The sequence below is a fragment of the Manis javanica genome, chromosome X (genome assembly GCF_040802235.1).
Source record: "Manis javanica isolate MJ-LG chromosome X, MJ_LKY, whole genome shotgun sequence".
In the NCBI taxonomy this organism is placed as follows: Eukaryota; Metazoa; Chordata; class Mammalia; order Pholidota; family Manidae; genus Manis; species Manis javanica.
In genome coordinates, this window is record NC_133174.1 from 1,582,488 (window position 1) to 1,726,666 (window position 144,179).

A 144,179-nucleotide genomic window follows, 5' to 3' on the forward strand; every position below is an offset into this window, starting at 1 on the left:
GGCCATGAGTGTAGACCATTTACATTGTTTTAACCTATTTCATTTCAGGACGATCTGTTACACAGCCAAAGATGACCGACACACCTGAGAATGTGTTCATGGAGGTTCTTTTCTCCCTGCTTCCATCAGGGCCCTAGGTTCATCCTACTCATTTTCAGTGCGTCCCATGGGATGAATACGACATTCAACCGCCTTAGCTGATTTCAACAACCTTTCCAGGAGACAGATTCCCACCTTAAATGAGCAAACTGGTGCTCGGTGAGCTCAAACAACTGGCCCCCCGCCCCCAGTGCAGGAAGCCGCCTCGTTTCTTACGGCTGCCGTGGGAAATTATCACGAAGTGAGTGACTGTAAAACAGTGGTTCTCTTGCAATTCTGGATCCTGAGACCCATCTCACTGTGCTAACATCCAGGTGTGGGCAGGGCTGTGCTCCTAATGGAGATTCTTGGGGGCTGGGGAGTGGCATCCATCCCATTGCCTTTTCCAACTCCTAGAGGCTCCCTTGCATTCATTGGCTTATGGACTTTCCCTCTGTCTTCAAAGCCAGCAATAGTGGGTTGAATCCTTTGCACACAGGGTCATTCTGATCTCCTCTTCTACCTCCGTCTTCCACCTTTAAGATTCCTTGGGATTACAGTGCACCCACCTGGATAAGCCAAGATCACTCCCCTATGCTAAGGGTCAGCTGATTAGCAACCTTAATCCCATCTGCCACTTCATTCCCTTCAGCCCTTTAACCAACTATAGTCACAGGATCTGAGGGTTAGGACTTGGACATGTTTTCGGGGTAGACCATCACACCACCCACCTACTCCAAAGCAAAGAAATTGAGCTAATGACCAGTGCTGTGTGACTCCAAAGGTGGACCATGAGCTGTGTGGTTTACTGCCAGGCACTGGTAGGGGCAGAGATATAGGTCAGGACAGAGCTGGGAGAGCCAATTGTGAGCATCTTGTTCTGGCACCTCACACTGGGTATCTGGGAATTGGCCAGGGTGAGGGGAGGGCTTACATGAGGGAAATCATACTAGATCAATCGCAGCTCCCAAGTCCCCTCAGGCATTGATTTATCAGCACTCTAATGGATATAATGCCGCAACAGGAGCGCAATGCAGCATTATGGGGGAAGGTTTTACCAGAAAAAGGCAATCCCTAAAGATACTCGAGAGAGGCTTGCAGCCCTGCAGGTGGAGGCTTTGAGGGAGAAGTCACACTTCTCACACATTTGTAGAAGCATCTGCTGGAAGACGTAGCTGGAGAGTAGGTGGGACCCAGGGAGAGAAGAGCTATCTTAGCCTTCTTGAGAAATTTGGGGTTCATGAGATCAAAGCATGAGTTGTCATTACTGTGACCTCGGTGCACTTATTCAATAAAAACTCGTTTAAGCTCCATTGCAGACCAAGTGTTCTGTGAAAACGAGGGAAAGAAGATCCATGGTAGTTGACCGAATCTTGTGTTTTTTTTCCATTAAAATCTGGACATCACTCATCACAGCAACTCTGTTCAAGTCACAACTGTTGATGAATACGAAGGCGGTAGGGCTTCCCGTGAAAAATCAGATTTTGCTCACGACTTAAAGAGACACACCCACACTTACACTTTCTAGTCTAGATTTTGGTCTCCACTTGAATAAATCTTTTTCTTGACCCTGAGATTCATTATGCTACCAGAAGGGAGAATATGCCATAAAGAAGTCAAATGCAAAACCCACAGGGCTCTTCTAAGAGAAGAGAGGAGGACTACGTTGTATTTCTGTTCACGTAAAGGGGATTTCTTTGCAGGAGTCTAAGGCTCTATGTGGCAGAGGGGAACTCTTCAGGGAGGAATGTAGTGGTTGCCCCACACGATAGACATTCCCGGTCTGCTTTCATGCGTTCAGAGGACACGTGTATATGTAATGGGTTAGGTCATTCCCTCAACACAGCTGAACCCATGTTTGTTGGTTATAAATAGCCCCCCACCCCTCCCTGTATGCTTCGACCATCTGAACATTCATTTCAGCCGTGGAAGCAAATTTTTAAAATAGAAATAAAAGGGGCTGCTCCATCTGGACACCACGTGTCTGGAAAATATTCTTTGATATGGCTGGTTTCATACATGGCTTCAGCTGGTATTCTCGGGGCTGTTGTGTTACATGTGCACATGTGGGCTTCACAGTCTAGCTGGGAAATAAGGGAGAATGGGGATCAGGAGCTGGCAGGTGAGACCTGGCACACACGCTGTGAGAACTGAAGAGAATTTCCTGGAAGGAAAACTCAAGAAACCTCTAGGGAGGAACACCCATGTACAGCTGGTGCCAAAAAATGGGTTTTACTTGTATACAAAGACACGGAGAGTCAAATGTATGAGTCAGTTCATGCTGGGAACCAAGCAAGGCAGATGCACAGAAAAGGAAAACATTTCATTCCAGGGTCCTGGAGGGCAGGTTATTAGAATAATACGTTACCTTTTTATTGAATAATAATAAAGGTGATAAATGCAATACATGTAGAAATGCATCCATTTTGTCACTAAAACTGAGAGGGATGTACTTGATTCTGTTGAAAACTGGAAGCCACTGAGGTACGTTGATCAAATCCTTCACACGACCATGTCAACCCCCAGACCTTGATCTCTAGTGCTTCTCGCACCTAATGCATTTAAAAATATTAGTTCTGCAATTGATGTTAAGACTTTGTGGTTGGGTTTTTTCTGTGTTTGTTCTGTGTTCTGACTTCTATTGGGACCGTCCTTAATTCTTGGCACATCCGTAGAAGGAGGGATGCATTGACAGCACAACATAGTCCACACAGGAAAGTTTTAGGTAGATATCATCATTAGGACACTGTGGTGCTCCAAGCATTTTAGGATGATTGGATATAATTCTGGATAGAATCAAGGAAGAGTTTGTCCAGAGATTCTTTGAAGTCCTGTGGTTCTATTAAGCTATGCAAATATATTTGAGTCTGTCATTGTAGGGCAAATACAGACTTCTAAATGAGGTGTCAGAGCTCAAGGTCATGAACTTTATGGGGAGTCGCTTCTCAGTCGTGCAAGGGACTTGGCCATCTGTTTGCAGCACTGCCTTCCCTTCTGTGGGGGCTATGAGTCAACACACCTATGGCTAAAATTTTGGGCTATTCCTCTGGGTCAGAAGGTGCATGTTTTAAATTGTGAAGAAATAGCCGGTATGTTCCCTGTGAGCTGTCATGACTCTCATATGTCAATGTCTCAAGCATTGGAGCTGAAGGGTTTCACACATCATATATCTGAACTGGGTGATAAAAATGGCAGGAGCTGCTAAAGGAAAACAATGGTGAGCCAAGCCAATCTTGTTAGACCTACAAAAACCTGTTCTAATCAATTGCCCCCTTTGAAATCCCACACCATACCTATTTGTGTAGGTTGACCACATTGCTCTCACCCCAAGGGTACTCTATAGATGAGATAAGCAAAAGCCCAATTCATATGGGCTTCTTAAATACATTGTTGATACCTGAAATATTCAATATTATGAAGTCTTCCCCAAATGCTACCTTCGTGAAAGAAGTGAGAAATAATACACTTGGACTGTAAACTCATTACTGTCTTTCATCTCTGAAACCAGCCTTGCTGATAACAGGTATGCCAAACCCCAGGACATCCTGCCTCTGGGAACAGTTTGGTGAATTTTACTTTTCACACGGACAGGATCTAGCAATGCATGTTTCTCTCCGCACACGAGAATCCACGTTTCCAGAGCCATGGATATGTCCGAGTTTTCTGTGTGATCGGAGGTCTCTTGCAGCTTCGGATGAAAAAGCCTTGACTTTACACCCTGCAACACGCAGCTGGTGGAGAGACAGATGGTGTGACTCAAGCGATCCTTAGGAAACTAAAATCACTGCCAGCAAGGCAGAGCAAAGTCAGGGAAATATGTGAAGTCAGTGTCAGATCCTGAGTCTTTCGATTACCAAACGGCTTTGGTCCTTTCCCAAGGCTGGTTTATAATCAAGTCCACATGATGCTTTTTTCTGGAGAAACCACACCTAAGATCTGCAAATTGATGACCATCGCCCAGCGGTTTGCAAGGGATAGCTGCTTGCACTTAAAGGCATGTGTGTAGTCATCTTGTTGGAGGTGCATTCCTGCAGATTTGCTCAAGGTTAGGGGCCAGTCTTTATTTTAATGTCCCATCCCACAGAGGCCATCAAATGGGACATGTAAAAATCACATTTCTATTGGGTCCATCTGGAGAAAAGAAGACCCTTTCAAAAGAGTTATTTTTGGCTTTATTCTTTTTTTTTTTGGCAGACTTTGTTGAAGTGATTCCCTCTGGTTTTTGTTAGCAACACCAACTCATTACCCAGAAAGATCTCATAAAAAAATGTCACATTTTCTCTTGAGGACAAGTACAGAGTGGGATATTTTCTAGCTTGTCTGTTACTTATATTTCAAGAAAATTGCTTTTTCCAAGTTGCAATGAAGAGACAAGTAATTATTGAGTCTTACCATATTTTTGGGGGGTCACAGTGCAGAATAAACATAAGGACAGAAATTCACATAGTTGATAAGACCTATTTGGAGACATTCATAAAGAAATACCAACCAACATCTAGCTAAAATGGAAACATGAGATTGGGTATATTAAGTCTACCGATTCTCAAAGGATTGCACTGGGCAGAATGCAACGAGCTTATCAAAATACCAAAGAGGTTGTCCCATCCAGAATTTGGCAGATAAAACTAAAATGAAAGGGTAATGGGGAAGTTACAAGATCAGGGTAACCATGGAGTAGGTATTCATAGAACCGAAGGCTAGACATGAGGTATATACTTTTTGAGGAAAGTCAATACCGGGTAAGCTTTCTTTGCCACCAATTCTGTAAACAGAGGATGCAATCCTGCCTCAAAGGAAGGACTCCTAAAGGCGGACAAAGAAATGGCTATTCCCCAAGCAGATCTCTTGCAAAAAGCATGAGAAACATTCTGAAATCGAGATGGAATGCATAGGCATGAAAACCTAGATGGATGAAGGAGAGTGTTCTCAGGACACGGCCAACCTCAGATCATGCCCAGAAGTCCTAGAAGCAGAAGACAAACACAGACGGTGCAATATATCAAGGAAAAGTTTAACACAAGGAAAATGGTTAAGAGGTTTTTGTATGCATTTTGTTTTCATAGAAAGAAGAAATGCAGCAACCCCCAAGACGAGGATTCATCCAAGAAGGCAAGCCTAATCAAGAAAAAGAAATCACAGAAGACATAGTCCAAGAAAGCTTTTCTGAGTCAGAGGAAGAGCTAACAGATGACAGAAGCTCCCTGAATTTAAAGAGATAACAAATAATCTATTCATTCTGAACCTGAATTCATATGGCAGAAATAACCACAATGGGAAGACACCAAACACAACATATTTGAAATGATAAAATAGTAAAGCCAAGCCTAATAGACAAGATTGTTATCAATAAAATGTGGATGGCAAATAGCAATAGTTGAGCATCTATATAGTCAAATGCCCACTGGGTCCAGCAGGGAAGCTGGTGTCTAAAACGGGTGTGAATGTTAAGACCTGGAGTCACACCAAACAGGTTCTAACACAAGAGTTCATGTGCTGGAATGCTGGCTGGATGAACCACACATTTTTTTTTTTTTTGGACAGTGTAGTTTATAATATCATAATAATATAGTATAAAGTAATATCCTAATGCATAATTTTCACTTCTATAATTCAAAATGCTTTCTTACATAAAAAAATTAAACACCGTGGAGACCACATATATAGTCTGCAAAGTCCTTTGGTACCCTGCACTCCTGGTTGTCACCTCTCCAACCAACCAGCCCCTTTCCCCAATCCCACCTCTGGCCTTGCTTTCTTCCTGTAATTTCTGTATGTAGTATCTTTTCTCTCCCTCCTTGGCTTCTTCCATTTGGATGCCTAACATGTGGATTTTGTACGCCCAGGGCCCAGGTGTGAGGGTTTTTTATAAGAGTCTCATGTCCGGTGTATGTCTGTCCGCCTGTGTCACTAACAGACACATGATGTCTTCAGCACACACAGCTTTGACAGGGAAGGGACGATGAGGTACAAAATGAATGGTGAAGCTTGGGCTCCATCCTCAGGTCACAGGAGAAGGCAGGAACGACAGAGTGCTGGAAGCAAAGCAGAAATTTCTAGAAGGCAAATTTTAGAGCATGCACACACAGCACAACCACCAACGTCCAGCTCTGGGTAACCTCAGGCATATGGGGAAGAGCATACAAAGCATCCCTGTGACAATGGATCGCTTATGTTCCTTCATGTCTTCCCCAAGGAAAGGTGACCTTGCATATTTGAAGACCTCAAAGCATTCAAGTCATTTCTGCCCCATACCTATAGGATGAAGTCCCCGCTTGGGCTGTCGTGCCTCAACTACAATCCTGAGTATTTTGCAAGACACGCAACCTCTTCGGATACCTCCATGTTATACACGATTTTGCTTTCCCTTGCATCCGCCATCCTCAAGGGGAGCCATTGGGCCCACCTTCCAGTGGGTGGCAACGTGAAGAGCCAGTTTTGGTTGTCACAACTGGGGTCTGTCACAACTGGCAGCTGATAGGATGGGAACCACAGATGCTGTTCAACACCCTGCCATGCACAGGACAGCCACTCCACAATAAGCAATGATCCCGTTCTGCACTTGTACCAACAGGGAGAAGCCCTGAACTAAATCCAGTATGTTACCTAACTTCCAGCCTCTGCCCAGGTGTTCCTCTCTCCCTTCTTCATGTTTGGTTACCTGACTAAATTCCAGTCCCTCATGTAGTTTTGTGGTTCACGTTCTCACATGGACCACTGCACCACGAGGTGAGGTAACTGCCTTTCTTATAATCGCCATCTCTCACAGCAACACCCTGCCTTGCTAATGGGTGTCCTCCCCCCTTCATCCGGATCCCGACAGCCCACGTCCCCCGCTGCGATCTGTTGCACACATGTCCTTAACGATGCCTGCGGCTTGTAAACTATGTCCTGTGGCCTTGAGAAGATGTGTTTTCTGATTATATAAATAGTGTGCTATAAATCTCATGCTGTTTCTGAACATCTTTCAGTCAACAAAATGTTTGTAAGACCTAATCATGTTGCTGAATATCCCAACTATGCGACAGTATATCTATACTTCATGTATTTCAAAAAAGGGGAGAGATGCGATATTCGTATTAACTTTCTCCTGCCAAGAGAGGTTTGGCGGTAGCAGACAGTCTGGACAGGTTTTTGGCCACAGTGACCATTGTGGAAGAGCAGAAAAAGATGAAAGAGAAGAGGTGGAGTCCACCCAATCAGGTCGGGGTCCACCCTCCTGCATGCACAGCCCTCATTTCCTCCGTGTGACTCAGTTTCCGCCTGCCATCTGTCATGCACACACCCGTTGCCAGCGCGTGGCTCGCCCTGTCAGGAGCACCCTGAACCATCTGGACCTCATCTTCTAAGGCCTGTCTCATGCTCTTCCTTCCTTCCTCCCTCCTCGAGGTGTCCTACGGCTCACAGTGCCACCTGCAAATAAAGTTATCATAACACGAATACTCTGAAGCCCAGGGTCCTCTGCTCCACAAGCAGCATCAATGTAAGATAACCGAGAGGCAGATTTATACCATGAGGACCGGTTCACATGTCCTTGGAGTTCATTCAAACCACGGGTGAGCATCAGAGTGATGAAATCCATATATGTCCGTGGACAACCAAGAAAAGGAGCCATGCCCTCAACCAGAGTTCCCTCCAGTGAGTGCATTTCTGCAAGAAGCTGACTCAAGTTATCAGCAGCTGGAAGGAGTTTGACATGAGTACCCCTGGTGGCAAGGGGTTGATGTACTGAATCCACAAAAGGGCGTCTCAGCACTTCCATAGTCTTCCCCACTAGCCCATTTACACGATGCTTCCTTCTGGACATCCTGTGAGTTCTAGACATTCCCGGTTCCCTCAGCTACTCCACAGGTGTTCCTCGTAGGTCATTGTCTTACCAAAAAAAAAAAAAAAAAAAAAAATGCTGCAGAGAATTTAAAGCCATCGAATTTATTAATTTAAAATGTTTTCCTTTGCCCAGAGAAATAAAGTCCACCTGTGTAAATATGAGACAGCCAGGAAAGTACTGTTTACTTATCATTACAAAACCCTAAAGACAGTAGTAAGTGAATCCTCTTGTTTGTTTTTCTACACAAAATAGGATTTCCATCCATGGCATGGGCAGGGCGAGCGTGAGAATCTAATGGGTGAGAATATAAAAAAACTTTTGCTAAAGGCACACAGACGGATTTCTGGTGGTTCCTCGACATTACGGTGAAGTCATTCAGGATTTCCCACGGGGAGTGCCGTATACTCGCAGAGAATGAGCTCAGTGAATGGCCAGACACAAATACAAGTGCAACATGCTTTTTCTCTCCAATACGGAGAGCTTTACTGGCTCTGGGATCAATGCCAACCCTGACAAGGGTATTATATTCTTAGCAGAGAACTTTAGGGCATCCCGAGAGGGTTTTCCTCATGGTATCCTTCATTGGGTTATTTTAAAATACAATTTCTTTCTCCGCCAACCCGTTCTCTTTACTGAATGGGAGGTGTGTTCTCTTATTTGTTGGGATTTGTTTTCTTTACGTCGCTCCTATTTAGACTTCATCTTGACTAAAAGCACATGAAGACGGCTGGATGATTATTCATCCGTCACAAACAACGTATAACAGTGTCCAGTATGGACGGCCGCCGGCTTGGCAAGCTGAAAATACAGCATACCCCCGAGTACAATTATGGCCCAACTATGACGCAGGATATACTTAAAATGTAAATATTATTCATTATTTACCCCAAATGCAAGTGTAACTGGGCCTCCTGTATTTTTGACCTGTGCTGTCTGCCTCACCGACAGTCCATGCTGGTCACTTGTAAGTACACATATGGTCATCTCACTGTGGAATGAGACCTTCAGCCATCCAGGTCTCTGGGATGGAGCCACATACCTCTTTTCTCCCTCCTTTAATTCTTTGCTGAGAGGCACCTCTTGGCCATGTTGGCAGCCCTCTGGCTGGACGAATTGGTTTGCAATTTCTCTCCGTGGTGTCTCTAATTCCAGAGAGGCAGAGGCGTGCATGCTCTTGGTTGTTGCGTCGGTGGGATGATTCTAGTTTGCAAATTGTGATGAGTCCTCTGTGGATTCAGGATCTTGCTTGGGCAGGAACATCTTCCTTGGGCAGAACTAAAAATTTAAATGTTGACCCACAAACGGCTGTCCCATTTGTCCTGAGGTCCCATCCCACACTCCCGATCCCTCCCCTTCTCAAGACATCCACAGCTTTCTATCTACCTGTTACTTCTTTGCAAGCTCACCTAAGGGATTCCGGACAAGAGCAGGTTCGGAGCACCGCTGTCTTCTCTCATGGAAACGTAAGCTGATGTGAGACTCAAAAAAGACCAGAATTGCAAACCTGAGTCTGTGAGATCCTCGCCGTTTGACACGGGCCAAGGTGCTTTTCAGTTTCTACAACTGGGTAAATGGAATCCCCTGCTTTCCGTTCCACCACAAGGCTCAAGATGTTTACAGTGACGTGGTTCTCTGAGATCCAGGCACCAACCCTGTCCAGAAGTAACCCCGTTAATAGGGAGGGTGTCAACAGGCAAACAGTCTCGTTGGGGGTCTGCTCATTGGAGGTTCTGGACTTGGGAAATTCTAGATGCTAGTGAGCTGCAAAGACCTGAGCTAGATGCCAGCACTTATGTGGAAAATATGCCCAGTACCAGTCCCGACCTGAGTGGTTTCTGGGGGATGATGTGAGAATGAAGAATTGAGAAAGTTCTGCCTGCGCCCTGTGAGTAGTCACCCACCACCCACTCCTGGCAGAGGGAGTATTTGAGGAATAAAAGTGGCCTGAGGCCAGCGTGACACAACGCAGGAGAAAATGGAGTTAACATCCATTCGTCTGAGGGTTCTTCTTGGGTCCAAACAGAAATTAAGTCCCTGGCATTGATCTGTGGAAGATCAATGAAATGCAATGGATCCTCCCCATAGGTTCTCACCAATCATGGTGGGAATTGTATTTGGCATAAGCAGCACAGACTTTCTCGAACTGTAAGCTGTGAGGAACAGCAGATTCTTGAATCACATGGGAGAAACGAAGTTTCTGTGGTTACAGAATATGGGGTGGGTGCATGTGTGTGTCCCACGTGACTTACTGAGTATACGACCACCAGCGGGACATATAAGAGTCCTGCCTTTATGGATCTTAAAAGCATTGGGAAAATCAACATTAAACAGACATTATAAACAATTCTAGGATTATAAACAACTGGCGATGTTGGAATTATTTATATACATCACGTTGTCCCAACAGCTGGAAAAACCCAGAAGAGCATAACTTGGAAGAGTGTACATTGAGTCCTGGTCTTAAACAATGAGCAACAGACAGGCGATTCAACAAAAGAAATGCAAATGTACATAATGCATGAAATACACTAAACCTCACAAATAAAGCAATACAGATTGACAATACTGGGATGTCACTTCCTTGCCAAAATAGCAGCTCCTGATTCTGAAGTAATTATAAATCTTTCAGATGTAGCAATTCCTTTTCTAGAAACTGATCTTACACACACACATCAGATACATGCACAAATTCGCAACACATGCATATACATGCATGGTATTTTATATAAAGCATTGTATGAAATGCAAAAACCTTAATTTGCTTATTTTAGGCAATTGGATAAATAGTTACACAGCAACTTACCCGTGAATTAGGATCAATGCCATCAGCGTAGCTGAAGACACAGTAAGTCTCTGCATAGTGACAGGGGGTCATTAATAACATTTTATGAAGAACACAGCTTTCATGTACTAAGGATCACTTTAGGAATAGAATACTAACAAGATCAGACCAAATCTGCTGCCTGTATGGACTTGCCAGGGGAGAAAGAGAAATAAAAATAAATACTGGAAGTGTGTAACCCATTAGAGATTGCTTTATGCCATGCAGAAAATTAAGTTAGGGGAAGGGGTGGAGTATAAGCAGGGATTAATTCCAAACAAGAAATTTTGAATACAATGCAGGAGGGAGCCCTCACTGAGAAGATACTTAAGCAAAGACTAATAATCCAGGGTCTTTCAACCATCCCCCTTCTGCTTACGATCCCCCACACCGCTCACTTAAATATTTTCCGCTGTGCAGAAGATCAAACATTGGTGGTAGAAGAAATTCCAAGATGGAATCAGAGAAAGGACACAGCATCCATCAAAAAATATCCTTTGCATGCCCACTGCAACATGAAGATTGCATTTGGAGACCTTAAATCTCTCTTTTCTCCCTCCTTTTAATTCTTTGCTGAGAGGCACCTCTTGGCCATGTTGGCAGCCCCCTGGCTGGACGAATTGGTTTGCAATTTCTCTCCGTGGTGTCTCTAATTCCAGAGAGGCAGAGGCATGCATGCTCTTGGTTGTTGCGTCGGTGGGATGTTTCTAGTTTGCAAATTGTGATGAGTCGTCTGTTGATTCAGGATCTTGCTTGGGCAGGAACATCAACCTTATAAATGTTATATGAAGCTGTTTGCTGAGGTCCTGAGTCTCTCATTTTGCTTTTTGTTGTTAACTGTAAAATGATCTTCAACATGTTCTTTAAGATGATGGTTTTCAACCAGGCGTGACTGAGCCCCCAAGGGGCATTTGACTCTCTGGGGACATTTTTGTTTGTCAGTATTGCGGGAAGAGATAGGCTACAGGCAGCTGGTGGGTGGAGACTGAGGGGGCTGCTTAACACCCCACGGTTCAGAGGATGCCACCAGCCCAAACGCCAGCAGTGGCAAGAATGAGAAACCCTTAGCGTGAAACATTCTATGCATGTACATCTCTCTTTCTCTGCCCACCCATAGACACATCCACCCAACCACCCATCCATCCACCCACCCATCCACCCAACCACCCATCCATCCACCCACCCATCCATCCATCCATCCGTCCATCCATCCATCCATCCACCCATCCATCATCCATCCATCCATCCATCCATCCATCCACCCATCCATCCACCCATCCATCCACCCACCCACCCACCCATCCACCCGCCCATCCATGCCTCCATCCATCCGTCCGTCCACCCATCCATCCATACATCCGTCCGTCCATCCATCCATCCATCCACCCATCCATCCACCGACCCATCTCTCCATCCATCCATCCATCCATCCATCCATCCATCCATCCATCCACCCATCCACCCATCCATCATCCATCCATCCATCCCCACCCATCCCTCCCTCCCTCCACCCACCCACCCACCCACCATATATCTCTATTTATCATCTATCTGTCTGTCTCTCTATCTACCTACCTATCTACTTATGACAGTACTTTGCTACTGAGTATAATTTACCCCCCAGGGATATTTATCAATTTTTGGATGCCATGACTTGGGGTGAGGGGTGCTCCTGGAACCTGGGGGGGTGGTGAGACCAGGGAAGCTGCTCAAGATGGCACAGGATACCCACTCCAGAGAATTATCTGGCCCCAAAAGTCAATAGTGCAAAGGTTGAGAAAATCTGCTTTAAGGGTGGAATTTGAATATTAAGGTTACTATGGCATTATATGCATAGGAGTCAATACATTGTTTCCTTTGAAGCATTTCCTTTTTATTACCTACCTCGGTTGTGCCATGTATGTCTTTTTTCCTGTCAGTGTAACAAAGACCCACAGAGAATCCCGGAAACCAGCCACGGAGCTAGGGGCTGACCTTGAAAAGGTAAGCTAATGGCAGGGCTCAAGGGAAAGGGTAAAATGAGGAACCCCTGGGGCTTCTTTATCAGAATACCATAGCATTTGTCATTAGCCCATAATAGTCGATAAAGTGGGAGTGGCCAAGTGCAATCAACAGAAAAACCGCATCCATAGTTTTATATAGCCTGGAACCACCACACAGCCTACATAACGATACTGACAGCAGCAAGAATTTATACATGATTAAGCAGGTTTTGTTTCTGGGCTATGTTTGAAATTTACACATAGTCTTTTGCAAATTAAATATTCTACTGTTAAATATTACAGTACTTAGAGCTGTTTTAAATAATTTAAACATTCAATGTTACAAATTTGGTTAACCACAGCTTTCAAAAAGAAGTGTGTGTGTGTGTTTTTTTTAAAAGTGGGTTATCAGCATGTCCTTTGCCTGGGTAGAAAGAGTCCAATCTGCTATCCTTTGGGGAGTCTAGAAGAGGATTATTCATCGTCGTGACTTTAGGAACATTTTAAAAAGTGCAGAATCAGATTTCAATGAATAAAGAAAATGTCAAGAAACAGACAAATGAGATCAAGGAAAGAAAATAACAGTATGGGATTGAGGCATAGGTAGATGGCCCAGGTTGCAGGGTCTCGCATACCTGACGAGGAAAAGCTGAAATCTTAAGGTCATGAAAGCTAATTCCCTGGTTGGAAATAGCTGAAGAGTTAGGCACATGGAATTCCACCAGCGCCTCTTGGTCCTTTGAGAAGAGAACACAGAGATGCATCAACCACTTCAAATGTCTCTCCGGATTTTCAACGAGATTTGGACACATCTCGTGTCAGGGCAGGCTGCCCAGGCACCAGCTGCCTAGAGTTGACTACGATATTCTACCATTAAGGAAAGGAAATCCATCCACCTGGCAACTCCACCCAGGCCGTAAAAATAAAGGTAACAGGCCATGTCAGTGGACATTCTGACCCAATGGCTGTAAAAAAATGAAAACAGAAAAACAGTAAAAGCTGGACTAACTTTTTCTCAACATACAAATCTACAGAGAAGATGAACAATGGTGGGGAAAATATAACCCACATAATGACAGACCTTTAATAACCGTAAAAATGCACGTAAAACCAGAAAGCTGGAGTGTGCCATATTGAACAACGGAAAGGAAAAATAAACGGATTCAAGTTTTTAATTCACAGATTTTTATGGGAAAGAGAGAAACCAGTTTCTTCTAGACCCTCACTGGTGTTTAGCCCCTCCTTAAATCACCAGTACTGAGCGACCATTTAATACGGAAAAGTAGATTCACAGCAAGCAAGTTCTAAGGAAGTGTTTTTCAAATACTAGGCAAGATCCGAGATGGGGTCATGCATTCAATATTGTGGGTCCCTACTAGTATTAAAAAAAAAAGTCATCTGAAATGAAGCAGTACTCTATTTAAACTTTAATCAAGTCATATTTGAGCAGTGTTTCCATACAACTATTAATATCATAAAGTTAGGACTGTCTTGTTCACATTTAATTTCAGATGTGTGTTTGATGTATGAGTTCTGGCTGGCTTTGCCAAATATTATTTCTCACTGCGGCCACAGTCAAGGGTTTCAGAAAAATGCCTTAGCGTATGTGTTGATGAGCCCCAATTATGTTTAATATTATATTCTGAAAAAGGCATGGATTTCCCATATGAGACCAGCAGGGGTTACTCCCCTTTGGAAAAGGGGTGACGCAGGGATGGCTTGGAAGAGAAGGGACCCTAGAGAAAGAAAAGCATCTAAACATCTGTCCAGGATGCAATGGGTAGGTCCAGGGCATCTGAATGTACCTTTTGCAATGCCAGTCTCGCCCGTAGCCTGCCAGGTATTTGTGTCCTGATTCATCAGTTCAACAGAAATAAGCAGAGTGGAGATGGGGTGCGAGACCTCTGACCTCTAGGGGCCACTTACTGTTCACGACCCATTTACTACAGTGACATTGCTTTTCCAACTTTGCCTTGTGTGAATGCCCCACCCCCCCACCCCCACCCTCTTTCCAAAGGTATTGGCTTTCAACAGCCTGCACACAAATCCTGGTCCTTCACAAAGAATTGTTTTTCAGCCAGTGGTTTTCCATGGTCCTCGGGGGCTGAATTTGCAGCAGGCTTGAAGCCAGGTGTTTATAACTTAGGTATGAACACCTGAGTCCATTCTCTGTGATGTCCTTGGGAGGGAAGATCCCTGGCTTCTGTGTTTTGGGACAGGGGACAGAGGGAAATGGAAAATCTCTTGTCCAGTGTGTACCAAGTTTCAGTTTTATAAGATGAACACATTCTAAACCCGGGCTGACACCATTGTGCCTGTATTTCACAAGGCCCTTCTGTGCGCTGGAAAAGTTAAGTACGGATTTCATATTCCGTGTTTCTTACCACAAGGAAATAAAAAAGTTGATCTCTCCTGTAGCTTCCCAGGTTTACAAAATGGTCTCCTGCAGGGACTCGCCTTTTACAACAGGCTTTTGAAAAGGGTGGACTGACCAGCATTTAAGTAGATCACAGTTTTCTAAAACAATGCAAAACCTTCAACCGCAAATTCTATCCATACACTCATTGGAGGTCTTCGCCATCGGACAGTTTTGGTGGGCATCCAATGCTTTCATCGGAAGGAACTTAGAGAATTTCATTCTCGTTTCTTCGGTGAACATCTTTTTATTATTATTCATGATCATGTGGGGCCCTGGGATGAGCAGAAACCACGTGAAGTTCAAATCTCAGCTCTGTGAGTTATTATGAATCCTTGTGTACAAAACTTAGGTCTTCCTGGCTTCAATTTTGCTGCCTTCAAAGTGGGCAGATACCCTACAGTATTGGCCACCAACTTCTCTTAGATATCCACACAATTTTTACGTATGCATTCATAATGAGTACCACAAGCAGGATCACTGGATCCTAGGGCAGTTTTTTTTTTTTTCCAGTTTTTGATGAGGCTCCATACTGCTGTCCACAGTGGCTGCATCCATTTACATTCCCACCAACAGGGTACAAGGGCTCCCTTTTCTCCACATCTTCACCAGCACTTGCTATTTCTTGTCTTTTGGATGGTGGCCAATCTGATGGGGGCTGAGGTGAGAACTCACTGTGGTTTTGATTTATATTTCAAAGAGTTATCTGTTCTCCATGGTCAGCATTATTCCCAACAGTCAAGATATGGAAACCACCTAAGTGTCCATCAACGGATGGATGAAGAGGATGTGGTCTGTAAATACAAGGGAATATTACTCAGCCATGACAAAGGACATCCTACCATTTGTGCCAATATAGATGGATCTTGAGGGCCTCACAAGAAGTCAGACAGAGAAGGACAAATACTGTATGATCTCACTGATGCACGGAATGTAAAATAACCTGAACTCATAAAAACAGAGTGAACTAGCTGCTTGCAGGGGCTGGGGATGTTTAAAGGCACAAGCTTGCAGCCGTGAGATAAATAAAATGGACATCTTACTACACAGCACAATCAATACAAACAACATTGTATTATGGCCCTCAAACCTGCTAAGACACTAGATCTTAATGATTCCAACCCAAAAAAGAAATGACAATTATGGGACACAATAGAGGCGCTTGTTCATGCTATGTTGGCAATTACACTACAATATATAAAATGCCCATAATCGACATGTTGTACACCTTACACTTGCAGTGTTGTGTGTTGATTACATCACAATAAAATACGGTACTATGGTAACCTGTGAAAGCCTGTATCTCGTTGTCCCCCATGTCAGGGATGCTCCAAAGACTGACTCCTTTCACCTGACACAGCCTCAGGAGAGAGCCACGGGCACACCTGTATTTTTTCTTAAATTTCTTTGGGCAAGGATATTAGATCCTTTGAATTAGAGCACAAAAATGACCTCAGCTTCCAGGGAAGGAAGAGTCCTCCACTAACAGAATGTAGCTTTAGAAAGAAAGAAATCAATGCGGGTATCCAAAAGGTTTGAGGAGAGGGAGGCAGGATTTAGCTCCTTTGTACCACCCCCCACTCCCCCGAATAACCTCTATCAATCTCTCAACAACTGTCTCCTCATTTTCTTCCCAAACACGGGCATGCATGTGCATGTATACACACACACACACACACACACACACACACACACACACACACACACACACACACACACACACACACATACTCTCTCTCTCTCAACAACTGTGTCCTCATTTTCCTCCCAAACACGGGCATGCATGTGCATGCATACACACACACACACACACACACTCTCTCTCTCTCTCTCTCTCTGTCTCTCTCTCAGACACACCCTCTTCCAAACCAGAATGTGACTTTACCCTAAGCACCTGTTCTATAGAAATTCTGGCGCAGTCCCTGGTGGGAAGGTTTGCAATCAGACCCTAAGTGTGTCTGTGCAGAGGGTCCCTTCCCCAAAGGATTTCCATGATGAAAGCAGGTGGACAACCTGGATGACCGGCAAGACCTCCCGTGTGGGCTGATATTCTGGTACCTGGATGTAGCAAATGCTAAACGAGCACCACAAACTACCCATGGCCTGACTTCAGTGATGAAGATAAGGTGATTTCAGCAAGCTGCCAAAGGTGACTTGGTATCGGTTGGCTATCAGGCTATGTGAGTAGTACAGACAAAGAGCAGTCAAATACTTTATTTGTTTATGATGATAATAGCCCATTTCTAACAAGTTGCCAAGTCACCCTCAAACACTACAAATTGGCAAAGCACGGTGTGAAGGCCAAATCCGGCCCCCGGACACGTTTTTGTAAATAAAACTTTATTGGAACATAGTTGCGCCTGCTCACTGACACACTGTCTAGGTTGTTTTTACGTTCTGTGTCCTGCAACTCTGAAAATATTTACCACCTGGCCCTTTGCAGAAAAAGATACAGTAACACTAATGTATATTTGAAAATTACTGATTTAAAAATTCTCGGTACAAGAAAAACAACAAACTACGTATGGCAACAATGTTAACTAGATTTGTCCTAGTGAACATTTCCCAACATACGCAAATATCAAACTGTCATCGTGTCCGCAAGTATGTTGTGCGTCAGTTATACCTCTATAAAAAGTAAACAATTTAATTGAAAAAAAGGGAAAAGATTGTTGATCTCTGGACTACAGGAAAGCAGAAAAACGAGAGCTTGTCCCATGACAGAAGACAGATCAGAACCAGACTTCTTAAAAGATACAAAGTTTTATTAAACAAACCTGGAATCAATAGTATTATTACATAAATTAGACAGCAGTAAAATTTTCCTAAGGTATATACATGGATCACAGTGATTTTCATTGTGCAAGGGACTGAGAGGATTAGAAACAGGCTTTTTATCCCCCCACATGAGAAGCTGGGATGCCGGCTGGGATCCCAGTGCCGGCTGGCCAGGGCGCCCCACGCCCGCAAGGACACTGGGTCTGCACGACCCCCAAGCGGTCAGAGGGCCACCAGCCGGGCTGCCTGGGACCCAGCGTGAGAAAGAACAAAGCGATGCCCTTTCTGCAGAGCCAAAATGCCTATGTGTCGACAGGCTTGCAATCCCACCTGCTAAAACACACCTGTAATGACTTTTGCTTAAATAACAGAGATCTCCACTGTGGAAGAGTGAGGAAAAAGCATGACACAACATCTCACGACACAGTAATGCACAGGAAACCACCACAGAGCATTTCCCTTTCATCATGGACGGTTCCTTCGGAGGCAAGCCCACAGGGATGTAAAGCAGGCGCGACGGGAAAACATTAGGCTTGGTGAGAACACCCCCAAAGTTACCCTCCATCAACCTACACACACACACAGACACACACACATCAAACTATCCGAATCTATGAACACACCTACTCATGTGCTTTTCTGTTCAATTTTGGTAAGTAAACATCGACCACTCAAGGTGAACACATCGGAAGTCCTCATCACCATCAGAAACAGCGACAGGGGGCACAGGACGCAGGACAGACCCAAGGTGTGTACAACTCAAACATCACAATGCAAACCCTACGTCGGGAGGCATAGTGGGCTTCTGTGATGGTGGGATGTTTGTCACCCAAAATCCAATGATTGGAAAAAAAAATCCAGATGCAAATGTACATAGACACTTACGAGCAGGGGACGGGGTGTGGATGAACAGTGGTGTGTTAAAGTATCAGGATGGCAGGAAGCAGGCACCCATATTTTTGCTAAGGATATGGTTTTACATATTCTGTCAGCTGACTGCAGAAAGCATGATTGGCCCTATTGTCTTTATGCGGAGCAGGATTCCAAAGTTCTAAAAGAAGTGGAAGTCATCCGTGCAAATGGGTGGCACAGAGTATCCCCAGGTGTGACTTTACCCCCTTCTTACCTTTACAGGTACATGTCAAAGCAGGACAGTTACACCGTGCTTTGGAAAAGACACGCCCCAAGTCCTTTCCTGCCATCTATGAGTACCCCAAAGAGTTTTCAAAAATAGTATCCTTGTGTAAGAAAATACTGCCAACACATAAAATTGTGTAAACCAAGATAAATCTGTAATTTGGGGGGGGGTCCACATTCTGTGTTTTCAATGACTTTTCCTCAAAACTTTGCACACTGATTATATCATATCAGATACATGAAAATTTCCCAACGCCTCTGCTGAGTAAAGTATTTTTCAGTGGTATGGTGAGTGTCCCCTGGGTGCAGGACTCCCGTGGATGAAACTGGTCTTTGCATTATGATGTCATACCGTTTAATTCACAAGCCAAACACAGGCGCTGGCAAGCACCCCGTTCCACTTTGGGTATGACGATGGGCGTGACTGTGTTTAACGCCACCTGCTACTCTGGGAACTGCTTTTAATGTGTCATCTGTTTTGCACGGCAGATGGCCGATGACGATGTTTCAAAGAACGGTGTCATCCATGCCTTCAAATCTTTGTTTGTCCTGCAGCTTTGTTTGAAATTAAGGCAACGCATTTCAGACTTTTTTTCTGCTGCTATTTTCATCTTCCCTTTGAAATCCTGGGCGGTAAGGGCTTAGCCTGAAAATATGCACCCGGGTCACTATGTGTGTGTATGATGTTTCACCGTGTTTGAGCGCGGTTCTTCGTGGATTTTTACGTTTTTAAGCAGAGGTTTCCAGAATCATAATCAATCATCGTTACTTGTTTCTACAGAGGGCATGGATGCGGGAGCTTTTCCTTGGGGGTCTATTCCAGTGCCCACAGTCACTCTGCCGACCGAACCTTGTACCATTCAGTGAGCAAACGGTTCATACATGCATGCTCTCTTCATTTCACCTGCCAAAACACAAACCTTTCTTTGCCTTCTGATTTGTACGTGCCCTGTGGCCAAATGGGATAGGTGACTGTACTGCCTCTGACATTTCTTACTTGAAAAAGAATGTATGACTTTCCCAACAGCCAGTTCACATCCCTAGATGTGCCTACAGGAGAAGAAGCAGGTGCCCAGGGATGCCAGGCCTTCCCAGACACCACAGGAGAGCAGCATTGACAGAGAACTCATGCCACCTGGGAGAGTGCCCAGCCCTGCCTCTGCGTCCATCCACCTCCACCAGCGTGCTCCCCAGCGTACACTCTGCCCTCCATCCCAGCTGCCCGGGGAGGCTGCGCGGAAGGAAAAGGGAATGTGAAGAGGGGGTCCTTCCCGTGTGTAGGTCCATGCCCGTGTCCCTGGGCGGTCACAGAAGGCCGTGGTCTATGCTTCTTAAAAGCACAGACCTCCATGGGGAAGGTCATCGCTGGGCCCCCCAAGACCAGATGCACAAGAGATTTGAGCAACTCTGTTGTTCCAGCTGACTCACCCCAACCAGGAATGGGCAGAGACCCCCTTTAGGTTTTTATGGCAGAGTTTACAATCACAGGAGACAGGGACATGAGTGATGACCAGCACAGCACCCCAAGGACACCATGCCCTGTTTCTGGGGAGACGCCTACACGGGAACACGCTCCTCGTGGTCCATGCAACATCTGGCTTTCATTAAGTCAACCCTAAGGACGCAGGATCGTCAGGATGCTTTTCACAGTATCACAATCAGGTCCAAAGAGGAAGAAAGGCTCTCATGCACCGGGAATTCTGCTCAAGCCCGCCGCATCCGTGAGATGAGAGTGCGTTGGGGGGGGTGACTCAAATACGACATTTACGAGGAGGACAGATACTAAGCAGAAATGCACGAGGTCAGTTTTTACGGGGTTGGATGCTTGCATCCTACAAGGCATCTGTTTCTTACTTTTCCCAGCAGAGTTATAGGAAAACCTTTGCATAGAGATCATCTGTGTAACGGAACCAAGAGGCAGGATTCATCAGCCGTGGAAGGTGCGTTGTGTTCAAGAGACGCAAATGGGCATTTTCATGAAGGTCGCCGTCACCCTCGGGAGGGGAGGGCGACACTTCTGAACGTGACACAGAAAATTTCCTGGCTGTGTTACACTCCTTGGACACCTTGAATGGTCACTGGCCATTAGACTTAAGATTCAACGACCTTCTTCTGTTTCCTTCCAGTTTCAAGATGTAAAGCTAGCAGATACGACGCTCTAAAAAAGATAGCGGGTGTAGACCCCCCCCACAGTAGTTTCTTCACCGCTAAGTATAAAATGCACATATGATAAAAAATGCACACATTACCTTTTTCAGGTTTTGTCCTAAGAGAACAGATTCTTAGGGGGAAAAAACGTGAAAAGTAAAAATCATAGGCTCTGCAAACTATGGACATTTACATCATTGCACAATTTCTGTGCAACAGTCATATTTTCTTTTATACACACACCCACCCACCCACACACACACACACACATAAATTTGTGGTTGTAACTGAAAGCATCCAGTTCAAACTTATGAAGTTATGTCTATGAGAAAAACCAAGTTATCACAGTGGGAACACAATGTTAAAAGATAAAATGCTAAAAGATAAACCTCTAGAACCAAACAAGTTTTCAGAACTTCCTACTGTGCTGCAGATTTCCAGTTGCTTAAAATAACGCCAGGTCCACGGATTTCCACGGTTTCTCATGTGGTTTATGTCCATCCAGACGTATATGAATGTGGAAACGTCCCTGTTACATCAAGATGTTTCTTTGGGTTTGTGTGTTGTCAGCTCTTTGTCCAGGGCAAGTGTGAGTCATTCCGGTTCTGAAATAAGACAGAAGTGATGTTAGTTTCTAAAGAACTGGGTAAATTTTGTAATAATCATGATAATGGTAATCAGAACTTTATAATCACACAAAAGCAGCGTTTTTAAGGTGGGCTTCCAGTGTTTCAGGATTTCCTCATTCATTGAATTGTCCCATCCCCACGCCCCATTGAGAAAGGTTATTTCTATCTGTGTGACCTTACCTGACAGCTTAGGGCAGTGCAGAAAGCTGCTTCCCGAGGGTCAGACAAAGCCCTCTGGATAGCAGCCTTCTGTTTCTTGAAGTACGTTTAACAGAATCTATGTTACTAGAAAAAGGCTCTGTTCTTTCGGTATCACCAGTGAGATGCTCTTCCCTCTAAAGGACTTTCATCATTGAAATCTGACTGCATAACAATAACCCATAAAACGTTACGGGCAAAGTAAACAAAATCAAAGCAATTCAGCGACCCAGAAAGAAAAAAAGTAAAGAGCTGCAGGAACAATTTCAGGATTTTAAAAAATCCTTAAAAGCAGAATTCCCTGGCTTTGAAGAGGCTGGCAAAGCTGAAGACACTTCGTTTTGAGAGAACAAGTCCCCATCATTAAAAGAGAGTCACATTATGATGTGAAGAAAGAAGAAAATAGAAGCAGACAGGTTACTTTTCCATGGACTTGGCCCCCAATGTCCCTGTTATCGTTTCCTCCCTCATTTTAAGAGTCCAGTTTTGTCTCCGCATTTTCATAGACACGCCAGCAGAGAGCGGAGGTTTCTGCCTGCCGTGCCTCCCCTGTCCCCGCTCTCAGCAGTGGCATGGTGGGCAAATGGTGCTGAGCACATTGCTTTCCCCCTGCTCGGAATGGCCATTGTGAAAACAAGAAGGAGAGAAACGAGAGATGCGAACGTGTAGACACATCACTGGCACTACATTGCTTCTCCTCCTTCAAGGCGAGATTTGTCTTCCTTGGATGTTACAGGAAGGAACAACCCCTGCGGTATAACCAAGCTACATGGAATTGGGAGAACTTAAAAGGTGCTTAGTACCAGTACTTACAAAACTAGACATTCAAAGTCATCGTCACAGACTTTCAAGGGTTCAAAGAACTAACTCAAAATTTATTTTCTTTTTCTTTTTTTTTACTTTTTCTTTACTTTGGGTTATTAAAACTGAACAATAGAGGAATGTCTACAGTCTGAAGAAAGTCTTGTGCTCAACAGCAGGTTTAGGCAACAGGGAATAATAGATCTACTACCCAACCATCATTTTGGGAAGGTTCTAGGGATGGTTATAAGACACTTCAACAAATTTTTTTTCTATTGATACTTTATTTTTATTGAACCGCATGCAATAAAATGCACACATCTTAGCGTACAGTTCGATGCATTTAATGTGTGTACGCACCCACGGAACCCTCCCCCAGGTCAAGAGTGCAAACATTCTAATATTTTTCCCCTTAAAATCAGTTTTAGAATCGCGAATTGAAACTTAGCAAATTCCATGAGACATTAACAAAAATTGACCCAAAGATGCTTTTGAAAATATTTAAGTATTGGGAGGAAGCGGGACTGAATCTCAGGGTTTCTCATCAGAATAACCGGTGCCTCTCAAATGTTGAGGTGCACGCAAACCTCCCAGAGGGTCTTACTCGGATGGAAGTATTTCTGCCCCGGTAGATCTGTGTGGGGAGTTAAATGACGGATGTGATCTTGACATTTCTGGGCAAATACTGGGGTGTTTGTTGGACTCACACCTGAAAGGACCCCGTCTTGTTCTGCGACATGATGAAGAAGCCCCCCTTGGAGAATGCAGTTTCTCCCTGACCCAGGGTCATTTCAAACATCACTAATTTTTCATGGCTAAAAATAAAGATATACCTTCTGGATAAGGATTCCCATCCTCAGAAATTCTTGAAGACTTCCAAATCTTTCGGTGACACCGGAGGGGCTGTGTTCCAGTCATTCTCGGGATAAGTTTCGAAGTTGGACGTGTCTCCCTCGCTGCATACTTTGGGCACGATGGGGGGCTGTGGGGTCCCGCCAACATACAAAGGGCACAATTAGCAAGGAAAATGTGAGCACCGGAATGTTCTGAACATTCTCCTAGGTTTACGACTTTATATAAAAATGGAAATGACTTGGAAAAAAAAGAAGAAAGACACTAGAAAACCAAAGTCATCATTCCTTTGTTTATGAATAAAGAAAGCTTTGCCTTGAGATATTGCAAATAAGGTATCAACCACTGGGCTGACGAGGGCTTGTGCCATTTGAGGAATTAAGGGAAGAAGGATGGATAGAACTGAGAACCTCCTGGATTGCTTGTTCAATGCAAATTCCCGGGCATGCAAAGGTCTTGGGGATTCTGATGAAGCTGGTCCACTGGCCAGACTCTGAAAATTCCAGAAAGATGGGAAGAGCAGCCGTCTCACATTTAGGTATCACCAATGCCAAGCCTCCCTCCTGCATCAACATAATGAGGCCTCTGGGACTGACACAAGGCCAGACAAGTGTTTTCCATAAAGAGCCAGTGAGTAAATATTTTCAGATTCGCAGGCCACACCATTTGTTGCAGCTATTCAACACTGTCATTGTAACTAGCAAGCAGACACACACAATGTCTAAATGAATGGGCGTGGCCATGTGCCAATAAAACTGTATTTATAAAGACAAGTGAGGGGCCAGGTTTGGCCCACAGGTTGTCCTTTGCTGATTCCTGGATAGATGGTGGCTCTAGCCACGTCCAACTCAAAGACTCTGTAATGCACACAGATACCAATTGTTTTCCTCTAATCCTATGAAACTACAAGACTTCATGGAGAACCCTGGATGCACGGGGTGACCAACACCCTACAAGATTGCTTATAACCCTGATGATTCCACAAGAAATCTGAGGTTAGTGATGCCAAGAATCCTCAAGGCCAGAAGGACCTAGATTAGTCCCTGTCCCAAAGCCCTGTGCGTCTAACAGATCGCAGCAAAGCAGATACATTTACAGAATCCTGACAGAGAACAGGAAGACAAGTGGATGCCAAGGGGAGTATTTCCCATACTTGAAACGCGTCTGCCCTTTGACCCGATGATCTCATTTCTAAAAGTTTATCTTCACATAGATTAAATGTGTGAGATTATTCTTTGCAGCAGAAAACCAAAAACAATACCAGTGTCCATCAGCTGGGGTCTGCGTAAGTAAACCATCGGAGAGACACGTGAAGGGCTCCACGAGAAAGCTATCCAGGTATGTGGAACAACTACATGCTATACTAAGCCAAAAGCAAGGCTATTGCATGTATAGCTATGGTTTTGTGTCACAATGGGAAGAAAATAAGAATATGCAAATCCTTACGGGTTTTTCCTAGCCTACAAGGATACACAGAAAAATCCAAAGAAAGTAGCTGGGACGGAACAGGGCAAGTGCGTGAGATGTGGAAACATAGACCATTTAAAATTGATTCGGTTTTTGAAAAAGCAATTACCTATTCTATTTACAAAACATCAAATTAATACAATAAAATATTTAAAACTTAAAAGCAGCTCATTGATATCCGTGGAATGGGCTGAGCCCTAGAGTCTGGGCTGGAACCCAGGTACCAGCATCTTTAAAGTCTTGCTGTTGACAGTAAAGTGGAAAGTGGAGAAGGATGCCATTGAGGCCTCTCATCAAAAACATACTCAGGTCAAAGAAGTATGAGCCACAGAATACTGTCCATCTAATCTGTCTCCATCACTGTACAATATCCTTAAGTGCTAGACACACGCCTTATCTGTGTTATTCCACTGACTGCTCCCCATTAGGAAATGGAGGAATGAGCCTCATTCAGGTCACAGAGCTAGTGAGGGATGGAAGCAGGTCTCAAAAAGTCTGGTCACAAAAGCTGGGGTCTTAACCCCTACCCAGGTGCCTCTTTAGTGCTCAGATAACCACTGGGTAGGGAACTTGGCTTACCAATCATTTGAAGGGATTGGTTGTACTGTACAAACTAATTACGTCTCTACCATAAATACGTGAGTCACAGAGTCGGACTCCTTAACAATCTTGTTAGGGGGAGCTGAACGATGTCAAGAGTTGCCCGTTGACATATGTTGTACCTTCAGTTTCCGTTGTGGAACCGCTTCCCAGTCCACACTTCGGAACCACCGATGTCGTTTCACGTCATCTGCTCCGTTCTTCAAAAGAAACGTGCATTGTTATCAGCGTGCACAGTTTCAGCAGGCCGGGAAAGAAAACATCGCAACGCATCTCGACATGATTTAGTGGAGAGACAAACGGAGGTTGGTTATGTTTTGAGCACGTATCTCTGTAGTCTGAGCTAAATAACTTTGTGTTTCATTTGCTTTTCTTCAGAGTAGACACACATCCAGTCGTTATGCTCATGTGTGCATTGCTCTGGATGAAAGACTAATGTAGAATGTAAAGACAGTCAAGCATCTCAATGTAAACTATTGGACTCGTGGTAATTTCTGAATATGTCACCTGTTCTCATCTTGACAAGTGGAACAGAGACAGGTATACATATGAGAGACAAATGATATACAGACGATAGATAAATATAGATGATGCAGATGATACGCAGATGCATACGTACACACACAGATAGGTAGGTAGGTAAACAGACAGACACGTAGATAGATGGACAGATAGATAAGCAGGCAGGCAGATATACAGATGATTGATTAAACACAGATAACAGACAGACAGGTAGATAGATTCAACTAATATGAAAGAAGTACAAGAAGAAGAAAGCAGTAGAAATTTTCCACATATGAAGGGCAGCAATGTCCAAGGGGATGAATGAGTTAAACACAATGGGTATCCTTTAGAAGAAAAGGGGAAATACTCCAAATAACAGGACACCAAGAAGAAAAAAACATCAAGGTCTGATGGTGAAGGAGGCTGGGGAGCGCAGCATGGCCGGCGTGAGGGCTTGTCATGAAGACCAGTGACTCATAAGAGGGCAAATATGTGGTGGAGACGTATCAGGAGGCTGCAGAATGCTAAGCTAAGGCCGTCGGGCTCCATGCTATAAACAAGACCCCTTTTCCTACACAAAGGAGTAAATTGATGGCGGTGGGGGCGCTTGCAAACAGGGAGCTGCAGCAACCTGGCCAGCAGAAACACAGTACAGAGGAGATAGATGGTCAGCCTTGGTGAGAGAACCAATGATGTCCATCTCTGCTACCTGCACTAGACGGCTTACTACTCAGGAACATGTTTGCATTTTCATTGGGCAGTTTCTTTAGCCTGTGCCAGCCAATCTCCAGGTCAGGCAACGCTACCCACTCTTCAAGTCCTTGTTCAGATGTCTGTGTTTTCCCCAGGATGCCTCCCACAGTCACTGAGCCTCCCCTGTAGCAGATGCTACATGTGGGTCACCTGTGTTGTTCCTGAAGCCATGGAGCAATCAATGACTCCTTGCTGCATGCTGGTGACATTTAAACCGTGTACCTAACCATTTTCATGCTATTTGCTGTGAAACATTATTATTGGATGAATACTCTGTTTTGCTGATTTGTTTCCTTCACCAGTAATGTCCAAGTTAGCTTTTAAGACGCTCCTTAGAGACCTGCACATATCATGGGCTGATGTCCTCACATGCTGGGAAGGACAAATTTGACGACTGTTATGGATGGGAGGTACACTGTGAGAAGGTATGTTGAAGTCCTAACCCGCAGTACCTGCGAATGTTAGGTTGGAAATGTAAACAAGGTGAGGTCCTCCTGGATTGGGATGGTCCTACACCCAAGGACAGGTGTCCTCATGAGACACAGAAGAGGAGAGACACATGCACAGGGGAGAAGCCACGTGGAGATGGAGGCAGAGACGGGAGGGATGCGGCCACGTGCCCAGGGCTGCCTGGAGCCCCCAGAAGCTGGCAGAGGCAGGAAGGAGGCTCCCCTGAGGAGGCCCTGCCCTGCCTGGACCTCAGAGGTCTGCTCTCCAGAGCTGGGGAAGGATGGTTCCTGTGATTTAAGCCCCAGTTCGTGGCCTTTGTTACAGAAGCCACAGGAAATGGATACGCCACAGAACAGAGGCCCCGAGAGAAGATCTGTGAGGATCAAGCCGCACACACAGTCTATGCAGTGTCTCAGTATTGCAACTGAGAGGGTCAATGCCCCGACCCATGGTTTTATTGCTTCATCACTGTGCGGAACTAGGGCTCCTGACAAAGATGCCCATGGAGGCTCTCAGGTTCAGTGGTGCCAAAACCGAACCAAAACACGCACATAAGATACCACGGCATTTATACAACAGCCAATTCCTTAAATGTGTTTACCTCCACGTGAAAGTAATACAGTGCACAACTTCCAAAATAATGATTAATGCACACACAGATGTATACACCCTCATGGTTATGGCACACTACTCCTAACAGCCAAAAGGTGGCAACTACCCAAACGGCCATCAGCGGATGAATAGGGGAACAAGATGTGGAATTTCACTAAGCCACGAAAACGAGGGCGGCCCTGACACACGCTTTCATATGGATGAACGCTGAAAACATCACAAAGAAATCAGACACAAATGGTCCCATATGGTACAATTCATGTGTATGAAATCCCAGAATAGAGAAATGTATAAAGACAGAACACAGCTTAGTGGCTGATTCACAGAAGAATGGTGGTGGTGGAAGGTGACCGCTTTACGGTATGGGGCTTCTTTTTGATATGAAGAAAATGTTCTTTAAAATTGACATGTCTGCAAATACATTAAAACCCATCGGATTGTACACAGTTTACATGGGTGACTTGTGTGGTATGTGAATTTTAGCTCAAACATTCATGCCCAGAAACCCAGACTTGAAATCTGGGCAGTGATCAAACAGGCATACCCTGCCTTTGTTTAGATCTATAAATATGAAAATACAATGTCCAATGGCTGGAACTTATCATGGATACCATTTCATCATCATGGACACAAGCACCGACCTTCATGTTTCCAAGGCGACGGGTTCTGTCAACAACAAGCAGTTTCTTGATGAGGTCTCTGTTTGGGGAAGGAGACAGAAAGTGCATATATCTTGACACGGACCCTAGCAACACACCATGTAGGCACGTGGAAAGCAGGTGAGCTTTCCTTCTGGCTAAACATTTTCTAGCACTTATTTCTTACCGTCACCGTTTCTTCAATAATTTACACAATGCCAGGCTGCATGCACATAGGGACTGAGCTGTAGAAGGAAGGCTCTAGAAGCTCACACCGAGGGAGAAAAGTTGATTAAATCATTGCACAGAAGATGAGCCTTTGAACATCAGCCTGAGAAAATGCATGCCTGCTCTGGGGACTGTGACACTTCCATTACAAGATACCTCTCAAACTGCCCCTGGCAGAGGGAATATTTATCTGTTTTTACCCAAATAAATGGTCACACTCTGCCCTGCGGGTCTACTTGATTTATGGGATCCTTGGTTTACAATGTTTTCCCTCAAGTGCCCTAATTACTCCATGTCCTTTAAAGTGTGCTGGTTCCCTCAGATGTTCCTTGTAAAGAACAGGTCGTCAGAACACAGTAAGCCGGTCCACTTGGCATGGAAGTGTCAGACGGGCTTCAAGACTTCCAGAAGACAGACAGTTCTAAGAGTCACAGTTAAGGAGATAAAAAGCATTGTGTGTGTGTGTGCGTAATATGTAGTTTATTACGTATAATAAGATCCAGGCATTTTAAACATATACTGAAATCCCCCAGAACAACAAAAAAACCTCATTGACTGAACTTCAAAATACCCATGACTTTGTGGCTACATTTTGCTGATATAAACTATGTCCTCGGGTGAGGAGTGCACATCTAGATTTAGGCCATGCCCAGGGCCCTGTGACCCCCTGGGAAAGTTCACAGGAGTCAGCTGAGATTCTAGTGCTCACAGAGATAAATGCAGGGGTTCAGGGTCCCAGGGCCCCTCATGTCTACACTGTGCACGTCCCAACCTCCTACTGGTACCAAACGCTGGCAAGCAATCAATATAAACCAGTGGGTTTCCCAACGTTACGAGTTCTGAAGCACAATGGGGGGGCCTCTCGGGTTTGCTGGCATCTCTGAGTGAAAATCAGAGAAATGGGCCCATTCCCTAAAGCGAGGATTTTTGTATCCATGTAATAAAGAGGAAATCCCCTTGGGCAAGAGAAGCGTGGGCACTGAAAAATTAGACACCTTTCAGGACATACTGAGTTTGCCTTTCATTATGTCAACACAACAAAAACCAAGCAAACAAGAACGTCACCCGAAACCACACTCCTAAGCCAACCCCAAATATATGTTTTTCCTTCCTTTTCCCTATTATTTACAGCTTTGCAGGGGCTACACTGAAACCTGTAGTAGGACTACACAGAAATGAACATTTATTTATAAAACGAAATCAACCCCCTTGCCAAACAGCTCAAACCTTTGCAAAAAAAAAAAAAAAAAAAAAAAGCAGAGGGTGCAGACGAAAAGGGGCCACTTGATACGGCAACACCACAGGAACTCCGGATGCCGCCTCTGGAGGTGGAGGTGTGTTTCCCTGGCAATGCCTGGATTCACCGAGGCTGAAATTCTTAATCTCACTTACTATCCTGGTGCCAGCTGGCTTCTCTCTCATCAGAAGCTTTCAAACATGAGAAAACACTCACAGATATTAGTTCTACCACGCTGGCAACAAGCGCCAAAGCTTTCCTTTCCTTTCCAATTAGATGTATTCCTAGAACGATTCTCAGTCTCCAATCCTGAGAGACACGGGCCTAGGCAACGACTGTCCAGGGAGTGTCCTGAGGGCATGCAGACCAACTATATCCTTACAGAACTGGAAGTCAGGATTGTACAGTGGTGGCCAACCAAGGGCCGTAATGTGGATGAGAAATGACTCGGTCGTGGCGTGCTGCTGCGCCAACTCGTTCAGGTCTAGCCCGTAATGTACTGTTTACTCTACTGCCACCTGCAGTCATCAACTGCATCCAGGGTCCCAGTCACTGCTCTTGCCAAGCCCCCACACTGGGGCAAAATAAGATCCTAAATGAGGCCTTTAGATCAAGGGTTATGAGGCACCTACCGCTCGTTCTCGCTTCAAAATAAAGATCAACTCAGAGAAAAAAGGGGGAGAGGTGACTGGACCTCGATGATGCCTCTGTTTCTTTTCTTTCTAGAATATCTTCTTTTCCATAAAATGTTGGGACCCACTCCATGCATTGCTGTAAATGACCTGAGCCCTTCACGTTAATGACTAAATAAGTGACCTAAGATTCTGTGGATGGTCCCTTCTCTGGGGAACCGTCTCTTAGAAGAATTTAAAGTTGTTTCTTGCAAGAGGAATGATAAAGCCTAGTGAGTTTCTGAACAGTGAAAATTTTTAGGAGGCTATGAAAGGAGGCTGGATTTTGGGAATGCAAGAGACAGTCCATGTTACTTTACGTGACAGACGTGTACCAACGGTGACATCGAGGTCTCACTGTACCACAGAATGGGTACCATGTGCATCAGTGCCCAGGGAGATGGACACACCCCACAGGTTCACCCAGACAATGCCAAGGGGTATAAGAAGGCCCCCCACTGGCAGACTGACCCATGGCTCGGAGTCAGACACTTTAGCACATCATTGCTAAATTGTGGGTAAGTAGATACCTCAATTTTAAAAGGCTTTTCCTATCCATTTAAGATAATGTCACTGAGCTGAAAAGGCTTTACACCCTGGGAGAGAAATCCTATTGACACTCAACTGCTCCAATTCCCTCATTCCTCGTGGTCTTATCCTTCACTGCACAGAGCATCCTTTCTAGGTGATTATTTTTAAATGGGAGCGTCCTTTTTTTACTCAGATCTTTTCATACCTGCACGGTGTGTCCACACAACTCAAGTTCCAGCCCACAGAAGAGCAATAGTGCCTTCTGTTTGGAGTGAGGATTTCCTAGTAAGAGGGATGGACACTCACCACTAACAGACACAGCTGGATGCAGCCAGTGGTCCCTGTCACTGATCCATTATCATAAAATAATTGTCCCCGAACTTAATTTCTACAGGTGATTCGAAACACTTAGCCAAAGGAAAAAAAAAGAAAAAAGGAGAAAACGTGAGTTCTCAACTGGCTATGATTTATTTACTCCATTCTGTGCTCAGCAGGGGCGGGGTACCCAAAATCACATCTGGGAAATACAGGGGCTAGAAATGAGGGCTCATTTGGGTGCAAGAGGGCTAAAAGGTGGCCAGAATGGTCAACGTGCACACAAAAGCAAACACATTCTTACATTTTTTAAAACAGCATTTTGCCTTCCGTTGCCACAAATGTAAGGAAATGCTTACTCAAAGGTCATTGAAGAAATGCATGCTGACCACTCAAAATCTTAGCATGGAGAAGCCCTTTAAGCATGAGAATAATTTAAGCAGGACAGAAAAGATCAACTGTTGAGCCCACCAACCCGTCAGCCACCCCCAAACTAGCTGGGAGAAGGCAGGTCCTCTTGTCACATGCCCAACGACCCTTGTAGAAAATACAATACCAAACACCTTTATTTGGCTGACTTGTGAGTATTTATTCCTGAGGGATTCAAAGAGCAATTAAAAGGTTAAGTATTGTTGAAGGAGAGAAATGAAAACCTTTTTGCCTTTTTTTGATATGGTGAAGGTCCGAGAGAACTGAATCACAGCACAACTAATGGTGCAAATACACTATCGCCCTCAACACAAGTGTGCCCTGTGCTTTCTTAGACACTTTGTAAACAAACACCCCCGCTGACGAGGGAAACGGTTTACTCACTTGACGTTGAAGTCCAAATGTCTGGGGAAATCTATTTTGCCTGCAAGAATTTTCTGATAAATGCCAAAGGGGTTGTCATCAAAAAACGGAGGAAACCTGGGAGAGAGAGAAATATCTCTTTTCAGTGGAGAGCGTGAGGGGAAAGAGCCCTGCTTTGGAATGATGACTTTCTGCTGGGCACAGAAGGAAATTTAATGCGCGGGCGCGTCTGCCACCACATGCTGGAGTGTCAGACCCTAGAGACGAAGCAGGAAGGGATGGTGCTAAGAGGTCAAGGGTGAAGCGCTGCCCACCAGCAGGGAAAGGGTTAGCAGAGAGGAGGCGAGGACAGGCAGACCACCGGGGGTTGAATTCCTGGTCTTTCTTACATGTCCGGCCATAGGAGGCGCACCACGGCTATTCAGTAAGTGTGTACATGCCCGGCGGAACAGGATGGGTTACACTCTCTTCTGGGTTCTTTTTTCTTGTCCTGGGTCGTCTATATTTTATAGAAGCTGAGAACTGAATCTCCAGTACAAATCCACTGAATTCACCCAGGTGATGCTTTGGGAGATGCATGCGGGCCATGTTCGCTGCTCATGGTAACCCTGAAATAACTAAGTGCTCGCTAGCCCAGGGATCGGCAAATTATGCCCCGTACCTTGTTTTTATAAATAAAGTTTTACTGGCACATTGCCACACCCATTCACTTACGTACTGCCTACGGCATAGTTACCACGAATAAAGACTGCAGTCCAGGTATGCAAATGAACAGATGTATCTTTTCTAACACAAGGAAATAGGGGAAAATATCTGAAATAAATGCAGTAAGAAATATACTTAAAACTGCAAAGACCAAGAAAAAACCAAGACCTTCTAGAAGTTTACCAATATGTACCACAAATGCACCCAGGTGCTCCTAGGCTGAAGCTGTACTTTTGTTATTTCCTCCTATTGCCCGATGCAAATACTCTCAGCTCAAAAGAATAATCTCTAAATAGCTTTGCTATGACTGGACCTTCTCCTTTAGCGAAGCAAGCAATAGAGAATCTCATAAAACGCAGTTTCCAAATGACATCTTTATGGATGATGGCATATTTCAAAGCGCAAAAATAATTCTCCTGTGGATTCTAAATCAATTCCTTCCATCTTTAAAGGAAAACAGGAGTACAGAGGGGTGGAATGGTGGCCTCCAAAAAGATGTGTCCATGGTATTATTACCCCAACACTCTTAGTTGGAAAGTCATTGCAGATGTGATTATGGGAAGGACCTGAAATGAGGCTGTTGTGGATGAAGGTAGCCCTGCACCCAGGGACAGGTGTCCTCATAAGAGACAGAAGAGGAGATACACAAACACAGGAGAAACCACATGGACATGGAGGCAGTGATGGGAGGGACAAGCCCAGGGCCACCTGCAGCCCCCAGACGCTGGCAGAGGCAGGGAAGAGCCTCCCCTGGAGCCTGGGGAGGGAGCAGGCCCTGCCCCGCCTGGACCTCAGACGTCTGGTCTCCAGAACATGGACAGATAAATTCCTGTGGTTGTCATTCCCCCTATCTGTGGCCATTTCTTTGGGCAGTTATAGGAAACTAATACACAGAGTGTGCACATTAATTTCCAAGTCAATTACAGAGAGGAGCAGAAACATTTAAAAAGTAAAGAACAGGAGGATGAAATTGAAATAAAAAATAGTGAAGTTGAGGGAGGAGAGACAGTAATGAGGAAAACAAGTTGTTCAGAAAATGTAAAAGTGCAGCTGTGTGCAATGTGGCAGAAAATAGCCCTTTTTTTCTTAAATGACATTTCCGTTTCACACCGTGGCATAAAGAGAGGCACTGTGTCAAGAGGGCAATACAGCTACTTCGGCCACTGTTGCTGCGGTTCGGTAGCGATGCACAGACCTCCCAGGCCAGGCTGCAGGGAAGGTGCACGTGCGGGCGGGCGGCCAGTTCTCGCGCACCGTGAACGCCTTACAGTAACGCCTCCAAGGCTTCCCTGCCCTGTGTGCCAGACACTCTAACAATGGACGGGGGACTCGTATTCCCTTCTTGGGTGGGGCCCTTTCTGAGGACACTTGGCTGCATGGCTTCATCGGGGAAACGTACACGTTCAGCAATGGAACACTGAACACCGGGAGAAAATGCGTCATACGCACCTCAAAACACTTACGAGAAATATTACAGTCTCCCGGGAAGCGGGCAGCCTAGGACAGGATCCCAGGTACAACGGCAGTAGTTTGATGAGCAGAAAAAATAGCAATAAATGAACAGCCGCAGACTTCATCTTCAGAGCACATGAGAACTGACAGTCCCCTTAGGGCACGTCTGTGGGAAAGCACCCAGTCTGTGCTGCTAATCTAACAGAATCCTTCCTATTCTTGACAAAACAGGCAGTGAGTGCCTGTCCCACAGGAAGGGGGTGTCATAAGCGACGTCAAGTTATCCACAGGGAGGCTCGTCATCAAAGGGACAATCTGCCTGCCTGCGAGAAGGTGCGCTCAAGAATTTCACCTTCAAATGTCATGCCTCACTTACCCTTTTCTCCATGCGCATTTTTCTATGAGCATCCAAGGTTTCTACACCTCCCTGTACAATGGACCCCCCAGGGGAAACGTGGGATAACTTAGGTCTCTAGGTAGTTCTGCTCATTTCAGGTTCCTTATCAGACTCAGACACCCCGTTACCAAAACTGGGTCCTAGACAATTAGACACTGTGTGATCAGCCCAAGTCATGAACGGGGGCAGCCCTCGGAAGGCAGGTCCTTTGGAAACAGGTTCAAGAACACCAGAGAGTTTTTGGAAAGAAAATAGAAGGGGAAGTGCTATTGCCATCACTGAGTTTTTGACTTGTTTCTCAAAGATCCTTAAGTGGATAAAACATAACATCTGCGTCCCTCAGGAGAAGCGGCAAGAATAAAGGGCCGGGCTGGGTGTGCCCTGGGGCAGAGGGGAGGGTAAGGGGCACCCTTCTGGGGCACGGCAGCCGTGGTTCTCACGTGCGGTCCCAGCAGCCCTGTCCGGGAGCTTTGGGAGGCCCTGCCTCTCAGTATACATCTACAGGGGGATGGATTTTCTTCTGTATCTTAACAAAAACAGCACATTACACCAGGCAGGGTCCGGGAGAAGACGGGAACATCAAGCGGTCAGAGATGAAACTAGGCTTTAAAAAGATGATTAGGAAAAATGGAAAACGAGGTCAATATTCCCAGTCAATATTTTTAATTCTAGGAAGTATGGTTATTTCTTCATTAATAAGTCTACTGGTGTTCATCGTTAGTTGATTGCTCTGTATGTTTGTATATATATATTTTATGTATATGTGAAGTATACGTATTTTAATGAGGTGGGGTTCCAGTTGTGCTGGCCACGGAGAGACAAGAGGCAAGGGACCTGCAGGAGGCTGGGTGGCACAGGTGGGACGGGAGCCCCACATGGCATGTGTGAGGTGCAGCTGGACCACCCGGGACCCCAGGCGGTGGGAGCCCGCTGCCCAGACTGGCTCAGAGCCTCCCACCATAAGGAACACTGGTTCTGTCCCCAGAGGACCGCCAGGCAGGAATGTCAAGGCATGTAGACAGACCCCGTCCACTTCTGCCCGGGGAAAGGGAATCGGGCAGGAGCGGGGGCAGTTGGAGGGGACGACGATGAGCCTCAGGAGCGGGCCAGGCAAGGGCTGAGGCTGAGGGCACTGCAGGCAGAGCCAAGAAATGACCAAGAGGGGTCAGCCAGGCCTGTGCAGGATACGCACCCAGAAAATCCTGACTCGCTCTGAGTGTCAACATGAAACGCATCTGTGTGCTGACTGTGAGCATGTAGCCCCCACCTCACACAAGATGCAACGGTCAGTTTGCCAGATTTTGGTCAGGGGAGGAGTTTAATCACTCACCATCACTGTAATAATATAGCTTCATTCCGTATTAGATCCTGCTTATGTCATATGCGAGTCCACTCCCAATATTCTATTAGAATCACTGGAAATATTCTATTGCCAGTATCCTGTTAGATAATACAAATATTCTATTTTGCCCTGTTCTGATATATTTGAGTATCCCAATAGATGATGCCCTAATAATTCTACTATTTTACATAACTCTAATATATTCTATCCTATCCTATTCTAATTTTACTCCAATAATTTTGTTATATTCTTTCAGTATTATGTTCTAATAGGAACTTATACTCCAATATTGGATTTCCTAGTAATATTCCGTATTGTTATATGCATTAATACTATTTTCTATCTTAACAGCAGACAGAACACACAGGACAGTGAACTTCCCCTACTGCGGATTGTCGGACGCCAGGGCTTTTTATCGTCGGGCAATGCTGCCCTCTCGTGGCCAATGACATTACAGAAGGAAAATGCGCCCCAGCTGTAGAGTGGACGCCCATCACCGTGGCCGCCTGAGGATGTACAATCCTTGTACCTTTCTGATGGACTGACCCTGGGCGTGATTTATTTTAACCTTTCGAGTTGCTTGGAACTTCCGGGGTTTGGGGTGTATATTAAGAAATACTAAGATGATAGATATTGATGACAGATACATAGATAGGTGATAGATGATACAGGGATGATAGATGAGATAGATAGATGGATACATACATATACACAGATAGATACACGCACACATAGATACGTACACGGACATATATATAAACAGATATATACACACAGACACATGGGTAGATAAAGATACATATACACACAGACACATGGGTAGATAAAGATACATATACACACAGATAAATACATATACACAGATATAAATATACACATATACACGGATAGATAGATACAGAAATACATAGATAGTAGATACCCAGATACACAGATAGATAAGACAGGCAGATGACAACCAGCTGTCTAGACGGACAATAAACTGGTACCTGTCTGTGGCTACAGACATCACAAAAGAATGTCCTCCCTCGTGTCTGGATGAGGGGGAGATGGGGTCTCACAAATCTCACCAAGGCGTACTTTTCCTTCCTCACACACTGCGTGTTCTTCAAGTCCTACATCATATTTGGCTTATTTATCTTTATGCAACACCCACATTACTCAGCTCTGCTCATGACTCCAAAGAGACAGGAGATTAATACTGTATTCATGCAAGACCAGGCAGTAGACACTGGACAGAGACCTCAACAGACATGCCCTACAGACTTCTCCAAGGCTGTGTCATTGTCACCCTTATGAAGCAGGCCCCACGGTCGGTCTGCGTCACCAATGTCTGCATCACCAGTGTCCGCAGTGGGACCACACCCCAAGCATCATGGATACCCCCCAATACTTGCCCGGTGCCAGGAGCTAATGAAGCAGGGGCCGTGCACAGTACATGCCTTCAGGGAATGCATGCTGATTCTCCATGGAAGCCTTACTCACCCTGACAGCATCTCAAATATGAGAATGCCGAGTGCCCACCAGTCCACGGCTCTCCCGTGGCCCTTGCTCTGGATGACTTCGGGAGCCAGGTACTCGGGCGTTCCGCACAGGGTCCACGTCCTGCGGACAGAGAACACGTCCCCAAAACTCAGGTGTGCTTGGCAAACACATTCCTCTTGCAAGAATCACAACTTATGGGAATTCAGTTGACCAAAAGGATGCTCTGTGCCCCAGCCCGTGGACACACTGTCCTGGCCACAGATGGGAGGTGTATCAAATGCTCTTTAACCCACAGAGAAACCGTTACCATTGCTATCTTTTGTTACAGCGTCCCATTTTCCCTCTGAAGCAGAAGAGCCACAGAATCCCCCAACACTGCACCCATTAACCGCCCTGATGAACCCACACACGTCCATCTGTAGCTAGTTCTGTCTGTCCTCTGAGTTTTGAAGTGTTTCAGATGCTTGTATGGGTTCACAGTAATTGCGATTTCATTGGCGGTTTTCAGGAATCCTTAAGTGCAGGGACCCTGGGATTCATGTGGGTTTTCACCGGGCTGGGGAACTTTGGAAAGAATTTTCTCCGCAAAAGCTGTTGAGACTGGGGAGAAATCTAGCTTCTAGCCCCACCTAGAGGGCAGCTGGCGGGAGGCAGAAGGTTCTGAGCCACAGCGCGCAGGGATGTTTCCACACGTCTCGTGTAGTTGATTTTTAGCCCCACCATCCTACCCCGGGCGACCTGATTCTCTTTTTCCCAACACGTTGGGGACATGGCTGCTTCCTTCTTTCGCTCAAAAGAGAATGTGCTTTAAACAGAACCACCACGTTCATTAAAAACGTATAGGTTTGCAACATTCTGGATGACATTCTTAACATTTACACTCTATGGAAAACACGAGACCCATTTTCTTCCTTTTCTCCTAGTTTGTATCTCTCAGCATGGAGGATGTTGCTGAGAAAATGCACCTGTTAGAAGGTAAAGAATGTACAAATGTGCAGTTATGAGATAAGACAGTCCTGGGGATGTAACGTACAGTGTGGGGAGTCCCTAATACTGTATGGCATCCCTGGTGTTGGCAAAAGGTGCAGATTTTAAGTGTTCTCACCATCAAAACAAAATAAAAGGTCAAGGGTGTGAGGTGATAGGTGTGTCCACTGACTGGAATGTGGGGATTCCCTCACAATGTAAATTTCATTTGCATGTATGTATATGTGCAGTATAAAAGTGTACAGAAATATAATGCCCATGACATACCTACACGGGCAGGGCAGAGAAATGTTCCAAAATGCAATTCTGGAGGTCAAGAACATCGTCCCGACCCCCAGGCTTGTCTCTTTCAATGCTCTGCCCACCCCTGTAAACTGGTGTAGCCACTGTGGAAAACCAGAGAGAGCTTCCTCAAAAAAACTAAAAAGAGAAATGCCATACGACCCAGGAATTCAGTGTCTGGGGGGGATACGTCCAAAAGAATTGAAGGCAGGGTTTCAAAGAGATGTTTGCACACCCATGGTCACAGCGGCATGATTCACACTAACCAAAAGGCAGAATAAACATAAGTGTCCACAGATGGATGGATGGATGGATAAAGGAAATGCGCTCCATCCTGACTGGAAAATTAGTCAGCCTTAAAAAGGAAGGAAATCTGGAACAACAAATACTGGCGAGGATGTGGAAAAAGGGGCACCCTCCTACACTGCTGGTGGGAATGTAAGCTAGTGCAACCATTGTGGAAAGCAGTATGGAGGTTCCTCAAAATGCTCAAAATAGAAATACCATTTGACCCAGGAATTTCACTTCTAGGAATTTACCCTAAGAATGCAGGAGTCCAGTTTGAAAAAGACAGATGCACCCCTATGTTTATTGCAGCACTATTTACAATAGCCAAGAAATGGAAGCAACCTAAGTGTCCATCAGGAGATGAATGGATAAAGAAGAGAGGTACATATACACAATGGAATATTACTCAGCCATAAGAAAACAAATGCTACCATTTGCAACAATATGGATGGAGCTGGAGGGTATTATGCTCAGTGAAATAAGCCAGGCGGAGAAAGACAAGTACCAAATGATTTCACTCACCTGTGGAGTATAAGAACAAAGCAAAATCTGAAGGAACAAAACAGCAGCAGACACAGAACCCAAGAATGGACTAACAGTTACCAAAGGGAAAGGGACTGGGGAGGATGGGTGGGGAGGGAGGGATAAGGGGGGAAAAGGGGCATTAGGATTAGCAGACATAATGTAGTGGGAAGGGGACATGGGAAAGGCAATATATACAGAGAAGACAAGTAGTGACTCTATAGCATCTTACTATGCTGATGGTCAATGACTGTAATGGGGTATGTGTGGGGGACTTGATAATGGGGGGAATCTAGTAACCACAATGTTGCTCAAGAAATTGTATATTAATGATGATACCAAAATTTAAAAAAATTTTAAAAAAAGGAAGGAAATCCTTACACCTGCTACAAATGGATGCATCTGCAGGACATAACGGGGAGTGTGATATAAGCCCGTGACAGAAGGACAAACACTGTCGGATTCTTCCCACAGGAGGTCCCTAGAGTCATCACCTGCATAGAGAGAGAAAAACACACGGTGGGGTCGGGGGCTGGGCGGGGATAGGGAGTGAGTGTCTCATAAGGGCAGAGCTTCAGTTTTGCAAGATGGAAAGTTCTGGAGACAGATGGTGGGGACGGCTGCAGGACAACATTGAATGGACTCAACAGCACTGAATTTTCCACTTAAAAATGGTGAAGGTTGAAGGTTGGTACATTTTATGTCATGTCTGTTTTGCCACAATGATTATTTTTTGTAAATGTGCAGAGACCAAAGAGGCTAGGACGTCCTATGGAGGAGGAAGTGCCCGATGAACAAAGTCAAGGTCAGGTAACCAGGACCCTGGCGGGGGCTGCAGAAAAGGAGGGTCTGCAAAGGACCTGGGAATCGTGCACCTAGAGAGGGCGGCCTCTGAGGTGCGTCCAGCTGGCGTTCCACCTCCAGGCAGGATGCCACTGACTCTCCAATGAGCAATTCAGACCCTGAACGCACCGCTGCAGACCACGTCTGCCCGGCCTGCCAATTGCTGCGCTTCTGTTTGGAGCCCGTCTGGAGACAGGCAGAAAGAAGGGACACCTTAGGAGGGGAAAACCATGTAGATAAGACACTTTGCAAAGGACTCTTCCAGTGCAACCATCCAGGCATCAAAAGAAACTATTGTGCAGGTTCAATGAAAATACAAGCCAGCTCCGGAGGGCTGCACGTGGATGTGCGGGTCGGGCTCCCTCACAAGCCCTTGGGTGCTGACCCGGTTTTCTAAGCCGCCTGTCTTGTCCCGGCCTCCCCAGATCCAGCAGTGAGACAGGGACCCTGCCAGCACCTTAGCTCCATGCAGGAACCCAGAAGAGAGACTCTGCAGTGGCTGGAAGACGCAGTCAGGTAACCGGACAAAAAATAAGGGGCACAGATTGAGGGCAGAATGCATTTGCAGGTTCTAAGGAGCCCCAGGGACGTGACCTCCTCAAACAGGAAGAGCTCAGTGCTAAAACCCCAATGCTTCTTAGATGTACCTAAAGGCATGCATTGCCCCAAAGAGCCTCTGATTGTTGCAAATATGCACAAGACAAACGAGCCTGGGGGAGGTTTGGAGAATGCAGACCTGGGCTGTGAATTATCCGTGCCCCAGGTCTTATCACTGCACCCTCCCCTCGTCTTCTGAGGGATCTGTACTGGGTGAACTGTGTCCCCGCTAAAAGTCCTAAACCCCAGGGCCTGTGAATGTGATCTTATTTGGAAATAGGGTCTTAGGGATGTAATTGAGTGAAGATGAGGTCAGGCAGGATTATGATGGGACTAATTTAATAACTGGCGTCCTTAGAACAAGAGGAAAACAGAGAGAGACAAAGAGAGATCTCAGCCATGTGAGACACGGTGAGAAGCAGCCATGGAAAAGCCAGGAAGGGCGTCATCCCCACAGACAGACTAACGTGGCACCCGGATCCCGGACTTCCTGCCTCCACAACTAAGGGAAAGAAATGTTTATAGGATCATCGGTTCTATCAGAGGAGGATGCCACTCTCACGATGTCATTTACCCTTAACTACATCCTAAAAGCACTCTCTCCGAATACAGTCCCGTGGGAGGTTAGAGCTTCAATGCAGGAATTTTGGACAGACACAATTCCATCCACAGAAGTGATGATGGAGGTGACGGTGGGGATGACCTTGAATGTAAGCCAGCTGCTCACAGATGCAACCATCAGCTCCCAAGCAGCACAGGGAACAAAGGAATAAGCACCACGACATCATGAAAACACCATGAAAACCCAATCTAGACTGTGGGGCTTCCCAAGGCGCAAATGACCCAGTTTATCCGACAAATAAAGGGTCTAAGGGGGAAAAAGTTGGAAGGGGAACGTGTGGACTAAATGAAGCTAAGACACAAATCAGGCCAATGCAATGTGGAAACCTTGCTTTGGTCCCTATTTATGGGGAACAAAAAGACATTTTTGAGACCTCTGGGGGAAGTATCTGAATGTTGACGGGTTGTTAGATGATAGTAAGGACTTTTTCCTTTAATTTTGCGAGCAGTGATGACGGCATGGACGTCACCTCTGAAGAGCTTGTTAGCTGATCGCACGGTGGGTACTTGTTTTAAAGTAATTCAAGAAATAAAGATGTGAGAGGAGCAGAAGATTAACTAAGATGTCAAAGCTCTGGTATCCTAGTGAATCTGGGTGATCGGTACAGAGGATTTAATAGACACTATTCTCTCGACTTTCGTGTTTGTCTGAAAATGTCAAGTAACAATTGTAAAAGATTGGATTCCACTGTATCCGTAACCAGGTGGCAGAAGTGAAAATGCAAAGGGCAGCATGCCATTTAACATCTAAGTTTAAGAAACGAAAAGAGAATAACTAAATAAAATGTATCACTATTTTATCATTTTAGAAAAAAAATGATAATAATGCTAGTTCCTTTCTAACTGTGAGGTGGGCTATGTGCATAATATAAGGTTTGTATGTAAAGTGGTTTCATACAATAGGAAATATCACTGTGAGAAAACAAGAGTTTGGTAAAATCATATTATAAGAGAAAAACATCCATCCATCACAGACAGCCTACAGAAAGTATGAGATCATGACGCCATTAGTATCTGAGGATCATATTTATGTATTTATATAGTGGGGAGTGTACGTAATTAAAACAGGTTTAAACACACCATACCCATGCTATAGAAAAATATGAGAAACACCCTTCCCTATAATTAGAGGTTCCAAACGATTAGTCAACATGAATCTGTTTTGTGGTATCTATTCTGTGGTGACCCCCAGGGACTCTGGTGAATGTTTTTCTCTTTTTATTCAAAAATCCTGCGTGTGGTCTGAATCCTGAACCAGTATACAGGTCATACACCTCACCAGAGCCGGTCAAGAAGAACAAATACAATCCAGAAAAACAAATAAAAAGGAGGAAAAAAAAGACCAAAAAAAATTTTTTTTAAGGGTTTGCAGTTTGCACCATGCGCTAGCCACAGACTAAAGAAAGATGAAGTTTTTGGTAAAAATAATACAGCAATGGTAATGAGCCTTGTTTTCCGAGATCCACGCTATGAAGTAAATGTAATGCTGGGTGTTAGGAAGTCAACCATTGAATCTTAAATGGGCATCATGGGTTCAGTGGAGAAGAACGCGGTTCGGCCAAATCTATAAACAAGTGAATATGTGAGAACTTCTACTTCTGGTTGCTTGCAGTCGGACTTCCAAAGAACTGAACATGGTATAAAGGACAATAAAGGGCATGCCACATACCAGCACGCTCGCTGCCTTAGGGGGCAGCTCTAACATTTAGAAACCACTTTTTTAAATAAGGTCTCCACTCTGTAAAAGCATCTCGTTTCTATGTGTTTTAGTCTTTGCAATGGACTAGATGGAATTCTATTGGGGGAAATCTGAATCTAAGTGCATCATACAGTATTCCCAGGATGGCCCCTTTCTAAAAACCACCAGAGTCTTTAGGTTTTTCTAAAAATCACCAGAAGAGCCACTTAGTGCACGACCGCCCGGGTACCTTGTTTCCCAGAAACGCAGGTGTTCCTGCAGGTGAGGAAGATGCTGAACACCTTCACCCCACGCCACTAAGGAACGGGACAACACGGGTGTGTTTTCCAGGTCTGTCCGTCTGCTACGGGAGCCACTTCCCCACATGCATCAACTGAACGCTTGCAATGTACTGAGAAACTGAAATTTTAATGGCCTGTAAATTTAAATCTAAAAACCAATACTCGCAACTACTGAAAAACTTGATTCAATGTTGAAATGATCATATTTGGGTTGTACAGCGGACCCTTGACCAACACAGGTTTCAACTGTGATTCATAAAAATCCTTTTTGCTTAGATTTGCTTCAATGAAAATATTATTACATGAAAATACTGTATTACATGAAAAGGCTGTCAGGCATCCCCTCTTCCTTAAGATTTTCTTACTAACATTTTCTTTTTCTCTATCGGTTCCTTTATGATAAAAATACAGTATACAATACATATAACATACAAAATATGTGTTCATACACTTTGTTATCAGTCAGGTTTCTGGTCAAAAGTAGGCTCTGAGCAGCTGAGTTTTGGGGGAATCAAAAGTGATATATATTGATTTTCAACTGTGTGGGGGGTCAATGGGGGTCACTGCCCCTATGTTCATTGTTCAAGTGTCAACTATCCTGAATTAAATAGGCTATATCATCAAATGATATGCACCTGTTCTGCTTTTTAAAACACGGCTACCTGAACATTTTAAGTAACACATGAGGTTGGTATTGCATTTGAATTGGACACCCCTGTTCTAGATCAAGATTAATTTCAGACACGTAAATTACTAAAAAGGTCCAGAGGAAGAAAATGTTCATCTCTGTCCCTCTTAATGGAATATTTGATGACTGCATGTTATTATCAACAGCTGGGATGTATCCGAAGTAATACAGTCTAGTCTCCATCTCTGAGTGGCTAGGTCTCTGTCTCTCTTTTTTAAATCCCTTCAGGTTTCTATTTTTGAAGTTTTGTGAGCTTCATTCTGACCAGCTTGCAAACAAAATCATTTGCCCTGTAACCAAATATGCAGCCGAGATGTGGAAACCCCCGTGATGTCCATTGACGGATGACTGGATAAAGATGTGGTCTGTATATGCAAGGGAATATTACTTGGCTGTGAAAAGGGGAATCGTGCTGTCTGTGAAAACATGGATGGACCTTGGTGGGGGCGTCATGCTGAGTGACATCAGCCGGATGGGGAGGGGGGACTGTGGATGCAGGACTGGGAAGAAGACAGTCACTTACTTGTCTACCAGTTTCTTGGCAAACCCAAAGTCGGTGAGCTTGATGTGACCGTCCCTGTCCAGCAATATGTTTTCAGGCTTCAGGTCCCGGTACACAATCTCCCTGGAGTGCAGGTACTCAATGGCGCACACGATCTCCGCCGAGTAGAAGAGTCCGGTGCTGCCGGAGAAGCGGCCCCGGTTACGCAGGTAACTGAACAACTCGCCGCCGGGCACGAACTCCAGCAGCATGTACAGGAAGTGTTCGTCATGCCACGTCCAGAACCTGGAGAGGCCACCGTGCAAACACAGGCGTCAGGGCACGGGTGGAGACGGGTGTCAGGGCACAGGCTCGGGCCGATTCAGGACTCGATCCAAACAGGGGCCCAGGCTCAGAGTCCGTCAGTGCTAAGGCTTGGTGCACACAGATGTCACGTCACGTGCATAGATATGCAGTAAGGTATGCATACATACATGGGTAGGTGGTGAGACTCTGGTACGAGGAAGGGATACTTTCAGGGTGCAGACGCGTGCGGATAACGGTGTACCCGAGAAATGCACAACGGTCTCAGAATGGGCCAGAATCATCACAATGTGGGGACCATAAACTGGCTAACAGCTCTTTATGGGCTGTGCTGTGCCCGCCTAACATTCACACACCATCACACAAAACCCTCAGGACTTCAAGACACGATTCTATTAGGAGATTAGGTCTTTCTAGAGGAGACTAAGGGAAAATGAGGTTATAGGGTGAGCCCTGAGCCCACAGGGTGGGTGTCCTTATAGGAAGAGGAGAAGAGGAGACAGACACGCACAGAGGGACGACCCCGTGAGGACACAGGGAGAGGACGGCGTGCACACGGAGGGCCAGCCCTGCCTGCACCTGGACCTCGGGGCCCAGCCTCCAGACGGGGAAGATACAAGGTCTGTGTTCTAAGCTGCCCTATCTGGTTTTGTAGCGCCAAGCAGTCAGACCCCGTGGGCATTCAGCGATCCCACGACATTCCATGAAGACTGGAAATTCGCAGTACATTAACGGACTGGCAGGACAAGGGGGTCATCAGTAAAGTCCAGAGAAAGGCACATCTAAGCAACTGCACGTAGGAGACTGCCCGCATCCAGGAGACGCTCTCCACAAAGGAGCTGATTAACCCCACCAAGGAGTCAGCAGGCAGACATGGAGGAGGGAAGGGGAGCAGGCGTGGGGTCTTGTCTGAATTCCAGAAGTCTCAGCAAAGAGAGAACAGAAGAGTCTCAGCTCTCGGGAGATAAGCTGATGGAGGGGAAAATGCTTCTACGTGAAGGAGACGTGGGGATAAGAGAAACAAGCGGTGGAGATAAGGACTCGTTTGCGAGTGGAGGTGAGAACACGAGCCTACCCATGATGCAGGAAGCATGGCGGGGGCCCCCAGGAGGAGCCGTCCCCCAGGACGCTGCCAGCCGAGGTCAGGCTGTGCCTGCCGGTGCTGTGACCAGTCCCTTGCGTCCTCTTGATCAGGACCGTGTGAGCCGTGGCTTACAGCCAACCTGACCCTAAGCAGCTGACTCCATCTCAACCTCACCAAAAACAAAATCATGCCTAAGAACCGGCCACCCTTGGAGGGCGGAGCTCAGGGCCCCCTCTAGCAGAGGGTCCTGGGTGCTGGGCCCGGCCACTCCCGTAATACAAACTAAAATAAAACTGAAAGCAAGTGGGGAGATGCTCATGGAATGTGCATGCCCTTGGCAATGGGGAGGCAGTTCAGGGACGACACCAACCCTCAAACAGGGGCAGCCTAAATGCCCTCCGGTCCCCATGCCATTGTTTTGGCCGCTCAGCAGCCAGGCGACCCCGAGGAGCTCAGGGGCAGTGGCTGGCAGGCATTTCCTTTGTTCTGTTAGAGGAAGCTGGTATCCGTCTCCTGCTTCCCCTTCTCAATTCTTCCAGCCCAAAGGCTCAGGATTTGTGGTATGGAGGCGAAAGGGATGCAGGAAATGGAAAGAGCGTTTGGGGTTTTTGATGCCTTTGCTTTCTGGAGGAGAAATTGACAATAGTTATGGCGACTGACCAGATACCCCCCCATTCCTGAGATCATTTAAAGCAAAGTTGAGTCCTTCTATTTGTGCCCGGTACCCTACATTCACGTTCTGCCTAACGACGCATCTGGTTAAGTGTCCCCCCCTAGATGCTTCAACAGAAAGGCACACGGTTTCCAAGCGGGACAGTCACAATCGGCTTTCGTCAATGAGCCTGGAACCCAAGAAAGATTTCACTCTTTTGGAGAAGAAACGCAGTCTAGGGTTCAAATAACACCTGACGGGTGAATTTGTACAATTGTGCAATGAACCTCTATGCAAGCTGGTGACTGTCTGAATTTCTTTGGGGAAGGGTGGGTGGCAAATTTAGCTACAACTCATCAGGAAAAGGCCTGGAGTTGTGGAATTTGTGGGGGGCATTGAGGCCTTGAAAAGACCTTCATTGGTGACCGTGTGACCTTCTCCAGCTCACATGCTAAAGCACACACATGCACCTCATCCCTTAGCAGGCACCCCCTCTCTGGACAGATCCTAGAGCCACTTCTGTTGATCGAAGACCAGGATCCTAATCTGCCCGGTTTGTTTAGCAACTCTTGAGCACAATGCACGCTAAGTTTCCCAGGCAACCTGGTTTCCCCCTTGGGGCAGCAGACATAATGAACAATGGGAGCAGATGTGAGGCCCAAGGAGGTTGGCGGGAAGGCAGGCGGGAGCGTTCAGGATTAGGCAACCAGGTGGAGCGCATCAGCCTAGCAATGCTGTGAGTGGAGACCTGGAGACCAGGAGACTAAGGTCAGCGACCTGAGTGGGTCAGCTGGGTAACAGCAGAGTAGCGATCCCAGTTTCATCCATGGGTACGTGGCCCACGTGCAGGGAAGAAGTTAGGGCTCCACGTCTATTATTCTGGGTTCCCCCACACCACCGGTGTGCACTCCAACGGGGTGTCCTACCGTCCAGCCAGCTCTGACACTGTCCACCTGGGGATGGCGTCAGACCCCACAAGGGAAGGGCTCGGCCCCACAAGACTGCCCCCCACATCAGGTGCCGATCATGGCTCCAGGCTGTCACCTGTGTTTCTTACCCACGAGCGACAAATCACGGTTCCCACGACCCCGTCCCTGGGTTCGATTCGTTTGCTACAGTGGCTCGCTCAGAGACCTCAGAGAAACAGTTTACTGACGAGAACACCAGCTTATGACAAAAAGATGCCAGTCAGGGGCAGCCAGATGGAAGACATGCCCATGGCCCGGTTTGGGGAGGGGGTGCGGAGCTTCCGTGCCCTCTCCAAGTAGCCACGTTTCCGGTCTCCATGCCTTCAGCAACCCAGAAGCTCTTGAAAGCCCGTCCCGGGTGGCGGCGGGGGGGTTTGTGGAGGTGTCATTCTGCAGGCATTGACAGATTAAATCCTTGGCCACTGGGGATGGGCTGGACCTGCAGCCCCTCTCCCCAGCTAGAGGTAGGGGTGGCGTACAAGTTCCACCTTCTATTACAGGACGGTTCCCCCGGCAACCAGCCCCCACCCTCCGCGGCTTCCCAGAGGCCACCTCCTTCCCGTAACAAAACACACCTTTCTGGCTCCCCTCCCAGGAAATTTCAAGGGTTTTAGGAGCTCTGAGCCAGGAACCGGATCAAAGCCACATATACACTTCCTTCTTATAAATCACAGTATCACCTTGACAAACCAGACCCTGGTTAAGGTTGGGCGGCGTTAAGATTTAGGGCACCAAGACCTCCATAATACCGAAGAAGGCATCCACAAACCGTAATGCCTAAGGAGGTTCTACATTCAGCGGTCCAGTCACTTCTACAGACTCACACACCGGTCACACTGGATGAATCGTGAGCACCTGGAGAAGTGACTTTCCAAATAAAGGTACTCCATATGGGAGTCGCAAATAATGCGTATGGAGAAGCAAAATTCCTGGGCACCCTGATTCCCTCTCCTTCTCCAAATCACAGATGTCAAATAAACATCGTTTGGTAAAAGAAAAATTCCTCTGACGTATACCTTTCAAATCTCCATCCGTTAAGACTTTTCGTATTTGGAGAGAATCTGTAAAGAGCTCAGTGTTATTAAGAACCAAAACATTCAGGGTTACTGCCTTCCTATTGCAAACACGTTCACAAACACGAAATCACCACTTGCGGCTTCTGCCCCGGAGTCTACGTGGCCATCAATCAATTAAAAACTGAGTTTATAAGATGCAAACCAGCGTGAATGGCGCCCTGCCAATCTGTTGGTTAAGTCCTTCTCGTTAATTGCTGTTTTCCTTACTGATAAATTTTGACCAGGGGGTGTATTCTGCCACACAGCACCCTGGCAGCCGGGATACAGGATACAGAGAAACAGAAAGGAAGCCCCGTTTTGACCGCTGTGAGCCGTGCGGGCAGGCTGCAGAGACAACGCAAAGCCCAAGGACGGAGGCTGGATGCTTCATCGGTCTCGGGCAGCTGGGGAGAAACATGCATGTAAGAAGTTTGGAGACGAAGCAGTGTTCCACGCTTGGAGCCCTGGAGGAAGGTCAGGAGTCCACTCTTGACATGAGACCCTGAACCGAGAGCCGTCTAATCGGGACGGAGCAGGAGCTAAGTGGACACAAGTCTGGCTTGCAGGGTGGCAGGTGTGAGTGAGAAGCATGGCTCTGCGGGGTGCTGAGTCCAGAACCCATGGGGCACGTGCACACAGGCCTGCCCTTATACCAACCCCCACTCGCCACCCTCCGTAACTATGCTTTGCCTGGCCAAGCTCCTCCCCGAGGAAAAGGCAGGTCCCTTGGTCTCACCTTCAGGGTAACAGATGGATAAGCAAACGTGGTCCATCCATAGAAGGGAATACTATGCAGCCAGGAAAAAAGAAGGGCCGTCTGACACCTGCCACAATGTGGGTGGACCTGGACCTCAGGACGAGATGTTTAGTGACATAAGCCGGGTACAGACAAATACATCCTGTGTGAATCCAGCGGCGTCACATCCGTACAGACAGAAAGTGGATGGTGGGGCTGGGGGCTGGGCTTTGGGGGGTTTGTTAATGGGGACAGAACTTCCATTTGGGAAATGGCAAGCCGGAACATCCTGGAGATGGATGGATGGTGGGGACGGCTGCAGGACCTTGTGAATGTGCTCAATGCCCCCAAACTGTGTGCTTAAAAATGGTGAGAATGGTAAATTTCAGGTTAGGTACCTTATCATCACCATGAAAAATTTAAAATTTAAAAATGTATTCAAGTGTACGTGTGCATCCATGAGACTATGAAGAGCCAAAGAAACACTGTTGTTCACAATGAGCAGGTGGGCAGGTGCAGGAGGCTGGCTCCTGCCTGTCCAGGGGGCCCCAGCTCCGAGCTGCCGGAGCCCAAGGCATTTTCTATCCTAAACCTGATCATGCCTTCTGTTTGCAAAGTGTCTGGGAAGGGCTCTTACCAAAAACAGTTTAACAGACTCTAAAGCCAGCCTTATTAACTTGATGACGCCTACCTTCCTCTGTCACAATTTCTCCCTATGCAGCCATCAAGCTGGGTGTGTGCCAGTGAAAGCAAATGAAACCCATCTGGGGCCACCCGATCCTGTAAGCCCATCTCCCTGTGAGATCTGAGACGGCTTCTCCTCTGTAATGACCTGGCTGAAGGGACCAGTCCTTCCCCACGGTGACCTTGGGGGGCTTGTTCCATCTCCCACCCATGGTCTGTTCCTGCCTGTCCCTGTCCGCAAGGGTCCCTTGGGGTCTCCGCCTGATGGTTCCCGGGAATGACTGCTCACCCTATCTCTGCCTCCTGGTCCTTTGCACTCAAACTATCCCACCTGCAATGTACTCTTTCTGTGGGTGCAACCTGCTATGCTGCGTCACCCAGAGAGGGTGTGACCTCCTCATCCCTGTCACCACCCAAATGCAGAGAGAACCCAGAACGCAATGTATGTGGGTTCGCCGTGTTCCTGTGCCCAGCCACTCGCCATTGAGCTGACCCAGAGCTGTCCTGCTGCACCCTTCCTAATCTGGAAGGATTTCCCCAAACTATCACCCCACAAATCCCAGCTCTTCCTACAAAAGTCTGCTGACGCGTCCACCTCGTCTGGGTCCCCGACGTCTCTGCCCATTTGGTGGCTGATGCGTCATCATCCATGAGGCCCACATCAAGAACAACCTCATATGGGGACCTTACGTCTCCACTCTATGGAGACAATTGAAAGGTCCCCCTGGTCCCCTCAAATCCCAAACATGCATTGCATCAATTTCAGAGAGAACTGGGAATGGGGACTAGGGCAGGGCCGCCTTCCTGCGTGACATCTGCTTCTTGCAGCCACGATGAACAGGAAAGAGCTATTTTGGGGTTTTTGCTTTGAAAATGCAAAGGAAGAGAAACTAAAGCAATTAGAACAAGGTGTTTTTCGCCCTGAACTACGAGGACATGGGCACAGTTTTGTCCACACACTGGCTGTGTAACCGTGGAGAGCAGACCCAACCGTGGACAGTGTCCACTTTAGAGTGAGGCATGAATTCCTTGAGGCGGAGATACAAGAAGGCTATGCCCTGCAGGGGACACCTCCCAGATCTTTCTTACAAGATGTGCAGAACAAAGCTGATCAAACACGGCTGGCCCCAAAATCCCACGAGCCGGCTTCTGCTGCGGGCAGGTGACACCGTGACACAGGGATCGGTCTGGTTTTGCAGATGCAATGGAACCTGGGGTCGGGGCTGGGTCAGGACTCACTGCCCACTTCATCTGTGTCTGCTGCACATGTTCTCAACCAGAGCAGGTCCGTCCCCCCAGGAGACAACTGGCAATGCCTAGAGGCATTCGGGTGGTCCCAACTGGGAGAGGAGGTGTGCGTGGTGTCCACGGGTGGTCCCTGTCTAATCAGTTGGAGGTCTCAAGAGCCAAACGGAAAAGGTCCCGGGGGAGAAGGGATTCTGCTCTGGATTGTCTGCTGGGCACAAATGGTATCTGAGATTCCAGGTTGCTGAGTGCCCTGCAGATTTCAGAGGCATGACTGCAACATCAAGTCATACCCGAATGTCCAGTCACCTGGCCTGGCACAGACAGTTTAGACCTCTGGCCCCTACAGTCATGAGTCAGCTCTGTAAAACCTCTCTCATTATAACTAGGCAGTGTGCTATCTGCTCCTGCATTTCTTACGTGAGCATTGATTTTTATCAAGTTAATATATACAAAAAAATAAAAACACAGCAATTCCCTGGCTTATCTCGATTTCCTTGAATTAATGATGTCACATTAATGCAATTCTATTCCAACTACAGGTATGTGAGAATTTTGAGGCACGCGGTACACAGTAGGGATACAAGAGGCATGTGGTGGAGGGGGTGCTCGTCCTAGGCCAGGTGTGGCCCGACGCTTCTTTGTAGAGCAAACGGCTGTGTCGGAAGGAAGGTCTGGGATCTGGGCTGGAGAAGACTAGAAGGAAGCCCTGAGATGGACCAGAGAACAGGACAGGAGGAGCGGGGTGGCGGGCTCAGGAATGTGGACATGGGGAGCACGGGGAAATATGGTGGCCAGATGTGCACAAGCTGGAAGGTGGCCGGAGACGACTACCCTGCAGTCCCCAGATCAGCTTCTACTGGTCATCCAGGGTTACAGAAGGGTTTTCGGCCAAGAGACACATCATCTACCTATCATCTGTCTATCTATCTACCTACGCACCTACCTACCTCTTTATCCATCCATCCATCAATCCATTATGTCTACCTATTCGTCCATCCTTCTACCTACCTATACATATCTATCTACATACATACCTACCTACCTCTTATCTATCATCTATCTATCTACATATCTATTATCTATCACCTACTTTATCTATTCATTCATCAGATCTTTACCTATCTACCAATCCTCCACCCATCCATCTATCCATCCATCTATCCATCCACCCACCCAACCATCCACGCATCCATCCATCCCAACCCATCCATCCACCCCCCCACCCATCCTCCCATCCCCCCACCCAAGCATTCATCCATCCACCCATCTTCCCATCCATCCATCCATCCATCCACCCACCCATCAACCCATCCATCCATTCCCCCACCCATCGACCCATCCATCCATCCACCCATCCATTCACCCATCCACCCACCCACCCATCCATCCACCCATCCATCCATCCATCCATCTACCCATCCATCTATCCCCATCTACCCATCCATCCATTCACCCATTTGTCCCGTCCATCCATCCATCCATCCATCCATCCACCCACCCATCAATCCTCCCATCCATCCGTCCATCTATCCACCGACCCACCCACCCACCCATCCACCCATCCACCCATCCATCCATCCATCCATCCATCCATCCATCCATCCATCCACCCATCCATCCACCCGTCCGTCCGTCCGTCCATCCATCCATCCATCCATCCATCCATCCATCCATCCATCCATCCATCCATCCATCCATCTATCCATCCACCCATCCATCCACCCACCCATCAATCCTCCCATCCATCCGTCAATCTATCCACCGACCCACCCACCCATCCATCCATCCATCCATCCATCCATCCATTCATCCATCGACCCACCCATCCATCCACCCATCATCCACCCACCCACTCCATCTATCTCTGGTAGTGGTCTACAACTGAGAACTATTTTACCCCCTCGTAGACTTTTTGCCAATGTCTAGAGACATGTTTCGCTGTCACCTCTGTGGAGGGGAGTTGTGGTAGCAGCATCAGGTGAGGTGACCGGGGATGCTATAACCACCCTACACTACACAGAACAGCCCCCAACACAGAGGATTACATGGCCCCAGACGTCAGCAGTGCCAAGGCTGAGAACCCAGGTTCTGGATCCAAATGACCCTTTTCTGTGAGCGTAACAAGCAAGAAGTAGACAAGGGACGGATCCTGGTCTTACAGCAGACCACACACCTTTCTCCCTGGGAAACCTTGACTTTGTCCCAATTCCCGTTAGCTGGACAGTGAGTTACTCAGCTCCTCTAAAATGATCTCTCCAGTGGCTGAGCTGGCCTTCAGAATGGCTCTATCCCCAAACAGAATGTGTTCTCTGATGTGCATTTAAATGAACACTCTGGCAGATTTTCAAGAAATACAACCAGGAGCGGTTCAAATCCTGAACTTGGAAAATGCCCCTGGTGGTCCTGCCAGAACACTGCAGGGGGAACTTCTGTTTCCTGTTGTCCATCAGCTTGATGCCTGGCATCACAAACATGCCATGTGGTTTCCAAAAATGCAAGCAAAACTGCTTGGTGTTTCTGCAGAGCATGGAAAGCAGCATGTTGGATGAAGCAACGTACAAGAGAAACTGCATGGCTGGGATTAAAGACATTCTTCATTCATGGCCTTTTCCTGCTGAGACATGTCCCTACCCATGTGGCTGAGGACACCCTCTGGCTCTCGCCAGATGCAGCACGCCCTCCCATGCTACGTGCAGGCAGATTCAAGAGCCTGCTTATCCTAGCTCGACTTCAACCTGGTTTTCAAACACACCTGGTCCCCCCAAGGGCTGATGCACAGAAAAACAAAACTCTGCATAATAAGATCCCCCCTGCGTTTCTTGGAAAATATACCCATAGAGCACCTTCTGGAGTACACCCTGTATTTCTGGCTCAAGACTTCCTGTATTTGGTAAACGCCCAAGACAGCTGGCCTGAATCACAGGAGAACCATTTGGCTGTATTGCACAGGAATAGAACTCTCCTTTAGAAAATATTTATGTAAAAGCCTTGCAAGCTAAGATTCTTTCCCAGAGTCACACAGAAGAGACATGAGTAGATGCTCTTATAGAAAACACATGACGAGAGCTTAATTCCAGAGGATGATGTACACACAGTTTTTCTAACCATTGTTCCCCTGCCAGACCTGATGACTGAGAGGTGCCCCCACCCCAATACATGACTATTGTTGTTTCTATGACTCAAGAGCATGACATTCTACTGATGTTCCATAATGGCACGAGACCACCTTTTAGCTCCAGAAAAGACATTTTTTTTTAGGAGAAAACGTCGGCCACTTCCCCTCTTGTCCTTGTTAACTGTGCAACCTGGCCCTACTCTGGGTAAGACGCTGATACGGGCTTGAAGGATACTGCTGTGGTGGCTCGAATAGAGAGGTGCATTTTCCTGAGCTGGGGTGCAGGCAACATGCTTGAAAACCTGTCTCCATGTGCAGGCAGGTGTATCGGAGAAGAAAGCAAGTGTCGGTCGGGTGGGAGGGGTGCAGGATCCCAAGTCACAGAGGAAGGACGCACCACACAGGAGGGGTGGGCTGGGACAATGCAAATGCACCCTGCGCCTTCGACTTCAGGTGGCTTCCCATGACTGAATGACGGACAGGAGGGCGTAGGAAAAGAGACAGAATGGATGGAAAGACAGAGGTCTTGGCAAGCCATGTACAGGACGCTAAGTCACTGGGGCTTTATTCTGGGCAGCTCGGAATCCACTATGGATCTGTAGGTGAGTATGCAAATCTCTGGAGAGACATATGGAGACGGGCCCCATGGCTTTAATGAGCAGGATGCCATGGAAGGAAGCAAGGGTGGGAAGGAAGACAGCTGGGATGGCAGTGCAGAGAATCTGGGCAGACACGGAGCCCCAGGTGAGGCAGGGGCTGCAGGAATGAGCTTGAGGAGTGTGAGGAAGATGGTGTGGGGAAGACACGGGGATGGGGTGCAAGGTGCTCACGGTGGGGAAAGACAGCCATCTCTCGGCTCTCCACCTCCAGCACCTGGTGGGTGGATGACAGTCCTACCCTCCGGTGGAAGGTAGGAGATCTCCATGCAGGTAGGACGCAGCATAAGGAAGAGCCCAGCGGTGCCCAGCACCTGCAGTGGGAAGGGCCTGCCGTGCATCTGCGTGGACATCTCCAACAGTCCACAGGAAACCCCCGGGGGGGGACCAAGGGGAGGGAGCGTGGAGGCGCCCCGGAGGAGGACTCACAGCTTGACCAGGAACGGGTGGCTGACTTCCTTCAGCACCGACTTCTCATTGTGCACGTGCTGCTCCTGCTTCAGGCGGATGACGTCCGGGATGCTCATCACCTTGAGGGCGAAGAAATGCTTGGCCATCTTCTCCTTGACCAGCTGTACCCGCCCGAACGTCCCTGTGCCTGCAGGGGCAAAAAACAGGAAGGACTGCATCAGGAAATGCAGCACGGGAATATATGGGGGGTGCATTCCCTCAGTCTGTCTTTTTTCTTGACAGCTTTCTAGGTAAAGACAGGGTAGAAGGCCCACAACCTTCCTCCCAAAGACACGTGCATAATGTGCAGAAAGCAGTCCCTCTTGGTTTTAAAATGTGGCACGGGTGTGGACAGTGTTACAGGTGTACACACCTACACAGGTAGCATATAGAGGGATCTGTTACGATGAAGGAGAACGGACATTTAAAAACTGCAACTGTGACACACAGGAAAGGAAACCAACCCTGTTTGGTACCCAGGTGGGACATTTCCAACCAAAATGCCCTCCCCTCCACCTCTCTGCAGCCCCTTCCTATTTCTAGGAGCCTCCATGAGGGGCAGGGGGAAACGGTATAGTGCACACTTTCCTGCCCTTCACGCAGGCTGGCACTCAATGCCAACAGGAGGTCAAAGATCCAAACGAGGTTAATTTGTGGCCAGAGAAGAGGTAAAGTAGAGGGCAGAAAAATGGAAATCCGTGTATCTTGAGTCCTGGAGTGCCTTGCACTGACGTGTCTTATGTATGGTGGCACCCCAGTCACCATCCGAACAAACATGCAGAGGGTGCGGTCTCCCTAGGAATTGAAAATGGCTAACTAATAGTGCTTTCTGGAAAAATAATAATAAAGGCTCTCTGGCCATCAACCTGATGTGCTAGAAGGAAAAAACAGAATTCAAGGATGGCTTGATAGAAAAACACACCTCCGGCACCACCACATAGCAACTGATTTTCTTTCCCCTTTAGAGTTTGGAATTGCACACACTAACGTGAAAAAGAATAAAGTTACACTCGAGCAAAACACTTATCATTGCGATTTTCTATTCATCAAAATCCCCAAGCTATAAAATTCCCCTCGCCTTGTGGGGGAAGGGCTGTGGGAGGGCACGATAAGGAATTCTGACTTTTAAATGAAGTCTCCCATCGAATGTTTTCCTGGAGCACATGTAGAAAGGGATCTACAAAAACTAAGAAAAGAAATTGTGGGGAAAAAAGCAAATGGTGCGTGACACTATGTTTTTAAAAGATATCCTCCAGAACAGAGTATGTAATTATGAAACAAGTAAACATCTCACAGTTTAAAATGCATAGGAGGCTGTCGGCCTTGACATTCTAGTGCCTTTCTTCTGTATTATCTGTCTCTACTGCCCAGAGGGAACCCGCTCATTACCTAAGTGTATTTACTAGGTAAAACTTTGTCTTTTTAGCATTTGTCTTTGACCCTCCACTGAGAGTCCTCAATGACTATGAGAAAAACAACACAGCTGGGACTCAACAGATTTTCTTACATGTCTGTCCGTGGTGTCATTTCAGCTTTCTCTGAGCCGCATGAGCTGCAAACACATAGAAATGAAAACAGGTTTCTTGTGTGCTCTAGCGAACGCCTGCATTAGCCTGGGAGACACAGGGAGTCCCTCAATGCCACAGTGTGAGCACAGCTGCACAGGTAAACAACCTCGTTCGAGGTGGGAAAATCTGGCGTGCTACCATTTTTAAGTCGATCGGCTTACATGGAACTGAAGGCAGACCTGACATTAATGGTGTTGGAAGTCGATCATTATTGGTGGAAAAAAAGGGCAGAGCTTTACCTGCTTGGTGTCAGGACACTTTCCAAAGTGCACCTCCAGCTCTCAGTTGTCTCCCTTCAGAAAGTAGGAAAGTCTGTTTTTTAGCCTTGCTGCAGCTAAGGATGGTCATATGACCTGCCTCTGCCTGGTTAGATGCACACGGAATATTATGCAGCCATGAAAAGGGAGTCTTGCCATTTGCAGTGATACAGATAGACCCTGAGGATGGTCTGCTAAGTGAGATAAGCCAGACACAGACAAATACCGTGTGATCTCACTGACGCGTGAAATCTACAAAGACAAGACTCAGAGAAACAGAGAACAGATCTTTGTGTAGAGATCATTTTGCAATACATGTATCGAATCATCTTTGTATACCTGACACTGGTATAATGTTATGTCAAGAAATTTTTGTTTTAAAGAAGTCTTTTCTTTTTTTTTCAAAGCCAGACGTCTCCTCCGTGATGAAAGGAGTCTTCAAGGAAAAAAATTCCCTCTGCCCAACCTTGGAGACCCCCATCTTTTCTACCCCAAGCTGGGAGATTATGTGAGACAGAGAAAAAGGACTCACTTGGGAGGCAGCTCTTACACGAAGGTATTCCCAGTCAAAGATTTAAGCTGAAAATCAAGTATATGGGCTCCTCAGTTCCTTCCCCACAATCCCAAAGTCTACACGTGTCTTCCCAAGCTCACCTGGCCACAAAACATTGCGCCTGACTTAATAGGGAACGATTCGGTCTTGATCGCCCTCTGTGTGAATATTTACTCATTTCACTCCAGAAAGAGTCATGTGCCAATCAACATGCACACCCGATGACGGTCCCAAATTGTGAGTAATTTTAAATTCCAACGCACAGCGGGCCGTGGATTTCCCACAGGCAGAATGACATTTAGCAATCTCTTGAGAAGGCGGGGATGCACCCTTTCCATAGCTGGTCTAACACGGGTTTTCCCTTTAACAAGATGTCTCTGCTTCTCCAGCTCACTTTCCAGATGAGGGAGATGGTTCCAAGTTATGGCCGTCCTGTGTGTGATTCAGTGTTTATAAACATGGGAGGGAGGCAGACCTGGGCTTCCCTCTCTTCCCCGGGGGGGAGGGGGGAGTCCTGACCTTTCAAAGCCTTTGCCATTCTCTTTCCTGCTGTGTGCACCCCCACCCATCCCCCGCACTCATACCAGACTCCACACAGACTCATGCAGGCTTTATGTCTAGGGGGTGGAGAGGAAAGAAAAGATTTCCACGCTTATAAAATCCCAAGCCGCTAGAAAAACGCCGTCAGCGTGTGCCAAGGTGCTTCTCCATGCACACATGCCTCCTTGTGTACCCACACTCCACAGTCAGCAACATGGAGCACCTCTGTCCGTGTGTTTAGACAACCCTGCAGAATGAAAATATTAACAGAATCGCCACGAACACAGCATAGCGTGCACTGGAAAGCCCCCTTTCTACTCAGAAGTCACGGCTGGGTTAAAAACAAAACGAAACAGAGTAAGGTGTGAGAAAGAACAGAAAATGCATTGTTCCTCCTCAAAAGAGATGGACCATCCTCTCCACTCAAAAACAACTCACCGCCTGTTTTCAGGGAAGGGAGTTTCCATGGGTTCAGGAAAGGAGCACCCACCCCCCACACCCTTATTTAGTCTTTGAAAGTTCACCATGCAAAACAGTCCATGAATTGGGAAGAAACTCAAATTTAAGTTTGTGTGAGGTTTTTTTTCTTTTTCCCAAGTTTGCTGGAACTTAAAAGACCTCAGAAAAATCGATAGAGAATGCAACAAGGAACGTAGCATAGAATGCCGAGCGGTTGCACAAGGGGCAAAATGAACAACTCCAGATTTTATTCTGGGATGCAAGTGGGTCATCAGAAACGGGACAGGCCACGTCCTCTTATTCCGTCCAGCAAGCACGGCTCTGAACCCCGCTGGGGCCTCTCCCTCCTGCGTTGAGTTGTGCTTAAGAGGCAATGCCAAGGACCCAGCTCGGTCCCCCCAGGCTGGCTCACCCTGTGGGCTGGAAGGGAGTCACCCCACAGCCGGCCTGGCTCTCTCTGCGTTACCTAAAGGGGGTCACTCTAATTCTCCCCCTATGGCTCAGGGTTGAATTGTGTTTCCTCCCGAAGGTATGTTCAATTGCTAATGCCCGGTGCCTGTGAATACGCCCGTATTTGGAAATGAGGTCTTTAAAGATGTTAGATACCCAGGAAGATGAGGTCCTACAAGATCAGGGCTGCCCTTCATCCAGCAGGACCAGAGAGAGCGGGAAACGACACGTGATAATGGGAACATTTTCTGCACAATCGGGCCACCACTGCTCTTCTGCTCAGGTGGGGCAAGTCCACATGGCCTGTCCTCACCGAGAACAGACCTGGCGTAAGCTTCCTTGAGACGCCCAAGGAGGTTTCACCAAAAAAGGCAGTCACATGACACACATGCCTTTTTGTTAATTGTGTCTGCGTGTCATTGTTGAATGACTGCAAGTGAATGTATTTCTCAGCGGTTCGTCGACATGTACAAACGTAATGCCCTCAACTAAAAATGTAGATAATGCACTTTGATGTTATGATATGACTGCCTTGGTTTCCAATGACCTTTGCTTTATCTCTGAGACTCAGCAATCGAATGAAATACGTAGTATCTCTGTACCTTTCCCAAGACAGTTTGGCCCCCGCTCAGTGTTGTAGGAACACACCCCTCTTGTTAATTTACGCTGGAGACTGTCAGGACCTTATTCTACACACTTTCTTCTTGGGCATTAAGGAAGTAACTACTTCGTAACAAAGGGCATAGCCACTCTTTCGACGACAGAGAGCATAGACACAAAGGATTTGAGGGAATGTTTCAGAAGACACGCTGTTTTACAAATACTGGGGGAAAAAACTGAAGTAGGATAATTACACAACCACTGGACCACATCAGCATCAGGACTAAAATTAGTGAAGATATGTTAAAGGTGTGACAGCATTCGTACGCCTATACCCAAATGACAGTGTTTCAAGATTGGGAAATTTAGCCATGACAGAAGAGAAATCACATTGTCTTCCTTCTTTAGAAATTTAGAAATAGCTAGGATTCCCTAAAAAAATGACTTGACTGGACGCTTTTAGGGGTTTGCTATAAATAAAATCATCTCGTCCACAGAGCCCAGGGAGGAACAGTTCACTGATGACAGAAATAATTCTTAAATGCTGACCCTGTGCAGCTTGGGTCCTGGGCCCACCCTGGGAGGGAAGCAGTTCTGAACAGGATGGTTCGAGGCTGTGGGGATATTGTAGGGAGTCTTCAGATGCAAAGAGGCATTTTTCATGGATGGGGGTCTGACCCACCAATGAAAACATGAGCTTCATCGTTCTAGTCCATTCTTTGTGCCGTTCAAATACACAGCCACCCGAGGCACAAGCATGGTGTCCAGGGCCCCCGCGAACACCTGTCTGCCGTCGTCCCTGGCAGGAGCAGTGCTCCGAGCGATGGGCAATGCCTGTCGAGTATTTTCCCTGCAACGCTGCCCCCGAGCCTGCTGAAGGCTTCTAACACCCGGCCAATAAACCCAAGCACCTCCACCTCCTCTCTCGAGTTTGCATGGATCACAGACCACACGGCCCTGGCGATCAGATTTCTTTTTGAGGAACTTACGTTACTTTCTTTGTCTGCTTCCCTAACAACAGGCGCCACGTTCTAAGAGCTAAGAATTCCGTTCATCGTCACAGGAAGGGAAGTGAGAGTGGATCTCAGTGGTTAAAAGGGCCAACACACCATGCTGCAGGTGGTGGAGCCGCGTGTCGCTGGCCAAGAGCCGTCCTCCGATCTGCAGCACGTCTTGATCGCAGGATGCTCGGTGTGCCCTGCACACGGGAATCCCTGATGCCCCCGCACAAGTGGGCACGTTCAAGGCGGAGACCTGGTCTTCTCTGAAATGCAGGGGAAAACACCCAGCAGCCTGAGGGGGATGGGACGCTTCCCAGGAGCAGGGCTTCTCTGGGGAAGGACGGGCCGCCCCCAGGCCTCTGTGCCCTCTGAGACGCAGCAACGTGAAAGGGCAGCGCCAACACGGTACCCACAGAAGTGAGCAGAGACCCCCGGCCTGGTAGTGCCTTGGCTGGCCACTGGGCTCTGTCTGCAGTGGGCTTTGAGGGAACACGCCTGTTTGTCATGCTTCCACACGGGATTCAGGGACTCCCCACCAAGGAGCTGCAGACGGGTCTGGGCTATGCTTGCAACGCAAGGCTGCCTGGACACCACATCCATCTGTCCTCGTCCCCAAGGCAGAAATTCTGCACCACCACGACTCCAGAGAGGACGACACACCCTTTGCTCCAGGCGGCGTGCAGTGAGTCGACAGGCACAAAACAAGAGGCGGTACCTGGCAGCGGGCTCTTAGAGTCAGCTGGGCGCCCTGGGGACAATCTGGGGGTCCCCTCCAACACACTTCAGTAGCAGACACACCACACGGGCCAGGTGTCAGCAAACACTCCCCTTTACCTGGAACCCCTGGCTACCAGCCCCTGGCAATCACTTCTCTCTTCCATGCAATGAAGGCAATGGATTCACCTCCTACACCATTTGCACTGGTGACATTGTCTGCAAATGTCTAAAACAACGACATAAAAAAGAGGCCATTCCTAAGCAGAATGAAAGACAGGACCTGCCTGCCATTAAAATGTCAGTGCCCTCTCCGTCACAACATCTGCTTCTATATCATGAACGGGCACTTGCAGGACAGAAGGTGCTACTACAGGTACCAGCGTCACGCAAGAGGGCAGGTGGGGGACAGAAACACGGCTGCATCTCGCTGTGTCACTGTCTTATTACTATTATGTTTTTTTTTACTTATGCACTATCAGAATGTTTTATCTGTACCATCATTAGATTTATGCAAATTCATCTGTGAAAATTATTGCTATGTAGTGATTGCACAATAACGACCTGATCCTCATGTATGACGTTTTCATTATAGAAGTCTGTTCTTTTCCTTCACCTATCGGCACTCAAGGGACCTAGAGACAAGATTAGAAACTGCAGTCTGTGAAATCATATTGGTGTACTGCGCTCAGTTTTCCTTCCAAGCCAATTTTCAGCATTACGGCTGCGCACGACCACATACGGTCAGACGTCTGTTTTATGGAAAAAAGCATTTCAGAAGTCCTTTGAAAAAGAATGAGCATTCACTCTCATTAAACTTAAAGCGGTGAATGAATCATTTGGGGCGTGAATTATGTTCCAATATGCAGAATTTTTTTTTAAAGAATACGTGCTTTAGATAAGCTTACCAAGTTTTGCTTTGGTTTAAGACTTGGACTGTTTACTTCAACGTGGAGCTGATAAACTGGCTCCAATTCGGCTCAGTGCAGGGCAGGGGGGCTTTGCTGGGCCAGCTCAGTCGTCTAGACAGCTTTTGTTTTTCTTAAAACATGGAACGCCTCCAAATTTTCCTGAGTCAAGTCACATACCCTGTCAAGTTGTCGCATGAAAAATCGAACACAGGTTTTTAGAACTACAGTCATCTTATTTTGCAGTTATTTACTAAATGATGCTCTCTCCTGATATATCAACGATACAGAATGCATAAGCACAAAGGAAAACAAGGCACACAGAAAGTTCCCACCCACCCCAGCCCCCGGACCTAACACACGGTGCATAAAGGAGATGCTTGGAATTCCTGCCTCAGCTCTGCTGTTCAGAGAAGCGCGGTGTCTGCTGCTCTGAACAGCATTTGGGTGAGTCTTCAGCAAGTACAGAGGTGGTGTCTTGAAACGCTCACAGTACCAGCTGGTCGGGGTAAAAACGCAGCTCTGAACTGTAGCTGGGATGGGATAGGGTGACGTCAAGCTACACCCCAAAATGACCAAGAACGTGCCACCCTTCCCATAGGGGTTTCTCAAGCTTGGCACTCGTGACATTCCGGGTTAGACAAATTCTCTGGGATGGTGTGTCCTGTGTGCTGTGGGGTGTTGAGAAGCATCCCTTCCGCACCCACCAGATCCCAGTAGCGCCCCCCACCCAGTGGTGAGGACCAAAAATGTCTCTAGACATTGCCAAGAGTCCCTGAGGCTGGGGAGGCAGAATTGCTCTTGGATGTAAACCACTGCCAGAGACAGAGACGATGGATGGACAGATGGATGGATAGACAGATGACAGAGTGATTGACTGACAGGCATGACAGGGCAAGCTCTGTGCCGTAGGACTTTCTGTGGTGACCATCAATATTGTAGGGACAGGGTCCCAGGTGGCCACTGCAACTGACCCAATACACTTCCACTGCATGACTGTGGCTCATGGCTACCACACTGGACGGCTTTAGAGGGCCTGCCCCCTAGATCACATGCAATTCTTGTATTGTATCAATGGCCAATTGAAAAACACTTACAAATCTCCATCTCTGACAACTTTGTTCTGAATACAATCCAGCTGTCTGAGACAACACTTAGTCAATTCTTTCCTTCGCGATTGATACTGTGTGTGTAAGCGGTTCTGCGTGACTCCGAAGAGCAATGACCCCACAAGGCTGCCCTGGCGTGCACTTGCATTGTCATGGGGGTGGGTGGGTGAGGGGGGGAGTGGAATTATCACAGCCATCGTCATACTGATGAGCTCAGCATGATGAATGACTCAGTTTTGGCTGCATGACTTCAGAAGACAGGCGTGTAGACGAACCTAAGCTTGAAACTTACCTTGGTGGAAGGGTCAAGAAAGATGTTTTCTTTGGAGAAAATAGGTTTTAAATGGAAATTGGAGGGTACGTTAGATTGAAGGCTAGGGGTATCTGAGGGGCCTACAGGGTGTCCACGGAGAGCTGGACGCCCCCAGGAGGCACAGCCTTGAAGCCATGCCCTCCAGGGCTCCAGAGAAGGTCTAGAGTTGAGGGGTGCATCTGGACACTACCAGCTCCAACACCCGTAACTTAAGTCCACAAGCACAAAGAACACTGCCCCTTTGATTACTGAAAGTTTTCTTTTTAAGCATTTAAAACATTCAGCCGTTGAATGTAAAGCTCTGTTTTACCTCCACTGCAACATCCTATCTCTTTTTGTGGATGGAGACAGAATCTGCTCAAAGTTCTCTGAAAACAGGACTCAACGTGACGCTTCTTCTTCTCATTTCAGTGATGTTCCCCTTTCTCTTTTAAGGTTCAATCTCTAAGCTTCCCTGAACGATCTGCTTTTTTCTAGAAGCACACGTGTTTCATTACGTTGATGCCTCGCACACGACGGCGAGCCGATCCACCCCAGGTTTGCGGTCTTTTCCTCTGTAAGGAGACAGGGGAGGGGGCGACTTGGAAAGAGTCCGTGTGCGGGTGAGGACGGGGGTCCCTGGAAGCAGGAGAACGGGGAGAGCTCTGCTGTGGGGCGTCTGCCTCCCATTTCCTTCCATTTCTGTACTGAGGAAACTGCTCTAACAGAACTGCCAGTTTTCTGAGCACTGGGCACCTTTCAGGGGCGCATGGAGTTCTCAGAAAAGACACCCCTGCTCTGGCTTCACTCCTCACCTCACCCAGGTTTGGAGCACGTCCGGGGTCTGCGCTGCCCGGCTGTCTCCTGCGATCACTTCCCCCTCTTTAGTTCCACGGTCTGCCGCCTGCTTTTCATCCTACAGGACTGGGATGTGGTTTCCTGCCTGAGGATGACCCCTCGCTGCCTTCTTGGGGGGTTATCTGTGTCTATTTTATCCCTGTGTTCCTGGAAATCAACTGTATTGGCAGTTTGAGAAAAACTTGGCAGAGATAGGCCAGGTGTGTGTGTGTGTGTGTGTGTGTGTGTGTGTGTGTGTGTGTGTGTGTGTGTGTGTGTGTGTATCTGTGTGTGTGTGTATCTGTGTGTGTGTGTATCTGTGTGTGTGTGTGTATCTGTGTGTGTGTGTGTGTGTATCTGTGTGTTGTGTGTGTGTGTGTAGGCCAGGGGTGTGTGTGTGTGTGTGTGTGTGTATCTGTGTGTGTGTGTGTATCTGTGTGTTGTGTGTGTGTGTAGGCCAGGGGTGTGTGTGTGTGTGTGTGTGTGTGCGCGCGCGTGCCAGGTGCGCATCCGTGTGTACCCATCAGAAGTTTGCCAATATTTCCAAGGCTGAGAGATGGGAGATAAATATATGTAATGATACATTGCTACATAATTATAGAATATAAAATATTATTATAGAATTATTATGACTACATCATTATATTCACTACATCTTCTCAAGAAGAGACTGTTTTACTCACTTGAAAGCATTTTCCAATGAAACCTCAAGTAAACTTTGGGATTTATTCCATAAAAAAATAAAAGATACTGTAAAACGGGTCAGTGTGGAATGTAGCACGATTGATGTTTAGAAAACAGCAGCCAATATTAATCACTTTTGGAAATTTTAAGTATATCCCTGAACATTTAACTGTATTACGAAAAAGAGGCCCTCCTTCAGATGTGGAATTCATCTCAGGTCCCAGAAAGACTCCGGAGACAGCAGCGAATGTCACTGAAAAGCTGTTTACAGTGTGATCCCTGACGGCATCTGAGAAGTCCCTGGGAAGCTGCCCGGGTGGGACAGACTCCTGGAACAAAGGGTTTCTGATTTCTGGTATTTACTCGTACGGTAAAGATTCTTCAACGTCTAAGGCTGTGCTGGCCCCTGCAGAGCTCACCAACCACATGTGGCTATTTAAAGTGAAGCGAGGTGAAGTCAGATCCAATAATAATAAGTCAGCTGGGGTGTCCCATCCACCACAGAACACGGCCAAGTTGCTGCGGGCAGCGCTGCATCCAGGAATCGCAGAACAGAGGACTTTGGCTACAAAGAGAGTCCCCAAGAGAGACGGGTGAGCCCGGAACTAGCCACCCCAACACGCCGAATTAGGCACGCCAGCATAAGGGGTCCAAAGCATAAGCCGTCTTATCTGCCTAACACTTGGGGCTCACGCAGCCCATGTTGTTCCAAAGCGACTGAGATTTATTCCTATTTCATGTGACACAGGGGAAGGATGCAACTCTCAACTTATTCCTGCTACAGGGGAACAGTATTAAAATTGCATAATAATATTAATTTTATCATGGGGACGCCCTTCACATGAGATCTAAGGAAAGCTACCCCAAACTTGGAAACCTCGTCCAATGACCGACTGCTGAGTTCTCCAATCAAGAGAATCGCCCCCATTTTAGAGCCTCCGGCCTCCCATCTTTGTCTGTCTCTGTCTTGTCTTGACAGTCCTAAGAGGCAAAGGTCCCTCGTCAATTCAAGCTGAGCTAACAGTTACTGCTCTCACCAGGGCCACATATCCTCAACAACTCACCCATTCTTGCAGTTTCTGGCTGAACACATATGGTGGGGTACCGACTCTGCCCCCGAGACACCCAGGTCCTCCCCATATCAGAGACACCCACGATTTGTACCTAACGTATCACTACATCCCTCTCTCCCACTCACACAGCTCAGCCAAAGCTGGTACTTAACTTCCCCCCCAGAATCCTATATCTGCTCTTAAATCCCTACTTCCTCTGGGCACCTTGACTACAATCCTTACCACAGTCCACTTTTTCTTGCAATTATTTCTGTTAGCAAGTTCTCAAAACCATCAACTGTGTCCTATCTTTTCACGTCTCCCCTGCCAATAACTGCAGGTGCCTGGCACACAGTATGGGTTAATAATCCATTTTCTCAAACAGCTCAAGAAATGCCTTTGCAAAGTGACTTCACATCTAGGTAGTGACAGGAACGTTCACACTTGTGAAGAAAATAAGTGCAATTTTTAGTCGGACGTGACCACTTCACTTGGAGGTAAGACAATGAAAAATTCGAGACTTGTTCTTCTGACATGAGGTGGCGTTTCATTTTGCAGAAGAACTCACTGGACCCGGGACCTGCCGTTCCTCAGTCAAAGTGAAGGCAGACGCTAATCAAGATCATCTTAGACCCGGCCGTAGTTCAATAGTCCTCACAGATCATTCAGCCCTCTAGAAACATATCTAGGAGCACAGGAACGGTGAGACGGTGGGGGCTGTATCTGGAGACAGTACCCACATTACCAAGGAAAACAGAAATAGACAAAGCTCAGAGGAAGCACAGACAGATGCCACGGGTTGTTCGAGATGATCTGGTCACCCGTGCGGAAGTCCCTGGAAATTCCCCCAAACAGCCACGTGAGAAGGACAGAGAAAAAGCCACGTGATGTTTTTGTATTTTTATAGAAGTGGTGGTGACCTCACGGACTCCCCACGGGTTTCAGGAGGCCACTTGGAGAAGCAATTTCATCTGAACTATGGGCTGATGAGAGCACCCCAACACTCCAGCAACGAGCTCTTCCAAGAGGAATTTCTTCCACCTCTTAAGTACTGTGCAAAGGGCACCCTTCTCCAAACACGACTTACTTTCAGCATATTTCTGGTCTTATGTTCTGCAAAGCACACATGTCTTATGTGTTAGGATCTACCACGTGCTCTTGGAATTCTCATTCAGTACTTAGGCTGACTTAGGTTGGTATCATTTGGGAGTGTGATACGCACCCAAGACAGGCATTCTGAAAGTCTTCAACGAATGACACGTTCTGACATTGCAGCCAGATGTCCAGCCTTCCATCAATACCTGCTCAGAACCAGGACTTTTCTCCAGGGTCAAAGACGCCACTGGACAAACTGACTAAAATGTGCTTTCTCCCAGAAATCTTCCTGATATCCCAAAACCACCCCTCATGTTCTCAGGGAGATGCAATTGCCATTGCACACTCACTTCTCTAAAGAGCTGGGATCTGGGAGGGAGGGGATCTGAGGGTCCCACGGAGTGACCTTAAAGTTGTCCCCTGTGCCCCTGGATTGGGGAAAACACAACACTAATCTCTGCACAATGCAGGCAGCCCTTGACCTGGGTAAGTGCACAGAATCCCAATTATTACCTCAGAACAACAAATGGGTCCATCTCCCAACTCTGTCCTTGACGCCTGTCCACCCACAGCAAGACAATGTGTTCTTTGCCCAAGACATGTTCATATACCCGCCCGATCACGGCGCAGCCCTGCAGTCAGGGTGAACGCGAAAGACAGGCGCCAAACGCCAGCCACGCGCCACCCACTGGGAAGCCAATAAAAACCCCCAAGGTCCTCAAGTCTTGATAAAAGCCACTTGCTCTGCCTTGATTGCCCTCTTGTTAAATCTGCCTTCAGTCAAAGCAAGAAAATCCAAAACCACTCTTTGCCCAACTGGATGACTAATTGTGTCAGCACCCTGCCTTCTACTTTCCAATCATCACAGGATGTTTTCCACAACTGATTAGGCTCCCGTAATGCCACAAATTAAGCATCCTGGAAACCCCGAGAGACATAGCATAGTGCACATCTGGAGCAAAGACACCCCAAAGGAACAATTTATGAACCGCCACTTGGGGTAGAGTGTGGGTGCACCTGTTCTCACGGCACAGCAGGGACGCCGGGCAGGCACCTTCGGAAGGGAGACTGTTTTTCCCATGCCACGTGTCAGCCCATCTCAGGAGGACCTTCCAAAACCCAAAGATTCCTAGGTTTTCAGCTACCAAGAGGTCTGTCACCACATGAAGCCAAAACCCGCATGGGGAGTGTGCAGACCGGTAATTCTTCTGTGCGCATGTACTACATGCTACTGAACATAAGAAGAAAAGCACAGCACAGCATACATGACCTTTACCCCAAGACACGTATTTATACCCACCCCATCAAGGAGGTTTATGCTTTCACCCCAGGTGTAAGTGCCATCTCACAGTCCAGGAGGTAAAGAGCCCAGAACACAGCCCCACCCACCAAACCCTGCCCTGATGGCTTTGCCAGTCGCACCCCAAGTTCTGATGGGGAACATCGTGAAGCTAACGTTTACCCTGTGCTCAGTATGAGATGATCTGATCCTGCTGTTATTTCACTTTTTCTTTAAGAGAGCCCAGAACTGACAGCAGCTGACATGAAATGCATCGCATTTAGGAACATGCCTCTAGGGCAGGTGGACGCTGGCTTGTCTTCTGCACACTTTATGTCTGTGGCTTGTTTGCGGGGGGCGGGGAAGCAGTTGTGGGAGTTGGGTCCCTCGGAGAAGGAAGCTGGGGTTAAGCCAACTCCAGCTGGGAGAGAGAGACTCAAACCCAGGAAAAAAAACCCAGCTAAGTAAAAGGACCAACAAGCTAGAAGCTAGCAAACACTTAGCTCCTAAGATGGGGCGGCTGCATGGAAGATGGTCTGAGGACACGAAGAGATGGCGTGTGCTTAGCGGTTTCCTTACATGACGATTCGATTTCTTCCACGGCTCTGTGGGTCACTCCAAACAGTAGCCCAGAATCTCGATTAAAATACAACTCTTTGGGAAAGCACAGTAAACCACGCGGTAAAATATAGAAAGAGGAACATAGGTCTTACGCAAGCAGAGGAAGAGAGATGCAACGAAAATGAGAGCAGAACTCAATGACGTTGAAAACAGGGAACCAACAGAAAAAACAGAAATGAACCAAAAAGGATCCCAGAAGCTGGTTCCTTGGAAAGATCCATACAAAGGGAACACCCGAATGTGTTTTCAAGCTAAGGACGTGTTCAAGGACAAACTCAAGAAAAGCCTTCAGACATAAAATCACCACCAACTATTTCCATTCGTGTCCAGGCAGTAGGTACTATGAGCCATCAGTGATTGTTTTTTACGTTATTTTTTTTTTCAAAGGGTAATGACAGATAGAAAATACTGCTCGTGAAGATGGAATGCTAGACCGTTTGCCCTGTCACCCCTCTTCTGAGGTGGGGAGAGAGCTCCAAACCAGAGTTTGGCATCTCTGTGCAAAGACTGCTTCTGGAGTCGCCTCCAGACATAAGCTGGCTCGGTGTCCCCTCCCCGGCTGGCTGTAAGCCCCCAACTGAGTCGTAGCGCCCACACACATGCATGCTTTGCACAGGAACCCCTGATGTCTGCCCAGCCCGGGCAGATGCGAGGCACCCTCCAGCACCCCACACAGTACAAAGGACTTCTTTCTGTGGAGCCCAGGGCTCGCCCACCACGTCCAGCCCTGCATGTGCACAGCCCTTTGCTGTAGGACGTGGCTCCCGACACAAGGAGTGAAGCTGGCCCTGGGGAGCCCGCTGGAGCAGCTGCCACACAGTAAGAGACTGGAAGGGCCATCTGGAGGTGCCCTACACCGCCTACCTGGGGGCAGGGTTGACTCATAGAACTAGTAGCCACCTCCCACCTGGACAACCTCCACGGGGTCTCCTCTGACCACGGGGAGCAGGACCCTGAAGGGCTGGGGGAGGAAGGGACCTGCATCCTGGGAGGCAGGCTTCTCCCACCCATCCTCACCCTGCATACAGGGTGTCCCCCAAAGAGGGGAGCCTCCACAACACCTGCTCTCATGCATGAGTCCCTGGACGACAGGAAAGCACGGACTGGCTATGTATCACATTTCCCCTACTCGCAACCCACATGCCAACTGGACTTCCACTTAAGGGCCTCCGTGAAGCGTCCTGTCCACTCAACCCAGCACAGAATCAGAGCCCCCACTCGTGAAAGGCAGTGGAATGTGCTGCTTACAAGCATTCATCACGTTGCATATCTCTGTCCCATGAGGTAAGCTCGGGAATGAAAGTCTGCCAAGCTGACCAAAAAAAAAAAAAAAAAAATACCTGTTACCATATTAATGAGCATGCTCGAGACACCTTTGGAACAACCCCCTCTCTGCTGCCTTCGCCTGGCTCCTCTGGACAGACACAAGCTTTGTTTCCGGGATCCACGCGGCTCTACCCCCGGCAGAGCCGGTCCTGCATGGCTCACCGGCACCGGCGGCATGTCTGTGCATCCACCCCGGGGCCAGACGCAAGCTCCTAGAGGGTAAGGCTACGTGACCTCACCTTGGGGTGCCCTTGTGACATCAGAACTGGTTCTGCTTGCCCAGCAACTGCAGAGTGGCCCCACAGAGGTGACGAGGCGTCCCTCAAACAGAGCTCCAGCCAGGCAGAAAGTGCAGCAGACACAAGCTCTTCAGTTAGCTCAGGGAGACCCTCCCCTCCCCAGACCAAGTGCATGCACACACACACGCATGCACACGCATGCATGCATGCAGGTTTGTACCGCATCTGTAGCTCATCAGAGCAAGCACATCTCCTGGATACTAGTGGGACAGGTGTTTAGTAATACGGGGGGCGTCTCTCGCATATGGAAGTCAAAGTAACTGGAGGAGGATGGGGGCCAGCCGGAGTGCACCTACCTGCCCACCACGCTCTCAATGTGGTGCCATCTTTAAGGCAACACGTAAGAAGAAAGCACGGTACCATGGACAGAACACTGCCCTCCCCTCAAAGCCGTCCTTGCCCCAGCCCCAGGACCAGAGATCTTACTTTGGCAAAGGACAACTGAGTTTCAGGATGCAAATTGCCAGTGATCACCAGCTGACCTTAAACAGGGAGAAGACCCTTCCTTATCTGGGTGAGTCCCATGGGATCACGAGGTCCCTAGAAGCATAAGAGACACGGGCAGGAGACAGAACCTGCAGGCAGGCAGCTTGATTAGATTGTGACCCAACGGGGCCGTCTGCATGGACGGAATGAGGGCAGCTGCTAGAAGCTAGAAAAGGCAAGAAAAAAAAAAAAAAGGAGACTCCTCCAGGGCCTCAGGAAGGAAGCAGCCCTACCCGCACCTGGACTGTAACCCAGGGAAACCCACTGCCAGACACACAGGTGCCACCCCATACAGAGAAACGCGCCCCTGGGAGTCACAGGTCAGCAAGCTCTGGGGCTTCAGTGGCCCTGGTGAGGGACTGCCTCCAGCACCTGCAGGGGCTCAGCCCTTCCCTGAGACCTCCTCGGGGACGATGTGGGGAAACCGGAAGGATCTGGAGTCAGGACTACACACGCCATGAAGCTGCACCCCGCTCAGTGGGCGAGGACACGGCCGCAGGGATGGCCGGGAGGCCAGGCTTCTACCCCATGGCTCGCTCCACCCGGGAATCTGAGCGCTGGCCCAGAGCTCCGTGTGGGTCCCGACATGCGCCAATGCGTTTGGGGAAGCCCGTCATGGATGTGACACCCGGTGCCCTACAGCTGCCTGGAAGCCAGCTCCGTAGCGGGTGCATTAGCTTCCTAGGGCTGCCACAGGGTGGGATTAAAGCAGAGGGAATCACCCTCCCCCGGCGCCGGACAGCGGACATCTGAGGTCCAGGGGCAGCTCTGAGGTCCAGGTGGGCAGGGCCTGCTCCCTCCACAGGCTCGAGGGGAGGCTCCTTTCGGCCTCTGCCAGTGTCTGGGGGCTGCAGGTGGCCCTGGGCTCATCCCTCCCATCACTGCCTCTGTCTGGGTCTCTCCTCTCCTGTCTCTTACGAGGACACCTGTCCCTGGGTGCAGGGCCACCCTCATCCAGGACATTCATCTCACACCCTGCCCTTCATCCCATCTGCAAAGAGACTGTTTCCAAACAAGGCTCCATCTGAGGTCCCGAGAAGGCATGAATTTGGGGTGACACTACTGAGCCCAGGGCAGCGGGTTTTGTGCATCTGATGTTTGCTCCTCTGTCACTCGGTACATTTACGTCCTGCCCTGTCCCCATCTGACCTTTGCCATCCCACATTCTTCTCCCCTCTCTTGAGCTGGGAAACAATAGGCTGCAAATGGCCTCTCACTGTCTTTCTTCCCACTGGCCCCTCATCCCCTTGGAGATGAAAAGTTGTGAAAGGAGCACCATTTGTACAATTAACAGGAAAACAGGACCCACATATCCATGCAGACAGAGAGCAGATGTGTGGCATGGGGGCGGGTGGAAGGGGGAAAGATGGGGACCGACGGCTCATGGGGTCGAGGTCTCCTAGGCAAGAGGTGATGGTTGCATGACTTTGTGACAATACAAAATGTTGCTGGATGGCTCCTTTGAAAACAGCTCCTTTTATACGATGAGAATGTCATCTCGATTTTTTTTTAAAAAATGAAGAACCTGCAGTATTTCTGTACCTGGAAATATTCTTTTCTACAATTTGAACTAATTCTTGGAGTTCCTGGGATGGTTTTCAAGGGAAACAGTCATACGCAATAAAGTCACCTTAAAGCACCCATGGGGGACGAACGGGATTAAAAGGGTGGGCATAGCTTTCTGTGCCGTTAAGCAATGAACGACACTCTTCCCATTGCTATGTCCACAGCACCCCTGAGACTCCTTCTGGGGCTGTGCTGCTGGGATGGGGTGGTGGTAAGTAGCAGCCCAGGACGGACGGAGTGAAAATAGGACCGACTCAGGGGAACCAAGCGCACAGGAGAAAATCCCATCACCGTGGAGGAAACGGATGACAAGGGCTTGAGAGAGAGAATCGTCTATCATGAATGATTCAATATGGAAAGTCTCCTAGATGTTCAGAAAACACAATTTTCCAATCGTGTGATGTGGAAAGAAAAAACCGTAGCTACATTCGATGTCACCGCGGGGGAAGCTGCCTGAAAGGGACCCAGGACTCTAGGTACAGCTTCGGAGCCCCGTGAGTCTTATCACATTAACAGCAGCATTAGGGGTCTTCGAGGGAAGAAATCAGACTGGGTTACATGGACCAGAAGCACTTCCTCTCTCATGGCTGGTGTGGCCACTGGGACCCCAGGTTTCTCAATGTATGTATGATCTTGTTCTGCTCCAAAAAAAAAAAAAATGCCAGCATGTGACTTCCCAGCAACGTGAGCTGAGATTTCTCCCCGACTACCTGGGTTTGTGAGGCACAGATGGACGCAGAGCTCTGCAGGTTCCCATGCCAGTTTTCCAGAAAGTACAGAATGAGGGGGACTGACATGACCTCTTCTGTCACCAGTGTATCCTGGCTGTCCCGACACCTCGGCTGCTGTTTCCCACAGGGGTCCTGGGCTCACGGGACCTCCCTGACGGCCCACCCTCTCCGCAGCCATGGTGGGCTCTGCTAAATGAGGCAGGAGGGCACAGTATCCACCTGCTGCCTTCTGCCGGGGCTGAAATGTCATCATCACAACCGTGCGGTTGTCTCAGCCATTCTGTCCCATGGCACCTCCCCCTGGGCCAGAGTCAGGGATGACAACCCCAAGAGCGGGCTGGGGAGGAAAAGCATGACACACAGACACAGACACACACACACAGACACACACACACAGGGGAGGTCAGATAAAATGAATACATAAAAGTGTGAAGCAAGCATTTAAAATGCCCTTTGGGGCAGAGGACAACCCCAGAGGTGTCTTTCTACGCTGACTCATTCTAGAAGGTTCCAAGCAGCGGGGATGGTGAGGTTTGGCGTTTTTGTGTTGTGTCTGTTTGGCATGTGGATTGATTGCCCGTCGTGGAGAAGAGCATGCTTAGCCAGGAAACTGCCAGCAGACGCCCAAAGACAGTCCAGGAGCCTCTGGGTGCCTGTGTTTGGTGGGCGGCAGTTAGCAAGGGGCAGCTCAAAGGAGCTGATCTTCCTGAGATGCAAGCTGGGGATGGACAGGGTGCACACCCACCCGGATGGGTTCCCCCAGAAGGTGGGGAGCTATGCCGACCCTTCACCTTACCCTCCACACCTCGTCAAAGGACCCTAAATTGCCAGAGACGGCAGGGCAGAAAGAAACAGGATAGTGACGGCCCTGGAAGCTCTGAGATTGGTTTTTTAAAGCTTATTACTAGTCTCTTAGCTTAATCATACCCAGGTGAACCTTTAATCGATATGTAGGCAAGAGGTTCAGGAAAAAGAAGGCAGAAAACGTTACCAAGGCTGGGCACATGCATACACACACACACATCTGCATCACACATGCACACACCTGGATCTCACACACACACCTGGGTCACATACACATGTCTGGGTCCCGGCCCAGTGCTAGTCCAACATCTCAAACGCAGGTGACCCGGCTCCTCCCGCACAGCCCAGGTGCTCACAGGAGGTCACTTCTCGAGAACAAGCATCCTCTTCATTAAGAGACGCAAAGACGCCTGGAAGAAAGAGCTCACTTCTATCCTCCCGCCCGCCCTGTCCCCAGAGGCGGTGACATTCTATTTTTAAGGGCAGGCTGACTCTTGGGACATCTACGCCCAGTTGGCAGCACCCACAGGGCCCCCACCTGGTGGAAGATGCCAGACTGCGTCATGTCTGTGCCCACTCACACGCTGCCCTGACCTCCAGCCCGGGCACCTTTGCACATCAGAGCCGTGCACAGTGCCTTGAAAAAAAAAAAACCCCTTTGCTTTTGCTGTGAGCCAAGGGGCAGCGGGCCCTCCAATTTTCCAGGGTTCCTTGGTATTTCCACCCACCGTGTACGGGTGCCGGTCTGGGTATCTGTCCCACCCTGCCGTCCTGCCAAACACAGGCAGCTTTTAAGTCAACCCAGTAGAGCCTTCCCGAGGGAGAGCCTTCCCGAGGCTTCCTGGCGACCTACTCCTCGCAGCCAGCCACACAAGGAGGGCAGAGAGGCCACTACAGACCATGAGACGTGTCTCTCCGCTGGCCGCCTCCCTGCCACTCTGCTGGGCCTGCTGGTGTTACGAAGCACAGGCCACGACCTTGAGCCCACTGCCCCCGGCTCCCCTCCTTTCCAAACGATGCGCGGGGGAACCCAATAAAGTCCCTGAACAGCTCTGCCCCACGGTCACCCTTGGCCTGTCCTCCACCCCGATTATCTTCCAGACAAGCCGCACTCCTTCAGCAACAGAGTTGCCAACGGGCCACGGGCTCTGGGTGCCCACAGCTTGACTCCAGTCCCGACAGGGGTGGGCTGTTCTGACCCAGTCCGGGCAGCCCCAGAAACCAGCGTTTTCGGGGAATCCAGGCGCCCAGGGAACTGGAAACTTACATTTCCAGCTGCCCCGTGGGGTCCAAGTTCAAAGGTAGAGAACAAAGGGAAAGAGCCGTCTGACACAAGATCGCCTAGTTTGGGATACACAACATGAACAGCACGGGGCGCCGTGCGCGGCGATGTCTAATCGGTCTGCAAGCCCGTCCCCGCCCGCCCCCCATAACGACCACCACCGACACCTGTCCTGCTGCGGCCCCAGGGGGTCTGATCCACGCCGAACAGCAGGGCAGAGGGGGAGGCTGGCCGCGGTGAGGTCCGCAGGTGCACACGGGGTGCCAGTCTGTGTCCCTGCGGAGCTGGGCCTGGGGGCACGCGAGGTCCCCCCCATTGTGAAGCGACGTCGGGCGGCCCGGGCACCAGGGCGCTTTGGGAAGCGACGCCTGGACGGAGGGAGGGGTGAGTACGGAGCCTTCCGGGGCGCGGGGCAGGGCGCCCGCAGGTGCTGAGGCAGGGCCGGGGTCGCCCTCCGGGCCTCGGGGCGGCCGGGGGGCCGAGGGCGCAGGCGTGCCGGGCAGGGCGCAGCCCTTTGTGTGCCGCCGGCCCCAGCGCGCCGCACTCACCCACGGTGGCCAGCGTGTCGAAGTCCTGCAGGCGGTAGGCGGGCGGCTGGGGCGCGCCGTCGGGGGCCTCTGCGCGGCTCTCCGGGGGCTCGGGGCCCGCCGCGGCCGGCCCGGGCGCCTCCATGGGGACGCGCTCACGTCCGGGGCGCGCGGGGCGCCGGGCTTCCCGGGACGCAGCCTGGGCGGGCGGCGCGGCGGCGGCATCAGCGGCGCCCGGCCATGTGCGCCCCCCGCGGCCCGGCGGCGCGCTGGGGACAATGGCGGGTAGCGGCGCTCACTGCAGGAGCAGCTGGTGGGAGTAGCCGGCGGCCTCGGGGGGCGCGCGCGGGGGCCCGGGCGGCGGGGGCGGGGGCGCGGCCTGCGCGGGGGGCGCGGCCCGGGCGGGGGGCGCAGAGGCGGGGTCCCGGCCGCGGGCGCCCGGCTCGCTGCTCATTCCTGGCGCCCGGGGTTTGCCGCCGCTGCCGCGGGCGCTGTGTGCGCGCCGGGGCGGGGGAGCCGGGCGGAAGCGGCCTGGGCGGGGCCGCGCTCTGCCCGCCCGCCCGCCTGCCAGGCCCGGACGCGGCCCGCCGGCCAGTGGGGGGGGGTAGTGCAGCCCTCGCCGCGCCCCCGCCTGCAAGCGCGCGGCCGGGGCGCCGGGACGGCTCCGCGCACAGAGGGGGCGCCCCGGCCCCCGGGGTCCCAGCCGCGCGGTGCCCGGGGACGCGCGGGCGCGCCGGGCCGAGGAGGGCGTGGCTCCAGCCAAAGTAAAGTTAAAAAATACTCGTGCACCGGGAGCTGAGCGCGGATAGGGCGCTTCGGAGCCGGCGCGGTGCGCACGAACCCCCGAGTCTGGCGAATAAGACGCCACGGCGCCGCCCCGCTTCCTGGTTGCGCGCTGGCACGGCGGTGATGCCGAGTTGCAGCCGGGGGCGCTGCGCCCCACCTTCAGGGCGTTCCTCTGCGGCTCAGTCCATAGTAATTAAAAACAATGCACCATTACAAAATAAATAAAATAAGGGGAGCCGGATTTCACACGTAGAAAGCCAAATGCAGCTTGTTGCGTCAGCGTTTCAAACGCTCCGGGGACACCTGGGTGTGTTTTTTCTATCCCTAGTGTGTGTCCCACACTGTAAAATGCCTACTGTGTATCTGAATGAGGCCACTGGACATCCTGTATTTTATGTGGCCCCCTCCTGCCCCGCCGTGTTTGGTTAAAATGCATATCGGCCTTGCACTCGTGCGCAAGGCCGGGGAGCTGCGGTCCTGGCCAGCCCCCCAGGGCTGTGCATGCAGGCTTTCGGTCCGCGGACCACACTTTGAGCAGGGAGAGGGCAAAGTGCTTCCCCCTGGTTGGGAGGGATGTCAGGGATTCGTCCCTTGCAGGGAGTGCCCTGCCCCTTAGGCCTGGGGTCTGGGAGAGAGGCCAGGCCGCGTCTAAGTCAGAAGAACTGACGCCTTTTACGGAGACCAGGCAACGCCCCGTCTCGCCGGGCCGGCTGGGAGGGGTCGACAGCAAAGCAGAACCCTCTGTGGGTGTGGTGTTCTGGCCCCTCGCAGCCAGCCTCGCCCTAACCCGCATCTGTACTTTGTGCGTCGCCTTTTTCCCCGGGCGTGAGGCCTGCTCTCCACTCGCCTGTTGCCAAATCTTGAGCTGGAATAAGAAAAATGCGCGCAGAGAGCGGGCTGTGCGCGCCGGGTTGGAACAGGGACGCTGCCCCTCGGGTGTTGCGCGGCCCAGGGGCTCGGGGCCTCTCCGAGTGGATTCGACCTTGGAAGCGCCCTGTAGCTGGTTGGTGGGGGAAGCCTGGGGTTTCACACCCAGTTAAGGACATACCTTTCCCTCTTAATTGTAAAACCCAGGGAGGAAAAAGGAACAGACAGACTTTCAGGATTAAACTCCGGGTCACCGACTGAATCTGACCCTTTTCTCTCCCATGCGGGAGCCTGACCACGTATCTACCTCTTCCTGTAAACATCTTGGGCAGGTTTCACAATACTTTGCTGTTACCAAAGAGCTTTCATCTGGAGGGATCATAAAAATTCCTCAGAAACCACAGCATATTACTTGAAAGAAAGAAAAATCCCTCTAAGCTAGGCATTATAGGGTCATTACGGCCCTTATGATGCGGCGTTATGATGTGGTGGGTGAACACCTCTAACGCAAAGGAATGAGGTCGTGCCTCTGCCGAGAAGGAGCTATAACCTCAGAAAAAACGCCGATGCAACTCCTGGAATACGAAGGACTTAGGCACTGGTCTGCGGAGGTGCTGAATGCTTCTTTTAGGATATATGTGCATGTGTTTGTACATATGTATGTATGTGTGTATATGTATCCATAGATGTGTGTATATATACACTATATATATATGTGTGTGTGTGTTACATATTGGGCTAAAATAAATAGAAAACGTACAGTTATCTTCACAGAGTTTATAATATATGTATAACGATTCTATTCTAATGTGTCATATTCTAATAAATTTTATAGTACATTCTAATATATCATGATATATGCATGTGAATAATGTGTATATATTAGTGTGCATTAGTATGTATATATTCTAAAAGAAACATTCAGTTGCCTGCACAGACTACGATTTATATGTATTACTCTGTATTACATATTATATTCTAATGCAGTCCATTATGTATAATAATATATTTTATAACATATTCTAATATATAGATTCTAAATATATTCTAATATGTATATTCTAAAAGTAGTGTTCAGCATATTTAGGATATAAAATGTATTCTAATATATCTTATAATGTTCTAATATATTTCATGACATATTTTAATGTGTATATATTGTGTGTATTAGTATGTATTTATTCTAAGAGAAGCATCATCTGCCTTCACAGGCTACAATTTATAATTAGATGCTATATATTACATATTATATTCTAACATAGCCCATTATGTATAGTAATATGTTTTATTACATGTTGTAAAATAAAGATTCTAAATGTATTCTAATATGTACATTCTGCAAGTATTGTTCAACCCCCTTCACAGACACTACAATTTATATTTATAAACACATACTGGCATATAACTACATATGTATATATTCTGAGTTACATGTGTCTATATATATATTGCCGCTCACTCCTGTAAACAGATACTTTGGAAGTCTGTATGGTGTGTTTAGATGTCTTTGTTCATTGACCAAGCCCGAAGAGGTCTTCCCAGGACTTCTGGAAAGAGGTCCTTAGACAATGTAGGAGTCACTTCCCATCCGGATTCAGCCAGAGATGGCAATTTGGTATCATTCATCGCCTGATGGCCTGCCCACTTAGGACTCGGTCTTGGAAGGCAGGCAGTAAGAGGTGCTTACTTACAGGAGTAGGTTTCAGCTTTCAGCAGTGAGCTTTTACCCTAATTCAGACGCAGGCTTTTACCGGGTTCCCACTGCACAGTGGGAATATAATAGGCCATTTCCCAGGCCGTGTGCATTTACTCCCATTTCTTTCCATGAGCCACTATAAAGCCATCTATGGGAGCTTGCTCTTTTCCTCTCGAGTGAGTCAGGCATTTGTACCCACTCCCTGCTGGGAAGGCGGTCTCCCTCTGCGGCGCGCATCTCCGTGTCCAGTGGGTCTTCTGTGACCGTCCCAGACCCCTGTGCCCCAGTGGGTGTGGCCAGGCCGCTCATGATGAATCAGGAGATGATGAAATTTATTTTATAATTATAAGTATAACCGCTGTGGTCACAGGCTCTGCGGTGTGAACCGCGTGAATCATCACGGTTCACAAACAGCCTCTAGAGAGAAGCAGACCAAGTCCTGTATGTCAGCCACTGGCTCTTTGGAGATATTTCATGCACCTAGGACTGCCTTTTTTGCATCAGCACCAGATTCCCTTCGAAAAAGTGCCCGGGCTCCACTTATGTTTCAAGCTAAATGAAGAAAATGACGGGGAAATGTCCTCTCTGGGGACAGACATGACGTTCTCAACATGCAGCTAGCATGCACCATTCCCGGGCCGAGGGGGTGGTGGTTCCAAACGGGCAGGTCAAGTAACTGCCGATTTAGGTAAATCAATCCAATGCCAGTCCTTAAAATAAAACAAAACCCTCTCTACAAATCCACGTGTGAAAACGTGGCAGTTTAAAAACTTACAAGATGCTCTTATTCACGTACGGAGCATTGACTTCTAAAAGGAATGCTTCTAAACGTGCCTATTTATTCTGGAGCGCTTGCAAGAGCAGAGCAAGTGGTAACATGGTCTGGGCTAGACCGGCCGGTAATGAGAAGATGCTGAATTTACACCTCAGCCAAAATAGGTCCAGAGTTTTTACCTCTCAGATGCTGGAATGGTTTATGGAAAGTCTAAGTCATGATCCTGAAGGCATGCAGGTGGACAGCGCTTTGCAAAATGTAAAATGCTCTGGAAAGAACCATCGTTCATTCCAAGAGGGAAGTTGATGTGGCCAACTGGACTTCGGAGCCTGAACTTCAATGATCATACTTTACCCAGAGAATAATAGTGATGGTTAGAAAGTAAGTGAGACCAAAGCTTTAGGAGGAAGTTGGGGAAAAGCATTCATCATTCTGTATGTAATGTATCTATGGGATTTCCTGCCGATTCCTACAGTCTCAGCACGTAAAAGTCTGTACGTTCCAAGTCCGTTGCATTTCAGAACCTACAAAACCAACCGTTTCACTTGGTAACTCAAAGTAAGACATTAAGAAATGTCTTTTTTTTTTAAGCAAGAGGAAAGTGAAATCAAGTTGTCTCTGTCTCCAGACATAACCAGTGATGTACTAGAATTAACTGCTCTCTGTTTTGGGTTCAAAGCTACCTGAGATTCTCACCTTGTCCCGAATACAATACCGCAAAGACATCACAAGAAAGGACAACTGAAATGATTTTCACGAGCTTTACCTTGAAAGCGGGGAAGGATCGCACTTAAATAAGACTCGAAGGAAATAGTGGGATTAGTTCTGAAGTCCCTGGATGGTCAAGGAAGGTTGTTCCTAGCTTGAGAGACAGAACCACAGACGTGAATAGACAAATAGGTCCGACCATCTAAAAATGTAGGAAAACGGTTGTGCAAATGTAAATAAAATTAAATCCCATTCACAACAAGCATGCCTAGAGCCTAAGAAAAGTTCATGAGCCCAAAGGCTATATGGTTAAGGGCATCAGTGTACAATTAGCCCCAAAAGAAGGCTATTGGGTCATTGGTATAAGGAGAAAAATGTTTATCAAAACTGACAAAGAAATGCAACTAAATCAATGGGGCAGCTGGTTTTTAAAATCACCTAACACGCGGAAGATGAGATGCTCCACACGTGGAGAGGATTCTTAGACACTGTTGATTGTCCTGTCCATTTGTAGAAAGCTTTATGGTGTTAGAAAGGATCATGTGTTTTGGTCCACTAATTCTATATGTAAGAATGTATTTTTCAAAATTAAATTTTGGAGTATATCAAATGCTTCGTGATCAGAGCTCCCCATGGTGATGGGGTACCTGTGTCTTCCAGCCCCCTTCAAATTCCTCAATTGAAGCCCTCTCAGATTGAGGCTGTATTTGGAGATGGGGTCTTTAAAGAGGAGGTTAAGGTAAAATGAGGTCACGAGGGTGGGCCCTGATCCCATAGGAGTAGTGTCCTTATAGGAAGAGGGGGTCAGGACACAGACGCACAGAGGGACGACCCCGTGGGGACGCAGGGAGTGGAAAGCGGCGTCTACACTCCCAGGAGGGAGGCTCAGGAGGCTCAGCCCTGCCCGCACCTGGACCCCGGGGTCCAGCTCCCAGGATGGGGGACATAATGTCTGTGGTTTAAGCTGCCCTGTCTGTGGTAGTGTTAGGGTGGCCCTAGCAAATGAATACATTCAAGGCAATTTTTAATTGGAAATAAATAACATAAAAAAATAGGGAGTGTAGCATTGAATGCTGGCTTATTGTTGTGAGGGAATCTCCTAATTCTTCACAAATAAAGAAAATAGGAACATGAGGACGGAATCTTACGTGAGGTAGGCAGGAATCCAGCTTTGATAACACAATTTTCTGATCTTCATTATACAAAAGGAGCACCTTAAAAAGGTTTTGAAATGTCCAAAATGTCGTGTCTGGATGAGAAGACACTTTATGATTTTCTTCTAGCCTGCTCCCAGTTTCCCTGTCACATGCACACAGACTTCAGGACACCTAGTAAGTGACTTCATAGGACACTCGAATGGAGAGATTTGGAAACCGGGGTGGGTCTGCGATTTCTGGGCCTTGCCCACGAGAGTGATTGTGTAGTTTATCTGAACTTCCCAGAGAGGACTGTGCAAACACGGATTGCATCTTATCTGTGGACCAGATTCTACTACTTGGTCATCAAAATTTGCTGGCACCAGACTAATGGAGGGAATTTGAACGCTGCCGAAGGTCGTCCAGGAGACGTGACGAAATGGAGGCGTGTGGGTGTCCTGACCTTGCAGAGAACATTTGCTTCTGGAATTCCTCCTTCACAGTTAAGTCAGTGTCCCGCTCCCATGCGTGTCAGAACCGCAGAAGGTGCAGTTAGTCTGTGAGAACAGATGTGCAATGTAGATAATCTGATAGTGGGAATCCTGAGACGGGACTCCAAAATTCTGAAACATGAAGTCTTGAAATGAGGTGGGAACTCTGTTTTCTCAGAAAGCCAGGATTTTAAAAACAGGCTGGTGCTGTCAAGGAAAAGAGGTGGAGAAATGCATTACTGTGCACTTCAGAGACCATGTGCCATTCACACGAGGTGGAGAGGACCTGCTGCACCCCGTCACTGTTATTCAGGCAACCACAGTGTTTAAAGTGTGTAAAAAAGCAGGATAGCTTCTTTACTCTCTATGTCAAAGTCAATTCTCCATGTGTCCAAAGGCAAGTGTAAAAATAAAACCACGGAGTAGTAAATGAAGATATGGACTTTAAAAATATAACAGCAACAACTACATTTATATAATTTGTATTATACATAACTTATATGTGATTATTATATGTAATTTATATAATTGATAAGTGCATATAAATTATAAATAATTTACATATAAAATATGTATAATTTATATTGATATAGTTTATAAAATGGACAGGGAGGGTTTTCTGTGAAACATAAAAATAAGGTATGTTTGTGCTTGCTAGGAAAAAATATACAGTTTTCATATAGATAAATGTGTGTATATATATATATATACAAAATACAATACAGTACAATTTTAGAGTATGAGTATAGATGCATATACGTCTATATAAGTAAACACATGCATATATAAATGTAATTATTTATAAATATATGTGCGTATATAAGTTTATATATAAACCCACATACATGTATATATATATGTTTATAGATATTTTTGTGTTTATGTATATATTTGTACGTCTGCATAATCCTTTGATAAGTGCATAGTTTAAAGTGCATAAGCTAATCTGCAAGGCCAACGTTCAAGTGATAAACACGTTTGTGCACCAGCGCCACGAGCCACGTGCGCTGACGTCTGCGGCGGGAGCCTGGGTCACCTGCGGCGTTGCCTCGCCTCCATCCTGCCAGCAGGCTTGCACCTGGGATTCCCAGGCCGCTCGGGAGGGTGGTGATCAGCAGCAAGTCCCGAGGGCGGGTCTGTGCCAACAGCCCTAGGAACGGGGAAGGGAGCAGCTTAGCCCAAAGCTGGGGGCCTTGGCCGCCGGCAGGATGGGCGCCGTGGACCACATCCACGCAGGCAACCCTGTGCGCCCTCCAAGTCAGAGCCCCAGCAGGTGCAGGCTTCAGGGAGCACCGCGGCCCCCCACGCACCTGCTGGCTGGGAGTTTGGGGATATGCGCCCAGCTGCGTGAGGGTGTTGGGGGAGGACACTCCATCGTGGCGTCTACAGCAGAAATGTCTGAGTCTACTCATAGGTGCTGGTGAGCCCCTCCTGAGTGCCAGGCACCCCGATAGGGGCGCCAGGATAAAGCAGAGGTAACCAGACTGAGAGTCTCATAGGGCTTGATTCCAGGGGGGACGATGGGCTCTCAGCACTGAGTCAGTTAGTGGATGGGACCAAGAAACAGCAACATGGGAAGGCGAGGGTTTGAAATACAATAATTAGGTATATTCGCTATATATAATTACATGTCTGTATCTATTCACGTCGCACGTGTGTGTGCATATATATGATCACACGCCTCTGCAGGCATATATAAGTATGTGCATATATTAGTTTTCAGGAGGGGCTGCAATTTGAACAAGGAACCTACACAGGAGGGTAGGAGCTGGTGAGCAGGTGTCTGAGATGGTGATGGGGACCGTGTGGCCGGAGCATAGCTGGCAGAAGGGTATAGCCCTGCAGGCCTCTGTCTCTTGCTCTGAGAAAGATCAGCAGACAGAGCCAGTAAAAAATACAGGGTGTCCAGTTAAATCTGAATTTCAGATAAACTGCATATATATTGTTTTGGCATCCAGCATGTCCCCATGAAATATTTGGGATGTACTTAATACTCAATGCCCAGATGAGTTTAAGTTTCAGAGAAACAATAAATGTTTTAGTGTACGTATGTCCCATATGCTGTTTGGGATATACCTATACTAAATGCCCAGCTGAATCTGAATTTCAAATGAGCAGTGGGTAATTATTTTACTCTAAGTATGACTCCTGCAATCTTTGGGACATACTTCTATTAGATACCCAGTTGAATTTGAATGTCAGGTAAACTGTGAATGTTGTTTTTTTTTTCATTTCAGTATGTCCCATGTAATATTTAGGATGTGCTTAAACTAAGGAAATCATTCACGGTTCATGTGACATTCAGATTCAACTGGCAAGCCCATATTATATGTGGCAGCCTTAATTCTGAGCAAAATTTAGAACTTTGGTCAAATTCTGAGCAGAAATGGAATCTTTTTTTAAATGGAATCAATTTTGTAAAAGGATCCCCCTGCCTGTTCAGTTGAGAAAAAGCTTTAGAGGACCTAAAACAGTGGTTAGAACCACCTGGGACTTCAGAAAACCCCCACAGTCTAAGGTCCACCAGAGATCAGCTGATTCCTGTTTGGGGGAAGGGGGCGCAGGTGTAGATTTTTTTCTTTTCTCAGGCAATTCTGTTGCAGCCTGTAGGCTGAGATCCCCGGGGGGAGGTTGTGGGAGTTACAAGGAGAGATATAATGATGGGGCAGTAAATTAATCAGCGGCAGGGCTGTGGACCTGTTGTGTACGATGCTGTAATGGTGCATATGTGACATCATGCTTTTAGCAAAACCCAGTGAAAGTACAAGACCAGTGTGACCCTAACATAAACTCCGAACTCTGGGTGATGGTGTGTCTCACCAGCTGTAACCTTCACAGACAGTTAATAATGCCAGAAACCGGGTGTAGGGTCAGGAGGGGTATGTCGGGACCATGGGTACGTTCTGTTTAATTTTTATGCAAACGTAAAGCTGCTCTAAGGAATAAAATATATTTATTTTTTAAAAATAGATGCATGCCCGGATGAGAGGCCATTATGTAGCCATTTAAAAAAATAAATAAACAAGGATCCCCTCTCTGTGTACATTTGTGGACAAATCTCAAAGTGCTACTGATAAGGAACAACTGATGTCACAGGAACAATCTGTGCCCTGTAACAGCGTATGTGATTCTGTGATTCACTGGTGATTTTCACAGGATCCTGAAAAACAGAACTTTGCTAGGAGAAGGGAGTTGGCGGGGACTAAATGGACGGGCAGAACTGTGACTTTCCATCTTGTTCTCTTCCGGTCAGTTTGAGTTTCCTAATGGGAGATGTTTTTCTGTAATGGATGGCTTATGAGATAATTGGGTTAACGGCAGGATGGCGGACGTCATGGGCAACTCTGAGGCCACATGCAAGATACGCTGAGAGACATAAAACAGAGGCGGGCCCAGGAAGGAGACAAGCAAGAGAAACATCAGTGTCATTGGAAAAGCAGTTCAAAGGGCTTCTTTCCTGACCCCTGGGGCAGTCCTTGTTTTCTTGAGGTTTTGGGGTTTTCTTATTGTTTGACCTGCAGATAACATGAGGATTGACCAATGCCTGACCTAAGTAACAGAACATCCCAGTGCAAAACGCCTCCAAGACCTTGTGGAGGAGAGAAACCCGACTGAGTGATTTCTGCGGTCTCTCCATTTATGAAGCAAGGGTGGTAAAAGAAAGCAGCATCAAAAATAAAGGAAAACATGCCATAGAAAACCATACATTCCATATGCAATTGAGCAAAACATCCCTCTCATGTCTTTATCGCTTCTCGGGTATCATGAGACTCACCCCAGGCGGGACTATAAATTACGGACTGTGAAATACCTCATGCCACTCATTAGTGTGTGTTTATGTTTGAGTGTGTAAGAACAGTTCTCAGTGTAAGACACCTTGTGATACGTAAGCAGAAAAAAAACCACTAAGCTGCAGAAATATAAACCGTGCGTTACTGTCTCTCTAAGGAACGTGCTCGGCTGGATTTGCAGATCACGGCCTCCTCTGCTCTGGGGAGATGTGCAAGGTGTGTCATGCTTTCTTTCACGGGGGTTTGGGGCTGGGAGGTAAAGTGGAGTTTTCCACTGCATCGGGGTTTTCTTAGGGTACAGCAAAGCCGAGCGGCTTCTCCAGGACTGTGTTCATGTTGTGCTGGGATCCTCCATCCGGGGAGGGCGAAGTTCCCACAGGGAACTGGTCTGGGAGGGAGGAAGAGAAAACAGTACCGTGAGGAGTTTTGTCTTCAGAGCATGGCAATAGCGTGGCCAAGGCGTGAAGCTGTGCTCCAAGGAAGACCTGCCTTGATCGCAGCTCTAATTCAGCAGGAGTTTGCGGAGCATTTCCTTCAAGGATGAAGTTCCTGGGTCCCCTAGTTCAACCACCCAGAACAGCGTGAATACCTCAGGGCCCAGTGTGGACAGACTTCTGGCTGCGTGGACACAGGCCAACCCACAGAGCACTTGGGAGGGTCATTGTTCCCACAACCGGCTGGACCAAGACCCCGTGGAGGACAGAGACACAATTGCATCTTTGAGGCTCTCCTTGTGTCTGAGATACTGTTCTCCTCAGAAGGGTGTAGAATATCCTTGGGAAGAAGATACAAAAGTGGAAAAAGCTACAGAAGTGCTTTGTTTTGTTCTGTGGGGCAGAGCCGTCCTCGGGAATGAGGCCATCGCTATCAGTGGCCAGCTTGCCCACAAAGCACGAGAAGTCCCATCCCACGCAATGCGGGACAGTCCTGCGTAAAGACACAGAATGCGCCTAACACATCCCATCTGATACCTCGAAAGAACAGAGAGATTCTGTCTATCTGGACAGATGCGAGTGTGTCCTGCCTGGACTTGAAATCAAAGATACGTTAGGCATGACAACTGACAGGGAGTGTTTGCCGTGTAGATCGCAGCCCCATCGGGGACCACCGCCAACAGCAACACCGTGATGGGTTTGCATAATAAATGGTGGCACTAAACGCAAAACACGCATGTGGTGTCCTTCATTTGGGATTTGGCTGAATGTGTGGCTGTCATCCCAGAGGAGAAGAAAACTGATGCAAGCTGTGCAGATAAGCTGGAGTCAATACCAAGAGAGAAAGACTTTCACGGGAGGGGAGACATTCTGTGGTGCAAAACCCCCCGAGGAGAACGGAGATAAAAACATGTTTGGAGATGAATTCAGTCTGTAGGATAGAGCCATTCGCTGTCCTGTCTGGCTTCAGCCGGGACAAGCATCTGTCCAGGCAGTTGGTCCACAAAAAGCTAAAAGCGCTTCTGATTTGTAGCTGTAGGAGAATGAGTTTCTGTCCCTGAAGTCTCCCAGTGTTGGAGGCATTGGTGAGCAGCTGCCCCAAGACATCAGCTTGCTGCCCGGGTTTACATCCCTCAGGGACCTCCATGAACATGGCTGTCTTCCTGTTAAAAAAAAAAAAAAAGAAAGAAAACCTTTCCCAAAGCACAATTACACTGGTCCCTTAATTTCAGACTTCCCAGGATTCAGAACTGAGATAAATAAAATTCTGTTGTTTAAAAGCTACCAGTCTGTGGCATTTTGGTTACAGAGCCCAAGCAGATTAAGACAGTGATAAACCGAATGCTTTTCCCCCAAAACTCGTATGGAACTGTGTGAGATCAGCAATGTCCAACCCACAAAAATCACATTTTTATAATCCAACGCTTGATATAATGGAACCAAGATTTAAAACAAAGTGTTGTTTACAGTAACTCAAAATGAAATGTGATTATTAGGTGTGCACTTAACAAAACATGTAGATGATCTGTATGTTGAAATTATAAAATGCAGGGGAAAAAAAAAAAAGCAGACATGTCCGCTGAGGTGCACCCGAAAGTGAGCCTGCAGGTTTCAGCGGGGAAGGGTGTCTCCTGTGCTGGGTTGAGTCTGGGAATCTGCCGTGTTAACCGTTCCCACCCGTTGGCCTCCCCCAACCTGGAACTCACCAATGATGCTTGAAAATTTCAAGAATCCAGTGACATTTCCTGACTGGTGCATGAAACTTGAGTGATAGGAAGTCACTTTATAGAAAAAAAATCAGTTAATGGATTCTTTTAATAAGCCTCGTATCTGTAACTATTATTTGAAAAGCACATATCCCTTAATCAACGTTTAAAGAAAACTGCCCAATGAAAACACATCGGAACAGTAAAAAAAAAAAAAAATCGCATGGAGAGACATGGTAAAGTTATTTTGCTGTGACACCGATGATGGCTGTATTGTAGGGCAAAAGCATGAATCCCATGGCCAATACATGGTTCAATAAATAGAAGCTCAATCAGAAAGTTGCTTAATTATCTGCGGGTGCCAATTCATGTACCCTTCCTATCATATTAGTTTCTAAGAGCTGCTGTAACAAAGTACCGAGAAAGGGTGGCTTAAGACTAGAGAAATTTGTGCTGCCTAAGCCCGGGAGACCAGAATCTGAGGTCGAGGTAGGGCTCTGAGGTCCCAGGGGGACAGGGCTGAGCTCCCTGCACAGGCTCCAGGGAAGACTCCTTCCTGCCTCTTGCAGCATCTGGGGGCTTCAGGCAGCCCCGGATAGGTGGCCACGTCTGTCCCATCTCTGCCACCATCTCTACGTGGCTTCTCCTCTGTGTCTCTCTTTTTCTGTCTCTTATGAGGACACCTGTAATGTTTAGGGCCACCTTCACTCAGTGCGGCCTCAGATCCCTCACTTAATCCCATCTGCAAAGACGCTGTTTCCAAACGACGTCCCGTTCTAGCATCCCAAGGAATCAGAACTTTTGGAGGGACACAATTCAACCCAGTACAATCCTCATGATAACAAGTATGTGGGTAGCATCTACCATTATCCTTGTCGTGTATTTTATGCTTAATAGTTGGTAGAAATTTCACAAATTTCCCCAGGCTACAAAGCTCAAAACTTAGGGTCAGGACTCAGATTGAGCCCGGCCATCTTTTAGCACCCAGCTCTTAATCACAATGGTGACTGTTACCTTACTCACTCTATTTTTCGTACTAGAATTTATTTCCTTGAAGTGTGTCCTTTCGTGGATTGAGACTTCCGTGTTCCATCTCCTTCCCTCTTTCCTTCAGTAAAGAAAGCATAGGTGCCTATGACATGCTTCGGCCATGATGTGGCATCTCCACCACTGTGTCCCCTCCAGGAAGAGTTAACATGTGCAGAACTTCGGATATGTGCGAACTGAAATCCCACCTTTTCCCAGTGCCCTGGAGCCTTGCCCAGAGATGCCTTTGCCCAACACCTTGCTGAGCAAAAGCTGGTTTGTTCCCTCTGCTGGCACATATGATGGAGAACATTTGCATGACAGCCTCCAAGATCATATAACCTGTTATTACTTATAATATAGAACTATATATATTATAGTCACAAGGGACTTCAGATGTTCATCACCAGGTGAAGAAACAAATTTCTGCAGCGAATGAGACCATTTTCACTACCGGGAGTGTAACTGCTGTCATTGTGTCAGCTGGCATGTAAGGTGAACACAGATGGCATTCTTGGGGCCACGTGAGTTCAGAAATTCCACCCCCACCGCCTTTGCTGCACAAGGCAACCAGCTTGCAGCTCCATCTGTCCTTTGAGATTATAATCCTGATACGTTGCTAGAGCCATACTGCGGCTCGTCTGCTTCTGTAGATGCTTGCATGGGTCACTTGCATGGCATGCAATACATCTTTTGCAACTCGGAAACCCTCTAAAAATACCTTTGTACCTTTAGCTACTTGGCAGGGTGCTTTCTTCTTTGCAAAATGGGGAGGCTGCGGCAAGAAGATGTGTGATGTCCTAGGCAGGGTGGCTGGTGCAGGAAAATGTCCCAGAATCCAGCCCACCCCGGGTAAGGTGTGCACTAGCCACGGGGTGTTGGCTTCAGAGCTCTGACCTCCCCTCGGAGGATGGCTACCCATCTTCTTGATCTGAGAGTTCTTGCCTGAACTGGGACAGCAACAAGATGCAGGGTGCAGGCACACTGGCAAAGGGAGCCTCCCTGGGCTGGTTAATCATGGTTTCTTTAAGAGGGATGTGTTCTTGTTTTCTGAATCTGCGTTGTTCGGAGGCTGTGTGGTTCTGTGTTTACATGCTGGGCGTTTGGGCTTCTGAGTTCCAACGTAACTCCACGGACACAGTCATTCCGTCTCAATGCAAGGGAATTTTGACTGCACTTCTTCATGGAAGTGTGGGAGAAACAACGTGTAGGAAGGAGAGGACAGGTCATCTCCAGACAATGTAACCAGCCACACTGTGGTTCAGATGCCTGCATCTCAGGGGAGACGGAACTTGATTGGCGTTCTCTGACTCGGGAACGTGTCCCATCACTGGCCGCATACAAGGGGAGCAAGGAGAATCTCGATCGGATGCATTTGTCTGCATGCCACCTACTGACCGCTCACAACATGTTTACCACCGACACCCAGCCCCACCCTTACACATCCTGTTGCAGATTTCAGACCCAAATCATCTGAATGTTTTTTGAAATCTTGGTGTGTGAGCAATGTGTGCTTCGAGGTAGAGGGGTTCAGCAGATGATTTTACTCAATGCATTAAACAGTCCTCTAAAGGAAAACGCATTGTTTATTGCAGAATCCTTGCAAAACGATTATGGATGGAACTTTCTATTTTATCTCTCATGGGCAAGAAGGTATAGCTGGAGTTGTGTTCGAGTCTGTGCATATGGCATTCCACAGGAGGCAGAGGCCCAGAGGACGCCCTGAGGGACCTTCCTGCAGGAGGGCCTGGAGGCTGGCTGACCACAGCAGCGCCCGTAAGGTGGTTGCTCATGCTGGGCTTTGTCGTGTCCTGAGCCACACACCCTGTGCACTCCCTTGCTGTGTGTATTTGATGCATTTTGCTGAATTTTTCCTCCCTCATCTTTACTCCAAGGTTTCTCACCCTTGATGGTTTTGCATTTCGAAAAGAGGAGTAGATAATTCCTTTCTGCAATGGGGCCACGTGTGTACACAAGGTTTCTGTTCTGTGTCCCTGGTGTCCATACAGCAGAGGCCAGGACCATCTCTCCACCTGCAGTTGTGACGTGTGACACAGAGTTGCAAAAGTTCCCCTGGACAGGAAGGGCACTGTCCCTGCTTGATAACCACAGTCCTAGCACAGTATATACTTTACAGTCAACAAAGATTACAGACATAATTTATGTAAGTGTTTGTGTGTGTGTGTGTGTGTGTGTGTGTGTGTGTGTGTGTGTGTTTGGGTAGATAGAGTTACATAGGTAGATAGAACATAGACAGAAAAGATAGATAATAAACTAGATACGTGATAGGATACATAGATGATAGATAGTTATATAGAGATATAGATGATAGATATAAATAGGTCATAAATATATGAAATAGATGATAGATAGATAGATAGATAGATAGATAGATAGATAGATAGATAGATAGGTAGATAGATAGATAGATAGGTAGATAGATAGGTAGATAGATAGATAGATAGATAGATAGATAGATAGATAGATAGATGATAGATAGATAGGTAGGTAGGTAGATAGATAGATAGATAGATAGATAGATAGATAGATAGATAGATAGATGGAAAATATACATTAAACATACGTTCATACATAGAATGAGATGCCCACCAAATCTGTCTTTTTGTTTCTGGCTACAATTTCCATTTAAAGAAAACACCAGTTGTGTTGATCTGTCTTCATATAATCTTAAAAGGCATCGTAATCTTACAACGTTAGCAAGAGGCCAGGCAGGAGTTCTTAGACAACAATACCCAATTAAGCAATAAAATTCAAGGATGTGGCACAGACCTCAAACCCACATGCTTTGTGACGCTCTCACAGAGACTCAATTCCAGGAGGTGAGGCTCTGCTTGTCTAACAAGAGAGTACAGCAAGAAATCCCATGTAGAAATGACGGGGACAGAAACACAAATGTAAAGAGCTGTTTTCATTCACGTACTTGTGTGGGCACCTGTCAGAGGGCTGGTATGATGAGGTTCAGTGCCATGATAACCAAACCGCACGTATGGGAATTTCACATGTATGGGAATTCCTTGCCTCTCCAAGGTGTTCTTAGGGAAGTTGTCCCCACGTCAACCCGTGATACCTGTACAGCTCTCCAGGGCTGATTGCAGGAAGTCCTTCCAAATGTCTGCAGAGTGACACAGAAACCGAGAATGGCTCGGTTATCTGACGAGGCATCTTCTCAGGGTGTAGCACCTCCCAAACGTGAAAAGTCCCCTTTCCACGCATCCCTCCATCCAAATCCATGTTGCCCCTGAAATTATTCTGCGTGGATGGACACCTTCAAGTCAGGGTGAAACAGGATTATGATCCTGCCTTCAAATATGTGGGCTGTGGTGTTGACGTGTTAGGCTGGGCAGTTACATGTGGTTGTGTGCATCACCCTCGCTGCACCCACGGATGCATGACTGTTGTTTTTCTGTGTGTATGTGTTGCTTTTAAATTAAACAACCAAGACATGGGTCAGAGGAAAACTCTTGTTCATGCCGTGGAATTCAGATCTTGTGTGTATAACGAGGCTTCATCGGCCGAGTGTGTCCAGTTCCGACGGCCTGGGTGCCAAGACGCTTGATGTCAGCAGCCATCATGCTTAAGAATGGGGTTGCTTTGCTCCAGGTGATTCAGATGGGGGTCTCAGAGTCACACAGCTCATTCATGTGCCCTGTGGACCTGGGGGCCCTTCCAAGACATGAACGTAAAACAAATGGGAAAAACATCCCCAAATGCTTCAAGGTGATGTCGCTCTTTATATCCATTTCGTATTTTGTTTGAACGTAGTTTTTAAAAGGAAGAGAAACAAGGCTTCTAAGTGCAGCCATGAGTGATGGTCCCTATGTGGAGAGCTGTGATCAAGTACTTTTAAGTTGTCAAACAACGTGTAATAGAATTTGGACGTCTGTGGGTCCCCTTTCACGAAGATGTGGGTAAGTGAGGTGAGACAGAAATGCAGAATTAGCAGCTGAAACGAACCCTGCTTCCTCAGTCTGAGATGACCTTCCAACCTGCTGTTGTTTTGCTGTGAGGTCAGCATTCTCCCTGTCAATTCTGAGAAGGCTGAGACCTCTGTGTTCAACGCACCACCTCTTAAATATTCTGGGATTCCACCAAAAGATAATGGTCCTCTGTTTTTACAAAGACAAGTATACTCCTGAGCTCTCCTCACGGTACAAAAACATATTTGCAAACCCAAATGCACTTCCTAAAATAGACTTTGAGTATCTGAGTGCAATAAAACGTTTCCAACAGATGCAAAAAAAAAAAAAAAAAGTGAGTGTTCCATGGTGAAGATTAAAATTGCATTTTTGTTGGCTGCCTTTGAAAGGCATTTTATGAGTCACGTGCAAGTTCTCTCGCAAGTGATGGAGGCCATTGCAGGAACATTTTATCTCTGGACAAGAAGATCTCAAACACAGCGCTTCGCCAAGAGGACTGAACCCAAAGAAGCTGCAGACGGCTTGTTTCCCCACAGACTGCAGTCATCCTGCTGCCTGCGAAATCACGGGGCTCTAACCCGGCACCGCTGGCTTTTGGGGCTGGGACTGCAGTGGGGCATCCTGTGAACTGAAGGGGGCTGAGGCGCAGGTCCTGCTCTTCACGCACATCCCAGAGACAAGCACCTTCCCCCCAAGAGCTGTGATGACCAAAATATGTCCAGACTTTGCCAAGTGTTCCTGGGGACACAATGAACCCTGGCTGTGGGTAATGGCTCCGGAGAAATGGGTTGTCTCCTGCACGGTGAGCTCACCAGCTGACTGTAAATCAATGTTCCTGAATTGATTAGCTTTCTTTGGGTTTGATAATTTGCTTACAGAGGCTCCCAGAACTCAGGAGATTATTAGATCGTCCGCCCGTGTATCACAAAGGCTATTAAAGGATACTAACCAACAGGCGGATGGGGAGGGCTGGGTCTGGACCTCAGGTGCCTTGGTCCCATGGACTTTGGGGTGTGGTACTCACCCCCTCTCCTGTCCCTGGAGGGAGGGGGCTGAGCTGAAAGTTCCACCCTCTATGACACAGCTGGTTCCCCTGGCAAGCAGCTCCCCCCACCTTAGGGCTTTCCAATGGTCACCTCATTCCCGTAACAAGAGACACCTTTATGGCTCTCACCACTGAGGGAATTGCTGGGGTTTTAGGAGAGCCCCTTCCCAGAAATCGGGTGGGTGGGGGGCAAAGAGCAAATACAGATTTCTTAATTATAAATAACAGCATCACAGCAAACTTTAGGGAAGCTTCTGCAATGTCCCTCAGCAAAAGGGAGAAACACGGGGTTCTATCCGAGGAAGGGGGAGTCAGGAAATGGGAAGGATAATCGTGGTCCCTTCTCATTAGTAGGGCTCAGGGCCTCCTGGTCAATGCAAATTAAAACTAATGAAGGTAAAAGTCTGGAAACTCAAGCAGGAATGGTGGGACACAGTCACGGGACCCCTCATGGAAGGTACATTTATGCCCCACCGAGAAGTCTGTCCCGTGCTTGTTCTGAAGTAATTCATAGTTTTTTTTAAAAGCTTTCTTAAAAGACAGCTTTCCTGTTTAATTTTTAATTCACATATGGTAGGGTTCACCATTTAAAGTGGCAATCTCATGGTTTTTAGTAAGTCCCCAGATACATCGCACACCACAGTCAACTCTTCAATTTTCATTGACTCCCAAAGGAACTTCCTACCCTTTAGCTATGAGCTCCCAATCTCTGTAAGCCCTAAGCAAACACTAAACTAGTTTATTTACTTTTTTTAGTGAAGTATAGTTGAGATACAGCATCTTATTGGTCTCAGGCCTACAACAGTTTGATTCAATAATTATCTACTTTATTAAATGGTCACCCCCACTAGGGCAGTTACCATCTGTCAAAATAGAAAAATGTTACAGAATTACGGGCAGTATCCTCTGGGCTCTGTCTTCTATCTTTGTATATTTTACTATTCTGGACCTGCCTATTAATTGGAAGTCATAGGAAATACCTATGATCATATGGAAACTAGGCTTCTCCATGGAGTTGTTTACAAGGTTCATCTACACTGGGACGTGTGTCAGAGCTTCATTCCTTTTTATGGCTGAAAACTATTCCATTGTGTGGGAACACCAATTTTGTTTATCCACTGGTCTGTTCATGGACACTGGGTTTGATCCCACCTTTTGGGTGTTAAGCGTAGTGCCACTGTGTACATGGGTGTGCAAGTTGGTGTGGACCTATGTGGTTATCTCTGCAGGGTTTATACCTAGGAGTGGAATTACTGGAACACAGGTTTGGGTAAAACTGTAATATTTCCAGAATATCTCACCTGGCTTTAGTGCATCTGCATGTCAACAGGCGTTCCTCAGAGGTGGGGAGTAATTCATCTCCCTATGAGTGGGTAGTTACCTGGGCAACTGAGGCCTTATCTGAACCTGAGAGGTTAAGGGGAGATCTGGTTTACTTTGGCCAGAGCAGGAAAGAGACGGCCCCGGACTGCAGTTCGTAAGCAATAAACAGGCTTTAAACTTTATTTCTCCCTTTGACTGGTTCTGTTTTGAGAGGTATTTTGACCTGGGATTTCCTTTCCCTGCAGTTACAACAAGACAGAATAGGATCTTTTGTGTTCCATGACCTGCTGTGAGGGTCTGTTCCTGGCAGAATTAGGAGAATATGTCCGGGAGTGGTGGGGATGAAATGTGTGTTGGTGGTACCTGGGGATTGCCAGCTTTGAGCCATGGCTTTCTTAGATATAGAAGTAATTCCTCAAGTCTGGGACAGGTGGTGTTCTTAGGGGTATTTACAACAAAAAAAATGCCTGTTTTCTTTCATGAAACAAAGGGCACTGGGAGAGGTCAGGACCCCACACCAAGAAGAGAACAGGTCTCTATGTCAGGTCGAAGCGTTCTTACCTGCTGTCTGGCCTCCGTTTGGTTTTGGCAGGACCACAGAGGGAAGATGCTGAGGTTCTGGGTGTGGACAGGGTGGTCTTGGGTAGACGTGCCTGTGGATGCTGACCCAAAATGCACCTCGGAGATCAAGAAGCTCCCCATTTGGGCTGACTCTGAATAGGCCCTTGTTTCTATTCTGAATCTCTACACGTCGTCATGATTTTGACTTTCCTCGAGATTTTGGGGAAATAGAAGATGTTTCTGAACAAAAAGGCTGAGGCGTTGGAAATTATCTGCACTTCATCCCATTCTGCTCAGCATCCTTTTGGCAGTGCGGGTAAAATTGCAGTATCTCCAGAATCTCTTGCCTGGCTTGAGTGCCTCTGCATATCAATAAGCATTTCCAGGGGGTGGAGAAGAGAAGTTCATCTCTATATCAGTGGGTAATTACTGTGCAGGTGACGGCTTATCTGGACCCGGGAGTTGGGGGGATTCTTTGCTCGCTTCTGTCGCAGCAGGAGAGAGATGCCGGATGGCGGTTTATATGCAATGAATGGGTTTTAAACTTCATTTCTCCCTTTGACTGATTTTGGTTTCAGCTAGCTATTTGGCCCCCGGGATTGCCGCTCCCCAGTTTTACAGACAGTCATTCCCAATCGGTCAGTCTTTCAGAACTCATAACCAAAGGGATTCACGTGGACAGAGAGGCGTCACGGGAGGCACTGGGGAAAGAGCCCTGTGTTGTGGAACATCCTGTTTGTGAGGCCCTGAGCACCTCACAGGGATTTTATGCTTTTGTGGACTCAACAGCCCTCCAGCCAGGGCCTGTGACTCTCCTTTATGGACGGGTAGGCCAAGTGATACCCAGCTAACCCGTAGATCTCAGACCCCACGAATGGCGTGAGTCATATTAAGTCCCGTGTTTCCAACTTCGAAACAATGAACAAAAAACAGGTTGTAACACGGCATCCTGCAAACACGGAGTTTTTAAAGCCGGTTTGATGTTTAATTTTCACTGAACTCTTTTGCATATATTTTACATGCAACCTGATGCCATGTCTGTTTCTCGTCTCCACGAGAGCTGCTACTTAAACCCACGGGGCACAAGGGAGATGCACCATTTTCTTAGATGCTGTTAGACAGCCCAGGTGTCCTCACTTCTGGATCATTCAACCTATGAACGATGTTCCTGCTGGAAGCAGGGCCCCCCTCTGTTGGGATGCTAGGAACCTCAAACACCCCACAAAGGGCTGTGAGCTGCTCTGTGCTTCTAAAGCGTTCTGCTCCAGGCGAACACCTGGGCGCTTATTAAAAATGCCTGCGCCCCAGGAGATTCAAATGCCATACATTCAGAGGGAGCCCAGACTGCTGGGTTAACACACTCCCCCCAGGCGGTTCTAAGACACACAGAAGCCTACAGATCTCCACATGAGGCCACCTACCGAGTTGCTGTTTTGGGTTTAGATTTGGGGTGTGTCCACAGAAAGAGCTTCTGGAACTTCTTTGCCAATGGGTCACAGAAATGCCCTTTATTTGAGTGTCAAGGTCTTATCCAGGTGTAGTTTATGGACTGGTGTGCTCCCCTGCAAAAAAAAAAAAAAAAAAATCCATATGTCGAAGTACTGATCCTCTGGGTCCTCGGAATGCAGCCCCATCTGTGTAGGTTGCAGGTCCCGCTAGATAAGATGAGGTCATTAGGGTAGTTTTGATGCCATGGGACTGATGGCAGTATAAACAGAAGGGATTTGGATATGGGGTCACCCACACAAGAAGAACCCAAGTGAAGCTAAGAGACGAGGTCGATGGTCCATCCACAAGCCAAGGATGCTTGCAAATCCCCAGAAGCCTGGAGAGGACTCGGAATGGGTTCTGTCCCGGAACCGCCAGAAGGAAGCATGTTGATTTCAGACATCTGCTCTCCAGAACCGAGACCATACGTTTCTGTGTTTAAACCCCACAGCCTGACACCGTTTGTACAAAGATTGGTGCTTCCAGTGGTTTTTAGAACTGGGAGCCAGGGATCCTCCTGGGGAAACCATTTGGGAAGCTTCGAGGTACAGAAGGCAGAGAGGGTAGCTGGGGGCATCTGCATGCATGGTATCCTGAATATGGAAGATTTTGGGGGTGGGGCAGAGAAAAACTACCTAGACAGGAGATGTGATGAAGATGAGCATGTATTTCACCAAGACGGTGGAATTCAGAGGGTGGGAAGAGGTTCCCAAAGTCAGCCCCGCCCAGCAGCACCACATTGCAGGGACATTATGGACATGGAGATGGTCAAGTCTAGAAGGGGAGAGTGAGTTTGGGGCTGAGAATCCCCAGTCCTTCAGAATGTGTAATGCATGCTCCCGGCTGTGCCTGGGGGCCCCCCTCTAGCAGCAAGGAGACAGGATAGGGTGGCTTCTTCACAGACCACCACCCCCACCCCCACCACCCAGCTTACTGCCTGCATGCCTGGGACCAAGGTGCTCTCTCAGGGACAGCAGCCTGAGGCTGAATCTACATGATGGGCAAAACCCCGGCCCTGGTGGGGGACACAGGCAGGACACTGCAAGCTCTCACCCCGTTCTCTGGGGTCAGTTACTAGGAGGGCATGGACTCCTGTCAAGGCCAATGAGACCGAGTTGGGTGGGGGTGGGGTTCTGCCTTTTGGGAGAAAAGTTGGAGCTCATTTCTGCGGGATGCAGACCTGGAGTGTTGTAAGTTGGGTGCAAGGGCTCTTAATTGGAGGTGAGTCCGCTTCCCAGGAGACGCTTGGTGATGTCTGCAGGCATCTTTGATCATCCTAATTAGCCTTGGTGATATGGCATCTGTGGGTGGAGGGCAGGATGCTAGTGTCTTAGTCTGCTCGGGTGTCCACAAAACAAATGGCCACAAATTGGGGGGCTTAAAGACAGACATTCACGCTGTCCCAGGTCTGCAGACCAGATGTCTGAGGTCCGGGCTGGGCAGGGCTGCACTCCCCTCCCCCCCTCCGCAGGCCCCAGGGGAGGCTCCTTCCTGCCTCTGCCAGCCTCTGGGGGCTCCAGGCAGCCCTGGGGGCATGTGGCCACATCCTTCCCATCTCTGCCTCTGTGTTTGTGTCTTTCCCCTTCTGTCTCTTATGAGGACACCTGTCATGGGATTTAAGGACACCCAATTCAAGAGGACCTCATTTCAGACCCGTCTATAAAGAGCATGTTTCCAAATAAGGCCCCATTCACCTGTCCTGTGTGGATGTGCATTTTGGGGGCCACCATTCACCCCACAAAAGGGGCCATCTTAGAATTCTGCAGGCCACACCGTCTCTTTTCAATGCATTTTCTAACAAGGAAACACAGACGTTTACCTGTACCATGCCTCCCCATGAAAGAATAAAACACACGGATGTTTCCTCAAACAGCCTTGGATCAAATCACTCCTCTGAAACCTGGAAAATCCAACTATTTCCAAGCAACCAAACATTACAAATACAGAAAGCTCTGTTCCCTCTGTCTATCTGTTTTGTTTTGTTTGGTTTTCCCTAGTTCTACAGGCTCCTCTGAGCTGCGTTGCACAGCTTATGAGGTGCCTTTCGTTTGGAACGACTGTGTTTGAAATGCACTTACAATGCACTGGGGAGGATTCAGTTCATTTAGCATCCGTGGTTTCCCGAGATTCAGCTCTGTTCTGTGTCAGCCAGCCCTGCCAGGCAATTACAGGGTTTTAATACAGATTTAAACGGTTGCTATAATTATGCTAAGCATCTAATCCAATGTACAATAATTGTGCCATTACAAGTTTCATAGCTATGTAATCAGAAATTTTCCAGAAAAAAGGGAGCCCATTTTTTTCCAAGGAAAAGGATTTTGTGCTGTTTCTCTGCGTGAACCAAGTAATTGTGGTGGTGGTCCACTGCTTTGTGAGGAAAGGGGTTTTGGGGTTTGTTTGTTTGTTTTGGTTTGGTTTGCTTTTATAGTGGGCGTGCTTTATTAAGTGATTTTCTTAGGTGAGCAAGCATTAACATTTCCAAGGATAGCCTTGACTTGAACTTGATGTGGCATTTCTGTTGGCCTGTGTTTGTCCCTGAGAAGGGGTAAGATGTGGCTCAACTCATTACAACTGTTTCCTGTGGTCGGAAACATTAGAAATGAAGCATCTTTCACAGAAAGGTCTTGAGGCTTTAGCAGTATATGTGAAAGTGCTTTGTCCATGAATGATCAAAAGTTAGTTATTGATTATTAGTTATTAATTACTGCAATCAACAGAAACCAGGAGGTCAAAGCTGACAGGGCAAATGGCTCGTGGTATCGTCTGGCTGGACAAGGGCTCCGTGTTGGGAAAACAGAAGCGCTGGCGTCACGTGGTGGTGCCTGAAGTGACCTTAACTGGGGTCCTTGACTGGGTTCCACTGTCTTCTGAAAGGTACCAGTTAAATAAAGACATAACAGAAGAGAGATATAAGACCATCAGAATCCATTATTTTTATTTTATTTTTTGTTGTCTTAATTTTATTCCTTGTTTGTAGATGTCCTTTAGGGAAAAAGAAGTCCCCTTATCTTTTTGTTTTTAACAGCTTTTTGAGAGACTGTTCACAGAGCTGACAATTCACTCAGCAAAAGGGTACAATTCAGGGGTTTCCATAGTATCACAGTTATGCAAGGAGCACCTCTCTCTAGTTCCAGAACATTCTCAGTCCCCCAAAGGAGGAGACTCGGTTCCTGTTATATGCTCCCCATGCCCTCTACCCCACCCCCTGGTCTCTATGGATTGCCTGGGGTGGCCTTTTCCCATAAGCGCAGTCATGCCACGGACAGTCTTTGTTCGCTGTGTTCTGCAGACCACAGTGCTTTCAGGGTGTATCTGTGCTGCAGCGTGAATCAACACGTCGCAGGTTTTTACAGCTGAATAGCGTTCCCTCGTATGCGTGGACCACGTTGTGTGTATCCATCCATCTGTTGGTGGACATGTGGATTATTTCCACCTTTTGGCAATTGTGTGTTGTGTGGCTACAAGTTGGCAATTGTGTGTTGTGTGGCTACAAGTGGGTGTCCAGGTGTTCATGTGGGCACCTGCAAACTCTTTTAAACAAATGTTCATGAGCAGTTTCTAAGGTAGGAGTTTCCACACATACAGAGGCTCTCGGGTGCGTCAGCCTTCATTGGGAGGAAGGGACAAAGCATGACATGATTATTTGATAATGGTTCTCAAGGTCAGCTGTTTATGTCCCAAATCAGTGAATCCCATGTGTGTGGAGTGGACCCTAGGCACTGGAAACATTTCAGTCTCCCCAGGCGACTGCCATGGGTGTGCAAGGCTGAGACCCACAGCCATTCAATGGAAATCTGAGAGGGTATTGGGGTGCAGGATGGGGGAGGCAGCCCAGGGCATCCCTCTCTTCCACCCCCAGAAGTGGGGAGCCCTGGGGCACCCTCCCTGGATGATCCAACCTACCTTCAGTAATACAGGCATGAGGAGAATCCCCTCGGGAGCGGTGTCCCATGCGCGCCTGCTGGGCTGTGTTGATTTTGCAATGGAACAGCAACGTTAATCACCCACCGATGACAATTTGTGCCTTGATGTGCAACGCAGAGGAAGATTTGATGGTGTCTAGCCTGTCACCTGTGTTTTACCACCTCATCCATTTGCCTTGCATCTTATCCTTACAAAGGCAGGTCCTGAGCATCAGGTAAAATGTAATTAGTGAGAGAAGCACCAGTGAGATAAACGTGGGGGCCACCTTGGTAGCCTGGGTTCCTCTGCAGGGAGCAGAAATGCAGTTAAACAGCGGTGCAGACGTGATGGACAGGGGGTTTCTGTTCCCTGGGAAAGCCCGTGGCGTGCAGCCCAAAGCTGCAGAGGGCTGGTCTGTATGTCCAGGGTCCCAAACGGCATCTGGCTCCGAGGTGGAGATGAGCGAGGAAGCACGTGAGACGGCTCTTCTTGAGAGGGTCTGGAACCTGCCACCGGGACGTTCTGTTTTCGTAGCACTGGGCAGAGCGGGAGTGCTGTGTCATGCCTACTGTGTTTCCATATCACACCTGCTTTTTGTGTAAGAAGAACAGGAGTCCGTGTTGCAGAAACAGATGAATGCATGAACAAGAAAGGTTGACTTAGTGGCGAGGAAGAGTTGACAGAGAAAAGTGAAGCAGTTATAAGTTCACCTACTTACATCGGTGAGAAATGATGGGGTTGGTGGCTTGTTCCAGAATATTCCATCACCCCGAAGAGGACACTCTGTCCCGATCAGGAGGTCACTCCGTATTCCCCCTCCTCTAAGGCACTGCAAACACTTATCAGGCTTCGGCAGGTCTGGGAATTGCATAGAGATAGACTCACACCCTGTGGCTTCCTTCGGTGGTGAGTCCCAGGGTGGTACCAGCCAACTCCCACCAGCTGGGTGGCTTAGAAGAAGAGAATAATGCAAAATAAATTTTAAAAAGTGCATGAGTAGTAACAAGGGAACATTTTAAAGAAAGACTGGCCCGGTCCAGAGACATGATCCTCACCCTGTGCAGTGAATCCTCCCCCTCCCCCCTGCTCGGAAGGCAAACAGGACGTGGTCTCAGGCTCAGAGGCCCTTCCTTCGTCCTGCAGCACCGGCCCCTGCAGGGATCTGCAGGGGCAGGGATCCCTGCAGATGCAGGGAACTCGAGGGGCTTGAGTCTAGCCTCCTTACGGTGCTCTCCGTCCAGGCCCCTTCCCCATACCCAGTGCCCCTGCTCCTCCCCCTTCAAAGCCAGCACGGAGGGCAAACCCCTCTCTTCCACCCCAAGAAGTGCGGAGCCCTGGGGCATCCTCCCTGGAAGACCCAATCTACGTTCAGTAACACAAGCACGAGGAAAATCCCCTCGGGAGCGGTGTCCCATGCACGCCTGCTGGGCTGTGTTAAGTCCCTTCACCATGTGCTTGCAGCTGCTTTTAGTCCAATACTACAGGCATGGAGGCCCATCTCCCTGCTTCTCTGGCACCCAAACGACAGAAGTGTCCCTGCTCCCAGCTTGCGTGGCACGGCTGTTCTCCTAAAAGCATCAACGAAATGCCTGTTCTTCCCAAATGCACCACAGAGGAGGCGGAACACTGCAGATGATGTCCCTCCGGATAGGGCAAGTGTGCATCTTTCATGTCCAAAGCACCCTTGTATTTACACAGACAATCTTGGTTTCCCAGGAAAACATTTGCACGTTCCGTTTTTGACTCCTTGGTACACGCAGCACCCCTTTAGGAGCTGGGGGATGCAGCCTATGAGACACAGAATTTACATGGAAAGGCGTACAACGCATCAAAATGAAGGAGCTAGAAAAACATCAGAACTCACAGAAAGAAAATAGAAGTAAGAAATGAAAAACAGCAGGGTTTGTCACATTAGGAAACAAAACCAGAGAGGACCAATATATCCAAAAGCAAAATAAATTTTTAAACATTTTGATGCAATTGATTTTAAGTCAAAATAGTGCTTTAGTGCAATTAAATTTATTTAAAAATGTACTCTTATAAGTGACTTAATTTTAGGTTAAATTGGAACTCAGAATAAAACTGACAATATGCTAAATAAAATTAAAATAGTAGAACCCACATTTTGGTAAACGTGAAAATAAAAAGAAAATAGAAAGTGCCAGTGGATAAGTAAGTCTAAAAAGGAGATATGACTTCAGACGCAGCCATGTTTATGGAAAAAATAAGATCATATTACAAATAGATGTCCTGGTATTTTTAAAAACTTGGATACAATGGATATATTCATAGAATCATTTGTTTTACACAAACTGAGTCCAGTACATATATAAGAGCTGAATCGTCCTATGAAAATTTAATGAATTGAATCAGTAGTCAAAATGCTTCCCATCAAGAAAGCGCTAGGCTAGGAGCTGTCGTGAGGTAGTCAAAAAACTCCAGTATTATCTAAACTGCTCCAAACAACAGGAAAAGAAGCAATAGCCCCAAAGTATTTTAGAAGGCCAGCAATAATTCTATACCAAAACCCAGTAAAGAAAGCACAAGAAAGAAAATTCTAGGCTGGCCTCACTCATTGTGACGAAAACTTGCAAATTTCAAAGGGAAGTCTTAACAAACCTACGTAACTAAGCACTAAATGTGTTTGGTTGCTAGCAGCAACGGACGGTTCAGCGGCAACCTACAATCGTACTTTAAATATTAACAGATTGGAACAGAGCACAGAGCAGAATACAAACAAATGCTTCTTGTATTGGTTGACACAGAAAATCACTTTGCTAGCACTGAGTTTCTGTTCGTGATTTCACAAATCAGAAATAGATGGCAACTTCCTCAACTCATGAAGGCTTTCTGCAACAGCGTTTATTGCACCTCAGGCTAACTGGTGAAATTTGGAAAGTCATTTCCTCCTTAAAATCAGGGACAAGTTAAGGATAAGCACTATCCTCATTTGACTGTGACATTGTCTGGCAGGTTCCAGCCAGTACCACAGACTAGAACAAGAAAAAAAGAAAGTACAAGTATTAGAGAGAACGGCCATCATATCTGCAGATGGTATTCGACATATGTATATAATCAACCCCCTTTCCCCCAAAAAGCAAATTCTAGATAAAACATGGAGTGAAGGTTTAAGAAATGGCCACTTATAAACTCATTAAGAAAGTCAATTACATCTCAATATACCAGCACAGAAATATTTAATAATATAATACAAAAGAAGCCATTTATAATAACAATAAAAAATGAGGTCTCTGGGATTATCCTACCAAGAGAAATATAAGAATGAAATGAGGAAAATGACACAACTTTAATGTCCTATTGACAGGCATAGCCAAAGAATGTTATTCAAGAAATGGGTCATGTTCAGGGCTTGAAAAAGTTGGTATCATCAACATGCAAAAAGGTGTGGGCTATCTATTTCTCTTTCTCTCTCTCCTCTCTCATTTTAATTGTAGTTACAGGCATGTTTTTTTTAAAAATTAAGAAGCATGACAACCTGACTTTAAAATGTGTATGCATATAGCCAATACCACTAAAATAAATTTAAAGAACAAGTATCAGGTGGAGTCTATCCCCACCAATATCAAGTTTACTTTACAGAGGCGGTAGTGTGAGCACGGGGTAGTGTGGGTTATGGGACTGAAGGCAATCCATGGAGAAGGCACATTGGGGCATGGCCCATCCGTGCAAAGATGATGACCCGTTCAGGATGGCACTGGGGCCGCAGGTTGTCCATAGGAACCAAGGCATACTTTCAGATCAAAGCTACCTTGATTAATCCATTAGATATGAAAGACATAACCTTAAATGCTCTAGAAGAAAACACAAGCAAATATGTTTATGATGTTGTGTTAGAACGGGATTTCTTAACCAAGAGCCACATAAAAACCATGAAGGAAAAGACCGATGCATTTGACTTTGTGAAAACAAGAATGTCTTTGCCTCAAAACAAATAATCGTGTTGCAAAGGAAAACATATGATGTGATCATGTTTGTAATAAACAAAAGCATGCGAGTCACATAATTTACACTTTAGAGCTGAGACCCAACAAAACTGTGCATAAAACAAAGTCATGAAGTATGTGAATTTAGGATGTATCAGCCTTGAGAGAGTTGGAGGAACACCAGAAAGGTTATAACGTATGGAGGACAATTTTGCTCTCTGTTGCATTGCATGTGGGTATTAATTTATCATTCTCTAACTCTAGGAAATATTATATACCATTGGTGCATGAAAAGGGGAGAAAATAATTCTATCTATCGATTTATTTACACAACGTGGTGAGAATTTACCAGCTATCTCGATGTCATGTAAACAGTGCCAGTCAATCAGAATTTCAGAAACGGAGCAGATAAGGAACAGAGAAAAATCCACAGAGAAAAAACCTCCAAAATTGTAGTTTGTGGTAGACTAGGTTGAAACCAGTTTTTCTCCTCCCCTTTTACTGAGCGATATATCCCATTTATGATCGGACATATGTCAAGGGTATTGTCTTTGATCTTCCTGAAGCTAGGAAGTCCACTCGGGTTCATGTCACGCAAAGCTATTCTAAACACACTTTGTCCTTTTAAAAGTGCTGCTGATTTTATAAGTATGTGTTTTCATTATTTCCATGTGTTAATGAAATAACCTAAAAGTCCACAATTCACCCAAGTAAGGCATATTGTCTGCTCTTGGTAAAACAAACAGTCTTCACTATTCAAGTGAGTCCGTGTACTTCCAATACAAGATGATCTTAAATTGATATTTGAAAGATTGCCTTCTTTGTTATTACTTCCATGGGTCAAAAATTGTTTTTCTAAAGTAAATAATAAGTAAATTCATTTCTACTCCCTGTCCACCCAATCTCGTTCCAGTTCTCAGTATTTCAAAGAAAACAAAAACAACACATTTCCGTTCACCCTCGTTCTGTCCTAATCCAGAAGTTGTCTGTGACTCGCTTCTCGCCTGCAGAGCTCAGTCGGTCCCCACATCCTGTTGACTTTGCTGTTATCAAATCCTGCAAATGGAAGCCTTCCTGTCTTTATCTCAGCTGTCTGTCTTCTGGGCAGGACTGCACGGGGCTTGTGCCCACGTGCTCACCACAGCCTTCCTTCCATGGCCCCTCTTTGGACTGTAACACCACCTGCTTTTCTTAGGCTCATGCAAACACTCCCAAAAGCTTTCTTGCTCAGTCAGGGAAAACATGTTCTTGAGCTTTTGGTCCAAGATACATGTACCCCCATGCTGAGGGATCCCCGTGTGCACCATCTGGCTCTTTGCAGAAAAAAGTATCAACCTGTGGTGGAGACAAACAAGGGCTTGGTCCTCACAGAGGTCACCCAGCACCACTGAGGAGGTGGAGGGAGGTATACAATTGTCCCCCGTTGTGGGGAACCCTCAGTGTGCACAGGACATTGTAATAGTACTGGCCGTACGGATACAACTGGGATTGAGTCAGACACAGGACATGGGCTGCTGGCACTGCTCTCCCCTGGTACTCGTCTGTAAGGAGTTCCTGGCAGGAGCACAATGCACCAGGCATTTTCTAAATTGCAAGAACTCTAATCAACAACCCTGACCTCTCCTTTCCCTTTGAACACCACCAGTCGACTCTCATTTTCCCTTTTTCCGTACCTGTATTGGTCTCTTTGTCTTACTTCTTTCCCCTTGTCTAGATGAGTTGCTTCGTTTTATCTCCCAGCCGTGGCATGCATGCTTGTTTCTGGCCTTTTAAAGGCCAGGCGTGCATTCTTGCTCTCCAGTTTGTATTTCATGGTGTGTGGTTTTTCTTGGTTCTCTGAGAATTGCATCTTTTATTTGAAGCAGCTTCTGTCCCAACCTTATTTTTTGGTGACTGCCTTTGAGCGGCTCTTTGCCCCCGTCTATTGGTTTCTGTATCTATCTTGTGTGTTGGACCCATTCCTCAAATGCCCGTGATACTTGGCTGTTTCTTTCTTAGCTGTGCGTGCCAGCCTGGCTGCCTGTGGACACCAGTGCTTGGTGACAGCGTGCGCACTCCGGCCATTTCTGGGGGGCTCCCATAGTTTGCTCTCTTTGAACGTTTCTCTGGGTCAGTCCCTTCCTCATGGAGGAATGTAGAGCAGAAGACTTTTCTGGATGCCTGGTAGAAGAAGGGGAGGGGGTATTTCCACATAAACAAGGCAGGCCTTCTTTCCCCCTCTTTCTTTTGTTAGTTGAAATTTATAATGTAAGATTAACCATTATAAAATGAATGATTCAAGGGCAGTTAGTATATTCACAATGTTGGACAACCACCATCTCTACTTAGCTCCAGAACATTTCATCCTTCCAAAATATCTGGATGTTTTGTATAGATGGAATCATGTACTTGTTGTGTTTTGTGTGTGATGTCTTTTAATTACATTCACGTGTTTGGGGTTCATCCACATTGTAGCATTTATAAGTGCTTCCCCCTTTTTATGGCTGAATAATATTCCACTGTATGGATGGACCACATTGTATTGATCTGTTCATCTGTCCTGACACACTTGGGTGCCTCCCTCCTTTCGCCTCTGGTGAACAAGGCTTCTGTGAGCATATATGTACTTGTGCTTGTCTGAGTCCACGTTTTCCATGCTTTGTGGTTCCCACATAGGAAGAATATCTTAACTTTGCCTTCAGCTCTTCTTGGCATCCGTGAATCACATCGCTGCCTGTTCATCGTTGATTCCAAAGAACGCATTCCCAGGGGCTTGTCAAAGTTGGAAAGATGTGTTCATACATAGGTTTTAGGAGACAGAGACACAGAGAAGCAAGCAGACAGGGAGAGAGAGACCGAGGTGGGGGAAGAAGAGATACATGACTGTGTTAAATCGGCCCTATGGAAGCGCAAGTCCCCATTTTTTGTTTACAAACCTGCCTTTCCCATTAATTTCCCGTTAGACTAAGATTGGGATGATGGCACCCGTAAGGTGTCACGGACCTTCTAACCCCTGATTTGCAGCACAGTCCCTCCCATCTTCAGCCCTCAGAAGGAATTCGTGGGTGAATGGAAACCATCCATCATTATGAGAGTCCTTTAGGATCTAGTGGTCACGTGTGTCTCTCCTCATCTGGTGTAGAAAGTCAGAGAAATTAAGCCAACGTTGCCTAAACATGTGTGAGCAGAGGAGGTAAAGGACGGGACATGAGGCTGTCTTACAAGCGTTCACAAGTACGAGAACACCCAAGGTTCTGGATGGCCCGGGGATGGGTCGGGAAAAGGGTCCCCTTGTGCGTTTCAGGGAATGAAGGGTGAAAGAGAGGAAACCGTGGAGCTGTGGACAAGGACAGACAAAGGCACATGCAAAGGGCTGAGAAACAGAGAATGCTGTGGGCTTTGGCACAGAGGCCCTGGGGCTCCCAAGTGGCAGGTGAACGCCTTTGCCCTTGCAGCGCAGGTGCTAAAGATTTCCTCCCAGCCCAGTGACTCTCACTGTGAGATGAAGGCTGGCGGTCTTAGGGATGCGGCATGCCTCCGAGTGTCCCTCCCGTGCACCGTTGCTTGGAAGGCACAGGAAGGTGCAGTCCGAGGAAATAGAGAGAACAAGGAAGCAAGACGAACCCTCGGCATTCAGGAACTGGGGCGCCTTATGAGGGAGAGAGGGCTGGGGTTCTCGGGGAGCTCCCAGGATGCTGACCAAACAGCGTCCCCGTGCTCAGTGGGCAGGGGTCTGTCCCTAGCATGTTACACTCTGTTATTGCATTTAACCCATGTGGCTGTCACTATTCCCATTTTTCAGCTAGGGATACTGAGTCACAGAGAGGCTGTCATCTGTGGAATGGGGCAGGCAGGACGCAAGCCCGGGCGGCGTGAGGATGGGAGGTCATAGGACGGTAGCTGTGGGGGCATCTTAGGAAGCGGGACACCGAGATTGGAGCGGGAGGCCCCAGGAGGCTGTGTTCCCCAAACTGAAGGATTCCCTGACGTGGTTGGTTGAAGGTGTTGGGACTGGATTGGCCCTATTATAGGAAATCTGTAATAAAAATTTAAAAAAGCGAGGAACCTCAAAAGCAGCAGTTAGGTACAGCAGGAAAAGTACATTATGGAAAGAGGTGGGGCTGCGTGCATCTTGGTGTTTACAGATGCCAAGGAAGGAAAGGGCTGTGGACACACACACGCAGATGAAACGGCGATTGGGTACGAGACCTAACCCGTCACCTACCAAACAGGAAGTTAAAAATACTGCCACATCCCACAAACAGAAGATACAGTATTATGGGGCTCCCAATACGCTTGGAATGGATCCTATGCGGGACCATTTTCATGCTCTATAAAGATAAAATGCAATTCACTTATTTTCTCTTTGTCCTGTTGCCGAGCATGACTCCCTGGTGCTGGCATGCTGACGTGTGACAAGCACAATTTCCACGCTGATTCGTGGTGTGCATGGTCTTTGTGCTGAGTAATTTTAGTGTGCCCCTTCGTGTCTCTCAAAGACAAATGTGCTTCGATGATAAAGAGGAGCCATGTGACGTTAGTTCCTGCCTTTGAGCTAAGTCCACAAGCACAACTGGGGCACAACCTCAGGAGCAGGGTGGTGATTCTCTGCTGCACGTATTGAGCATGGCACAGTGGGGGGATGACGTACCCAGGCTTAGGGATGGACCTCCCTGGTGGTGGCTTCTGGGTCGACGTTCTAACAGCTGTTTTCTTGTTCAAAGAATTATGGTCCAGTGAGTGTTCAGCCCTCACTGAATCTCCACACTGGATGGATAGGTTGCCATGCAGCAAGGTGCAGCCTTCCCCTGAGGGTGCCCAGGGCAGGGGGTGCTTTCCAGAGCTCCTCGTGGGCACAGTCCCGGCATCTGCCTGCTGAGCACACAGACCCGCCAGGAGAAGGCAGCCACGCTTTCCTGGGAGCCACCGAGCTCCTGGAGTGTTTGCGTCCAGCCCATGGGGATTCTGCCTCATGATTTCCTCTGTTTTTTTTTTTTTTCTTCTAAAGATATGACCTGCTCCCGTTTTGGAGATGAACAAGGCCTGCTTCAGTTTTGCAGCTCAGCCAGTCTGGGTTTGTGCCCTTAGGAGACAGATGGCGTGGGACCTTCTGAGCTCAGAGCTTCAATGCTGCATGGCGGGAAGGGTCTCCCAGGAAGGCTGCAACAAGCCCTTGCTGTGTCTGCCCTGGGCTCCCAGGGGCGGGTCGCTATGGTACAGGTGAGATTGCTTCATGTTCAGGGCCTCTCCTAGCTAATTTTCTGCAGTTGGGTCTGTTTTCTGTTTGTTCCCTAGAAGCAAGTGTCAATGAAATGAGATTAAACAACCACGTTTGGTTTTGTAATAGCTCTGCCAGATGCCAAAATCAAAAAAAAAGGAGGGGAAATAAATGAACAACAGGGGATTTTAGATTCCTAGAAATGCTATGTGTACAATTTTTCATTATCTTCTACACACATACACACAATGATAACTTTGCACCTGTCCATCCATTGTCCATCCATCCATCCACCCACCCATCCACCCATCCATCCACCCAACCATCCATCCATCCACCCACCCACCCACTCACTCACCCACCCATCCATCCACCCATCCACCCATCCATCCATCCACCCATCCATCCACGCAACCATCCATCCATCCATCCACCCACCCACCCACTCACCCATCCATCCATCCACCCATCCACCCATCCATCCATCCACCCACCCACCCATCCATCCATCCATCCACCCACCCATCCATCCATCCATCCATCCATCCATCCACCCATCCATCCATCCATCCATCCATCCATCCATCCATCCATCCATCCATCCATCCACCCACCCATCCATCCATCCATCCATCCATCCATCCATCCATCCATCCATCCATCCATCCATCCACCCATCCATCCATCCATCCATCCATCCATCCACCCACCCATCCATCCATCCACCCACACATCTTTAGTCCCCTTTGACTTCCTTCTCCACTGATTCTGAAAACACACAGTCATTCCCCAGATCCATTCCCAAAGCCAAAGATCAGCCTGTCATGCATCCAGATAAGCAGATTCTCTCTTCTTCAAAGGTAGATGTGGTTATAAACAGCAGCATTATTTCTTTTGTTTTGTTTTCTATTTTATTTTTTTGTGTGAGGGGGATGCTAATGTTTTCATCAGACTGTGAAGGTTAGGAAAACTGGCCTTTGTATCCCACCAACCTGAGGTTAGATTGTGCCATGCTGGCGTAAGAAACTCGTGATTGTGGTGAAAACAGCACAAGAAATTTTACGTAAAGAGCTTATCACAACATTAGGCTTTCTGCAAGTAACTGGAGATAAGGACTGCTTAACAGTAACAGAAATAATAATAGTTTTCTTCTGTTTGATATTCTGAATAAGAACATATTCCGTGTTTGGCGTATTGCATAACAATCGTAATAGTACATTTTGTGTTTTGCTTAGTAATCAATAGCAATTTAATCATTCAAATTTATAAACGTATTTTAATAGTAGGTACATAAAGTTGATTAATAATATTTAGTAGTTCTGCATGCAACCTCACATAAGCCAATCCTGCTTTGCTCAGTGTTGCAAATTTTGGCATCATTTGTACAAGGTGTGGGAAAAACACAGTTTAAAAAGTATCTCTATGTTTGCAGATGATCATGAAGGCTCATGAAAACTTTAAGTTATACCTCATGTGACCATCCAAGTGCTGGCCGAGCGCCCTGTGATCCAGATTGATGGTGAGCTGATTGGCAACTTGCTCTTTTGCAGAAATTCCAACACCTAACGTAAGTAATTTACTTTGGGTGATACAACTCTCCATGTTACCAGCAATTAAGTCTGTTTTCCCAGTGTCTGAGTTCCCTTCCTGTGACGAAAACCCACATTTATCATTCTTAGATAGAAAAGAGTGATTGTGTGAATTGGTCTTTTTATAAAAATATAGGAAAATATAGCATTCCGATATGTTTGTTTCTCTTGATTGAAATACAACTGACATATGCCATTATATTAGTGTCTGGGGTACGACCCAGTGATTGGATATTTGTAGATACTGAGAGATGGTCACCACAGGAAGTCTAGTTAGCATCCATCACCGCACAGAGCTATGCATTTTTTTTTCCTTCTGATAGCCCAATACGCTGATTTTAACATCTAAGGAGTCGTGTAGGGCCCACTCTGAACTTAAAGATAGACAGCAGGAGGCTTATTCAAGTCATTTTTATTTTTTAACTTCTATTTTTGTTAAGTAAATTTCATTTTTTGGAAGAGATTCAAGTTTACAGAAACACTGAGCAGAAAGTATGGAGTTTCTGTATAGTGGGTTTCCTCGTACCATGCCTAGTTTTCAGGTCTCCCATGGGCGTAGCCCATTTATATAATCGGCGAGCCAATATTGCTGCATTATTATTAACTAAAGTCTGTCGTTGATGTGACAGTTCAGTTTTTGTGTGTTACATATCCTATGGGTTCTGAGAAATGGGTGATAACCTCAATTCACCATCCCAGCATCCTATCCAATAGTGCTCATGCCCTAAAAATCCCCTATACTCCTTTTTTTAATCCCTCCCTCCCTTCTCAAGATCCCTGGCAACCACCGATCTTTTTCTCTCTATAGAGTTTTGCCTTTTGCTTGTTTTAAAATTTTTAACCTATACAAAAGCTCCCGTGACACTGAGTAGTGTTATTGAAAAGTTGAATGGAATTATTTGCTTCCCTGGTGGTAAATCGGTGGCCTGTCCATGGGGAGGGAGAATGTAAAATACAGTGTCTGCCGCAGTCCGTTTTCATTCATTGCTCCGATGTCTTGGGATGGGACGCTGCCTTCTTCCCAAGACAGACTGTGGGCTCTTTCCCGTTGTCGGCCTTTTTGCCCACAAGGCAGATGGGAAACCGGGCTGTTCACCAGCCCCGCTGGTGTGGGGTCTGTTACTGGGCCTGGCGCTCACGCGGGGCATGTTGAAATGACGTGTGACTCAGGAAGGCAATCGGGACAAATAAGCTGAAACCAAATGTTGACGGTTTGCTTACGTGAATCCTTGCTTCTTAGGTATGAATAGCTCAGGACAAGACCAGGATTTCTGCTGCCATTTCTATCTTTTAAATCAGTATTCATATAATATGCAATTAACTGTTTTAAAGTATGCCATTGAGCGGTGTTCAGTATGCTCCCTACATGGTGTAACCATCGCCTCTGTGTAGTTGGGGAACATTTCCATGTCCTCATAAGGAAACCCTGCACCTAGAAGTCAGCCACCCCCTGTCCCGGCTGTTCCAGTCCCTGCGGACCACCCGTCTGCTTTCTGTCTCTGTGGATGTACCTCCAGAAGGCAATTTCTGTAACCAGGAACCGGGTATGAGTTACGAGATGATTCCCATTTCCCTATCTAGCACTTAGTGTATAGATGACAAAAATTGGTAGCATTTCCCTGGTAGGTATTTGTATTCACAAATAGCTTGTGGAAATGCAGGTTCAAAAATAAGGTAAGCATCCATATTCACGTTACCATAGAGTATTTGTAGAAAAACGCAGGGATGTGAGTTGGGATGACAGGGAAGTATGTTTGACTGACGTACATCGTGCAGTGGTTCTGCCTGAATCAGATGCATGAGTTATTCCAAAAGGGGGGCTTGGCTGACAGCTGCTGAGAGGCTCCACCGTCGTCAGACCACCGACATGGAAAACTCCACCTTCCCTTAATATGTTAACCCGCCACAGGATCGTGTGCCCAGACTCTAACCTTCGGAAACAGCTAGAAGGTTCAGGGTCGACGACCTGATCACACGCATCCCTTGAATGAACAGCAAGCTGTGACCTTGCAACCGTCTAGATGTGACAAGCCAGGCCACCCACAGACTTCCTGTTGGGGATTTGAATAAGGATGGAAGCAGGTCGGCACTTAGCGGAGGTGTGAAAAGATGACAGGTGCCCTCTGGTAGGGTGACGCAGTGACAAGTCACAGAGGGGGTCGTCAAGATAGGAGGCGGCAGAAACATCCGGCCAACCTGCATCCAGAGGGTACCATTCGCACAGGCTGGCCCTGGAGCCCCTGATGGACACGTCTTTGGAACCCTGCAAGGTGTCCATCCTGAAGGTGCTGAAGGAAGAGAAAGCTGGAGCTCACCTGCAACAGCAGGGGATGACATGGCCTCTGAGAGAGAATGGGGGGAGCAGCTGTCTCCTGGAGCAACCTTGATCCCTCGCATGACCCAGCTGGGGATTCCACCAAACCCAGCTATGCTCTGTTCCTGAGTTCCTGGGAGATCTCAAACCTCTTGTCCAACACGACATGTATCTTCCAACTTTCTCTTCCTCAGAGCTTGTGGCTCCTGGTTCCCCAAAGGACAGAGGTGCCTGAAGGACAGGACCCTCCAGGAGAGGTCGAGCTTGCTGGGCATTCACTGTCGTCGGTACCATGTGAAGGGCTTGCAAAGCCTCCATCTCATTGTGTCCCCGTGTGTGTACGGATGCAGAAACCTAACTGCTTAGAAATCACCCCGTCAGGATGGACACGATTTCTAACCAATTCTTTCTGACTTCACAAGCTTCCTCTGAAACTTATTGTCCCATCTGTGAGCTTCCTGACCTCCAATGTAGGTAAACGTTTTTTTGATGGAGAATAGGAGTTTTTAAATTTATTTATAGTCTTGTCCTTCCTATGGAGGGAGGCATCCCTATTCATTAGAAACATCGATTTTCCTTTATTTTTTATTGTCTGACAATTAGAAGACACGTGTGGTTTTAAAATAAGACTGTGTGAAAAAAAAATAGGTGCAATCCCTGTTAGGGTCTTTATGTCCATGCCCTGTTTTCATATTTAGGACTTGTAGAGGGTTGAAAGATATGTCCACATCCCAGACCTATGGACGAGACCTTGTTTGGAAATGGGCTCTTTGCAGGTATGATTAAGTGAAGGACCTGAAATCATGTCATTGATGGATGAAGTGCTGTGACTTGACTATATGCACCTGGTGGGCATGTATGTCCATGTCTGTATTGTAACGTGTGCTTATCGCATGCATGCACATGTGTGCTGCATGTATTCATGTGGCATGTGTGCACGCGTGCATATGTGCTGTGCTCATGTGCCCATGAGCAGTGCTGTTTGCTATGGTGTGTGCATGTGCACAAGTGTATGTGTGTGTAGGGTGTGGTGTGTATGGGTGCACCTGCATGCACCCCTGTGTGTGGTGAGAGGGTGAAGCTATATGCACAGAGGAATTAGAATTGGTCACTGCAGGTATTTCAGCCCCGTGTAGGAGCTGATGCATGGTGTTCAGGAAAAAGCACCCTGTCTTGAGGACGTCCTCTTCCGTGTCGTCTCCCTGACTGACACCTGGGCTCTGAAGGGAGTTTCCAGGCCCTCCAGGAAGTGGCACAAAGGGTCCAGGTTGCCAGGTGGGGTCCACGCCATCTCCAGTCTTCTTGTGTCCAGGGTTTCCAGGGAGCCGCTGGCACTCGTGGCTGATGGTAGCTGGTGTGCTCTGTGGTCAGGCCACGGGCAGGTGGTGTGTCTGGCTCCAGTTGCACCAGCACTGCACCCTCCGGCCAGCCTCTGCGGTATCCCCAGCCCATGCTAGTGCAGTCTGCCCTGCCCTGTGACCCGGCTTTTGGGTCGCGTTGCTCTCCCACCAGCTTGCCCTTCACCATCTGCACCGTGACAGACCCAAGGGATCAGGTAGGGAGGCACCTGCCCCTTCCCTCTGCCAAGCAAGCCTGACGACTCAAGGGCAGATGGGAGCCGTGCATGAACTCAGACCCCAGGGTTTCTGTCGCAGAGCCAAGGATCACTGCTTTCAAGGTGCGCACCGTGGAGATTTGCTCCCCTTTGCAGAAACAGCCTGTATTGGGGGCAATGAATCACGGACCAAGGGACATCTCAGCCTGGAGAGGAAAAGGGCAAAGCAGAGACAGCATGAGTCCTGCAGCCAAATGAAGTTAGACGGTCCTGCAGGCGAGTTCAGGGCCTCTGGAGAATGCCGAAGCTGCCTGCTGCCTGGCTCCTCCTCCGTGCAGAGCAGGGTGCTGGTGTCGCCCCACAGGAATAGCTAGCCCAGCGGGGAGGCCATGCCAAATGGACCATCGGGACTCATCCATGCTCTTTGCCTATAAAACACCGGTGGCTGATGCCCAGCGTGGGGAACAGGAACATCACAGGCCGTCCCAGATGCCTTCGTTGCAGAGCAAAGCCTACAAGGCTTGTTCCTAAGGGACATTTGGCCATGTCTGGGATGGCGTTAGGGGCCACAGCTGGGGGCGCTGCTCCTGCATGTGGTGGGTGGAGACCGCGAAGGCTGCTCCGCACCCCGCAGTGCATGGGATGCCCAGCTGTGAGCCATCCAACCCCAGATGTCAGTCATGTGAGCTGGAGAGACCTTGCCTTTTCGTGAGGGGTTCTGTCTATCCACCATCTATCTATCTATCCATCTATCTGTCTGTCTGTCTGTCTATCTATCTATCTATCTATCTATCTATCTATCTATCTATCTATCTATCTATCTATCTATCTATCTATCTATCTATCTATCTATCCATCTATCTATCTCTCTATCTCTCTATCTCTCTATCTCTCTATCTATCTATCTATCTATCTATCTATCTATCTGTCTATCATCTATATTCTGTATCTGTCAACAATTTCTACCTATCTATATACCTACCTATCATCTGTCTTTCTGATTTCTCTCTCTTCATATCTATCTGAGCATGACTGTTCAAGATCCAATTAGTTGTATCTCTCCATATATATATAATGTATATATATTTCACTAACGTTCTTTTCTATGTATATATAATACTTAAAAACAGAATGTATGCATATGCATGCATATATGCATAGATTTTTATGTTTATATATACTATATATGTATAATATGAATTGCAAACATGTATGTGCATCCGTGGTAAATTCATATGTGTGTATGTCCATATATATGTGTGGATATGCACATGCATGCACACCCTTTACATGTATTTTAATCTACAATGGACTTTATCTGCATGTATTTTAAATGCATATACATATAAGAGGATACATATGTACATAAAAGATAAAAGAATGTGTGTGAAAGTCTGTAATACACACACACACACACCTCAGACATATCTCCATGTGAGTGTGTGTATATGTTTGTGTGTTTTTGCTCATTTGAATCCCTATTAAAACACTCTGAAGTTTCTCATTTATAAAGTGCTGCCAAGCACCACAAAGGGCAAAGGCAGGTCTTGGCCTCGTCTTCGTCTGTGCTCCCGTTCTGGTCTTCTGGTTGTTTCTGTGGTATTTCTTTGTGCCCGGGGCACTCCCCAGAGCTCTGTACAAACTCCAGTAATTATGGGCTGCGTGGCAAAGTGAGTAACTGGAGGCAATTTACCGCTTCTCACAGGGGACCCGGCAGTGAGGGCCGGCTGACTCCTCGGCCCGGATCTTGCAGAGGAGCTGGTGTTCTGCCGTCTGTGGTCTGCAGGCCTCGGCTGTGCAGGGGGGGGACTCGCGGGCTGAGGGCGGGCTGTCAGGAACACCCATCTAGGGGGTGAGCCCCACGGACAGGGGACTGGTCATGGGGGCCTCTTTGACATTGGAGACCTTGGTGCTTAAGATCCAAGCTTGTAGAATGCAAACAGATGGAAGGGCAGCCCGAGAGATGTTGCAGAGTCAGCTGCCCACATTTTCTGACAGACGGGGTCCAGGGGGGTTCGTCATGGGTGACCTCTGGTCCTGAGGGCGCTGACGGCTGGGAGAGGCAGAAGGCAGGCCAGGCCGGTGGTGCAGTTTTCAGCACAAGCCAGACACCGTCATCCAGGGGTGATGCCTTTAGTGGGGTGAAGGGGGGTAGCCCCTCTGTGCATTTCTGCTTTCTTACCTTGCCATCCTAGATAAGCCCACTCCGGAATCCGAAAGTCATCCTTTTTTAAAAAAACGACATTCTTCAAAACTCTCCTTCTTATAGAAAATTTTTTAAAAGATGCAAATAGACAGGAAGAGCTGGAGACTGTTGGTCCCTGCAAATTTCTGAGCTGTGGCCGCTGTGGGACCCGTACTTTGGGTCAGATTCCACGTGTATTTTCAGAGCAGAGTCAGGCACAGACATGCCCTCCCTTTGATGGGATTTGCTTTAATTGCTCAACGGGAAACACTTGGAGCCGGATTTCAGTCGCTGATAATGAGCAGGGCGTTGCCCCGCAAGGGCCCCCCCGGGAAAATTGATGCACAAGCGAAAAAAGAGCTCCAAAGCTCACTTCAGTCTCCAGACCCTTCCTCACGGAGAGTTAAATAAGATTAATGGTAAAGCTGTGGCACAAACGCACAGTGCCTGTGCCTGTGGCTTCCGAGATTTAAAATCACTTGGGAACATTTCATTTTTTATATGTAAAGTTCCAGCAGTTGGTTTCTTCATACTGTTTGTCCTTCCTTGGATATATGATTATTGTTTTAAAAGGACGAAAGAAAAAACCACAGAGAGAAAATTTAATAAGCAGAGAAACCCACATTTTTTTTTCCCTCTGGATTATTTTAGGTCCCTTCACTGAAAGTTTAGTGTTTTCCTGAGACTGAAGATTTCACTTAAAATTAAAATATGAACATTTATGTGTTAATCCTCAAAGACTTTGAGTTTAATCCTTCTTTTTTTTTTTTGATACATCAATGGATTACATTTTCCTGGAAAAAACCATGTCCACGAAACATCTCCGGATGTGGCTTGTCCGTCCAGCACTTCTCAAAATGGTTTGGCCACACGACCTGAAAAAATAAGAAATTGAGATGAATGAGGCTGACTCTGTTTACCTCGTTTAGAAGCAGCTCAAATGTTAAAGGCTTTTGAACGTCAACGCCAAATAACATTTCTGAGGCTTTCTTCTTCTTCCAGTAATTAATAATGTTATGTTTACAAAAAAGAAGTACCTTGCAGTTCACAAGAGAAAAAGTGTCCGTGGGCACCCGGTGGTTTTCATATACTCCCTGCCTTAAAGGTTTAGCAAATCCCCAATAGCCTTTACCCAGGAAGTGTGTCCAAGATGAGAAATTTAAACAAGAGAAATGAGGTGAAGGTGCGGGATTAGCTTCTCGCCTATGCCTTCTGCATGCCTCGGATCGTTGCTGGTGAGTCTGATCTTGCTAAAACACTTTGTGATCTGTTTTCTCTGGACTCACTGGGGCCTTAAGGTGGAAAACTATTTTGTTGACTGAATCACAAGTCTCAGAACACCAGTTGTGTTTCTTTCCTATCTTTTCTTGTTGCTTATCCTGTCGTGGAGAAGCATGAATAGATTGTGTACTTTTTGCTCCTTTCAAACAGAGATTAACTAGGAGAAATACATTGTAACTCCAGGGGGAAAATATGTTCCAAACCCCGGGGGCAAAATACCTTTGAAACCCAAGTCAGTCAAAGGGAGAAATAAAGTGGGAGAAACCGGTTTTTTGCTTACAAAAAGGCATCCACTTCTGCTTGCCTGTGTCTCTGGGCTTCAAAAAGGGACACCCCACCCAACCTCTCCAGTCCACATATTCCCTCGCTCCTCCCTGTAATTACCTATTGATATGGAAATGGCTACGTCTCTCCACCCCTTGGAAGCACCTATTGATAACAGATGCACTAAGGCCAGGGGAGAGATTCTGGAAATATTGCAGTTTTACCCACACACATGTTTTCTGATTGTGTGGTCTTCTTTGGAATTATCAGTGTATTCTCATATGCATCTATTCTTTTCCTGCCCAAATCCAAGCATTGATTGTGTACCTACAGGACAGTTGTTTCATCCGTATCTCAGGTGAAGTTTAAATCTTAGCCGTTTGCAAAAGCGAGGCTGACCATCCTCAATCATATATTCCCCATATACCACGAAATTGGTCATATCACACCAACGTGTTACATTTTGCATATATTACAGTTTGTTTCATAGAAGGAATTTTGTTCTGAAATGCACCATTTTTTTTTAATACCTCTTGCTCACATCCTGTACCTGCAGTGAGATGCCTTCCTAACGCTACGCTTCAGTGCTCAGAGTGACAGCAAATGTCAGATGAAGTAAAGGTGGGATCATTTTAGTGTTCATTGCTCTTAACCAAAGTGGAAATAAGAGCATAGCTATTGAAATTGTTCTTTATTTCCCATGGTGAGCATCGCACCCTCAATTATATTCATAATGATGGGTTTCATGGGGCATGTAAATAATGCACGAGCGGACCTAATCAATCCAACAACAAGCACTTTTAGCCAAGAGCTTCCTCTAAGTCGTTTGAAGTTATAACACTCTTTAGACATCATCTCAAGTAACCTAACAACTTTTAATTGCTGTTTAGGTCATTGCAAAGAAACCACCATCTACAGGCTTACCACGAATACAGCAGGAAATGAACGTGTTGGCAACAGTTCTGTTTCACGTTACAGAGTTATAATCACGCAGCTTAGTCTGTCTGGAAACCTAAATCAGCCAGCAAGTTTTCTTGCCAAAGTGGTGTAGAATAAGGAACAGCCCTAGTTGGGCACACATGGCAATCACAAAACCTGACCATGCCAGATCTCTGTCTGGCATGGTCAGGTTTTGTGATTTGAGGATGATTTTTAACAGGATCTCATTTCACAGGCATGGGAGGGATATAGGGAAACCCTAGGCAAGTGAGCAGGAATCCGGGTCACCAAGGAGCAGGAAAGAGGTAAGTCATCAGGATCTTAAGGCTTGGAAGCCGTGTGGGAAGCAGCTTGTGGTGAAGGATGAGTCCTATTTCTCTCTTTTCTCTGATTCCTACTTTTGGCTGGTGTATCCCACCCTTCTGACTCACAGGAAGCCAGAGGTAAGGGGGTCTCCTGATGCCCTCCATCAAAAGCCACCCTCCCAGAGCTCAGTGCAAGATGGAGAAATGTGTACTGGTCATCAGGGATCAAAGGATACCCAGCAAAGGTGGTTAGACTTCTGTTTGTTTGCTCGTTCATTTTTGCTTATGATCATGGAAGCAATCTCACAGTTGAGCTAGTGCTCTGAAGTCACCACTTTATATTTTGTGGAACACATTAAACGTGACAATGGTTTCCACTAGGATGAATCTGGCTATCAAATGATTTCATTATACATTTAAAAAGTTCTGGAGAGATTACCAAAATGTCATGCTTCATGGTATAACTGTTACTCTCTATAGAATGACTTACATTTTTCCCTGAGCCATCTTCTTTGGGACACTGACTGCTTTGTCATGCGGAGAGTCATTTTTTTCATGCAAAGATATTTGGTGAGAGACTGTGCATTTTCAGCTCATTTTGCCATGGTCACAGATCTGGAGGAATATCAATTACTTCAAAGAACCGATTTCCCTTTTCTTTCGTATAATAGTATATTGTACCTCTTAAAAGACGAACTTTCATGGTAATACTATCTGAAGTAAATCGCAGGTAAATGGAAGATAACCAATCATTTTTATAACAACTAGACTTGTTAATGATGCAGTTTCATAGTAAGATTTCCTGGTCCCAATGAGGAAATGAAGAATTGCCTCAAATCATTTTAAAGGTCTGCAGAACGCATTTTTAGTAGCTGATGTGAAAAAGAGCATTTTAGAGATTAAAGCATGCTTCCATTTCACAACATCTGGAGTTTGAGAGGGTGCGTTTTGTGGAAATGGTCCCCCATTCCTTAACAAAGGGCTTGGGACGCAAGTACATGATCTCTGTCTGCTAGACAGCCCTAACATTTGCGGGTGTGTAAATATATGGTATATCTATTAGAATACGGTGTCTTGATACATATATGGTTTACTACAAAATCAGTTGGAAAAAGTTATCTGATGTACTTCAATAGTTACTTTTTTTTTTACAATCTTTTAAGCTTCTCTGACATGGTAAGGTGTGGGATAATTTGGAATCATAAACATGTTGTTTTTAACCCAGACCTGCTCAGTTACTGGGCAAATGAACATACAGTAAGTTTTAAATCTCTGGGTCTTTTTATTCTTCTGCAAAAGAGAAATTATTATTATTATTATTATATATATATTAGTTTTCAGACTTTTTCTCTCCATGTTTAATTATACATAATTTTTTTATGTCATCAGGTTTATTAATCTTTTACTCTGCCATGTCTGATGTACTGCTCAGAAGGTGTATATTTCATCTTAAGAAGTTTGATTTCAGTCTTGTTTTTGTATCCTGTTTGTCCCTCCTTAACATGCTAATGTCTTTCTCTACCTTCTTGAACATACGGCATTGAGGTATAATCATTTTTAATGTCCTCGACTACTAATGCTATCGCCTGTGTTATTTCTGGGTGGGTTTCAATTGATTGATTTTCTCCTAACATGCCTACTTCGTATGCCTGGTCATTTTTGATTGGTGCTAGACATTGTAAATGTTCTGGGATACAGTCAGAATTTTCAGAAATGGTTTGATTTGATTTTGGAGCCTTGAGTTTGCATTTTGTTAAGCAGAACCAGTGCAGCTTTCAGTCTACAGGACATTCCCCTGCCTCCCACAGTCCTGAGGCAGTGCTGTCTGGAGCCCTGTCCCCATTGCCCTGAGTCCCATGACCTTTTCCCTTCTCCTGCTGGGGGGGACTAGTAACTACCCTTAGCCCTGTGTGAGTGAGAGAGTGTTGTGTCTAGTGCTGAGAGGGGTTCTTGTCCAGCCATGTCTATTTTCTTCTTGTGCATGGTTAGGAAGACTTAGGAGGGGACCTTCAGGGTTCTTTTCCTGTGGAACGGTCCTCCTGCAGTGCGCCGTGAACTCTAGCTGACTTGGCCTCCGCAAACTTCCAAATGCATGTCCTCGGTTCAGCGCATGGGCCGGGCATCCCTTCCTGCCTGACTGCATCCTGCCAACTCTCTCCAGGCAGTAGGCTGGAGGCTATTGGAGCAGCAGTCAGCTCCTTCGCCTCCCTTCTCTCGGGGATTACCGTCAAATATCTGGAACCTTGGTTTTATCTATTTTGTCTGTTTTTTTTTTAAGTTACCTTTTAACAGGAGGATACAGCTGGTGTTCATTAGTTCATTACTCCATCTCAAGTGACTGCAAGTTGTCTCAGAGTTTGAATGAACTAAGTCAGGTGGTTGCACTTGGAAGTCTCATCGTAAATGGTCCTTTTCTCCCATTTCCCCATTTGTAGGATGGGAATAATATACAGATATGTCAGGGCTCTTCTACTTAAGGTAGCTAATGTGATGCCAGGGCACTCAAGATACGAGCTTTCACCCTGTATGCCTTGTGTTTTGATTTTAGGAGCAGAAAAAAAAAAAAAGAAAAATACATTTATGTTGAATTTAAACCCACAAATCTTCATCATTATGCTAACATGTAGTGTTTCTTTTTAGGATTCCTGTTATACTGAATGAAACATAAAGATTCTAAACTGGATTCTAAGCTCCTTGATTACTTGGTGGGTAAAATCCAGTGCCCAGCATAGTGTGGGATTTTATTACATTTTGGATAATTACTGAACATCTATTCTGCCTAGGTCATAGGTCTACAAGTGTTCAGTAATTCCTCATTTTAAGCTAAGTTTTGTAGAAAAAGAATTGTAGAATTCCTTTTCTTTTCCTCTTTAAATCATATGTTAGCCTTGATTCTATAGCTCCAGGGAAAATGTCCTCAGAAGTCTAAAATTTCAAGTGGCTCTCCAATGACATAAATTTCAGTATAAAGTTTTCTAGGTCATAAAATGTACAGACATGTCACATAATGTATAGTCGGACGTGTGTTGCTGTGGGCTAAACTCTCTAAAGATACATACCTGTTGTTAGTTTCTACTTGGCAGTGTTTTTTAGGCAGAACTGAAGGAGTCAGTTAGCTTTCTGAAAGGACATTGGGTGGAAGGTCCGCTCTCAGTACACGTTGAGAATGCAGCCACCGTGCAGCCACCATAAGGGTTTTGCAATAGATAACAATGGGATCATCTCTGCAAAAAAAAAAGTGAAGGGCCTTCCACTCAAGGGTTATAATGGCAGAGAAGGTTCTCAAATGGAGCTATCATCCGGGGGTAAAAATAAAATACCAGCTAGAGATCCCCTTCCCTTACAAAGTCAAAGGATGTCTCTATTCATTGTATTTGATTTTTGTAGGTATCATGTAATTTTTCTGTTCTTTTAAAAATAAAATCATATTGTTTAGGTGTTTACATGTTTGATTTACATACACACAGTGAAATCATGGCTATAGTCCAGCTGAGTAACACAACCTTCTACCCACATAGTGATCGTTTGTGTGTGAGGCTGACAGCATCTGAGATTTATAATCCCAGCAAATTTCCATTGTATAACAAATCATTATTAACTACACTCAACATGCCATGTATCACATCCCCAGAGCCTATCCACCCTACATAACTGGGCTTTTGTACCCTTTTAGCCAACAGCGCTCATCTTCCCCACCCGTGCACCCCTAGACCCCACCATTCTACTCTCTGCATCTATGTATTCGACTTTAAAACATTCCGCCTATAAGTGAAATCATGCAGTATTTATCCTTCCATGACTGGCCTGTTCCACTTAGCATAGGGTACTCCAGTTTCATCCATGTTGTTGGAAACGGCAGGACTTCCTTTTTTAAGGCTGAATAATATTCCACCGTATAGATATGCCATCATCTCTTTATGCACTCATCTGTCGACAGACACACAGATTGTTTCAGAACCAGGGCTGTTGTGAAGAAGGCTACAATGAATATGTTTGAGATCCAGATTTCACCCCCTTTCAGTATATACCCCACTCTGTGCATTAACAATGAAGGACTGTCCTCTCCCTGTGGGGTTATGACAACCACACCAGGTGAGGTCTGAGAGTCAGCCAGCCTGCAGGCACCACCAGCTAACCTGGGTAGTAAAGGTGCAAAGGAGGACATGCTGACAACCATTCCTGACAAACCTCCATACAAGACCTCCTTACAGACATGTACAAGACAAGTCGATCATTCTCAACATGACGTATACAGGAAAGGCAATGTGTTTTGCTCCAGGATTCTAGAAGAGTGCATATATCTTTCCCTGGACATTTGTTCTCTACTGGGTGTCTGTTTTCTCTCATCTCATCAGACGCACGGATGTCTGAGTCATTATTTCAAAAATTACTTCTCCACATTATGGTTTCTGCTACGACTGAACATTACTGTGAAGCCAGACACCAAATAGGACAGTGACTACTTACAAGAAGGTCACACCTAAATCAGTGGTTCTCCAAGTCCAGTGTGGGTCACCCACACCCAGAGGACTTGTGCAAACATAATTTCTGATTTATTGAGGTCTGGGTAATCATGTGTGTCCCAAGGATTTGTGTTTGGAACAAGTTCCCAGGAGGTGGTGATGGTGCGTGGTCCAAAAATCCCCTTGGAAATCATTTTCTTGGAAGGGCTTCTGATTTTTTTCTTTAAGCTGTGGGAATCATTTTATAAAATGAGCTAATGAGTAGGTTTATTTTCTCACCAAACATGAGAAAACACATTCAACTGTGTTGGACGAGTTTACCTAACAACAGTCTTTGATGATATTGATGGTGTTTCCCTTCTAGTACGGTCTACACAGCGCTGAGTACAAAACAAAGGTTTAGAATCTAAGACAAGAGCTTAACTTTGTGACCTGTGCAACTGAGAGAATGATAAAACCGTGAACTGTGAGTGAAGGGTGGTCTTTGGACGAGAATTTAGTTTCGTGCTTGGAGGAACAAATTTCCGAGTTTCCTCTGTGTTTTTGTGAAGCGGTAGAATCAGGTTTTTGAATGAATGGAATGTGTTCTGAATATTGGCTCCGCCACAGCCACCAATTTCCTGGAGGTCAGAATGGAGAGGCGATTTAGAGGGTACATGAGGAGCTGGAGGTGATAAGGGACCCTGTGCTGTAGATACGGGTCTAGGAATGGCTTTATTGTCAAGGGCTCTGCCATGGAAACTGTGGTGACATTAAGAAATGTTTCTGTTCTTTATGCATAGGGTTTTCTGGGTTGGCGACTGAAGTTTGCTCTTTATGGGAGTGTGTGGGATTCAGTATCGCCTTCTGAATATTTGGGCGAATCAGAATATTTCTCTGCAAGTCACACCAGTGTGTACACCTCAAGGGAGGCCAACTGTGCCATGCCTTGATGGGAAAAGCCAAGTCCTTTCATGAGCTCTTCCCAAAAGGTCAATATCCACTAGAGCTGTCCTTCGGACACCCCCTGGAGGATATTCTAGAGCGGTTAACTCAGAGGTGGGGTACATCCCCATCAGGGTGGAGTGAATCCTGCAAAAAGGAGGGGCGTTGCTAACTAAGGAAGGATGGAAGGGTGACAGAGAAGTTTAAATAAGATGCATTTTCAAGGAGGTGCAGCCCCAAACGGAAGGAAATGAGCTTAGGAGAAAGGTATGCCCATGAGAAGACTTCCTACAAAGAATTTCTCCCTTCCTTTCTAGGGAAAAAAGCATCTTTCGTATTAATCTTTGTCCCCTGCTCAGTGATTATAGCACCAACAGCGCTACAGCCTTCATGGTGCGCCACTGCTGTTCCAATCCTCCCGCATGTATTTGCTCACTGTTTTACCTTCACCATGTCCGTGAGCTGTGGGTCACTGTTACCGTTTAACTGATGGGTATGAAATTCTCTAGTCAGGGCTGGCGGGGAAAGTGGGTCCTCTTAACAGGGTCCTTCAAGTGAAGGGAGTCTGCAGGGCTAAAATAAGAAGTCAAGGACAGCGACCCAGAGAAGGAAATGCCAGCAGGTTGGAAAAATGAAGTAGGCAGGAAAGAACTAATAGAAAGTTGGGGAAGAGCGTTAGGTTAAAGAGCATCACAGGTCTGCAGAGAAACAATCTCTGAGCCCCTTTCCCGGCTCCTTAAACCCCACGGTCACGGCCCCATTTTCTCTACTGACCTTCTGTACAATGTTCCATTGTCAAAGCCTTTCCTCCACCTTGTTTCGGCTTCAGCTCTATGTATTCACCCTGCTTTCCCCCGTTACCTTCCTTAGAAGTTTTGCTTATAGCCCTTTGCCCTCCCAAGCCCGTACCACCCACCCCCCTGTACATGTGTTCGTCTCATTATTTCTCTGCATCCACTGTACACGGCTCAATGCAAGTCTCAGTGCCTTAAAATCACCTTTACTTTCATTTACATTATTTCTTCTCTCAACTCGTAGGAGGCTGTGTCATGTTCTTTCTGTATCTTCCGTATGCAGTTCACTCCAGGGCATTTTATGCAATGCCTCTTATGTACAACTGCAAATGTCCTAGGTTTCTTGAGCACAGGACATATTGTTCCTCCCTTACTGCCTGTCACAATACTTTGAGAGTAAAGTCCCCCCTTATCTGTGGGGGACACATTCCATGCATTTCATTCCTGAAGTGGTGAATAATACCCGACACTACATCTACCATGTTTCTTCTTATACGTACATACCTAGGTGAAAGGTAGATTTATAAATTGAGCACAGTAAAATAATTTACAAATGATAAAATAATGTGAACATAATGCTAAAGGTAAATCGCTATCAATTAGTAAGAGATAGTCATCAATCATAAAATGGAACAGTTTAATAATATATTGTTATAAAAGTTAGGTGAATGGGGTCTCTGTAGCTCTCAAACTATCCTATTGTACTGTACTCACCCCTCTTCCTGTGATGATGAGAGATGATAAAATGCCTGCGTGATGAGATGGAGTGAGGTGGGTGATGCAGGCATGTGCTGTAGCTTCAGGCTGCTATTGATCTTTTGAGGATATGTCAGAAGGAGGACCATCTGCTTCCCGGGCCTTGGGTTGGCCCCAGGTACCTGACACCATGGAAAGAGAAAGCACAGAAAACAGGAGACTATTGTACACCCAGTGTATTCAGGTTGAATTGTTGGTATTCTGAGATTTCAAAACAGCTTCATCTAAAATAATATAAAATAGTGCCTGTTATGGGTTTTATTGTGTCCCCACAAAATATATGTTCAAGTCTTAATCTCTGCCACCTGAAAATGTGACGCTCTACAGAAATAGGGTCTTTTGCACGTGTGATTCAATTAAGATGAAGGTATACTGGAGTGGACTGGCCTCTAAACCCCATGGGATAAGGTATCCATATAGAAAGAGGAAAAGAGACATTCACATAGGGAGAAGGCCATGTAAGCATAGAGGCAGAGATTAGAGGGGCATTTCTACAAGCTAAAGATACCCCGGATTACCAGCGATAGCAGAAGCGGGAAGTGGAAAAGAAGGACCCTCCCCTGGCGGCTCTGTGGCACCTTGATTTCAGACTCTTGGTCCTCAGAATTCTGAAACAATGTACGTTTTCATTTAAGCCACCCGGGTTTGTATTAACGTATCATAGAAGTCCTATGACACTAATGCAGTACCCAATAAGCTTGAAAATCGTGCTATTTGGAAAAGTAAACTAGTTTCCTCTGAAGACTGAAGAAATATTATCCCAGGGGTTCAGATTCCTCTGGTTTATGCTTACCAGCTGACTCTGTCATTTCCTTATGCATCAAATTGAGATAACAATCCTTACAAGGCTTTCTGGATGCCGCTCGGCATAATAGGTGCTCAATAAATATTGCTCATGATGGTAATTCTTGTGAAGGGTTTCAAGTCTTGTTGGTGATATTGAGATAAGGAAGTAAGGCTGCCAATTTACAAATGATACCCTATTACAGTGAATTATTATTATTTCAGTATTGCTTGGTTGCTGATGAAGGATTTAAACACAGAGAAAATGTCTGCAAAATTTATTGAACACCTGTGACACGCCAGATACATTTTTGGTTCTGGTGATAAAGGCAAGATGCCTAATCTCTTGGAGCTTGCATTCTTTTTTTGGAGATAAACGAATATGAAGTGAGTATATAAATAAACGTAAAATGACAGCTGAAGCAGAGGGAGAAGATGATGTTTTTGTGACAATTTTAGACTGGGTGGTTGACGGATCTCGAAGGAGGTGACATTTCTGGTGAGGTCTGTAGGAAACAGATTCACCTTTTCATTCTCCCAAAGGTCCACGCTCTGGTAACAACTTGGTTTTAGAACCATGAGGCCCATTTCCGATTTCCAACCTCTACAGTGATAAGATGATACATTTATACATGTATCTTGTTTTAAGCCACCGAACTTACGGGAATTGGTTATAGGAGCCACAGGAAGCTGATATGCCTGCCTCCATACTTTGCTTATGTAGGGATTTTGCTCTGAACTCAACATAGAATGTTATTTCAAATACTTTAAACAAACTCATATAAATGATGTCACAGTATTTGGGTCTTTCTGCCCTGGGGTTTTCTTTTTTCCGTTGTTCACCTTTCCTTAGGCTTTGTATGTAGAGCTCGTATTCAATCATTTATGCTCCTCCCAAGGGCCATTGAGAGTTTTGACGAGGATTACTTCAAATGAAAAGAAAACGTGGTCAATAAATTGCTCAATAAGTTGAGCAGGTCAAGAAAATAATATGTACCTGCTTTTTAAATTAACTAATGGTGTAAGGGGAGGATTTGCAAAGCCCTCCCTCTCAGAAGGAGACTTGAAATGAAACAGAATTTAGCTGCCTCTTGTAAGACCAAATAGATCTGAACTCTTTATGCAAAATGCACGCACTTTTATGGTTCTACTTTTGAAAAGGATGGAAGGAAAATATCTCCTGAATAAAAAAAATAGTGTTTGAAATATTTGACTTCAGGAATAGGTTTAGTAATTGCTTGGCAGGGTTCAGAGGTGCGTGGAGATGTCAAGAGCTGATCAGGAAATGTCAGTAATGCAACCTGTTGGTAAGATGAGGCTGAGTTTATTGCTCGGTTTGATCAGAAAGACCACCACCCCACAAACTTGACCGTGTCCTGGAGGGGGCAGACGAAGGCCAGGGTTTTTGGAGACTTGGAAATTTGGGTTAAGGTGAGCCTTTCCATGCAGGAGACTGGATTACGACTGAGTAAGGATCAAGTTGCAACAGTGTGGGGTCTGTGCAAACACCACGATGAGGATTTTGACATGAGAGAGCCAGAAAAGTTTAGCGCAAAAACCATCTGTTGATACTTTCCATTGAAGAGGTGATGGATCTTTTGGGAACTGCGGTAACGAGTAACTGAAAAATCTTGCGTGGTTTCATTTCTCAGCGTCCAGGGAGAGCGTGAGGGGGGATGGTTTTGTTCTCAGGAAGATGACATGCATGCATCGTTTTGCCCTCACCCATGCTCTCTGGAAAAGAGACTCGTGATTCTTGAGGACTGCAGTTCTTAGTAGGAAAAGGTCAAGAGAAGGAAGCGCTCTTTCAGAATCACCCAGGGAGCAATCGTGAAATATGCCTGTTGCAATCCACCCCCCCCCACCCACCACCTCCAATATGCTCAGAGAATATTTAGTGACAGTGTGATACATATATATAAGAATCACTCAAGTGAGCCTACAAAGGAAACCCTGTCTATTATCCTCTTCCCTTCGAGGACCTTCCTCATCTCTACCATCTGCCGCTGGTGTTGAGGGTGGCTGGCTTCTGCTAAATGGATGAAAAAATAATTTCTCTTGACATGTGCTTTCTTTTTTCAATGTGCGGGAAATTAAATTTCTCCCAGGAAGAAGTGGTCATAGATCAAACGGCCTTCATCTCAGTGCATCTCTGTAACTGCCCAGAGAGAGCCGTCTCTACAATTACGTATCATACGTAATGATTTTTGAGAACCTTCCTGTTTCGCTGACAAATGGGGTCGTGCCTATAGGAACCAGAAAGTATAACATAGATACAGAGCATAAATGAAATTTTTAGGAATCTAGCCATTGGCTGAAGGTACCATCTTCTGATTGGAATTACCTTCTTTTTGCATCAGGAGGTATAGAATAAAAGTAATCTCACAGTCAACATTTCTTCATTATTAATTTTTCAGTGAACTAGTCCATTTTCCTTTCTCATGGTTCTCATACAGAGACACCTGCCTCATGTTTATTTCTTCCAGGTGATTGTTTTTTCCCAGGTGATGTTTCAAAGGAACCCAAGAGTGGAAACAGGGAGATGTTCCACAGGGGGGTAAAAGGAGTGTCGGCTTATCATTTTCACGAGAATCTTACATACGGTGAGTTTTCCTGTTGGTCATTCTCCTGGGGCACCTAGAGAGCGGTCACTGCTCTGGGTGACCCAGTCCTTAGCCCTAGCACATGTGTGCGTTCTGATATGGCACACGTGGCTTTGCTTTATTTCTTTGTCTCTAATAAGCTGGGCATTGTCCTGGTGCTTTAGTTCAAACAGTATTCCTTCCCTAGTTCCACAGCTTCCCTTAGCAACGCACGTCTGGACGTCATCACTAGTCTGATTTGGGAGCCGTCCTGAAGGTCCCTAGGCACCATCACGATGTGTGTTAGAGCTTTCTGGGACATACTACATCTATACTGCACTTAAGAACTCATTCTGACCAAAGGCGGTTTGTTTCCCAGTATCTAGGAGCCCTAGAGAGGTGTGTAGACGAGGTTGTCAGTATCTGAGTGGTTGTTCTGTGTGCGTGGTGTCCCGCCCTGAGATGCACACAGCATTCCGTGTGCTGGCCGTCTCTGGCTAGGCTTACATGGGGCAAGTCTGCTTCTAAATTGTTATGTCGCTCTTACTCGTTCCAGACCCTCCTGTCCTTTCCAGAGTTTTGAGGGAATGTCTGTGTATACATAAGAATTACTGTCACTGAGATACCTTCAGTGTGCAGGTCCATATTTGCCTCCTCCCCATCATGTGCCTTATCACCATCTTATAAGAAGTTACAGGTAGCAATATTAAAACAGAAATATTAGAACAGACCCCAAATGCTCACTAGTCTCACCTGGATGGAAAAGCATAGATATCACAAGAACAAACTGGAAAATGGCAGAGACGGGTTTAAGAAAAATGCAGACCCCCTTAGAGGTGATTTTGGATTGGTTGATTCAGCGTGTCTAAGGATTTTTTACGGATGCTCAAGGCATTCTGCATCGTGTCTTTGAGTCTTGAAAGGGGATGCCTTGCCTTGGAAACGTTCACAGAGCAACTGGGAATTAGGTGAACGGTCTTGGAAGTCAAGGTAACCGTCTCCAAGGAGAGAGGTGTGTGCCTCAGGTGGAGAGGGCATGAAATGACAAATAGCTCTTGGCATCATGGAGATCCTGCAAGGGCTCCAAGGACACAGAGTGGCCCACCCCTTGGGGGGCATGAGAAGGGAAAGCTCGAGTGTGCAAGAGGCTTGACTCCCAAGGTGGCATGTGCTGGGTGGAGGCTGGCACTTGGTGCTGGGTGGAGGCTGATGGCATAGCTGGCATACTTGACTGTCCCTTCTTCTTGTCCACGGGGCTAAGGAAAGCTTTTCACAGCATGTTGAGGTCTTTGCGTGGAGGCTGACTAATTCTATATTCCCAAAGCTGAGGCTCCCAGCCTTGCTCACATGTGGGAAGAGGGCAGCCACTCTCTGTTGCGTTGGGTAGGATAAATCATGTCACTCTGGTTCTGGGGGAGAAGACAGACAAGGGCATGAATACCGGGGGTCACAGCTCATTCAAAGTGGGTCCATCCTCTTTTGTGGATCCTGTATCAGCGAATTTGACGACTTGAGACAAATCCATATTCGTGGCCCTTTTGCAGTCATTTGGAGACATGCCCAGAGCAGTGAAAAATTTCCGTTGGCTTCTGTGCATGGTGCCAGCTGAGCTGAACGAGGCAACCCTTTGCCTTCTTGTTTCGGCTGTTACTGTAAACAATGTCCCATTCTCATCCATGTCATGTCATGCTGTTTGCATGTTTGTGCTTGTTGCTGGGGGTTTTGCTGTTTAAAGTGGACCCCAAACAGTGCTCGGGTGCAGTCAGGTGTCCCTAAGTACAAGAAGACTGTGACGTGCCTCACGGACAAAATATTTGTGCTAGACACGCTTGCCCCCCGGGGAATGAGTTATAGGGCCGTTGGCTGTGAGTTCAATGTGAATCGTCAAAGATGCAGGTTACATAAGGTGCTTTTAAGCAGAAACCCACCCAAGAAAGGCTGTGTATCAATTGGCTGGTGAAAATGTGCCCTGAGTCTGGGAACCGAACCCGTTATGTCCCCCTGCAGGTGATGATTTCATTTCTGCGAATTCGGTGTTCCCGTTGACTTTATGAAATGTATCTACTGTGAGTGTTGAGCGATGGTAACAGTTCACCAAAGATACCCACTAATCTTTGGATCTGGACCAGATCTGAACCAAATGACTGGATACCCAGTATATCCTAGGATGGGTCTACGGGAACCATATCTGTTGGTTACTTACATAGAATCAGCCTCTGAGGTTACGTCCTTCACAGACCTTTAATGAATGAACCTTGGAAGAGAGTGAATTCACATTTTCCCCTGCATCTGAGTCTAAAGTGTAGGGATTGACTAGCAATCTGCTTCATTAAATGTCTAGATGTTTTAAGGCTGAGTAATACTGTACAGAAGTGCATTTTTAAGGTAAAATTTTCATACAGTATTTTAGAAATGTGAGACCATCTGTAACATAAAACCTGCCATGTTAAGCACCTCTGCATGTACGCCTCAGTGGTCTTACGTGTGTTCACGCTTGTGCTACCATCTCCACTATTTCCAAGCTCTTTCATTTCCCTAAACAGAAACTCTGAACGAATGAAACAATACTACGTCCTTCTTACCTTACTTCAATCCGTGGTAACCTCTCATCTGCTTTCTGTGGCTATGAATTTGGGCGTTTTCTGTTCTGGGTATTTCCTATCAATGGATCCCACCCCTTGTGTCCCTGGGTGTCTGCATCTCAGGTCTATCCACATTGGGCATGTGTCAGAGCTCCGCTCCTTTTCATGGCTGAGTAATATTCCCATGTGCACATCACGGACCATGTTGTGTGTATCCATCCATCCGTCCACGGACACTTGGGATGTTTCCAACATCTTGGCCACTGTGATAAAACTGCTGTGGACACCCTTACATAAGTATCCGAGTCCCTGTTTTTGATTCTTTTGTGTATTTTCCTAGGAGTAGCAAACCGGTTTTTAAATATGTTTTTTTTTTTAAGGAATTAATATGGATACTAATAAGGAGTGGTTTCCTATAGTAACTGCAAGATGCTAGCAGGTCTAGACCCCGGGCTTCTCAGGGGACAGTAATGGGTGGTTGTGGACATTTGTGCCTGGATGCACCCCACCAAGCTGTGAAGAGAGAAAAGCCACCCCGCTTTCCAGAGAACCTCATTCTACATCAGCACGGCCCTTCAGATCTCCGAGGTGGTTTTCACAAGAAACTACCAGACCCTTTTGGACACGTTGTCATCTTCCCAGCCAGCATCACCGCAGGTCACAGCATAAGGCTTCAACACACACCCGTACAGGGACCCAGTATAACCTTATTATATTTATTGTAACATGATAATATTATGATCATTTATCATATATTCTATTTTATTTCAATACGGTGATTGGTACTTATTGTAACTGTTATATTATGACCATTTATTATTAAAATATTCATTGTAATAGAATGATATGATCATTTGAGCAATTTATTATATCTATTGTAAGATAGGATAATCATTTATAATTTACCATATTTATTATAATATGATCATAATTGTATATATGATTATTTTTATTTTAATATATTACAATCATAATTTATAATAATGACTATATTTTAAAATATTAAAGTAAATATCTATATGTTGTATTGATGATACAATTTGTATGCATTGTGATAGCATACTACATAATTATGAGAACTTTATCATGTAATTGAAATTTGCTAAGAGAGTTGAACTTACATGTTGTTCACCACAAAAAGAAGGATAAATATGTGAGATGATGGATATGTTGATTAATTAGATGCTGGGAATTGCAATATATCCATATATCAAGTCACCATGATATACACGGTAAATATCTTGTGAATTTTGTCAATTTCATTTTAATGAGGTTGAAAGAACAAGGTTTTGCATGTTGCCATAGCCCAAACTTCACTGAATAAAGAATCCGTATTTTATAAAAAGAGTTATAACGTGTCATGTTCCATGCATAGCAGGAAACCAGAGCTTCTCAGCAGGACGTATCTCTCATGATGGAGCAGATTTTAAACATGGGAGTCTCTGGAAAGACACTTTAAAACTGTCCAAGAAAGCCCTTCCTTCCACGATCAATGTGATTTTGGAATTACGTGTAGGAAGAAGGGTGGGCGGAGAGAGTGGAACCAGACCAGAGGACCCTGTCCCTGGCAGTCGTTTCCCTGTACCCTGGGAAGGTCGCTTCCTTTTCAAAGAATTGTGCCTTACACTGTCCCTGGCTGGGCTGGGGGAAAATTCCACCCAAGGAATTTTCCACGGGGCTGGCCACTTGCCAGCAAGGGAAAGAAAATAGGTACAGGAAGGTGGCTCAGAGCAGACGCTGTATCATCTGGTGGGTGCGCAAGTGCGAGCGCAGTACCCACCTGTCTGGGGTCTGGGTGGCTGATTTTCCCTGTGCATTTTGCCTCGTGCACCAGGACCTGTGAGCCCAGACACCAGCCAGAGCTTTCCCCTTCCCCTAAAGGGGCTTCTCCTTCTGTGCCTTGTTCTGTGCTGTCTAAGCCCAGGGTGGAAGACATTTCAGAGCCCTTCTTGAGCCTGAATTGAGGTCACTGCGCCTCCTGGCCAGAGATGTCTCTGGAGGCAAAGGAAGATGGGGCTGCGGGGAGGGACCTGGCTCCTGGAAGCTCCCCAGGGAGGTCCCCCAACAAAGCACAGGCACCTGGAGGGAACCCAATCTCCCTTCCCTTCCCACTGCAGTCCCGGAGGGCCAGGGGCATTGGGAAAGGGCAGACCTTGTCACCTTCCCCCTTTGAAGAGGTCCCTTTGGGGACCTGCTCCCCCAGACGAGTCTGCCTACAGAAGTCTCACCACAGACAGAGAGCCGGCGGTTTTGTGCAGACAGGTGGGCCCCAGCCGGGCCTTTGAGGGAAGCAGGGAGATCCTGCAGGTGATAGGGTTACCTGAGAAGCTGGCAGCTGCCACGTGCAGGAAAACGAGCTTTCTCTGGCACCAGTCCCTGGCTGCCAGGTCTGCTTTCTAGGTGAATTGTCTTTTGCTTGAGAAAAGAGATAGTTTAGGGCTAGCAGGAGGTAAGTGCATGGGTTTCCCAGGCACATCAGGGCACGCAGGTGGCAGCAGCTCACGGGGAAACCCTTCGGCAGTTGTGCACAGGGGGCTCTGGGACCCGCTGGGCCGGGGTAAACGTGAAGATGCATGGGGAGCCGTGCTGAGTCCCAGCTCTGGAGCTCAGAGGGTAGGTAGACGCAGCGGTGGCTGGAGCTGCAGAAACGCAACCACCAAGGAGCCGCAGGCAGGGCGCTCTTTTCCCTTTGGCTTCCAGTTCTTGACCCAAAATTTGGAAACTCTCCCCAGACATGCAGTGAGAATGCAGAGGAATAATAGACTGAAACACAGCCACGCCCCACAACCAGCTCCTGCACCCAGTCCTGGGCACTCCTGCCACACAGAGGTTCTGGTGGGGCTTTAAATACCTGCCCCAGCTGTCAAATCACCATGACGCGCACTTCGAATATCTCACAATTTCATTTGTCGATTCTATCTTAACAATGCTGAAAAAAGGGGGGGGGAGGGGTTTCTCATGTGCCAGAGCACAAAACAAATACCCTGTTCCATGCATAGCCAAAAAACAGTATTTGTGCAGATTTATTTTCCACAATGGAGCAAGTTTTAAATATGTGAGCTGTTATTTATTTGTTTTCCAGAGAATTGGAAAACGATGGAGTGCATCTGCCCACACAGCAGTATTGCGTGGAACTCGTACGTCCCCAGGAGAATAGCTGGTGGGATGACAGGGTCATTTTGGAGATAAGGAGTAATGTGAGTCTGTCGCCACAAAGTGAGTAGAAAATTCCTTGAAATTAGCCTGTATGGCCTGAAATAGGACTGCAATAAGGCTAAAATAGGGATGTAATAAGCCTGAAATAAGGCTATAATGAGACTGAAGTAAGGCTGTAATAAGGTTGAAATAAGGCTGAAATAGATTTGTAATAAGGCTGTAGGCATCCCAGGGTTGAGTGGTATGTGTGTTGGGGGTACCATAAAGAAAATCCTTAGGTGATGGGGATGCAGATAATAGACCAGAATATCTCAATGGGACTTACATATGGGCATATTGCATTTTTTAACTGTAGTAAGAACATACCATGAGATCTACCGTCTTTACAAATTTTTTAAGTGTCCAATACATATTGTTAATTATGGGAAATGTTGCACACTCTAGACATTGTTCATCTTCCATAATGGAGACTTTATAGCCATTGAGCAGCAACTACCATTTGTCCCTGGAAACCACTATTGTATTCTCCGCCTCTCTGAGTCTATTTTATATTCCACGTGTAAGTGGAATTTGTCTTTCTGTAAGTGGGTTGTTTCCCTTAGTATAATATCCTCCGGGTTCACCCCTGTTATTACAAATGGCAGGATTTCCTTCTTTTTTGTGGCTGAATAATATTCCACTGTGTGGACAGATCACATTTTCTTCATCTATTTGTCTGTTGATGGGCACTTGGGTGGTTGTGAATTGTGCTGCAGTGGACATATGGGTGCAGATATTTCTTAAAATCTCTGCTTTCAATAATTTTGGATGTAGACCTAGAAGTGGGATACGTGGCTCATGGGAAAGTCCTATTTTTAATTTTTTGAGCAACTGGAAATAGACACATTTTTTTTAAAGCCACCCTTGGAGGAAGGCATGAGCAATCAGTTAATACCAGCACCCTCCTGTGCATTATTTTTCTGTGGTCCCACATAGTACATTATACATAAATTAGCTGTTCCCCAAATGTTCTGTAGCTCAGTGTTCCTGTGCTTTTGTGCAGAGCATGTTCCCAAAAGGGTTCTCTGTGCCATCTTTGAGGTGAGATCTCTGTAACTCTTTTTTGGATGCAGTCTCTAGCGTTCAGTCTATCACGGGAGGCATGTGGCTTCCAGATAATACTGTTGTCCTTATAAAATGAGAGAAACGCTGTATCTTGACACGGTGCTACTGAGGCAGAGGGTCCTCAATGCAGGATCCCCTGTCGAGGGGGCAAACCCCATGCTGTATGGCAGCTCATGCTGCCACGAATGGTGGCTTAACCAGGGAGGAAGCAGGGTTTTCAATAGCATCCTCTGCATCATTGAAGACTCCAGGGCTTCTCTAAGGAGTTGCAGCTTGCTTGCAAGATAAATCCATGCAAACTTCAGGGACATGTTGGGAGAGAGGCTCAGGAGCCCTGCTTCCCACCCCTGCGCACTCAGCGTCGGCAACTCTGTGCACTGGAGGTGCTTCCACGTTTCTCTCACAGGACAAGGGGCGTGATCTCTTCATGCCATCGATTGCCTGCTGCTCCGCTGATATAATGGATAATGCCACCTGCCAGCACCTTTCTCAGGGGTAGACAGACCAGTGGCATGATCTTATCAAGTGTTAATCTTCGTCGATCGATCTGCTAATTCCATCCTATCCTCCAATATGATTTCTGTCTTGCTTCCCAGGCAACTTGGGATGTTTGCAAATGTAATAAGACTTGTGTATCACTCAAATTTTCACAGTTTCTTGCAGAGACATTCATTTGCAGAAACTTTCCCCAAGGAACGCACGGATAAATCTGGGGAGACTAAGCCATAAACAGGTGTAAAAAAAAAAAAAGTCTGTAACTTGCTTGGCTCTTGAGTACTGGAGTTGGAGAAGGGGTGGTGGGCAGGGAGGTAACCAGGATTCTATCTGCCCTTAACTTTAGGGGTGATGTCACTTATGACTTTGATATTTGGGAGGGGTATTCATTTAGTTTTTATTGAGGAAAAATTTACAACGACATAAAAGTCACTAGGTGAAAAAACACAAGTCTGTGCTATTTAGCACATTGACAATATCGTGAAGCCATCACTGCTATCTAGTTCCAGAAAATTCTCATCAGCCCAAAAGGGGACCCCTGTCTCCATGATCGGTCACTCCCCAGTCCCTAGCAACCAAGAATCCACTTTCTGTGAATTTGCCTGTTCCAGACATTTGCTATAAATGGAGTCACACACTGTGAGTCCTTGTGTGTCTGGAGTCTCACGGATCACCGTGTGGTCAGGTCCACCCACACTGTAGCATGTGTCAGAGATTCACTGCTTTTTGTGGCTGAGTAATAGTCCAGTGTGTGGATGGACCACGTTCTGTTTATCCAGCCATCCACTGATGTTCACTTGAGTGGTTTCTACCTGAGAAGTTTGTAAACTCATGACTCAACACACCTGGACTAGACGCTCTCTGACTCAATCCAGCTCTGAAAATTAAGATTTAAATAAGTAGCAGTTTGCCGTTTGGGTCCCATGCACTAGGTCTGTGTGAAACATGTCAATGGGTATAAGGCTGAAAGAAGGAAAGGACAGGTGCTGAGGAGTTGGAGAGAAATCTAAGCTTTATAAAAGAGGAGCAGCCTCATTATTCTATTGAAAATGTTTAGGTAGATAGTTGTGAGTCTGGCCATGAATGGTTAACCTACAATTTACTTTTCCTTTAGAAACTTGAACTTGTTTCACACAACTCACTTTGCCATATTACGTAAAATTGCTTGTTATTTTACATTTTAGATGCTGCTGGTTTTTTAGTGGACTAATACTGTTTTGGTATTTAAAAAATGTAATAGCTTCCTTGAGATGTAGTTCACATGCCATAAAATCTACCCGTCTAAAGTATTCAACTTGATGGTTTTTAGTATAGTCATGGATTTGTGCAACCGTCCTCACAATCCATTTTAGGACATGTTCGTCATCTCAGTAAGAAACCCTGTGCATTTTAACTGTGCTGCCCCCTTCTGTGCCTCATCCCTCATTCTTGAGTGACCATCAATCTATTCCCTGTCCCTATAGATTACCTTCTTTAGGACTTTGATATAAATCGGATCACTGGCTAGTTGGCCTTTCATGACCAGATTATTTCACTCAGAGTCATGTTTTCAAGGTCCATCCATGTTGTAGCATGTATGACTACATTGTTCCTTTTTCATGGCTGAATAGTATTCCATTGTATGGCTATAAAACATTTTGTGTATCCAGTCATGAGTTGATGGATCATTTTGGGATGTTTCCACCCTTGGGCTGTTAGGAACAATGCTATAAATATGTGGGTGTGTGTTTTTATGTGGACATATGTTTTCATTTCTCTGAGAGCAGACCCCCATTACGTTTTAGCTATAAAAGCAGAATTCATGTGTTCAATAAGTCATCAGGAAGGCGGATGAGGAAAGCCCCTTAGTTTTCTGCAGACAACTTTGGACCACACCGGTTGTTTACCAGGTGAGGGATGCAGGAGCCTTCTGTGACCTCTGGCCTCAAGAGACAGCTGTCTCTGCCTCGGCACTGTGGACATTCAGATTGGTCATGTTTTAAATCTCCCTGCATGGGAAGCTTTCTAATTGCCCCTGAAGTATTGGGTGCTATGTCTCCAAGTTCCCTGCGTGGACACAGATTTCTGACTGGGAAGCATTGTATTTATTTTGCATGTAGGGCGGTTGTAAGCTTTCCCTGTGAACCCTGAGGGACAATGAAGGAGAATCACATGTGTTTCTTTCTCTTGGCCGTTGAGACACTGCCGCTGGCCCCAGGAGAGAAGCAGTCCCCAGAGGGTTAATTATCAGACACACCAATGATGCAGTGTCAGTGTTCAGAGCCCTGGGGTGTCGTTTCAGCTGGGACTGTCATATCCCAGCTCCCAGTAGCTCAGGGTCTGCACTGACATCAGAAGGCTTTCAACCCAGTTTCAGATGAAAGCATTTCTTCCAACTGCCAGAGAAAGTGGATTGTACCATCTTGCTCTCAAAGACTGCTCCACAGAAGTCTTTGGTTCTTGAAGTAACCATTCAAGAAAGGTTACTTGAGACAAAATATTAACTTGAGAGCTTGGGAATCCCTGTTATTGACAATGGTCCCAGAACGCTTAAAATCATGCCCTGAGAATGTGGTTAGAGGGGTGGGTGGGCTTTTCCGATGTCATTCGCCAGAACAAAGTGAAGCTTCAGAATCCTCAGAGAAGGCTAGTTTAGGGAACCTGGATCTGAAAACATAAAAGCCCCTTCATCAGGCAGTTCCTTTACACCAGAAAGTCATTCCAGCACCAGAAACCCTAAACCAAAATCCCCCCCTAAAGACAAAAACAATCAAAAACCACCGAAACCCAAAGGCAATATTCCCTGTGACACGGAAAACGACTTCGTTTTGGGAAAAGGGAACAATTTTGTCAACAAGTCATCAGCTTTGAAATACTCTTTGACATTCTTGCCCTGAACTGATTTATTTTAGATCCATTATATGCTAGGTCATAAATGATGTGCAGAAATCCGCGGGACATGAATCATGCTGATTTTTAATGCTGGTATCAGACGATGCTGATAATAACGATGACAGGGTGGCTTTTCTGCTCGAGGTAAAGATCCGGATATTAGGTGCAGGCCCCGGAGCTCTGGGACTGTGGGCGTGCAGAGAGCTGATTGTGCGTTTGCCTCAGGCACCCTCTGGCTGCTGTGTGGGGGAAGAACACCGCTTGGTTTTCTGCTTTTGATTTTGTGATCTCTTCAAGTTCTCTTTTATACTCATGAAGATCCTTCCGAATGCCATGGAAACACTGCATCCATTCCTCTTTTCCTCTAAAGCAGCAGTAAGGATTTTCATTCAGAAATAAGTCACAAGACTGCAAGGAAACAAAACCCTTAATTCGCTGCTGTCTTGGCCGATGGGGGTTTGCATGTGGCAACACCCCCAGCCATCCCACACGGGACCACCTCACTTGCTGGACATGGTCTGACCAGGGAGGGGGTAATTCACATACAAGCAACTGGTTCCCAAGTGGAGGAATCTATTTTTTCAGGTTTTTTTTTTTTTTTTTTTTTTTGGCATGGGAAAAATACCTGCCCACTCCAGGAGATGGAATGGAAATTTATTCAAACCAGGTTCATTTTGCAGAATTAATTTGGCACCTACGGCAACCTGTTCTTCAGCGAACTCTAAGAAATTTGATCCACAGACCATATCAAATGAAAGTTATTTGCTTGTGGTTTACATGCTTAGGGTTTACATAGACTGAGTAAATCCACTTCAGAAGTTTCTCTCTCCAAATGTGTAGGATAGAGTGGCATGATGCATAAACAGCCTGCTGCTGGCACGTCAATCAAAATCATTCCTGCATGAGGGGCTTCCGGGCACCATGTAAGTAGGGAACTAAATATTCATATGCCATCTCTGGCTCTGAACACCTCACCCAGCTCCCCTGTGTCCCCTACAATGAAAGGCATTGCGGAGCTTGTGTGTGTTTGCAATTTGTTGCTTGTGTCTCCGCTAGGAGCGTTTCAAAGGAACACGCCTCCTGTTTTCTAGGAAATGCAGTAGAGAAATCCAAGTGTGACCCAAGGTGTCTCCTCATGTCGCTCCAGAAGGTTTTGCTTCTGTGTCTCTGAGTAAACTTGTCAAGAGTCACGTGAGCAGGAAGAGCTTATGGTTCAGTTTGAGTCCAAAGGCAGAAAACATTCCTTTTTGCTTGGTGGGGTTCAAGGGTCTGTCTTT

At 46.8% G+C, this 144,179-nt stretch overlaps 1 protein-coding gene and 1 long non-coding RNA gene across 3 annotated transcripts; one reads left to right on the forward strand and one right to left on the reverse strand.

The window, feature by feature from the left end:
- Positions 1-17,866: 17,866 nt before the first annotated feature.
- On the reverse strand, positions 17,867-77,868 carry PRKX (protein kinase cAMP-dependent X-linked catalytic subunit). Of its 2 annotated transcripts, none has more exons than XM_073228099.1 (9): positions 77,167-77,868; positions 56,085-56,253; positions 45,176-45,439; positions 37,845-37,964; positions 32,485-32,580; positions 28,693-28,750; positions 25,855-25,932; positions 23,647-23,795; positions 17,867-21,790 (listed from the first exon to the last, which is right to left on the reverse strand). In XM_073228099.1, exons 1-8 carry the CDS (start codon positions 77,288-77,290, stop codon positions 23,670-23,672), a joined length of 1,035 nt encoding a protein of 344 aa, XP_073084200.1. In that variant the 5' UTR covers positions 77,291-77,868; the 3' UTR covers positions 17,867-21,790; positions 23,647-23,669. The 2 variants fall into 2 exon arrangements, with proteins under 2 accessions (XP_073084200.1, XP_073084201.1); XM_073228100.1 differs by lacking the exon at positions 77,167-77,868 and adding an exon at positions 57,613-57,632.
- A 33,572-nt stretch (positions 77,869-111,440) lies between these two features.
- Positions 111,441-117,001, forward strand: LOC108408216 (uncharacterized). Its single transcript, XR_012127455.1, has 3 exons — positions 111,441-111,962; positions 113,393-113,527; positions 116,562-117,001. It is a non-coding gene; the product is annotated as an uncharacterized lncRNA (long non-coding RNA).
- The last annotated feature ends 27,178 nt before the right edge of the window (positions 117,002-144,179 follow it).

What these genes read in the sequence shown, in the direction of transcription:
- PRKX (XM_073228099.1), bottom strand. Translation starts at nt 77,290, where the DNA reads ATGGAGGCGCCCGGGCCGGCCGCGGCGGGCCCCGAGCCCCCGGAGAGC. An exon ending in CACCCGTTCCTGGTCAAGCT is followed by an intron (nt 45,440 to 56,084) that starts GTGAGTCCTCCT and finishes TGGCCTCTCCAG; the next exon opens with GTTCTGGACGTGGCATGACG. An exon ending in ATATTTGAGATGCTGTCAGG is followed by an intron (nt 32,581 to 37,844) that starts GTGAGTAAGGCT and finishes TCTCTCTCCCAG; the next exon opens with GTTTCCTCCGTTTTTTGATG.